The sequence below is a fragment of the Podarcis filfolensis genome (genome assembly GCF_964270895.1).
Source record: "Podarcis filfolensis genome assembly, chromosome: 4".
Taxonomy (NCBI): Eukaryota; Metazoa; Chordata; class Lepidosauria; order Squamata; family Lacertidae; genus Podarcis; species Podarcis filfolensis.
Window position 1 is genome coordinate 48,201,035 of NC_139607.1, and position 109,074 is coordinate 48,310,108.

The 109,074-nt window shown below is 39.8% G+C and overlaps 1 protein-coding gene across 4 annotated transcripts; it reads left to right on the forward strand.

The window, feature by feature from the left end:
• The first annotated feature begins 3,069 nt into the window (after nucleotides 1-3,069).
• Nucleotides 3,070-104,812, forward strand: KDM6A (lysine demethylase 6A). Of its 4 annotated transcripts, XM_083612506.1 has the most exons (31): nucleotides 3,093-3,790; nucleotides 4,080-4,143; nucleotides 27,100-27,208; nucleotides 36,108-36,157; nucleotides 43,258-43,316; nucleotides 45,122-45,242; nucleotides 51,489-51,543; nucleotides 54,530-54,564; nucleotides 55,489-55,582; nucleotides 57,631-57,757; nucleotides 59,647-59,745; nucleotides 60,254-60,473; nucleotides 61,009-61,143; nucleotides 61,585-61,734; nucleotides 62,218-62,313; nucleotides 63,899-64,003; nucleotides 65,931-66,326; nucleotides 71,019-71,794; nucleotides 80,180-80,309; nucleotides 81,730-81,835; nucleotides 82,636-82,841; nucleotides 83,939-84,097; nucleotides 85,220-85,284; nucleotides 86,195-86,269; nucleotides 87,848-87,996; nucleotides 91,702-91,816; nucleotides 93,149-93,336; nucleotides 94,686-94,827; nucleotides 100,074-100,200; nucleotides 102,207-102,377; nucleotides 103,890-104,812. In XM_083612506.1, the coding sequence occupies exons 1-31, from the start codon at nucleotides 3,624-3,626 to the stop codon at nucleotides 103,917-103,919; spliced, it is 4,521 nt and encodes a 1,506-aa protein (XP_083468632.1). In that variant the 5' UTR covers nucleotides 3,093-3,623; the 3' UTR covers nucleotides 103,920-104,812. The 4 variants fall into 4 exon arrangements, with proteins under 4 accessions (XP_083468630.1, XP_083468632.1, XP_083468629.1 ...); XM_083612503.1 differs by lacking the exon at nucleotides 83,939-84,097 and having other exon boundaries at nucleotides 103,890-104,769; XM_083612504.1 differs by lacking the exons at nucleotides 61,009-61,143; nucleotides 83,939-84,097 and having other exon boundaries at nucleotides 3,070-3,790; nucleotides 103,890-104,769.
• Nucleotides 104,813-109,074: the final 4,262 nt, after the last annotated feature.

Genomic DNA, 109,074 nt, shown 5'->3' on the forward strand with positions numbered 1-109,074 from the left:
GTCTTCACAATACTATTATGAGGTGTGGCAGTACTACGTGCAGCTGGAAAATAAAGAACTAGGGTAAAGACTATTTTGCCTTTGGTCTACCTTTAAGTCAATTTCAAGAACTCTACAGCAGCTCATAAAAATTCATTGGATGAAATTCTTTCTTACCTGAACATCACAAAAACAAGGCATTACACTAGTAACTGTATCTAAAAGTACTTGGAGACAAAGTTATTATTTCCCAGCTCACTCTCACAAGGACCATTTTCATTCGATAAGAATGTAGCACACAGCTATTATAGTGTAATAGGGAAATTCTAGTTAGGTTGCTCAGAAGAAAGCCCTGTTGAGGTAGACAGGGCTGACTTTCAGGTAAGTATATACAGTATTAGACTGTGTTTGATATTTTAGGAAATTGGGCAGTTTTGAAAAAGCCTATGTTTCCATTATGTAAAACTATTGACACACACACTTTTCCGACAGACGGTTTTAGATAAATTCAGAATTATTAATACGAGAAGTCTCCCAGAGCGGTCCTTGGGGGAAGCAAAGCAAAACATTTCAACTTTGCATTTTGCATTTTCTTCCTTCCGGGTGTACTGAGGGGAACTAAAGACGCGTGAAAGTGCGTTAGTTAGGGTATGTGTACGTGTGTGCGAGTATGGCGTTTGTTGTTTTCCCCCCGTAAGCGCCAGGAAACGTTTATATTTGCGCTGCCCTGTTTTTCACAGCCCAGGCTCGCCGCTCTCCACCCTAACACGTGTCTATTCTCAGGAAAGGTAATCAGCAAGGAAAATGGAGGAAGCCCTCCCGAAGCGGCCTCTGTCACACGTTCTCCCTGGAGTCAGAGGCTTCCACGCACACGGAAAGGCTGCTTTCTGCTTCGGGCTGAGGAAACACATTAACTCGGGAGTCGCTTTTTTGTGTGTGTGTGGGGGGAGTGGGGAGGCCTAATGCAGGGCTTGCTGCTCCCTGACCCCACTTCCTAGGAAAGGGGAAGGCGCCTGCCAACGGAGCCGCGAGCCCAGGCTGGCTTTCTGGAAGTCGCCCCCTCGCCTCTCACGCGGCCAAGGCGAGCTCCCGGCAGGCGGGTCGCTCCTCCGAGGCGGCAACTTAACGGTTCGCCCTCGCTGAGAGAGACTCGGGGGAAGAGCCGCTGCCGCCGCCGCAGAGGAAGCGGAGCCACTGCGCCCAAGGCGGCCGCGCGCAGGCTTAGCAGGGGACGCCCCGCCGCCGCTTCGCGAACCGCCCCCTCAGAGGCGTCCCGGCGGGCTCGGCTCCAAGCCCCGGCCCACTCCTCTCTCTCCTCGCGCGGACACGCACCGCGCAAGGGAAGCCATTATTATTCGTTGGTGCCAGTAGAACCACGCCCCAGACCCGGCCCAAGGGAAGGCGGGAGGAAAGCAGGGCGGGGGTCGCAGCCGTTGGCCGAGAAGAGCGCCCCCTCCCCGCACCCTTCTGCGCAGGAGGCGGCCGGCGACAGGGGCAGTAACGGCTACGCGTGTTTTCACGCGCACAGGCTCCTTAGCAGCGTCTCCAGACCAGCCGCCTGTTTAAGCGCAGCAGCCATTTATGCGCACGCAATCCCAAACCTATTCCCCCTCGAGCAACTGCTCGCCGCCGCCGCCGCTGGGGCCTCCCCGCACCTAATTTAAAGGCCGCATACAAACTTGCTGCTACTTCGGTAACTGACAAAGTCGCTTGATTGACTCACTGACGGTTGAATAACAGCCCATAGTGTACATAAATCCCGCCCTCTCGACCAATGGCGTACGGCCAGTGATGAGGGCGGAAGCCGAAGAGATAGGGGATGAAAGCGACTTAAGCTTCCGGTTTTCGATTGACGAAGACTCCTCCACTAGCGGGGAAAGAGTCCTAGACGCAGGGACTGCGCGGAAACCAACCTCAGATAAAATAGGACCGGGGTTAGACGGACCCATTTCGTTGCTTGTTTTAAAGCTATCGTGACAGTTCCCCCACAATGGTTTCTGCTCATTGGATGGGCCTGCGCCCTCATTCAGTGTTGAATTGCTTTTTTAAAATTATTTAATAAAGTTTTGGAAATTCAGTGCTCCCCCGTCTTGCTCCCAAGTCGTGCTACACAACTGGGAGAATTTAAAGCACATTTCACTTCTTAAGCAAACGGTATGATTCGTTAGGCCGACGGAAACGAGTTTGTAACCAGTTATGTAACCCGTCTATAAAGCAGTACAGTATATAAATTTCGGTAAACAAATAAAATAAGTGGACCGCTTAAAAAACTGAACAGAAAAGGATAGTGTGTATTTGATCACATAAATGAAGAGGGGTGGTGTATAGGTCTTTTAATATACAAAAGTACACGTTTGACCTCGTGCCCTGACAGAACTGAAACGGGTTGATACGGAATAATGAATCAACGAGCCTCCTGATTAGAAATATACTCTCGTTTTTCAGATCCTGTGTTGTTCGTCCGTCCAATAACCACTTTGCTCTTTTAAAGTCGGCAAAGCAGGTAAAAATTCAACAGTGCAGCTTTTTACATCTCTATGAACAGGGAAAGGCCATATCCGTTGAATTTCTGCCTGCAGAACTACCTAAAAACAACAACAAAGTACCGTAAATGCCAACGTTTTAAAATCCTGTGTAACTAGGCTTCTCAATCCCTGCCCTTCTTCCGCGCGAGAGGTCATAAGGCTTTCAAAGCCCAGCCAGACTCTGAATGACATGAAGAAATGATTCCGCAGAAACCTCTGCTGTCTCTGCGTCTCTATCCGTTGAATATCTGTCCCGAAAATGTAGATGCTGTGCCGACAGGGTGTGAGGAAGGTTTGGCTCCTTTTCTACTTTTTAGAAAAGTAGAGGAAGTTTCTAACGCCACCCGCCCCGCCCCGGCCACACATGGAGGATTCCGCGCTCCGGCTGTAATCGGGGTACCCGAAGTACAGCTTCCCAACTCCGCAGCTTAGCCGCTACGTGAAAGGCAGCGCGGCTACCAAGCTCGAGCGTAGCGGTAGAGGAGCGCTATGACTGACGTAAGTCAACAAAGGTCACGTGGGCGCGGCTGGGCGCGGCGATTGGCTGCGTGGGCACAGGCAAGCGGGGTGGGGAGGGGGGGTCACGGTGGCGGCGTGGGGTTCGCTGTGTGACACAATTACAACAACTTTGTGCAGCTGCTGGGGAAGTTTGTACAGGCAACAAATACACCCCGCGCGGGCGCGCGCGGGCCCCTGTCACTCCGACTCCACTCACTCCTCGCCGCCGGGGCTGGCGGCTCAGCAGCGATGTAAACACTGCTCCGCCGCCGCCGCCGTCACCGCCGCCAGCAGCAGCAGCAGCAGCAGCAACAGCAGCCGCCTCCTCCTCCTCCTTATTCTCCTCCCCCTCCTGCCTCCCCCCCCCCGCGTCTCCAGCGCTGGGGCTCCTTCCCTCCCTCCCTCTCTCCCTCCCTCCCTCCTCCTCCTCCGAGCAGCGGGGCTCCCCCCCGCCTCTCCCTCTCCCTCCCCCTCCCTGCCGGCTGTTGTTGTTGTAATAAAAGTTGTGTTGGTGGCGTGTGTGTGTCGGGCACCCCGCCCCGCCCGGCACTGGGGGGGCCTTGGGGTGGGCGCGCGGGGAGGGGGGGCCTTGCGATCGCGAGTTAATTGCGCTGCGTTTCCATGAAATCGTGTGGAGTGTCGCTCGCCGCCGCCGCCGCCGCCGCCTCTACTGCTTCTTTCGGTGATGAGGAAAAGAAAATGGCGGCGGGGAAAGCGAGCGGCCAGAGCGAGGAGGACTTCGCCAGCCTGACAGCGGAGGAAAGAGAAGTCCTCGCCGGCCTCGACAGGTACCCCCAACGGCAGCCTCCGCGCTCCGGCTCGTCCGGTGTTCTCGCTCGGCCGGGGTGTGTGTGTGTGTGTGTTGTGTGTGCGCGCGTGTGTGTGGGAGAGAGAGAGAGAGGGGAATATAAAAAAGAGCGGCGGCGGTTGTGGTGCTCTCGTCAGGTCGGAGCGCGGGCGGCGAGCGCGAGGGAGCGGATGAAGGCGTCCGTGTGGGGCGGGCGAGGGGGGCAGCCTCTCGGCGGACGCGGCTGTTTTTTCTCAGCCTGTCTCTCTCCCGTCTCCCCCCTTCTGCAGCCGACTCTTCGGATTTCAGAGGCTTCATGAAGATGGCGCCAGAACGAAGGCCTTGCTGTTAAAGGTAAGGGGGGATTGGGCTCCGGTGGGGGTGGGGAGGAGGCAGCCGACGAGGGAGCCACCCTCCCCTCGCGTGTGTTGTGTGGGCTTGTGTGTGTGTGTGTGTGTTGTGTGTGTGGGGGGAGCAGAGCTGGAGGAATTAAACCGCCGCCGCCGCAGCAGCGCGCCGGTGGGACTCGCCAGGAGACTTGGGTCGAGCCTGCCCTGCGTGGCCACCACCTCTTTCCCTGGCTTTCGGACGGGAATGGCTCTCTTGGCGCGCGTGTGGTGCCCGGAGGTGCCTCCCTCTGCTCCCCTGTGCGCGGAGGGGGAAGAGAGGGGCGCGTGGCGTGGAAAGCTGCTCTCGGTCACTTTCTGGGCTTTGTCCAAAAAGTAGGACAGAGAGTGCCTGCGCATCTGGCCTGAATCCCTCCAGCTGGGAGCAACCTCGCGAATAATCGGGAGATCGGGCGTTCCTTATCTGCCATTGGCCACCTTGGACCTCCTTTTTTTCCTCCTGGTTTTTTAAAGGCCTTTTGCTCATATTTACTCATAAAGCTGGACAGGACCGAAGCGACCCAACTTAATTCATATAAGCACGAAAGAAGGGCTTTAGAAGAAGCGGGATCCCTTTTCTTCCATGGTGTGTCACTTTGGGGAGTCAGTCGCCAAGTGATTTGTTTACTCTCGAGCCATCTTCCTCCCAAAGTGCATCTTCCTTGAGTGAGTCTTCTCTCCCAGGCTTTTCGCCTCATCATGCTGTTTTGTCAGGCCATGGGGGAGAGGCTGTTGCTGCTCACCTGAGCGTGTGAAGAGAAATCTTGTTCCTATATTAAAAAAAGTTCTTGGTCCTGTCATTTAGTTAACTAATGGCTGCTCCTGACTGCCCAAGATGGCCGGATAGGGAGGGGAAAGAACAGGGTGGGAGGAGGTAAACAGGGAAATAAATAGTAGGGATGAATATGTATATCAGTTGAAGAGTGTGGCTTTTTGGAGCTGCAAATCCCACTAATGTATTGAGAGCTGCTGCCTCCGGTTTTCTAAAGCAGAATATTGCACTTTTACAGCATGGATAAACGGCATCAACCTGTGGAACATGCAGCTGTCTAGCGCCCAGATATGACCATTTAATTTTCTGGACAGTTTTAACCATTATTATGCTGCAAGAAAGAGTATAATGCTGATTCATTTGACACTGCATTTTCAGTGCTAGAGTCTATATTTTGACATCTTAATGTTTTGGACTGGATATAAATGATATTATTTCCTTATTTTAAAATTGGCATTCCCATTTGGATTTAATAGTCTACTTTAGACCTTAATGCTTGCTTACATTTTTTTCCTTTTGGTGTAACTGATGAACTTAGTATGTTGTGAATGATTTTTTACGTGGGTATGTCTGTTTTGTTTTATGTAATGGCGCTTTCCTCTGTTCTATTGGCTTTCGTTGCAATGTTAAAATAGACAGGTTCTCCAAAGCATTTAATGTTTAAGTAGTTATTTTAATTTTTTAAAAATCTGCTGTGCGTATATAGTTTCTGGTATGTTAGAGACTATCAGAATTTGAAATCTTGCTGAAAACTGTTTTAGGATGAGACACATATGTTTAAAAAAATGGATGAGTTTCTGCTGCTTAAAATGTTAGGCCGCAATCTGCAAAGATGAACAGCCTGAGTACTTTTGGTATTGTGTTCTTTTTAATATCACACGATATAACTGTAATGTGTTTTCATTTTTCTTGTATATTTAGTTCAAATGTGTATTTATCTTTTGTATATAACTTGAGGCTTAGGTTCTTGTGACATTATTAAAACAGAGTTTGATACTCGTGGGTTTTAAGGGTTAGAACTGAGAAGGTTTCTTTTCCTACTGAGCAGAGCCCAACAATTGGGTAACATTGCTAGAGTATACATGCAAATGAATAGTATATTGTTATCTTGTCATTGTATGGTTTGGATTGACGTTTCTGAATATGAAAAAATATTAAGGTTAATCCTATGCATGCTTACTCCAAAATAAGTCCTATTGAGTTGGTTGGGGCTTACTCCATGGTAAGTGGGGACAGTATTGTAGCCTAAATTAAGAGTATGCAGAAATTGCAAACTAGGGCAGATGTATTTAAAACAGATGGGTTCTGTTGAAAGAGTGATGTCCCAGGCCTTATGTGGTTGGGGGCTTACTTTCCAGAATGGGCTGTCACCAGGCAAAGATTGCAGTGAAGAGCTTCATTGAAAGTTAGTCATAGTTAAACATGTGTATAAATGTAAAGCTCAGGGTTGACATAGCAAAAAGCCAGTAAGTTCACCAATAGTTTGTGTCAAAACCATGGATGCTGCAACAATTTATGCCTTAAATGACAATGTGTAGTAGGTAATGGTCATGGTGTAGAACTCTTCATTCTTAGATGATAACACCAATCCAAACCATCTGGGAACGAATTGCTTCCTCTGAGTTATAATAGTTTTTTAAAAGGCAAGATCTAAGCAGCCAGTTGAACACTTCAGTCATTTTTAGGTTTCAGCCTGGGTTCATTTACATTGTTCATCAGTAGTTCTGGTGAGGGCTGTGGGCCATTTCAGATGCACAAGGCCAGGCCTATGAGGTGCTGAACAATTTCAGAGGAAAAACTGCCTGTGTGGAGAGTCTGACTTTTGTGTCAGAAAATAACTAGGTTCTATTTTGCTATTGAGCAAAGTATCACTGAGTTGTGGGGGAACCTAAACGACTTTCCTGTTGGGTTGCTTCCTGGGTCCATGATAATCCTGAGGTATCTGTCCTATGGATTGGCATCTTTAAGTTTTTTGTCATAGTTACTCGCTCAGGTAAGCTTGTGGTTTATGATAGGAGCAAGTTCATAATGTGGTCATTATTCTGAGTCTATTTTACTCCCCCTCCCCCACTGTTAGTTTTTTTATGTAAACATAGTGTTGCTTCAAGTTTGCTAATAAGTACTGTTTTAGAACATGCAAGTACATTTAAGTGTATGGTACCTAGTGACAACAGTGGCAGTCTCTCAGGAGCACTTTTCTAGGCCTGTTGTAAGAAGTTCACTGTTTTTGTTGGATATGAAAATTATATACTTCTTGATCTAAGGTGCAGAGAGGGATATTTAAACTATGATATATGTCTGATTCTGCTCTTAATTTCCCCATGCAGAATGCATTTTCTACTCTGTAGGGGGGGGGGACAACACAGGAATATGTGTTTTGTACTTCTCATACCAAGTGAAATACTAGTGTAAACAAATCCTCAGGGTCCGATTTAATGTTTACAAGCAGTTCTTCATTTGAAGCATTGAGCTGATAGGAAAAAGGTGTTGCAAACATTTCCCTGATACCCTGCTTTGGATAAGGCTAGTGCATCTGCTTCTGTTCTTAATATGGGGGCAGGGCAGTATGATGACTCTTACTTCCTGGCTTGCAGTTAGGCATTGGTGGGTGTCTATGATAAGCAAGCTTCTGGTATTGCACTCTGGTTTTTGGATCTTCTAGTTCCTCTGTGCACTTGCTTAGGTTTCTATTTGTGCTGCAGCATTTTTTTTTGTTATACTGTAGACCTTATTCTAATGAAATTTGTGATAGTATGGTGCTTGAACCTTTCAGGCTTAAAGGGCATGTTAAAGAAGTATGGTAGGCCCAATATTATCCATGCACAATTCAATATAAGAAATTCTAGTATAAAATCTATTTATGCTGCTGACTAGTGTGCCAACTAAATTCAGTATGTTGAATAACTGTATAAATACATTGCATTTATATTTCCTTATAAAGTATGTGTAAAGGTAATGTTCATTGTATGTTAGGACAGAAGCCTAAATATCTATACCCATGTTTGTAGGTTGGTGTTTTCTCCTTGCAGCAGAGGGCAACTTCTTTCTCACTCATACCCAGAGGTTTATATGCTAATATCAGTGATAATATATTGCCAAGGAAGCTCTTAAGTAAGGTTTTACTGTTATGCAATGAGACGTATGCCTATGCGTGTGGTTAGATAGAATTTGCCATCAGATATATTCAGTGCACTTTGAATCCATCCTCAGTCATTTTTGCCAGTACTTTGTATAATGTTTATGGTTTGTTACCCTAATGTTTCATGGGAATTCTTGTTTACTGTTGGAACAACTTTGTTTCAAAGACAGTTGCATGGAGTGAAATGTATTTTATTTTAAGGTCTCCACTACAGTTTCATGCATTTTAGTCTTCTGTTTATTTTCTTTTTTCTCTTTTTTAAGGAAACAATTCATTGGTACATTGGGTGTGTATACAGTGGTACCTTGGGTTACAGACGCTTCAGGTTACACACTCCGCTAACCCAGAAATAGTACCTTGGGTTAAGAACTTTGCTTCAGGATGAGAACAGAAATTGCGCAGCAGAGGCGTGGCAGCAGCAGGAGGCCCCATTAACTAAAGTGGTGTTTCTGGTTAAGAACAGCTTTGGGTTAAGAACGGACCTCCGGAACGAATTAAGTATGTAACTAGAGGTACCACTGTATAACAGAAGTCATATTGACTGAAGTTAGTATGATGGTAATTGACTATGTTTTTATTTAGTGTATTGATAAAATTAGGCCATAACCAATAAGTTTGTCAATGTTTTTTTAATAGAATGTAATGCACATACTGTTCATGCAATGGATACACTAAGCTTCATTCTGTTAATTTAGTTTTGCACTTATTCAATATAGTAGTCTAGTTTTGCAAACACATGTGTGACTAGGATTATCAGAGAATGTGTAACTTATCGTTAGGTCCTTACTGCTTCTATTTGGAAATAAATCAAATTGATTTCTTGTGGAATTTTTTCCCCCTGTTTGGTGATACAGGATGGTTAAAAAACCAATATTTTTTAAAAATAGATTTCGCTTAGTCATATTTTTGTAATGTTGTGATCTGAGGTATTTAGACAGTGATATTCTGTAATTTATTTATTTGTTGCATTTCTAAAAAAGTAAGCCGTTTCAAGTTCCATGTAAATTGAATTGATGGTTTAACAACAAAAAAGAAAATATCTCTTGCAGGATAGAATCAGCTTCTCATTGTGACATAAGCTAGACAGTGCCTTACAGAAATTTGATTTCTCACTTTCCCCATGCAGCTCAGAAGTCTCTTCTGAATATCCTGCAAGTCTTTTGTTGAATGTGTGGTCATATTGCATTTACACAAGGAGTTCTGGAAAATGTCCTGCAACCCTGTGCTTGTTTTCTCAGAATTAAGTCCTGCTGGTTTCAGAGGGACTTAACTCCTAGGTAATGCATAGGACTGCAGCCTTAGACATGTGACTTATCATGTGGAGCTCATTCTGTGGCTCCCTGGATTGAGGCCTAATTTAGCTACAATAATGGAAACTTTCCTACAAACACTATGAATCAGAACGATCACTGAGATACCAGTGATAGTCCTGTACCTGTAAGAGATTTCTGTAGGAATGCCATTACTGGTGGCATTTTCTACTTGGATAGAATGCAAGTCTGGAATGATCAAAATAAGATAGACATCATATACAGGTTGGCTCAGGTCTGAGGAAGCAGTATTCCAAAATGGCCATTGGCCATCCTCCTATTGTGCATCTACATCCATAAAATTTATATCAAACTATAATTAGGGAGTGTTTCATTATATTATCAATTTCACTAGTTATCATTTATTTCATTTCATTTCATTTCATTTATATCCGTCTCTTCCTCCCAGTGTGGCGAACATATCAATAACAATAAAAATAGTTAAAAACAATCATTCTTTCAATCAGTGATTCCAGGGTTTCACAAGAACATGGTGCCATCATGCCTAAATAAGAGAATAAAGAACTAGGGGTATGCACCCTTAAATAAGCTTTGGACCATCAAAACTGATAAATCCATACAGCCGAAGATTGTAATCTAAGAGGTGATGCTGTACTTTGGGCCAGTACTTTATTTGGAGAGTGTGTATGTGTGTGCACACATGTACCAAGAGTAGCCGAAATATGTAAAAATGCATAAGAAACTTGAGTGTGCTCCCTAAATTAAGCTTTGACACACCCCAATTAATATATCCACACATCCAAAAAAAGTCTTTTTTCTTTTTCTTAAAGTCTGTTCATGGAAATATGAAGGAATAAATATATACATCATTCTAGGTCATTTTTGTCATCGTATATTAAAGTATAAATCTTGGAGTTGGCTAGTTCTTTTCAGCCACCTTATGTTTCAGCATATGGCATATGGCCATAAGATAGCTACATCATTTTTAAACAGGCTGCTATTGCATTTTCAGAATTACACCTTGTATTTCATTTGAGTATATATTTTTAAGAGAATCACAATTTTTAGATCTCTTGTTCACATTCATATTTCCCATTTTTCTGTAATAGGAAGTATACTGAATGATTATAATAATTCAGCCTTTTAATCTCTGCTTGATTTATTTATATATATATATATATATATATATATATATATGAATGACACATACACACACACACATATATATATATATTATAATTTTATATAACAATTTTATATATACAGTTTTATAACTTGCTATTATAACTAGATCTGAACTATTTGGGAGCACTCTGATGAATGTGTTGCGGGAGCACCTTAAAAAAGCTAAAGTTTAGAATGACTGCAGTTTTAATTTGCTTGGCAAACGATTGAAAGCTGAAGGTGGAATTACAGGCCTTAAATTTTAGTGCAATTACGTTTCATACAATAAACATATTTTCTTATCAGATAGGATTCAGATTGCTGTACTAATATAGATTAAAGGTATTGCTCATAGAAGGGATAGACTCCTTAAGGATAATTTCTTGAGTTCTCTGTGGCCAGCGTTATGGATTCCTGAAGGCCTTCATTGGCGCTGTGTGTATGGTAAATTATGATGTGAAGCATTTAGTTGTTTGTAAGAACCTGTGGATGGAACTTCCTCAGCAGTTCTTACAGTTGTGGTTACCACAGTCATTGAGGGAAACCAGTGCTTTATTTTTAAAAGACCTTTTCTCCTTGGTTGTAGGAGGAGTGGCAGTTAACTAAAGGACTATAGTGGTGCTCATCGTTCCCTTGTGAACACTTCTCTTGGATCTTGTAGATCAATGGTTGCAACTAATCTAACCCAACAGGCTATTTAGTAAGAGAATGGGAACAAACCCCCACCCTCATGTACCTGCTGACAAGATTAGCCACAGTTTGTACTCATTGTGTGAAATAGATGGAAGTGAGAGGAAAATTCTAAGGAGTGAGAAGCGGGGGTAAACCTTCCTCCTGTTTCATGCTCATGTCTGACTTCACTTCATTGCCATTTACTGGAAGGGTTAGACTGAGACGCACAGCTATACGAGGACAATAATTTCCACACACTGTTCTGTGTCTGTATTCCTGATTATGTTTCATTCAGGAAGTAACTAGGGGTTTGTTACGTTATTGACAGTCTGCTAGTAGTAGTTAGGACTAAGCACTTAACAGTGATGCAGAGGAGCCATCTTATGAAGCGGAATTGATATTTTCAGAGTGGGAACAACACAACAAAACTTCAGTGGTACCTCGTGATGCGAACGGGATCCGTTCCGGAGCCCCGTTCGCATCCTGAATGGAACGTAAGACGCTATGGTGCGTCTGCGCGGGTCGCGTTTTGCCGCTTCCGCACATGCGTGTGACGTCATTTTGACCGTCTGCGCATGCGCGAGTGGCGAAACCCGGAAGTAACGTGCTCCGTTACTTCTGGAGTGCAACCCGAAAGCGCTCAACCTGAAGCACATTCAACTCACGGTATGACTGTATCTGAGATCCAGTAATGTACAAGTAACTCCCTAAACAAGCAGAAATGGCTCCAGTATCCAAGTTCTAAATGTGGGTATTATTTCATGATCTTACTATATTCGATAATACCCAAACTGGAACCTATCCAAATCGGGACATAAGGTATCAAATCTTACCCTCATATGTTTGGCTAATTGCTGTCATTTATTGAAGGGCCAGGACATGTATGTATGTGCTGATTCTCCTACCTGGGTCATTAAAATAGATATTAAGGTTGTAAGATTTTGTGTTCATATTCCTCCATTTGATGCTCAGCAAAGTATGAACTTCAGGAAGCCTGTTTTCCTCCCTCCCCTTTTTTTTCTGGATCTGCGGGAGAAGACATCTATAAGACTGCACCACCTGCATTGATTCATGCATTTTTGAACTGTTCTCAATAAACTAGTCTCACTGGCCTAGCAATATTTCACTGTATTGTGAGTTGTTTTGAGTTAGCCACTATTCTTTGGCACCATCGCTGATAAGTAGCAGGCTAAAGCCACATGGGGGAAGACATTTCTCTTCACCTCTCCATCTCTATCCTATCTTGTCTTTTCAAGCTAGTTTATTTGCAATTTATAGTCTGTCTTTCAGTAACAGAAACTCAAATGTGGGCATTTGCTCTGTCTCTCTTGAAAAGTCTCAGAGAGGGGAATAAGGTATGTGTCCAGGTAGAGAGACAGAAGCATGTACAGGGATGATCTTTGTGGTTCTTTCTCAACCACCTTGCCTTTCCAGGTGGAGAAAGGTGGAGGAGGTAGAAAAAAGCATTGGGGGATGAGAGTTCTTTCCAGCTTGGAAATGCCTTGGAAAACCATTTAGCTTATTACTTTAAAAAAGTGAAAGTTTATTCAGTTTTAAGCCCACTTGCATGAAGAAAGCTTGAGCATAAATTAAATTAATAGCAAATTTTGTAAATTTTTTTAAATCTTTTAAAGTAAGTAGCTATACAGATGTTGTATAAATGTTAGAGCTGGGCCTTGCCTAACCTGAAATATATACAGGGTTTCTTATTCAGTAATCCCACAATTTATGTGGGGGTTATGTTCTGGGGATCACTCCTAAAGCAAAAATTGCACAGTCGACGACCATTTTGTGTGGGAGTTCTGTTCCTGGCCCACAAGCGTGTATAAGTATGTCATATCCTGTTCCACCACGTCACGCCCCTGTTCCGCCCTTTTCATGACTTTTTCAAGTCATGTTCAAGTTTGCCATCACACCCATGTGCGTGATCACAAATCTTTTGGACGCGTGTTGATTGGTTGTTTCCTGTAATCAAAACACATTGGGTGCAATCAGGGGCAACTTAGGTTTTTCAAATTTCAGCAGTGCCCTGTGAGAGTCCAAAATTCAGCAACTGCACCTCTAGCCTTCCATTCTGCTAAATATACTAGTTGTGAAGCCCTGTGGCACCTCCTTAGCTTCGTGCTGAGTGTGGCAGAACTGATTGTGCTACCCTAACTCTTCCTCTGGTGCAAAATCGTTTTTTCCTGGAAAAAAAATTCGATTTATTTATTGGCCAAGCACATAAAGCTGAACGCAAAAAACTTTCCTCTTCTCCCAGGCCTTTGGCTAATTAAACAATGGCCTTTTAAACAATGTGTTTGGGGGTTTTGTGTTCATTTGTTACTATGATATGCATTTTTGTGTTTATTGTAAACTGCTCTGTGAACTTCAGGTGAAGGGCAACATAGAAATTTAATAAATAGTAGTAATAATAACAGGAGCAGAAGTTTTCTTTGGTGGATCCCCATTTGTGGAATGCTCTCCCCAGGCAGACTCACATGGTGCCTTCGTTGCATATCTCTGTGGGGTAGGTTTAGGTTTTGTTTGTTACTCTGTTTTGTGTTTTTATGTTGTAAACTGCCCTGTGAACCTCAGATGAAGGGTGGTATAGAAATTTAATAGTGATGATGATGATTCCTAAAAGGTGGGCTCTAATTAATTATAATAAACATTTGGAGACTTTCAATCTTCAGTATTTTTGCTTCCTATGAGCATCTTCATGTATCACCCTAAGATTCTAATACGGATTTCCATCACTGAGTGTGGAACATTTTTGGGGAGGTCAATGCTGTGTCCTGGTCTGATGCTAGTCTCATGGCGCAAGACAGGTAAAGAGTTGCAGGACCAAGGATAGTTCTGAGTTGAGTAACTTACTGTGACAGAGATTGAGATCAGACAGACTTTTATAGCCTCTGCTTCAAGTCTACCCTCCCCCACTGTGGAGACTTCAGATTCTTAAAGGGTCAACTTTCCTGCCTGAAGATGGATACTCCTCCCTTCTATAGTTTCTCTGCGCTGCTGGACTGGTTAGGTACTGCGGGAGGCCTTTGGTTCTTGAGTCTTGGGAAAACTCCCATGATGGGCCTTGGTCCTATAGGACCTGGTGGTCCGGTAGTTCTTCTGGAAGCTTCTGTCTGTCAGCCTTGGGTGCAGTGGTTTCCTGATCTCCAGCAGCAGGATCAGACCCCTGAACTTGGTTTTGCTCTTTGTCTGGCTCCTAGCTAAAGACTCAGCAGCCTTGGACCCTGAGTCTTGATTGTGGCTAGACTCTGGTCTTCACCAATAATATCAGTTTACAGTCCTAAACAATTAACAACACACAAATTATCAATGCACATTTAGAGCCTACCCACAGTTTATTTTGTAATAATGCATGTGTTGCTCCACAAAAAAATTCTACTCTGCTTTACTCTAGGACAGGGGTGTGTAATTGGATCTGGCTGGTGTAATCTGACAATCATCTGATTGTCAAGTGCTATGGAGCACAATGCATGTGGCTTTGTAAGACATGGCAAGCCCCCCTTTGACTCAGCTGCACCTTAATTTGCCCCTCACCCAACATCATATATGACATGGTGCATAAGCATAGCTATTTAATTTTAGATTGGTGTTATTAACTCTGACCCCTTCATATTCTGTTCAGAGGCAGGCTATTTCTGATAATCTGTAAGGGTCTGTTTCTGGTCCCTGCCCCGGCCCCCATGTCCCAAAATTTTTCATATGGTAGCTGTACCTTAGAGATGCCACATCCCCTAGAGAATGCAATTGTTGGTGATTATGTACAAACTATAACTTTTTGTATTGATCTATTATATAATATTGTTTCAATTTAATCTTTGTACAAGCACATCTGTGTATACATTCATAGATCTTTACATATTTTAATCATAAGTCTTTCAGATTGAAGTTCAGTGAACAACTGACTTATGTACCATTGAACTTGGTGAAAATTTCTTTCAAATAGTGTGCATAGAATCAAGACTGTGTAACTCCAACATGAAAAATGACAGACATATACTAGTGGTATTCAGGTGTTTGCATAAACATGTAATGTTGTAAATGAGAGGCAAAAGTGTGTATGTGACCATGCCTGTGTTTTCCCTGGGTGTATAGGCTGCCCTTTAGATGCAAAGGTTTAGAGAATTTTCTGAATGTGTTTAGAGACTTCCTTGTGATTGGGATCCCTGTTTTATCAGAATTCCTGGTAGTGTGGGGGGGGGGCTTTCTAAGTATGCTAAACTGATCATACTTAGAATCTCTCTACAGACTCTCACACCTATTCCATGAATGTTTAAAGGGCATCAGTTCGCCTGCAAATGTTGGCGTTAGGGATTATATGCCATCCCTGCCCCCATCTTCAGTTTGCAACATTGTACATTCAGGCAGATGCCCAGAGACAGCAAATGTTTAAGTCATTAAAACCCCCAATGATGATACTAAATATTTTATATAATTCAACTTGAGGCAATATTGTACAAGAAGGATTTCTCTCTTATCAGATATTTAGCTTTGTGAACAATGGAGAGAGATTGAAACGTCTGGGGGTGAAATGAAAAAAAATGGGCTTTGGGAAATAGACAAGCCCCCCCCCCCCCCCCCGAGCTTTCTCTCCAATTGTTTAAAATAGAAAAATTGGGGATTTGGGGGACTATTGCAAACAAAAAACCAAATTTAGTCCAATATATATTTTATCTTTTGGAATGACAGAAATTTGTTTTAATGCAAGGTTTTACTCATTCAAAATGTGTCATAAGAATTTTTTTTTGTACGTTAGCCTATAGCATTAGTCGTTGTTGTTCACCTTCATGCTGAAAAGGTTTATAGCTATAAAGTAAATTATAAAATACATAATTGAAATCTGCACAACAATTTGATCAGAACCTTAGAACATCTGCAATCAAAATTTGCAATGAATTAAGTCAGTTATAAAGCATGACAAAACAGTTAAAAAAAGTTAAAACAATAAAATCAGTAACAACCAATAACTCTTTAGGGCTTTGTGTGTTAGTAGTTGAACCTTAAACCTGGATTGGTAGCTATTAGGCACCCACTGCAGATCCTTCACTAGCGTGATATTTGCCCGATAAGGAGCATTGCTCACCAACCAGGCTGTGGCATTCTGTACCAGCTGCAACCGCCAGACCAGCTGCAAATAATAATAATAATAATAATAATAATAATAATAATAATAATAATTTTTATTTATATCCCGCCCTCCCCAGCCGAAGCCGGGCTCAGGGCGGCTAACAACAATCAAATAATCAAACAATCAAATAATCCAACATTCTAAAAACATTTCATTATAAAAATTAATTAAAATCAAATTAATGGCAACCGTTAAGCAAAATTCTGTGCAGGTTGCCAGAGGAGGGAGTCAGGCTGGGCCCTGACCAAAGGCCTGGTGGAACAACTCTGTCTTGCAGGCCTTGCGGAAAGATGTCAGGTCCCACAGGGCCCTAGTCTCTTGTATAGAGTGCATTACAATAGTCAAGACCTGAGGTTACCAGCACATTAGTGAGTGATAATTCCTACATATAGACCAGGAGCACAGCATCATTGTCCTGCCAGGTGTTACTGGACTACAGCTCCCATCATCCCTTCTCATTGGTCATGGGCTAATGGGAGTTGGCGTCTAACCACTTCTGAAGGGCCACAGATTCCCCACCTCTGCTGTATACCTGTACTGAACTTAAATCTAAGATGCATTTTGCACCTAGAGGGCTCTGACATCTTTATGAAAGGACTGTATAGGCCCTTCTTTAAGACTGGTTCTGCCCAAATAATTGTTTCTTTGATTTGTGAAAAAAAGTGTGGTTTCTACATTCAAACTTTATTTTTACTAACAACTCAGATGGCAAAAACTAAGGTACATGTGCTTAGGTAACATAGGCTGCAACAATTTGGAGCCCTCACTCTTTAATATTTGCCACATTCACAATTGTATAATACCAACAGCAAAATCCTATACATTCACAAGTTACTTTATTCCTAGATAAGTTCACATAGGATTGCAGTCTTAAGCATTTATACATTTGGGGCTGTAAATATAGTGTATATTTCAATTTCTCTCAAAATTTTCTCCCTGTACTCTGGAGAAAAAACAGTTCCCCTCCTTCTGCTTCAACTTTTGTGGAGTTGTTAAATTTCTAGATAGGGTGGGTGGGTGGATATGTATGTCACTAAAGTTGAAATCTGTACAACTGCAACACTTAAACAAGCAGGTCATGTATATTTTTGTACAACCATTATTTCCTGTAGTACAGGGATGGAGAACTGAGGGCGGGATTCACCTAACCAGCCCTCTCAGCAGAAGCCCTGTGGGCTTTCTTCCCCCCGCCCTGCTGAATTCGGCTTGCGTGGGTCAGTAGAACCTCCAGAACAACACACAGTGGGAGGAGAGCGGGGATAGTTTCATATGACAAGTTGCAATGCTTGTGTTGGTGGAACGATCGGAAGAACATCAGTAGATGAGCTTGGCAGAAGATTTTGCAATTAGAAGCATAGATCTTGGAGAAGGAAAATATAGACAATGAGAAGGGAAATTAGAAAGAATGGAAAGGTATGGAATAAGTAGTTATGTTAAGGAAATGAAGCAGTGCTAAAGTAGCTGCTCTTGTCACTTCTTCCCTACCTTTTGAAATTAAAGCTATAACCCTGGGAAGAGGCAACTGGCATGTTTTGCATTTCCTCATCTTGGTCAGTGCCCTCCTCCCCAACAGAGGCATATTACAGAGGCAGCAGAAGGGGGGACTGTATTTGTAGAGGCCATTGCACCCTGCTGTGTTTCTCCATTATGGTTGTTTTCAGTCAGGCTGCACACTGTCAGATGACGAGGAAAAGGCAGGAAGCATCTATGGTAATTCTGTATTCCCTTAGGTGGGGAGCAGTACTGCACTGCATTTATGCGCTCTTTCTAGGCTGCGGGGCTTTTCTTAGCATCCTAGAGGCAATTCTTGCTCACCTCAGGCATGTTTAATTTCAGGGCTATAATAATATTAATGTATTTGCTGAGGGAGCAATATTTATTACTCATTCTGTTTGTAACTTTCATTCCTAAATATGTAAAATGGGTTCAGATTATGTTTTCATAAACTGCTTGTACAAACTTAAGTTCATGGATTTATTAACAGTTGTAATTTTGTGTATAATGCATAGATACCATACTGATAATGGGAGCTTGCTTAAACTCTCTGGATTGGGAGCCATGGTGATATGGTGATTCCACTTGTGCCTGCATGACTGACTGGTTTCAGAAAACAGCATTGGGGGAATTCTGTTAGATTCCATGACATTTCAGCTGTAGATTCCTGTAAGATTCCACCTTTTCCTTCATTCTCTGAAGCATCTATAAGCTGCCATGTGGTAGGTTCAACTGGGGATTTAGAGTGAGGTGTCATCAGCATATTGATGAAACATAGCTCTTTTTCTCCTTGTCATCTGCATCAGATGAGGAAATGGTGAACTGTTACCTTCACTTGGTAACCGGCCTGTAAATTGAAGTTGAAACCTGAGGAGATAGAGGCACTGTGGGTAGATACCAAGTCTTGGAATTAGGTGTGCTGGATTGGACTGCAGTCCTTCTGAAGGAATAGGTATGCATCTTGAGGGTGCTTTTTGATCCCACTTTGTCACTAAAGACCCAAAGTGGACATCTTTGCAAATTTAGGCAGCTCTTCAGCTGCAGCCTTTTCCAACTGGGATAGCCTGGCTATAGTGATCCATGTTCTGGTATACTCTAGGTTGGATTTGTAACAATGAATGCAACAATGAACTTACGTAATGTGTGTATTTCATTTCTTTTTTAATTCTACATGCCTATTACAACAGATCCACAACACATTTTTGAGGAACATTTTAGAGGGAGATAATGGAATAATTACTGCTGTATTCTTGTTAGAGGATGAGCTAGAAAATGGAAAAAACATACTTTATTTGGCCAAAGTTGAATTAGGTGGAGTGGAAAGTGAATTGCTTTTCATATATGTTGTAATATGGGACAACATGTATGAAGAGCAATTCTCTTTTCACTCCACCTAATTCAGTTTTCTGAGTAACCATATACTTAAGACTGAAAAAATCCACTGTAACCCTAAATACTATAAATTCATAGTACAGTGGTACCTCGGGTTACATACGCTTCAGGTTACATACACTTCAGGTTATAGACTCTGCTAACCCAGAAATAGTGCTTCAGGTTAAGAACTTTGCTTCAGGATGAGAACAGAAATCGTTCTCCAGCTTTGTGGCGGCAGCGGGAGGCCCCATTAGCTAAAGTGGTGCTTCAGGTTAAGAACAGTTTCAGGTTAAGAATGGACCTCCGGAACGAATTAAGTGCTTAACCTGAGGTACCACTGTACTAATTCATAGGATATATGCAATAGAGTCGTATCAAAGTTGAGACAGTTGAGCAGAAGCTTATCATGTCTCTGTTTTGGTGCATTGCCCTGGCTAATGAGACAACACTGGTGTACAATTCATTGTGATACTTAGAAGTGCTGGTAACGTTTCCAACCTTGGCTTTGGATAACAATTCTGAGGACCTGTTAAAGCTTGCCTCAAAGGAGAGATGGGCCTTTCAAGCCCCCAAATTCTCTACTAGCTGACTAAGTAAGGCAGGGGACTGTCAGGGGCAGTGAGACATTTTCTCAAGCCCTCAGATTGGGTTTGGAAAATATTTCTTCCCTCCTTTTTCCAGAATAAATTATATTATTTCTGAGTAAATCCATGGCAGGCTTGGGAGAGCTCACCATTTCCATATGCAAAAGTCTTTGCCAATCCTTGGGGCAGCAGCTCATGAAATGGGCTGTTATTTAATTAGTTGCTTAATCACAATATTTACTGTATACATTGCATTTATAATGCAGTATGTTATTCAACAGCTTGCTGTAATGATTCAAGAAGCCAGACATTATTGTTTATGACTCCAACAAGCACATCTTTGAAAAGTGTTGTATTTAAGTCCTTCCAGAAAAAACCTAAGTAGTCAGAAAGGTAGTACAGTATAGGCATTAGAGAATAAATGTGGACTCAAATGTAAAAGGGTCTTCTTTTCCTGGCACATCTTTCTATTCAAATTAATTGAAGCTCTCAGTGACTCTTTGGCTTCATTTGTATGGTTACTATTAGTATATTTTATTAAGTGCAATGGGTAATATCAAATGTAGTCATACTCAGAGCAGACCAATTAAAATAGGTGGATAAATTCATTGTGTCTATAAGTACAACTTAGCTGGATATTGCTCATTGTGCTCTGTAGTTTCTTTCTCTCACTCATCCCTGAATGAGATTTTTATTTTAAAAAATTCATAATACAGTAAAAAAAAGCAACTACAAGGAATGCAAATCATATTAGTAAAATGCGGAGGCCTCTCTTTAAAGCAATTATTGTCCCTTTCCAGTCACAGAGGAACAGTAGCTCCTCTCAGATATCATTTGGGATTTTTCCTTTCTCCTCCCAGCCTTTTACCCTGGGAGACTGACAGTTCCCTGCCTTTCACGCAGGGTCTTCCATCAGTCATAGAATTGTAGCGATGGAAGGGACCCTGAGGATCATCTAGTCCAACCCTCTGCAATGCAGGAATATGCAGCTATCCCATACATCAGGCACGTTCAACTCCCAAGAGACTGCAATCTACTCCCAGTATTAAAAAAACCTGGTAGTGAGCTACCCATTATCATTGCCAAGAGTTGTTGAGGCTCCCCCCCCAATTCTTCATTGCATCCAACGATCAACATGAAAGGCACCTGCAATCGACCTGTAGATCGCGATCAACAACTTGGACATGCTTGCCATGCATATTACAGTATAAAGTCCCCAGACATAGGACTCCAAAGAAAGAAGAAAAAATAGAAGGAAAGGGACAATAAGAAGAGAGAGAGAGAGAGAGAGAGAGAGAGAGAGAGAGACAAAGAAAAGGAAACATTATAGAAAGATACAAAAAGAAAACTTCTGATTTTCCATCTGCCAGTTAACATAAAAATAAAAATAAAGGTTTATTTAAAACATTTGGTCCATGCTAACATCCATCTTCTCCACTTTCTGTTAAACCATATTTATTTTAAGTCAAGTCAAGGTATCTCAGAATCATTGCTTTTCCCCATGCAAAGTCGGAAATGGGCTCTAATTGTTGTTATTCTTGATAAATGTCAACCATATTTTTATATTGGATTTATCTTCATTATTTCCCACCACCATTAATCTATATTGAGTGAAAGTGAATTCTTCCGTCCATGTCCATTTTAAAATCTCTCCACTGTGATTTCATATTGGGCTAATATTCCTTCCCCCCCTCCCACTACTATATATCCTTTAGTTCGTGTCCCGTTATGATCAAATTCCATTTCCTGTAGTGTTTACAATAGTATCCCAATCTCCTCCTTCAGTATCTTCCATTTTTGTTTCTCCAGTCTTTTTCCAGAGAGGGTACCATAATTTTAATAACATCATTCTCTGAATTTGCTACAGATGATACGCAGAATACTTTCTCTCTGCTAGAAGGAAGGCCAGAGCTGCTCTTGTGGTTAGTTGTGACTGATAATACCAACTCCCTGTGTATTTAATTTTAAAGGCATTTATTCTAATTGCTATAACAACGCCCTGCATCTTTGACTGGTTGCAAAGATACAACAATATACCAGAATGTATCACCTAGAATTGATTTAATCAAATGTTGATTTAAAGCTTACCCTTAAGTCTAAAGCATGCGGATATCGCCAGAGTTTTATAAACTAGACTTTATTTTTTAAAGTTTGTTTTGTCCACTAAACATTACAACCTATGTATCAATTAGGAACATAATGTGTTATTCTTATTTCAACTACAGTCTTGGCTGTACTTATGCACACTTAACACCCCATTGATTTCAGAGGAATATAAGCATGTATAATTGTGCAGAACGCACAAATTGTGCAAGATTTACTTTTTGGAACATTGCTCATAGTGTAATCTCAGTTGTTTTAGATGACTGTATTTAATTTTACAGGTTTCAATTCAACATCTATTGCATGCTGAGTGCTTAAATATGATTCAAATTTGGAGCTAGATTCTTTTTTATCAGTTGCTCTTAGATGAAGCAGACTGCTTTGATTGCCCTGATGGACGCAGTGTTAGAAACTGAGATATGAAAGCTAGGAGCTAAATGGCACCTTAAACCTAGGTTATGGGCACAACAACAGAATTTATAGGCGCACATTTTTGTAATAAGAATACAAAGCTGAAAAGGAATGCACTGCAGCTAAAATATTATGTTCATTTTTCACATGGTCTAGTCCTTCCTCTTCCCACCCCCCTAATATACTTAAGAGTAGCTGGGAGGCATAAAAAGGTCCTCCTTTCCTTCTACTGTGCAGTTTTACTCTGAAATCTTACTCTGAAATTCCCTGTCGCAAAATGTGCCTAGAACAATGGGAGTTTCGAACACTGGATGGATGACCCATACCTTGAAAAGAACAGGGGTAGTGGACCCCTTAGAAGTTTTCATTATCATAGGTTCAATTATACATGAATTATAAGTTCAATTATACATAGGTACTGTGTGTAAATATCTTGTACCTGGATTAGAATAACGTGGATACCATGTGAACACAGTTAGGCATCCTTGGTTCTTAGGAAGTTCAGAAACAAGTGAAAAACTAAGAAGATTCAAACTAATGTCCATATTTAATAAACTTGTTATATAGCCTAATTATTCCATATATTCATATTATGGTGTCTCACAGAATGGAAATCCATGGATATAAGTTGTAAAAAGAATTTGAGAAGATTTGTCTCTTAATTTTCGTGGCGGGTTATTTGTAGGTCTGAGCTGCTATGTGTACAATTCCCCTTCCCAGTTCTTCTTGCAGTTCCACTTTGAAGAGCTCTCACATGCCTGTGGAACTTACTTTAGTAGCAGTCTTATACTCACAGTCTAAAATGTCATAAAAGGTTAGAGCTTCCAACTATTACTACTTTCCTCTCCATGACTAATTCAAAGCAGTAGAGTGCCAGTCAGAGTCTCCTTCTCTTAAGTATTACTGTTGAGAGTGAGAGAAATGAGGAAGAAGTACAGCAGACTTGATGCAGTGTGGGCTTGTGGACCAGACACCTGTTGTTGTTCAGAGATTACTGCATCATTTTAAAACTTATTTCTTATTTCTAATGAATAAAAATGGACATTTAATTGGGGTGAGGGGAGGGAATTACTTGAATCTAGCAGTCCTTTCTTATTAAAAAGCTGATGATGAAGGGAAAGAACAGAAATTACATTGATGTTTAAGTCATTTTTGTTCTGAGGCTAGGAAAAGATAAAATCACATTCATTGAGCCAGATATTAATGGATTGAATAGCAGTAGAGAATCCTATAACTGGAATTAATCCGGAGACTGTCTTTTCCATCCCCTCACTAATTTAGAAGCACTCCTGTGCACATAAGGCTAAAGGATATCCTTCACAACAATTTTAATTTGAAAGGTTACACCGGATGTATTTTGAACTTCTCTGTTCCATGTTTTTTTGGCAGATTAGGTGAGGTCAGGTCCTGGCAATCAATGACAATATAAGTGTGAGCTTTGGTTGGGGGATTGTGTGAGGGGTGCACTTGTTAGGTAACTTTGAATGAAAATAGCAACAGAAACAACCCCCCGTTTACTGGAAACCTCATTAAAACACCCATATCTATAACAGGAATGGTTGGCTATTAGGGTTCTCTCTGACCCTGCATTTGCAAAGATCAGCAACATCCTTTAATAATAATACAAAAGTAAATTGAAGTGAATTATACAAGACTAAAAAATGTAACCGTAATTTTTACTCTTTCTGATTCTTATTTTTATTCTTTTTCTGTCATCTATGGATGTTATTTTAGACAAGAGAATCAATGAATTAAATATGAACTTTCCCACCATTGTCTCCTGTTGTAGTGGAGACTGAGGATTGTGCAACCCAGTGTTGGGTTTTATTTAGGTACAGTTAAAATGAGCACTGTTAGAATTCTCATCTTTGTTTAGTCTGTTAGTGCATTTCCTTATCAAACACATCTTTACATTTACACAAAGTTAGATGTTAAAGCAGCAGAATTATCATAATTCAAGTTCCAGCACAAGTGAACTAGTGTTTAGTTCAGTGCCCATGAAAAGCAAGCAGGTGGCAGAATAACGCAAATTATTTTTTATATTTTAGACTCAATTGCATTCTCTCCAGTCATTTCTTTTGCTTCCTTCCTCTGCGCTAGTTATCATACCCACATGCCCACAACAAGGCAGCTGTTGCTGGTCATTTTGCCAACTTAAATTCTTCCAACATTGCTTCCCTCTCTTTAAACAAAGGAAAGGAAGTGAACTGTCTTCTCTAGCACTCTTCCCTTTTATTAACAGATTCTTTTCATTTCATTTGTGAAAGCAACAGGCATAAAGGCTAGTTTTAATAGAACACCCTGTAAAATGTAGACTGCATGCAGGCAACAAGTAACAGAAGACTTTAAATTTTTATTCTTAATCTTCCCAATAAGAAAACGCTAGTGCTTCCTTTTCTGGCATTAATAGCATCACCCTTATGTTACAGTAGCATCCACATTCAGCTCTTAAAATAAACTTAGCTGCCCTTCTCGTGCTTTGTACCACAAAGCCATAAAAGCTGCATTCTATGCTGGACTCCAGTGTGGTTGGAGTGAGAATTTATTCCTCTAAATGAGAATTTGTTCCTTTAAATTACATAAAGACCATCACCAACAAAAAAATATATTTAAATATATCAGTAGCTGGAGGTTGGCTAGAAAGGTGATTGGAACCTGAGGTGATAAGTTGTGCTAAAGGAGGCTATGATTTGCAGAGAAATTGAATGAATTCTTTGAATCTGTGTTCACTGCAGAAGATACAGGACAGATTTGTGCATGAACTAAGTGTTGCAGGATAGGAATCTCAAAGGAACTGGGGCATATAGTTGAGACAAGAGTCCTATATAAATTGACCCTCAGATTAGCCTTCATACCTGACGGTTGGAAAGTGAAGTGGTCAATGCAATATCATTTTTTTAAAAAAAAAATAATGATCCAGGGAGGATCCTGGAAATTAGATTCAGACAAGCACACAATGAATTGTCTTCCAGATATGGGGGTGGGGGGTGGGGCAGTTTTTGAAATGGGAAGAATGGCTATTGCTGGACACAGTGGGAGGCACCAGTGAGAGCTGCTGAACCTAGAGCACACCTTCTTTTTTAAGTTGCTCTGTACTAGCTGCTTGTCCTTATTGTGGCTCCAGCCACTTAAGTTAAGACATTATTGGGTCTGGACATTATGCTAACCTCTGGATAATATAAACCAAAATGTGTAAACCAACTAAAAACCTTGGGATTATTGGATGTTATTGTTAGGGGGAGATCATTGGTTTGTTCTTGTTCTTGTTTTTATTTTTCTTATCTATTTTGTGCTTTGTGATTTTATGTTGTGAACTGCCATGAGACCTGTGGGTATATGGCGGTGTACAAATGTTAACAACAACAACAACAACAACAACAACAACAACAGCAACAACTGGGCACCTGTTAACCATAATTAGTAAACTGTAGGCTGTTTTTTCATGATTGTTTTTAACTGGTTAACTAAACCATGTTTTAGTGTGTTGTCTAAACCAGGCCAATGAGAGATTCAGCTTGGGTTCTTCTTCATACCTCTGTTGATACACCTGCAATTTTAGGAGTCTTATGATAGTGCCAGGGCATTTTGCTGTAAGTGGCACATTGACTCTCCTCTTCCAATTTGGTCTGGCAGCATTACTAAGCCACTACTGTTACAGGCTGAGCAGGTCTAGAGAAAGACACTCCTCAGATCAATGGATTTAAAGCAAGATTATTCATAATTTAAGTTTTCTAGAGTCAAAATTCGTTCTGTGCTATTCTAGTACTGTCTTTTATGCTAGAGTATGGATTTAATGTTTTGATCAAAAAATGATTCCTTGCAAAATGAGAAAATCCAAACAAAACAAACAATATCAATTCAGCCCTTTAATTGTGTTTGACTGTATTGAAGCAGAATATCTTTATATTTTAACAATACCTGTGGTGCCTAGTTGTATTATTTTATTCACACAGTTCACATGTGCGATTACAACCATCGTTTGAAACAATCTATAATTTAAAGTGCATGACCTGCTGGTACATTCTCCTCTAAATTGCTGTGATGTTCCTCTGCCCTGTTGCTGTCCTGTAGACCAGCAATGTCCAACCTGTTCCTCCCAAGCAATTTCTATGCGCCCCACCCCCTTTGCTAATTAGCCTCGTGTCCTTCGTGTCCCCCACCTAAAAAAAGGTCAACAACTCAGCTCATCTTCCCCAAAATGTTGTCTTTCCCTGTAAAATAAGCTCAACAACTGTGATCTCTCTCTCTAAAAAAAGTTAAACAATTGTGGTCCATCCTCCCCCAAAAAGCTCAACAACTATGGTCAGTGACACTGCCAGTTTTATTACACTGGGAGTAGATCGCATTCAGTTGGATGTGCCTGCTGTAGACCAAACAAGCCTTTCTAACTGGCTTGTGTCATCTGAAGCAGAGCTCATGGTTCGTTTCTCTTTAAACCCTTGGTTGCCTGGGTTCAGATGACACAGGAAGCTAAGTTTCGGTTTGCTTTGCTTGTGACACAGGAAAAGCAGCATGGGAACTTTTCAGCAGTGTACACCAGGAGAAAAGCTGCTAACTTTAAAATGTAGATGAAGCACCATTGTATGAACACTGCTGTTGTAGAACTGGGACATGTTCATTTCCACAAAAGAAAAATGAAATAGTACACGGTGTTCCAAAATGTTTTTATATATATATATATATATATATATATATATATATATATATATGCAATGGTAAAGTTATCCTAAAGTGATGACTTGTTTTATAAGCACTTTACATATATTGTATTTAGTGCATTATATTTATAAAGTTTGTTATCTTCTCCCTCAGGCTGTTGGCTGCTATGAATCGTTAATATTGAAAGCAGAAGGAAAAGTCGAATCCGATTTCTTTTGCCAATTAGGTCACTTCAACCTCTTATTGGAGGATTATCCAAAAGGTAAGTCCATTGCCATTTCTTTTAGCAGTCTTTACTCAGGATCTCATGTGCTTACATATTTATGAAGGAATTCTTATTTAACATTTATAAAATGCCTAAAACTTTCTAAATGTGGCCTCTCTCAAAAGGTTGAACAGTCCTTGCCCACAGGCTTACAGTCTAATATACATGAACAAAAGGAATGGGGCGGAAGAGAGAGTGGAAAGCAAGCAATGGAACAGCTGTTGCTTCACTGGTTGGTTGATGGAGGCCCATGTTGGTCTCCATCTTGCCATAATGTTCTTCCTGAGGAGCAGCCTCCCAGTGGCCCTAGGCTACCTAGTTCATGTATCTTCTTTTAGTTCTGTGATCCTTTTAATTCTGCGGTAACTGGCAGTTGGAGCAGAGTCTCATGCAGGGATTGGGGAAGCAAGCTGCCTGTTGCTGCTCCATCTCTGGTTGATGAATAGGGCCATGATGGTCTTCCCCTTGCTATGATGACCCTCCTGAGAGGGATCCTCCCAGCCTCTGTGACCCTTGGTGCCCTGGCAGTGACAGAAGTTCTTTTTCCATATGCAAATGTTTAATACTTTACTCATTAGATTAGTGCTAGGATGAGTCTGGAGCAGTTCTTGACCCACCCATTAGATTTTGTCCCCCTTTTAGCCTAGGTTCAGTGTTTGAAATACAGCTTTAAAATCCCTAGGCCCCATCATGCTCCCAGCAATGTGATTGAAAGTGTAAAGCAGCCTTGAGGCCTCCCTGAATCCAAACCTCGATTAGATATTTCTCAGCTTTGTTTGGACCTTCCCTCTTGTACTCCATGTTTTGTTACAAATAGTGGGCATCAGAGACAGTTCATCCAGACCAGGAAGAGTGTGGGCTTTAGTGCTACCTCAAAAGCTATTGTGCATGTGTGGTATGTATGAGTTATCCAAGGGATCATGGGTACTTTGCATGATCCTCTAAATGTGCCTGATGTACTGGGCATATGCAACAGTGTCTAAAGTATTACCTAAAGCCTTTGGGTTTAGGTCTTCTTTTGGTATTGTCTTTATGATGTTTTAATTATGTTTTTACATTTATGGTGTTAAATAGAGAACATAAAGAAAAGCATATGTATTACTGTAAGTATTGTAACTCAGAAAGATAGAGAAATAGCTACACAATAAAATTAAGCAGGGGTCACATCAGGAAGGTCCATGCCTAACAGGAGCACAACAAGGCATAGAAATGTTAACAACTGATCTGTTTTTTCTTTAAAAACATTAATTTAGGAAGAGTGGTTTACTGTTAAATTGATTTAAATAATTACATTGCCAAGAAAAAAAGATTAATTTGTACAGTGCCCAGGGCTCTGTATAAAACCATACTGGTATGGAACATGTTTCAGATTGTGCGCTTCTTCTGTTTTGAGGTCTGGACTGACATTTTGCTTTGAATTCAAGGCAGAATCTTGCTAGTTTGATTTTCCAAAGCTTTGTTCGAGGTCTCCATTGACTTGAATTGTAAAATCAACAAACACCTATAATGTCTCCATTTTGGGGCAGAATTTGAAGAAACTTTCTGGCTTAGTACTTGTGGGAATTAAACCCAAATTTCAAAAATGGGTGCAGTTTTTTTATTTAAAAAATGTGCTACATGTCTTTAAAGTTTGAGGGATTTAGAAAGAGGAAATGGCCTCCCCTCCCCATGGTTTTGTGGACATTTTGCTGCGATCTTCATTGCATGTGTTATGTGACTATGTTATGTGACACAGAGGATTATTGCGTGCACCAAGCAGTAATGTAAAAAAGCCTCCATGCTTTTAAATCTCTCAGTTCTTTGGCTCTCAGTTCTTTCTTGCAAATGGGGTTTGAGTATTTTTTGGTCTTTGTTTTAGAGTAGCCATCTGACAAAGTTGTTCTATGTGATAAAAAAAATGCTGAGATCCACTCAGGTTTTGCAGTTCTTGAGCTTTGGTTTCCCCTTGTGACACGTTTGCAAGGCACTTTGGGGGTAAAGCCATTCAGTTTCATACCAAGTTGATTTGTTACCATTGCTTCAGTGTCTGGGGAGCTGTCCTGTGCTCTGGCTGACCAGGTGTTACAGGATCAGTTGTAGATTTTGCAGGTTGGTATGGACAAAACTTGAAGGTGTTTGTCCAACCTCCTATGCTCTCAATCCTTACCCTTCCTAGCTAGTTAGATCTTGATGGAGTGTGTGTGTGTGTGTGTGTGTGTGTGTGTGTGTGTGTGTAATGCTTCTTTGCATGAGGCAGTGGCCTCCGCTTTCTTTAAACAGAAAATGCTGTCTCTGCTCCTAAACGCCCCTCCCAACACCTGCACCTAGAGGTTGTGGACATCTATAGCTAAGTAGTCCATTTTTGGGAAAGGTATTGAAAAGATGGTGTACACCCAACTTCAGGCACTCTGGATGAAATTGATTTATTTATTCAATAAGGTATCTGGGCCAGTTTTTGAACCAACACTGCCTCAGTTGCCTTGATGGATAACCTCTATTTGAAGACAGACAGGTTGAGTGCTATTCTGTTGTTCCTTCTGGATTTCTCAGTGGCTTTTGATACCACAGACCATGGTATCTTGCTGGGCTGTCTCTGTTGGGTTGGGAGATGGAGGCACAGTGACACAGTTGTTCCACTCCTACCAGCTTTTGGTTTCAGATAATAGCACTGAGGAACAGCTACTTGATCCCATGGCAGTTGTGGTCTGGGGTCAGTCCAGGTTCCATTTTGCTCCCCTCCTTGCTATTTAACATCTATAAAAAGCTGCTAGGTGAGATCATCAGCAGATTAGTGTAGGGTGCCATCAACATGCTCATGACACCCAGTGTTACCTGTCCCTTGACTTCTGAATCAGATGTCATGTGAGTCCTGGACAGGCCATGTGAGTCCTGGACAGGTCACCAGATGTAGGGGTGGGATGAATTTAAGGCCCGTACTTAAGGCTGAATCCTGACAAAACTGAGACTCTAGTTGGTGGCTCCAGGATCTGGAAATTAGGCAGCCCCGTTTTGAACAGGGTTGTACTTCCCTTAAAGAGCAGGTATGTAGCTTGAAGATGCTCCTTGATCCATCACTGGAGGCATAGATGACCTTGTTGACTAGTAATGCCTTCTGCAAGCTCTGACTGGTTTAAGTACAGTTGTTGCAACATTCTGGATGTGGAGCTATACTTGAAGACTGTCCAGAAACTGCTATTTGTGCAGAATGCAGCCATTCAATTATTGAGTGAATTGACTTATTGGGACCAGCAGGAGGCCCTGAAGCACCGACTGTTAAATTGTACTGTGGCTTTGTTTTTGTGGTACTCCACCCTGGGATCAATATGAGGAAGGACAGGTGGCTTAGAAATACTTTAGAAAATAAATTAATAATGCTTTTAATAATTGGTTATGTTTGAATATAGTTTGGCCAGTTTCAGCACAATAGTTGAAGATTGCATTGACCTAGGACTCACAATCAGTTGCTTAACTGACGATTTAATTTCTCAGAAGTTGGAAGAAGCAACAAAGGGATCATGGACCTGGTCCTCACCAACAGGGAAGAACTGATTGATGAAGTGGAAGAACTAGGAACCTTGGGAGGAAGTGATTATGTCTTCTTGGGCTTTATTATATAGAGGCAAGGGAAAGCTGTGTGTAGTTGGACATGCACTCTGGACTTTAAGAAGGCCAATTTCAAAAAACTTAGGGAGCTACTGGGTGAGATCCCATTGTCAGAAATACTCAAAAAGAAGGGAATCCAAGATGGATGAGGGGTTGTTTTAAAGGTGAAATATTCAAGGCACAAATGCAGACAGTTCCAACAAGAAAGAAGAGTGGGGGTCATCTAAAGAAACCACTGTGGTTGCATAAGGAGCTTACAGATGAACTGAGATTGAAGTCAGGCATATATAAGAAATAGAAGAAAGGGAAAATCATGAAGGAACAGTATACATAGTAGCCAACAGTTGCAGGTAGGTCAGACTGGCCAAAGCTCAAAATGAGCTTAGGCTTGCAAGAGAGGTTAAAAATAATTTTCAAAAGTTTTTTTCAGCTGTGTTCAGAGTAAGAGGAAGAACAAGCAAGTAGTAGGTCCTCTGCATGGAGAAGAAGGAGAAATGCTATTGGGTAGCAGAGAGGTGGAACTGTTCAACACCTATTTTGCCTCTGTCTTCACTAAAAGGAAATCAGTGCCCCAAAATAACAGAATAAACAATGCAAGGAGGAACCTGAAGTGCAAGATAGGAAAAGAGATGGTAAGGGAATTCCTAGCTACTTTTAATGAATTCAGATCTCCAGGGACTGATGAGCTGCACCCAAGAGTACTAAGGGAGCTTGAGGATGAAATCTCAGGTGCTCTGTCTATAATCTTTGAGTGTTCTTTGAGAATAGGTAAGATCCTTGCAGATCGGAGGTGGACAAATGTTGTCTCCATCTTCAAAAGGGGGGAGGGGAAGTACCAGGTAACTACTGACTGATCAACTTGACGTCAATATCGGGAAAGATCCTAGAACAGATAATTAAACAGTCAGTCTATATGCGCTTAGAAAAGGACGCTGTGATTACTGAGACCCAGCATGGGCTTCTCAAAAGCAAGTCATGCCAGATGACTCATTTCTTTTGCTTGATAGAGTTACAAGCTTGGGGGAATCAGGGGAATGCTGTGAACATAGAGTGTCTTGATTTCACTAAGGCTTTTGACAAAGTCTCCTGTGATATTCTTGTGGAGAAGCTGGTAAAATGTGGGCTGGATGAAGTAACTGTTAGGTGGATTTGTAAACCCAAAGAGTGTTCCCTAATGGTTCCTCATTATCCTGAAAAAAGTGACAAGTGGGGTGTCACAGGGTTCTGTCCTGGGCTCGTTGTTGTTCAACATCTTTATAAATGACTTGGATGAAGGGTTTGAGGCTAGGCTCATTAAATTTGAAGATGATACCAATTTGGGAGGCGTGGCTAATACTGTAGAAGACAGAATTTGGATTCAACCTTAATATATTGGAGAACTGGGCCAAAACTAGCAAAATGAATTTCAATAGGGACAAATGTAAGGTTCTACACTAATCTAGGAAGAACTAGCTGCACAAATATAAGCTGAAGGACAGTCGTACATGTGAAAAGGCTTGCTAGTAATACATGTGAGAAAGAGCTAGACGTCTTTGTAGACCTCATGTTAAGCAAAATGATTCAACAGTGTGTTGCAGCAGCCATAAAAGCTCATGATATTTTAGGCTGCATCAACATAAGTTCTTGTGTCCAGATCAAGGGAAATCATAGTACTGTTCTATTTTGCCATGGGCAAACTTCACCTGTAGTACTGTGTCCAGTTCCGGGCATCACAATTTAATAAGGATATTTGCAAACTGGAATGTTTGCAGAGGATGACCAAGATGATCAAGGGTCTAGAAACCAAGCCTTATGAGGAATTGTTGAGGGAGTTTGGTATGTTTAGCCTGGAGAAGAGGGAATATGATAGCCTTCTTCAAATATCTAAAAGGATATCACATGGAAGATTGAGCAAGCTTGATTTCTCCTGCTCCAGAGGGTAGGACCCAAACTATTGGATTCAATTTACAGGAAAGGAGATTCGAACTCAACAACTGGACGAACTTTCTAATGATTAGAACTGTCAGACAGTGAAATGAACTCCTTCGGAAGATGTTGGACTCTCCTTCCTTGGTGGTCTTAAAGCAGAAGTTGAATGGCCAACTGTCATAGATGTTTTAGTTGAGATTCCTGCATTGCAGGAGGTTGGACTAGATGACCCTTGGGATTCCTTCCAACTCTACAGTCTACGATTCTGTGATTTTATGCTTGTCAAATCAATTATTACTTGCCCAAGTTTCTCTGCTGTCTTTCTGATCTGTTTGTCCTCATATTTTCCAGTTCCCAACACTGTCAGAACTGCATTTAACACTGTACATGTTCAGAAATGGAGACTTACATTATTACACATAATGTACTTTTTATTCTTAAAGCACACAAAAAGTCTTCAGGTTATGTTATCAAATAAAACTCTGACACAGACTATAATTATTAGGTCTGGAGAAATGGAATGCTCACTTAACACAAATTTCATGCCTCTTTCTCTCTCTTCCCCCAGTGTGTATTCAGGCTGAACAGAAGGCTTTCCTCCCCCATCAGCCCTGCTCTCCTTTCTTGCACATGCTTGAAGCTTTAATCTGCCACTGTTCGTCCTGAGAAACATCCAATTGTGCATGTGGAACCCAACTCCTTTCCCCAGTTTCCCTATATGAAAGACTTGAGAGTGCTAACTTGTAGGTTCTCTTGCCCTAGGACAACAGGGAATCATTTCTGACGTTTCTTAAGTCCATTTAGCATTGAAAATGCTCATATGTGGTAGCACTTCACTGATCAGGGGAATGATACTAGCAAATCCACAGGCATAATGCTTCCTTTAGAGATCCCTGTCAGTAAGCAATGATCAACCAGTGTTGAGCAAAGATTGTTTTTCTCACCACCAGAAAAATGTCCACAAGTGCAATATTGGGCAGTCTTCTATACAGAAGTGAATCGCTGCCATTCTATGGAGATTGCTAAGGGGAACGTCAAAGAAACTATTTGAATGAGGACTTTACCTGCTTATGTACCAATGCTTATATATATATCTGAACCTTGGGTTTTGTTTCTTGGGCATGCTAGAATACAATGAGAACTTGAGAACTGCCTTTCCTTTATATATGAATTATTGCAACATGAGTTTGCCAAGAATAATCCACATAATTTTGGTAATTTTGGATTTCATGCATATAATTTCCTTTTGATATTTCCTGAAATTCTGTTAGGTTCCCCACAGAAGATTATGAAATACATGATTCTGTGACCTCTCATGAGTTATCTACATGAAAAGAATTGCATTATCAACTGTCAGGCATCCCCCAAAGAATTCTGGAAGATGTAGAAAAGTAATGATTCTTAGTCTTATTACATTTCCAAGGATTTCCTTGGTGTAGTGAATTACTATTCAGTTAGTTTGTCTGTGGTATAGATACACCATTAATATCTTGAATAGTGTAAATTGTGTATGAGAAGCAGTGTGAGGTACTTGCATAAACTCTAGCTACGGTTTCAGGTTTGTCTTTTGTATTCTTGCTGTTTCATAATAATAGACAAATCCCTTAATCCAGCAGTAGAGAACTTGTTTGGTCCAGTGAGCCAGATCTTTTATCTCTCCCCACCTTGTGAACCAACTTTGACAGGTGGCAGGACTAGCCACTTTTCAACTTTCTGATGTCATAATGATGTCAGGTGGTTATCACCCACCTGTCAGAGTTGCCCAGCAAGGTTAGAATTGATAGTGACAACAGGGTTGAGACCCCACCCATTAGCTAATGGGTGCTGGGGTTAAATTTTGTTTTCTGCAAGGTTTAAGTGTGTGAGAGAGTTCACCACTTGGGCACCTGAACCAAGGAAGAGTTAATTTCCCATGCATCAGCTGATGCATAGGGAATCCAGTCCTGCTTTCTGACACCTGATGTCACATATGATCTCAGAAGTGGTCTTGCTTTGTGGGAAATGACCAAATGCAGGTCAAATGGGAAGACCTTTCAGCCCAAATTCATTGCATAAGCCAGAGGTTCCCCCACACCTAGACAGATTCTAATTATTCATTAACATTTTGTGTCCATTTTCTTATTAAGATGTATTATTTTAGTCATATAGGATGATGCCTAACATTCATTATAGTAACTTAAGTTTATCATCTTAAATGTGTCTACTCTGAATATTTGGTTGGATATTACCTGTAAGAATTTGTTCTATTTTTGCTTTATTATTCCCCAAAACAATAACTGTAAGTCTAAAAAACAATTATTTTAAAGCAACCAATTTAGGCCTAATTTCATTTTTAAAAATCCATTTCATATAGATTGTATTCTATTCAGATGTAAATTCTTGGCTTTTGAAAAGTACTTCAACTATGCTTTTTAAAAGATAAAGGAAAGGAAAGCATTTGGGTTTCCCATAACATTATGAGTATGGATGGAGGGATTTAGATATCCTAGATGCCTGTGTCATGATGAACAGATTTTGATTGAAAACTATCCTCACCAAATAGTTCGAGCAAATGCAATTTAATGTTATGCCTTTCAACTAGCAAGAGTTAATTTCATCATATGACTTGAGCTAGGAGACATAATGTGCTTCATAATGACTGTGTAGAAATGATGAGCAATAAAAAAATACTGGAAGGAAAGTAAAAGAACTATCAACACTGTTTATATTGTGTGGTTATTTTGCTCAAAGTATGCAACCAGTTTTGAAAATGTGTGTGTGCGTGTTGAATCAAACTCCTAAATTATGGCAGTACATAAAAACAGCTACTCTTCATTTTTCCTTCTATTATTCCTAGTAATTCAGTTTTTATTTCAGATTTTAGGCTTGTGGGTTTATCACTGTAAATATCTGTTAAATATCATGTTTGGGTGAGGTTGTGATCTACATTGGACTGCTGCAGACATAATATTTTCTTTCATTCAAGATTCCACTGAACACAATGGAACTTACTTCTGAGTAAACCTGCATAGGATTGTCTATTGAAACCCATTGTATAAATAAGCACTCCCCTTTCCTGTTTTGGGAATGAATACCCCCTTGAAGTATAGTAAAGCATTTAACTGGCACTGATAATCAGAGTCTCCATTTAACCAAAGATGGAACTTAGCATTAACCCATGGTTTCTGGACCTTGATTAAATAGAAAACTTAGTGAACATTTTTCCTAAAACACAGATAACCAGGAAAGAGGACTTTGTGCTCCAGAGAAGAGGGGTGGGAGGAGGAAGAGCACTTCTCATGGTTAGATCTTGTCCTGTTAACTAAGTTGATCAAGGTTTATCATTATATCTGGAGTCAGCAAATAACCTTGTTATAACTACTAAAATTTTGAGTTTTTTTTCTAAAAAATATTATTTCTATTGCAGCATTATCTGCATACCAGAGGTACTACAGTTTACAATCTGACTACTGGAAGGTATGTATAAGTTATACTTCTAAAAAGTAATCTTGTTTCAAACAGTACTCCAGTTTTTATACATAGTAGATTATATGTATCAGTGCCACAATATTTTCCTATATTGTTTGTCTACACTGTTGTTTACCGTAGCTCAAACTTCAGAGATGGTATTATGTAGCTGGCTGTGCCTGCTTTTTGTTTTTGCTAGTTTCAGGTCTGAAGTGTTCAGCAGTAGATGACCTAAGACTGCTGCTAAAATTTACTGGGCAACATTTTCTTACACCATCTTCTTTTCTGCGTTCATTGTTGTTGTACAATGTATTATTCTTTACCAAGTTAACTTGCAGTTATTTTCCTTCATAGAGGGTCAATCAATTTTGGATGGCCTTGGTGGTATGGTCCCTGATTTTAAACAGCATCTTCACAACACAGGATGATAAATTGAAGTACTCATGCTGTCCTCCACCACCTTAGAACTGGCAAGCGGCAGCAGATGGGTGTTGGGCTATTCTGCTTGTCTGGTGATTGAGACTTCAGCTACTCAGTGTGGACACAGGTTTCTGCCTGTGTCATAGAAGTCAGCTCCTAGGGATTGTGGGAGCTTTGACCCCCCACAATAAAATATATATTTAAAAATCATTTCTATTTTTTGCCTCAATATTAGGCATTCAGGGTGTCTCAAGACACAATTAAAATGTGTTTGATCATATATACAATTATATATATTTAGAATCATTCAGTTATGTTGGAGCTTTAAATGACTGGATTGTGTATGATGGAATTTTAAGATATCAGCTCAACTTAAGTCACAATGGTGATGAATATACCTATCTTCTGCAGTGGTTCTGGTTTTGAGGTGATTTTAAACAAAAATAAATGGGTTGATATGATCTGCCACTCTGAATAAAGAAAACAGTAACTACTGTGGTATATGGTGCATAAAATATTAATGCTAGATTTGGCTTAACAGGTTAAGACTTTTTGCATTCTTATTGAATGGAGCTTATAAATTGGTTTATTTTAATTTTGCCTGCACATTTGTGATTTTGGAAGAAGTTACATTTTTAAAAGTTGTATTTGCAAGAAAGGGAAAGAACATGAAAAGAGGGGTGTCATTAGGTGTTGATGCCAATAAAATATGTACTTTGTTTTGGTTCTGCATTAATTTCACCCCTCCCTCCATAGTTTCTGCTGGAAAATGGCTGCCTCAAACCAGCAAAGCACAAGGAACTAAGAAAATAGGCTGTTGGTATAAGTGACTGCAGAGCTTATAGTAGAGTTTTGTGGAGTTAAGTGAATTTTTGGATGGTGGGACCTTCATATCCACTTAGGGCATTGGTGCTGTTCTTTGGTTTCCACTGTTACGTTGTAAAGTAACAGTGTAAGGTGAAATGACATTTGTTCCTCCCAAATTTAGGAGTTCCACATTACTTGGAGATAAGCCTCCAGTACCCCATTCATTGAGTGTACTACAGGTATATAACTAAATGAACAGAGGTATTGGAGGTGTATCTCAAAGTATTAAATGGCATATTTTGCAGTGAGAATTGGCACTTGGCAACGAAGCAGACATTGACCATAAGTAAAGTATCCTTCTAAAATTCAAAGTTTGCTCTACAGGGTAATATCTGCTGTTAGTCATATTTGGAGTAGACCCATAGGAATTTGTGGATTAACGTAACTTGTCCGTTGATTTCAGTTGGTGTACTCACAGTATGACTTAGTTGGATATTGCCTGTAATATTTCTTACCTTGAAGTATTTGATTTGGAGGACTTTGAAATGTCGCAGGTATTATCTTAGGCCAAGTGTGGGGAACCTTTGGCCCTCCAGATGTTGCAGAACTACATCATCCATAGCCACTGACCATGCTTGCTAGGGCTGATGAGAGTTGTAGTTCAGCAAAATCTAGCGGGTCAGCGGTTCCCCACCTTCGCCTTATGCAGGCATGTTGTACAACTAAATTGAAATTGCAAGGTGAAGTCTGCATTAAAAATAATGGAATTACTGTGAATTTTTGGTTCATTCCACTTATATGTATTACTTCAGAATGTACCGATTAGAAATGCCAACGATAGATAGTGGGATCTCATCAAATTTTGTAAAATTAACTGTTCATGCAGAGCTTGTAGAAATAGTGTATGCTGCCCATAAATCTGTCTAAGCCTGTAAATTGTGAATGTAACTCTGATTTAAAGACTCTTTTTAGAATACACATCTTTACACTCCGTAAAACTGAGCAGGTGTTTTGTACTTAACTAGAATTTCCAGAGACACACTGTACTTGAAAACATATTTTTCCACACATTTAAGAGCTTTATTAAAATATACTGATGATACTGAAAACTAGGTGGGCTATGTACAGTATTCCATAAGCCATTTCTTTTTAGCATTATTTTCCATTCAGGATGATGATCAGTATGACTTGTACTTTGGCCTGATCTATCAGTGGCACCACACTTCCTACATCTCTTGCAAACTGGGTGAAGATAATGGGAAAGCATTTCTCTTCTCCTGGATATCCCCTCAGGCAACAGATGTTGAAATGCAGTCCCATTATTATGTTGCTTTCAGCGCCTTCATCTTCAGAAGGAGATTCTGTTCTAATTTATAGTAATTTCATGTGGGGTATGCATCTGATATATTTTGTAACAATATAGCAATAATTGAGGCTCTTTCTGGGCTTCTCTCCCTTCTCTTATTCAAAATGCACAATATATAATTAGTTAAACATATTGGTTGCTTTTCTTACAAAAGTAGCTCAGAGACTCACATCACATACTTGGTGGTCTTAGGAAAGTGCCCATTCCGACCTGTGAAAAGGTTTCAGTATCTGATAATGATACAGTCAAGTTTGCACAGTGTAAGGGAGAGCTGTACTGTTTATCATCATGGTTCTTACACATTCCCTTAGAGTAAAACTGTTTATATATGAATCTGGATGGAACATCTTATGCAATAAAAATCTTCCAGGTAGCAGTCTCACTTGAGTGCCTAGAGAAATAATTAAGAATCCATTCTCCAGAGATAGTTGAGAATTCAGTGCTGTATTATTCTGCCGCTAATTATGTCATTCTATAAACACAAAACTGACTGTAGCAGTTGATCAAAATTGATTTGGTTCAAAAATACTTGAAGGGTAAAAGAGAAATACAGGAAAGAGACTTAGGAACTTCAAAATCCTTTCATAATGTATATTGCTGCAACTCATGTGTCTCTTGTACGGCCATCATGTGTTCTGCTCAACCATGTATATAGGAAATAAAGAGAATCATATTAGGAAATTGCGGGGAAAGATCGGGAGCGTCCTTGTGGCTCACGACGAGACCCTTCCTGGAGCCCAAAGAGGATGTCAGTGAAGGTGGAGGAAGTCCCGAAGAGACCTGACATATTGCAGGGCTTTGTTTAGGCTGCTCAGCATCCCTGTGTAACAGGGTAGAGGGGCAGCGTAGCCGCCTTCCAGTACATCCTCCAGCCAGCCCCAGAGCTTCAACTTTAGATATTTTGAATTGGGTATTTAGAGGCTTTTTAGAGGGTGCTCCCCATTTTACACAATTTTACCGGGGGGAGGGGGGGCGGAACCAGATAAGTGGTAAACTTCAAGATTGATTAAGATTTCAATAATGTTTATCTGTGCAACCTGAAAATGCATTTACGTAGTCAGTTTCAAAGCAATTGTAGTAATTTATTATTACAGCACTTATCTACTGGATGCTTCCCGATTTCTTTCTCCATCAGTACTTTATTCTGTCTTGATGACCTAGCTTTGGGGGATTCCTTACACAATTAGTAGGAACCCGCCCCCGCCCCGCCCCCGGTCTTCATATTGGCAGAAGATATGGAGCATTCATTGCTTCTATAAATCCTTGCACGGACTCTTTAAGTTTTATATCAGAGGAAATAGTCTTGCTTATTGTATGCCCACATTTATTCATGACCTCTTTTGCTGAAATGTTGTTATGGAGAAACATACATAAGCTAGTAATTCAAACCATGTATGTGTGGAAGTGGTAACAAAGTGTCCTGAATTGCAGTTGGAACTTGTTGAAATAGGGCTTAACCTCTTTTGGGCTTTATAGATGCTGTAAAACTGATTTTAATAGGATGTCTTCTTATTGTTACAAATCTCCAGGATTTAGAATGAGAAGAGTTGAAAATTTGTATAGCACACTTTTCTTGAATAATACCTACCCTGGTTTAAATTTCATGACCATGATTCTGAACTAAATAACACTTTACCATGGTAACGCTTTAAGAATTCTGTTGAATATGTAATGAATATTGCACATATTCATTACATATAGGCAGAGGCTCTCAATTGTACCTCTTTATAATGCCCAGGATATTTTTATGCTATAGAGAAATGCAGACTGATAGATTTGAAACACCGCTCATCTTCGTCAGCCAAAGAGTGCAAAGATGTAGAGCATGAGACTCTTCATTTCAGGGTCATGGGTTCGAGACCCAAGTTAGGCAAAAGATTCCTGCATTGCAGGGGGTTGGACTAGATCACCCCCGGTCCCTTCTAACTCTACAATCCTATGAATTTTGAATCTATTTTGTTCTAGAAAGAAGTACGATAATACAAAGCTAGTTCAACAACCATTGTAATTTTATCTTTATCTCTGTTGTTGTTAGTTTAATGATGTATGGAAAGGGAGAGTATAACATCTTTATAATAAATAACAAAAGCATTATGAGGTACTGCAGTGCATTCAATATAACCTACAACTACTGAATTTTTAACTGGGGCTGGCTATATGGAATACATCTCACAAGTGGTATTTTTTGCCAGTTTGTTTCAGAACACAATTCAAAGTGTTCTGCCCATATGCTTCATTCATCTGAGAACCTCTTTCACCAGTAGCACCTGTCATCTGAAGATAGTTGGCTGCTGACCAGTGAAGGCCACCTTGGTCATGCTGTAGCTACTGTGATTTTCTTCTTGATTTTATTGTTTTGAAATTGTATGCAACCTTTACAGTCCTGTTATTGAAGTGTGGCTCATGAATTCATGTAAATAAAATTTGTTGATTGAATAGAATTGATATCAATTATATGAAAAACCATCCCATTATATAATTATACTGATTTATATCAGAAACTGTTGAGTCAAGTAGAGCGTTGTTTGGCTGAATTTTTGTTGGAGTTACTAAATTGGGGGATGTTTCCTGGTCTTCTCTGTACCCCTCCTCAGGTCTGACTTACACTTATATGCTCTTTACATGTTTCATTCTATCCTGGTCTCAGTATCAGGAGAGCGAGAATGAAGGTGGATAGAGCAGTAGCTGGTTAAGGAAGTGGAGATTAAGTATAAATGGATGGTTCTCCCAATGGAGTGATGTAGGAAGTGGAGTTCATTGATGATGCAGAATTATTCAAGCTGATTAAAACAAAAAGAGATATGTGAGGCGCTCTGAAAGCATCTTTCCAAAGTAGGTAAAGCGGAATTAAAGTGGTAAATGTGATTCAGTGTAAGCAAGTGTCAAGTGATGTGCATTATGCCTTTCAATACCACTTATTGGGAATCATATGTTGGGAGAGCATTGTTGCACTTATTCCTGCTTCCTGGCTTCCCATAGGCATCTGCTTGGCCACCGTTTAGACTGCTCCAGCAGGCTGCTCTTATGTTCTTATGACAGCTGCTGTTAGTTCTGAGCAGTAGATACAAAGTTCTGTAAATGACAGGTTGTCATGCTTGACCTTCTGTATCTTCTGGTTTTAAACACTTAGGTGAGGTGTTAGAAGACTGGAAAGATGAGCTGTTGCTTTTAAACGTAAATTGTGCTGTTCTTATTAACCTTCTTTTGTCTCACAACTTGTTTGTCTTACATCTGTCTATGGATATATGTCTCTTCTCTCTAGTGTTCTCTGTTGTTTGTTTCCTATATCCACATCAACCCTGGTGTTTGTTTTAGCTCATCCACCCATTGCATAAATGGGTCTCCATACTACCACTGCTTTATATCTTTGGCCTGACTCATTAAAAAGGAAGTGTGCACTATTCAATATAGTATAGTTGTGTTAACTCACTTTTAATCTTCAGCTTATGTTGGAGGGTCAGAGAACAGTGGTTGTCGAACTATGTGCAGCCTTTTCTTGGGTGGTTGAGAGTACGTGTTACTTTGAGATGCATAAACTTGTAGGGAGGGTAATGCTGTTTCTGGAGTCAGAGCTAAAGACATTTTCTTCTAGTTGCAATTGCCAAAACAACTTTACTTTCTATAGAAGCTGCAATGGCTGAGTAAATACAGAGGGTGGAATTCAACTTGTGAGATGAAATGATCCCACCCTCTCCTACTGACCCTGTTCTGGGAGATCTCCTGCCCTCCTCCCTAGCCAAATATGCAAGGGCAGTAGGGGAATCCGCATTTTGCAAGCAGAAGTCCTTCCACAGGAAGGTCAATATGGTACTTAGTTTCCTTCTTTAGTGCAGTTTGAGCACTTAGAGAAGGGCATTCATTGATGATCTTAGATTTTGTGTGAGAGCCAGTGAAGGTGATAAAGTACTGGCAATATGTCTGTAGCATGTGGTTCCAGTTGGCACACAATATAGCTGCAAGAGTACTAACTGGCTTCCAGGCAGTTTTCAATGGAGACACTAGAACAATAATTAAATAATGGTGCCACGAGGAAGGTCCATGAAAGGTGTATAAGCAAAGTATGGCTATTCCAGAGTACACACCTAGTCAACAGAGAGAATACTTAAGATAATAAAACAGTGTGTTGTTTAACCTTGAGCCTCTTCCATTTGACTGCAATTCTGTCCTGTATCTTGCGGGTGTCTCTTGTCACCCCACAGTTTTTAAACATATGCTCTGTCTAAGGAAAGCAGGCCACTAGATTGCAAGTTGGATTATGACAGCAATTTTTCATTGTTTCAATTTAAATGAATGAGAAATGCTATTGATCTATCAATTCACATGCCCCATTATTTCAGTAATGTAGCAATACTGTAAAATTTGCTAATATGAGTAACATTTTATTCTGATCACCATTCATTCTGCCAAGCAGTGCCTAAAATATCATTTTGTACTACAATACAGTTTTCGATACTTTCTTAGAAAAATGCAGGCATTCATTTATGTGTGTCAGTTAAAAATGTGTTTTCTTTTACAGAATGCTGCCTTTTTGTATGGCCTTGGCTTGGTCTACTTCCATTATAATGCATTTCAGTGGTAAGTGGATGAACGTACTTTCTACTTCTAACATCTTGTTGCATCGTGTGTTGTAGTTTCAAAAGTTCTGGGTATTAAATCTTCAAGTGAGTGACTTGGTTTACTGACCTTACATGTTACAGAGGGAGACAAACAAAATTCATTCACTTCCCAATTGTCTTCATTCCCTAAGAAGATGTATTGTAGTGGGAAAAGCATATGAGCAATTTGATCAAAATGGTAGAATTACCGCATGTTCTGGTGTATAAGACGACTTTTTAACCCAGGAAAATCTTTTCAAAAGTCGGGGGTCATCTTATACGCCGGGTATGAGTGTGGCGATGCGGAGTCACCTTTTGGTATGGATGAGAGGGAGCTGGTGAGCGCAGTCTGCCGCTTTGCTGGACAGCCGATCGGGGCTCGCTCACCTTGCCTCGGGCTGCTGCTGCTGCGATGGCAGAGGCAGCGGAGGGGTGAGTGCTCTGCCCCTGGCGGCGCTTGGCGGGCTTTAGGTTGGGGGGCTCTGGCCTGTGCCTGCTCCTCGCCTCGCCTCGGGTCTGGCAGCTCTGGGCCCATCTCCCTCGCTCCAAGGAGCGGCGAGCAAAGAGGCATTGGGAGTCGGGGCCTGTGCTGTCCGCGGTCTGCAGCGGGGCTTGAGGGCGCGTGGCTTTTCTTGGTGCATGGACTTGCCGCCTCGTCCCAAACCACAAACATGACAAGAGGGGCACAGAGTGCACAGGGAGCCCACTGGGGTCGCCGCCAGCCCCGGCGCTGCATGGGGCGGTGGCAGCAGCCGGCCAGTCCCCTCCCCTCCTCTCCGCCCCCACCCCACGAAGAGGACCAGAAACAGGAGGCCGTGGGGGGGGGGGTTTCGAGGCTTGACTTTCATTTCCCAGGCGACAGTCGTCACTCTGCCGGCTGCTCTCCTTTCTCTCTCCACACCCCCTGCAACTTCCCCTCCTGTCCCCTCTGAAGAGACGCCTGGCGAGTGCCAAAAACACCTTCGCCACCTCCCGCCCAGCATTGGGGGGCGCTGCTCCAAGGGGCTGGCTGCCGCCGAGGATGGAGGAGGGATGAGGCAAGCAGGGCTTTGAAGTCCCTCCCTCCGTCCATCCCCCCCCCCCGATCCTCCTGCGAGACTGCAGTGCGAGGCTCCTGCGAGAGCTGCGGTGTGCGTACAGGGATGAAAAGACTGGCAGCCTCTAGTTGGTTGCAGGCGGGGGTAGTCTTATATGGCGAGTATATCCCAAACTCTATATTTTAACTGGAAAGGTTGGGAGTCGTCTTATACGCCCAGTCGTCTTATATGCTGGAAAATACGGTATGTTCCTAGCATTATAAAATCTACTATTTAGTTGTAAATGAATATTTTAATTGCTATAGCAACCAATTAATATGCACATTTTTATCAGAATACATGAATTAGAAAATAGGAAACTTGATTTAAATCTTTCTCTTCTTGATGATGTGGACACTTAAGGCCTGCTATTCATTTGTTACTAGTATTTAATAATATATTCAACAGATTATTGTTCTAAAATGAAAATGAAAATATTAAAAAGTCTAAAATGGTTTTTAAACTCAATGAACCAATGTAAACACTCTGTTTGTAAGTATATCATAGCTATTCAATATTTTATTACTTAAGGTGTCTTAGAGGAATAGATGTACATGTTTTAATTTAATATCTGGGTATGACTGTGAATTGTCAGAATTCCTTTGCACTTTCTTTCTGAGTAATTTTCTTCAAGGAATAATGAGTTGGTCTTCTCAGATGCCCTTTAAGAATATTCTAGATTAAACATTTCAGTGTTCTTTCCCCCCAGGGCAATTAAAGCATTTCGGGAGGTGCTTTATGTTGATCCCAGCTTTTGCCGCGCCAAGGAAATTCATTTACGACTTGGGCTTATGTTCAAAGTGAACACAGATTTTGAGTCCAGTTTTAAGGTAAGTGTCTCACTTTTTAATGATAGCTAACATTTTCTTCATTTTGGACTTGTTTTTCATTGCACTACAAGAGTGTATTAGTTTCCTTCACTTTCATTTCACCTGTTCCGTTATTGCTTGGCACCTGGGTTTCTGCCTCGGAATGAGACCAGGAGTTTGCTATCAGCTAGGATTTATCTTGCATTTCATGGAGATCCTGCTTCAAATTAAATGTGAGATATTGCAAGTTTAGCTTTTAAACTCTCTATGCACATGGGACTATGGGAGGGTGTGTCCAAGTCCTATTTCATCCTGTATAGAGTTTTGAGAGCCACATAATGACTGTATAGACTTAGATAAAGTATTTTGACTTATAGAAACCTTGTGTAAGATTTATCATGTTGAGAAGTTATTCATGACTTGTATGAGGTACATTTTAAAGGGTTTTTTATTACTGGAAGGTGAGCGTGACTGATTTTCCAGCAGTTTATATTTAACCTGTCTATCATTTATTTTGTAATATAAGGATTATTAAAGTATGACAAGTCCGCATATAAAGTAAAATGAACCATAAAAGGTATTAAATATGACTATCCTAATCATTAAAATGAAACTGTACAATATTTTCACTGAAAGTCTGCTTTGTGGGGAAGTGTGTATGTGCAGGACAGCTTCTCTCTGGATTGATGTTGTGTTGTGCAGACCCATTGGGTTGTTGGGCAGGGCCTCCCATCCACTGCAGAATGAGCACCTCAGCAGATCACTGCTTTCTCTCTCTCCAAATGAATAATTTCTGATGAGCTATTTTTCGTTTCCTTTCCCCCCTGGTAATTATTCTCTCTTATCTATCACAAGTGGTTCAAGTTAAGCTTTGTGGAGGCCTGCCCATATCTCAAGTGTGGGAAACCCTTTAAACTGGGTGGAAAATCCAACTCCTGTACGTGCCGGTTGCCTATGACTTAAAAAGTATTTTGAAAACTGCTCTCAAAGCTGGAGGTGGGGCAGTTATACAGTTGTACAGTTGCATTTGAATGTAGCCTATTGGGGAGAGAAGCACAACGTTGGCAAGTGTTCAGTCTGCTGACTTCTTACCTGAATAACCAGAAGTGATTATATTGCACATTTAAAAGTTGCTTCCTGGGAAAAGTAATGTCTGCAAGGGACTTCACTATGTCCGTAATAAGTCCACTGCTGTTGGCCTCTTTGTAGGGATGGTGTATGAGAATAACTTTGTGGGACCCTGAGTGTTGGGGGCACAATGTGAGGATAAGAGACATGGAATAAAGAAAGATGTAGCATTAAAAGCTAGAGCAGGGGTTGCCTGTAGCAGATTCGGTGCCCATCTCAAAAAAAGGCAAACATATTTAAAAGAACAGAAAAACACAGACCACAAAATGATCCAGCCATGCCCCTTCTCACCCCCCACCAAAAAAATAAAATAAAAAATCAATAGGAAAAGGCAGTTACATCAGCTACCAGCACACTTAACTCACAGAGAGAAGTTCTTTGTACTTCTCTTCATAATGGAAATGAGGTAGGTGTCCAGTCTGGCATGCAGTGAGCATTCAGTGCAGGACAGACCAAGCCAATGCAAACAGGAACTGAGCAGGAAGACAAAACAAAGTCTTGTGTACTGTAGATTTTTAAAGGGGATCTTTACTGAGATGTTTTGTGGGCACCATAGGAGAAACTGTCAGGCATGTTGGTGTCCATGGGTGTCATGTTGGCAACTCCTGAGCTAGAGCATGGAGTTAGCAAACTTCTTTCACCTGAAACTCTTGCCTCTCGTAAAAAAATTAATGCTCTTTTGCTGGCACTTAATAACCACCAGTGTTCAGCAAAACTATTATCCAAGTGCTCTACTACAGTGTCATTATATGCATGGAATTTTGCAAGTATGGGGAAAATATATGGTCTAGCATGCGGTCATTTGGACCAGGCCTGTTTTATTCATATTATGCAAATTAAGTACTTTGTTCAACTTCTTTTGTCTTGCTTATGTAGTCGATTATTCTGTTTGGATTGTGCAGCGTAGAGTGAAAGAGAGCGCTTACGCCTTACAAGCCTCCTTTCTTTTAGAAAGATGAATTAATTCCGATTTTGAAGGACTCTGGAGAGCAAACTAATGAGTTGACTTAGCAGCGCGTGCTGCACGTCCTCCCACCCTTACTCTCAACATGCCTGTCAGATGGAGCCTTGGCTATTTGCCAGCACTTTGATTACGCAAGGCTTTCTGTGTCCTAGTTATCTCAACAAAAGACATTTCTCAGGATCAGGCATCACACCTAGGTCATACAGTTAGAAAAGACAGCTCTAAGAGTTATACTCAGCTGGGTTAATGCTGTCCTATGGTAAGTTCATGTCAGAATTGTCAGGTTTCTAATGATGGCTTGACTTGTGTAACATAGACTTTTAAACTACCAATTATGAAATTTTGCAGCAGTTTAGGGATGAAAAATATAATAAAATTACAGTTTCAGAATATCATTATAGTTTATGTGTATGTAAAAATCAAAAGGTTTTCCAGTAACTTTTCTAATATTTCTTCTTCTTTTAAGTACTACTGTGTGTCATTTTGAAGCCTCTTGATATAAAATAAAATCCTGAAGAAATAGACTGTGTAGTCCTGAGTGAATTGTTAAACATGTGTAATGCCATAGGAGACTGCTTCTGTGTGTGGTAGTAGCTTTGTAGACACACAAACACTGAATTTACAATTCTTTGTAAAGGTCACATCATTGACTTTTACCACAATCACATCAGCAGCCAAGGGCTCTGAAGAAGTCTCCTGATTAATTGCACAATCATAATTCCATACAAATCAAAAGTATGTCATTGACTTGCTGCTGTGCTTAAAAAGATGCCACCACGTTTAAACATTCAGATTAGTGGCTTGTAGGTAAATCCTCTTACTTGTGATTTGACTTTCTGTAGACTGATGTCTGCCTTGAGGTATTGTATGTCGTCTCTGAACTGCAGTGGCCTCTCCTGCATAATAACTATTTCACACAGCAGCAGCCAGCTTCAGTACTGCAATATTTGTACGAGGTGCAGATGTTTGGTAGCTTCGGCTTGCTGCAGAGATTTGGAGCTGGATATTTAATGTGATGTATTTGTTGCTTATAGTGCTAGAGACGGTAAACTGTTAACCTTTTGACAAACAAAGCTTTGTTTTTCTACATAGCTGTTTTTTATTGAATACTCTGGAAGGGAATTTCTGTGTTTAATTTGTAGGGCAGATATGCAGGATTGTTCAAGATGAATAGGTTGTTCATGTATGAGCTTTAGTAATTAAATATGCAGCTTTCTGATAGATGCTTTCTTTATTATTTTTGCATTACCTACCTTCATGTTCTGGGTCATCGACATAGCTTTTCATGTGCTATGCTAAATGGTCCTGGCAAATGTTATGTTTTGTATTTTTTGATATGCTGCTGTTCTGAAATTGTGCAGAATATAGTGGTACTGTAGAAGGACTTCAGTATTGTTAAATATTTTGAAGCTGAAATTTAGAAATAGTGATTTTGTTTGCATTTCATTAGTATATCCCATTGCCATCTCTTAATTCAACACTGAACATTTGTTATTTATATGCAGCTTTCAAATAGCTTTATTTAATACTGACAGATCTGCAGTGCCCTTTTGGGTGGTTTCTCTTTCTCTCTCTTCTTTTTATATGAGGTGCCAATTATCTCTGTAATTGGTTTTTGTTTTTTGTATTTTTGTAAGGCCTCTAGATGCAGATTTGCTTATTTCTGAATCTGAAAAGCTGTATGATGGTCTTTTTGAATAGGTTTTGTTTTATAGAGTTTTCAGAAATTTTATCTCTATCGACATCCTTAAATCTTTCCAAGCATAAATAGTATCGCAGCCATTATAGTTCTTGAGCCTTGGAAAAAGGGTAGCTTATGCACAATGAGTCAAATTTATAATTTGCAAGTTAGAGATAGCATACAATTTTTTTGTAGAAATAATTCCAAGCAGTTTAGTTTGATTATTTATTGTTTAAAAGAGAAATAAAATAAAGCTGTGCATCAACAAAACTGACTTTTTTTTGTAAGACTGTGAATGTATGTATTGGTTGCTCTAGCACTAGTTTTTACAGTTCATCTTGCATTGTGATGCCATTGGAGTTCTTGGTTTGTTTGTTTAGTTGATTACCTTGATGAATGAACACTTTCGTAATTTTTTTGAATGAAAAATGCTTGTTTAAAAACATTACTGCCACCCTGGTATGGTGATGTTTCATTTATATGACGAGGGTGAAGGCATGTTTGCAGTATGAAGTATCATTCTGTTATGACATTCTGATAAAGTGGGTGAGTATCAGTTACTTACCCTGAACCTTGAATTGTTTGCATAATTAATTGCTCCTATTTTTCTTTTGATTTGTGTTCAAGGTAACAGCATACAGTTAGTTAAATTGTGCTAACAAATTACATACCACTATGCAGTTTTATTAATAGTCTAAAATGTTAGCAGTAGCAAATTTACTTCTGAAAATCCTGAATGTTTTAATGAGGAAAAAATAAGTGCAAAATACATAACACTTTTTGAATTAATATGGACTTTTGAATGATTTCATGTGCTTTTCATATGTTTGTGTCTATAAAAAAGGGCCCTCAAGTTTATCTACAGTTGTGTATTATGAATGGCCTACCATTAACTTCTGTAAAGGGAAACGTTTCATATGTGCTCAGGGTTTTTTCATTGTGTACATGGAGTTTTTCCATATTTTTAGAATCATGAAACTCAGTATTAATGTTGGATTACTGAGTATATAGGAGAACTCCAGTAGGCAAACCTTTTGTTCAGAAATGTGATATCCCATCAGGGATGATGAAAACTTTAGAGATCAAAGTTTTCTGTCTCCAGTGGGCTATAGCTGTTGTTGGGATCCGCAAGGAGGGATCATGTCACCTGAAACCTCAAAGCACTGTACTGAATGCTGCTGAGGTACCGGATCTAATTCAGGGATTTGTTGTTAGCATATGAAGTCGAAATGACTTGGGACTCAAGTACCTGAGAGCCTTTCACAGTAGCATCCAACTGTGCATTATAATCAGCAGGGGAAGCCCCACTTGTCCCGTCTGTTGGAGTGGTTAGTAGGATGGTGCTTGCTGCTTGTAATCTAGCTGGCATTCAAAATAGAAACATTTTGGTAATGGTTAAATACATTTTTTATTTCTCTAGTGTTTTGGATCTGAGCTGAATTTGATATTTGTTGGATAATTAGTGCTACCAGGCAGAGGGCCTTCTCAGTAGTGGTGCCCGCTACCAGATGTCAAAGGAAAAAACAACTGCCAGACTTTTAGGACATATGTGAAGGCAGCCCTGTTTAGAGAAGCTTTTAATATCTGAAGGACTATTGTATTTTAATATTTTGTTGGAAGCCGCCCAGAGTGGCTGGAGAAACCCAGCCAGATGGGCAGGGTATAAATAAAAAATTGTTGTTGTTGTTGATTGTAATTTTTGAGTTAGAATAATAGAATTTTAGAGTTGAGTGGGACTGCTAGGGTCATCTAGTCCAACCCCCTGCAATGCAGGAATCTCAGCTAAAGCATCCGAGACAGATGGTCATCCAGCCTCTGCTTAAAAACCTGCAAGGAAGGAGAGTCTACCGCCTCCCAAGGGAGACCTGTTCCACTGTTAAACAGCTCTTACTGTCAGAAAGTTTTCCCAGATGTTTAGTTGGAATCTCCTTTCTTGCAACTTTAGTAAGCTCGAGTGCAGTTTATTATGATAGTTTTTATGATAGTTTCATTATTTTGCCTGGTTTTGCCTAGTTAGTTGTTAATTGCCCTATATTCCTAATTTGAGGAAGGGTGGGGTATAAAAATAATGAAATGATTAATTTCCCCCCCCTGAAAACAAACATTGACTGTAGCATTTTCCTGGTAACAGTTGAATTCTTTTATGACCTTTCATATATTTTATAAGCATTGCTGTTTTGTTTTTATGAAATGGTTACATATTTTTTGGTTGAGTTTTGTTACGTTTAGTTCTTTGAATCTTATATTTTACTTTGTCTACATAAACCTTTACTTGCTTTATGTTTCCCTATGATTTTGACATACATTGTACGTGCATCACTGTAACATACAATAAAAACATTCAGTGGTTGGATGTATGCCATTAACATTTTCCTGCACGTATTGCTTGCATCATTTTATCTTCTACTGAATCTATATAAAGTGAATATCTACCAAATATTTCTTTAGCTTTTTACAGGGGGAAAAACATTTATTTTTCTGTTCTCTTTTACAGCATTTTCAGTTAGCTTTGGTTGACTGCAACCCTTGCACTTTGTCCAATGCTGAAAGTAAGTAGTTTAATTTATCTGTGGTATTAGTAACTTTTTAGATTTATGTCTATATCACCCTAGTGTCATGATTAATCCATTTTCCTACTTCACTGCTGTCTTATCAGTCTAAGGAGAACTCTCTCTCTGTGTGTGTGTGTGTGCGCGCGCGCACGTGCGTGCGTGCATGTAGCATTTAGTGCACTGGAGCTACTTATTATTTTCTTTTGACAATAATAATGCATCACTATCAGCAAACAACTAAAATGAATGCTTAAAATATTAAATGGTTTAAGTAGGTGTATGTTTAAATACAAAACTGTTTCTTTGTAACATGTTGGAGAGTTTCAGGCTTTTCTTTTTTGAAGGCAAACTTCTCATGGAAAACAACTAGATTCCCCCATTACGCTTGAAATTAGTTACTGTTTCATATTTGTCTAGATAATCTTTTCCTTAGACCAGAGCTTTCCAAACTTGTGTCACAAGATGTTAGTGCAGAGGTTTTCAACCTTTTTGAGTCCATGGCTTCCTTGACCCAACTACAGTGGTACCTTGGGTTAAGAACTTAATTCGTTCTGGAGGTCCGTTCTTAACCTGAAACTGTTCTTAACCTGAGGTACCACTTTAGCTAATGGGGCCTCCTGCTGCCGCTGCGCTGCCGTCACACGATTTCTGTTCTTATCCTGAAGCAAAGTTCTTAACCCGAGGTAATATTTCTGGGTTAGAGGAGTCTGTAACCTGAAGCGTCTGTAGCCTGAAGCGTCTGTAACCCAAGGTACCACTGCACATTCCTTCTGTGGCACCCCAGTGGGGCTCAGGAGCCCAGTTATGTCACCCCTTGTCTGCAGAGCTGGCAGCCTCTCACCCTTTTTTTGAAAACCCTCTCTGGTGGAGTGTATCCTCATCCTCCTCTCCTCTCATCTCTCCTCTCCTTGGCAGTCCCCCAGGCATTTGCAGCTGCCGCCCCAAAGAGAAGTTCCTTCTCACACTGCCCCACAGGGGCTTGGGAAGCACCCCTTGGCCAGCCCCAGAGGCACCATTTGCCTGGGTAGCTTGTAGCCAGAGCTACTTCAACAAACAGCTGTGCAAGCCTTTGGGAGGCAGAGATGCAAGAGGGCATCAGAGGAGGGAGGAAAGGAAATAGGGACAGAGGCCAGGGTTGCCCGCGGCACCCCTGACCATCATTCAAGGCACCCCAGAGTGCCACAGCATACTGGTTGAAAGCCACTGCAAAAGTGTGTTGTTGCATCACGCGAACGTTCACCACGTTCCTCCCAGGCCTGGAAAGGGGTTAGTTTAATCTCCAGTTTGCTAGTAAAACTGAATTACTATGTTGTGAAATGATGCATGTCTAAAAAGTATGTCACCAACATTAAAAGCTTGGTAAGCTCTGCCCTAAACTGTCCAATGGAAAGTCAAATTGGTGTTTACAGAGTTAGAACTGCTGTTTTTGATTGTGTGCTTTGTTTACAATTGTTTGGGTTCAAGGCTATGTTAGGCTTTTCCGGTAGGGTTTTTTATTTTCTTCTACTAAACATTAGATTCACTATACCATATGACAAAGTAATTAGAGCTCTGTAGAGAGATTTGGCTGGTTATTTCAGATTTAATATATGATATTCGTCACCTCTGCAGATTTTTACTGTCTTTGCTCATTTTCTCCTCGTCTTCCTTCTTATCACAGACCACATCTTCTCAACTCAATCTCTTCATACTATTATCTTTCCAATTTCTTTTAAAACATGTTTATTGTGCTTTTTCAGGCAGATGTTTTTCCTTCTCTGTTCTTTGCTCTCTTTCCTTTTGTCTCCCTTACTGTCAAGATTTAGATTATATTCTCCCCAGAGTAGGGAACACGTCTTTTTTTCTCATGTTACTCTTTAAGTCTATATTGTTGGCTCTCAAATGGTGGATACAGATTCCAGGTTGTTAGACTAAAATCAGTCTCTTCAAAAGCTTATGCCATAATTAATTTGTTAGTCTTCAAGATGCCACAATACTCATTTTGGTTCATGAAAAAGAGTGTTAACAACAGTGGAGAAAAAAATGACTGAAATATGACAGGGAGGAAAATAATTCTTTATTAGGATTAAATTCAGAATCTGTAGTGTTTTTTCCAGGAAAAGTTACCTATTTGTCTTAAAGCTGTTGTGATTTATAGTTATGTATACTCACAAATATCTGACATTCAGGAATGTATGTATTTGCATTTATTATGCAGGCTATATTGTGAGACTGAGAGATTAAGTCCAAGCACAAATATTTCCATTAGTAGCTCCTTGGATTATTATTACTACTACTATTACCACTATTAGCTTGATAAATTTATCTGATTTCACTCTGTATCCCGATGTTTTGGGAAATGACCAGTGTTGTACCATAGACAACAGCTTCGAGTCGGGGCAGGATTTTAGTTTAGGACCACCAGATGTTTCTGAAGAATCTGTGAACGTTGCTCATTTTTCAAAACTTAATGACATTGAAAAAGAAAATGGGGATGGCGGCTTGTAAAGACTACGGTGCACAGGGAGGAGAGGCTTTTCCTCCCCACTAGGAAATTGTACCCCAGCACCTGTTGTTATTCATGGAAGGGAAGTCCCTGTGCTAATGGAAACATTCCTTCTGGGCCTAATAGCAGATGGGGGTTGCGTGATTTTTATTGGGACTACGCCTAGGAGGGAAAGGGTTAAACTTCCCCATACCCAGCTTCCCATGCCTGCCATCTTTCTGCCAAATGATGTGGTTGATAGTGATACATTTAGCATCAAGTCTAGTTTCACAAAACTAAAAAAATATGTTGTGACTTGTCCTGAGATCTATGGGTATAGGGCAGTACACAAATCTAATAAATAAAATAAATTTTAAAAATTGAGTCTCTAGCTCCTGTGTAGACTCTCTTCTACCCTGATTTATCATTCAGCATCCACTCACAAATACACAAAAGTTCCAACAGATGTGTATACATATATACTACAGTACTTAATTCTCTTGAATTTCCCTTTTACAGTTCGGTTTCACGTTGCCCATTTATATGAAACCCAGGTAAGTGTATAATACTTTTTTGTTATTAAATGTGGTGAAGGAAAACTATGCCATATAGCAAGAAGACTTAAGCTTGAATGAATGTGATTTAGCAAACATATTTGTCAGAATTGAGAAGCTACTCCCATCAGTGGTTTTTGAAATGAGATAGAAAAGTTCACCTACTCAGGAAGCATTGCCCTTACTCTGGGTGAACCTTGTTTGCCTTTAGTAACATCCCTACATCAGCATATCTGTTTCGTTATATACCTTCACAATCATTTTGTAATTTCTGATTGCCTGGACTCAATTTGGGAAGGCGAAAGGCACTTTAACCAGGTGGGGAGATGGTCTAAAAGAAGTAGCAGATAGAAGAAACGATGGCAGAAAGCATAAAAAGGGACATTTTCTCAGTTGAGGGATTTTGTTTGTGTCATGAAATATATCTTCTCTCCCCATCAGCACTAACAGATAAGAGACAAGATTTGAAGATTACTTAATTAGCTAATAGTAGAACCAAATATCATTAGCTATGATATCCTATTTAATGTGCAGCATTTAGTTGCTCTTGTCAGTTTGCTTTGATTCTTTATCAACCCAGATCAATAGCTTTTCCCCATTTTGGAGTCACTTATGGGCATCTTAAACATCAGATACCACCAACACTAACACAGTAGAACCTTCTTAATGTAGTAAAATAGGGATAAAGGGTCACCTTTATCAAAATCATAGCTAATAGATCAGCCACTCACGAGAGTAATATGTTCAGCAGCTACTATTCATCATACTTGTGTTGATGTTTTATTTATCAGTGAAAACAGTATTCTACGGCTGTGTGTTAATTGTTATTAAAATTCACTTATGTTCTTGTTTTTGACTATAATACCAATCCAGATTATCAGTGAAAAAATCCAGCATTTATAAATATGCTTTGCTCCTTTTTAGAGAAAATATCACTTGGCAAAGAAGGAATATGAACAACTTTTGCAGACCGAAAATCTCCCTGCACAAGTGAAAGCAGCTGTGTTACAGCAGTTAGGTATGTAAAAGAAGTTGGGTATGTGAGGGAAAAGGAATTATTGTACACAATTTTCTACAACTATTTGCTGGCTATAGGGTGGCATGGAACTTTGTTGCTGAGTCCTTAAGCTCAGAGGTGCAGTTCAGATATGACTCCAGTTGCAAAAGATGATACAGGATGAATCTTTTAGTTTCCTAAAGTAACCTTAACATGTATTTTCAAAAGATTTTCTTCTATAAGAGTTTATACTTTTACACAGAGACTAATAATGAAAATTAACTTCTCTGTTGAAATGGATTGATTTAATGAGTCCAGGTCTTATGCAGGTCTTACTGCGTTTAAAGTTGGTTAGACGTATTTTGACACTGCTGTAATTGCTGTTTGTTTGCGTGTTAATATTTGAGATACTTCATATTTCCTTCATTAAGTATTGATTATCTTTAGTTACCTTTAGCTACTGTTTACCTCTAGCTGCTAGTTGCCTAGAATTAAATATAGGAGTTCCTTTTTAGTTCAGATGCTAACAGATTAAAACAAATGGCACCTGCAATAAAATGTTGCTGTATATGTCTGGTGGGCTATAGGTCAAATTCAGAGCCATTTGTCAGATATTATGTACACAAACATTCCTTTCCTTATCTGACAGCCTTAACAAAGGCCAAAAGTGCTTCAGTTTGCCCAGTTTGTTATCTCTTCTATGGGAATATTGTACCTGACCATTATATGAAAAGCTGCTACACTCAGCAGAGGTTATACTTTGACTTCAAGGATTTCACTAAGTAGGAGGTAGAACTGGACAGTAGCAAATTCTGTTTGGAAATATATAATTGCTTACTTAAAAATTCTAGCTGTACTGCTTTTCAATGCTAGCCACAGGGGTGCCAACTCCTGGGGCCTGAGCCCTTTTGGGCCCCCAAACATTTTTGGTATGGGGGATTCAGAAAGTACAGAAGCCAAGTGTGTCCTGGTTCCAGTGGCTGGCTCCTCCTCCTCCTCTGGCCTCAAAGGGGAAGGAGAGTCAAAGCAGCTTCCCACCAGTAGTGGCATCAGGAGGAGGAGCCACCAGCCATTGAAGCCTAATATTCCTAGTGTTCCTAATACTCAAATTTTAAGTTCGTAACCATGGTTAAGAGGCAGATTATAGGGCTGAACTTTTGGCTTGGTTGATTCAATATAGGTCTTTACAAGAGTGTTCTTTTACAATATTGTGTGTTGAGCTATAAGCAAGTACATGTTTTTTTCTCTCCTGACTAGATGTGTATAGCGGCTTAACTTCAAGAATAGGTTGTGCACCTGTGGGGTTTTTTGTTTGCTCTGCTTACAAAAGTTATTCTATGTGATTTATAAATTCTAAAAACCATGCAGTAGGCACTCAATGACTGCATTAGCAAGTCATGTTCAACCAAAATTGGGGAACCTGCAGCCTTCCAGATGTTTTTGAACTATAGTTCCCATCATCCCTGACCACTGGGTATTGTGTCTGGGACTGGTGGGAGTTGGAATGCAACAACATCTGGAAGGTTGCAGGTTTCCAATCCTTGTGCTAAACCATAGCTTAGCACGACTAAAGTGAGCCACACTGAGCCTTAAGCTTTGATGTTCCCCCTCACCTTCTTCTCTGGTACAGCTGCTTGGAATAGTTTGGAAGATTTTGCTTCTTTGCTGAACCACAACTTGTGTCATCCGAACCAACAAACTAGGGTTAATATTAATGTGACTGATTTGTTCAAAACAGTGGCTTGTTTCAAACTATAGTTAACAGTTAAGGTTAGAGAGGCTCCCTTCCTGCTGAATGAATATCTGGTGCCTACTGAATACTTTGCTTTCTTCCTGCAGGCTTTTAATTGAATTCTGATTTTATAGCCATAAATAATTTTTAATTTCATTGTATTGAGTCTCCTCTTGGAGATGATTGTAATTAAGTAGTATAAATTGTTTAAAATTAATTAAAAAATTAACCACAACTTCTTGTTTGGACAACATGAGTTGATGTCAGGCCAGTGAGTAGCAATAACATCCCTACTGAAATACAAATAGCCATGTATATGTATATATTCTTTTTTTAGGGTGGATGCATCACACAGTGGATCAGTTAGGAGATAAAGCCACCAAGGAAAACTATGCTATTCAGTGTCTCCAGAAGTCTCTAGAGGCAGATCCCAATTCTGGGCAGTCCTGGTATTTCCTTGGAAGGTAAAAATGGGTGGTATACCATTTAAATACATTTTGAAAGTCTGCGATATTAACACATGCATACACTGAAAGAACAAATGTCTGATTTAATCTTAGTATGAATACCACAGAGCTAGTACTTTATCTGAGGTTAATTATTTTGGGGGGAAATGTGTCATTGCTGGGATAATTTAGCCTTTGTAGCATGTATGACATTGTTCATTATAAGTATAGCAAAATAACTTAAGCAAAACCATTATTTAGATCATTATTTGGCGATAAGACGTTTGTGTTCTTTGTAATCTACCCAAAGTGATGTTGTTAGTATCCTCTTTATGTTCTAACCCAGTCCTTTACAACTGTAAAGATACCAAGCCATACATAGCTCAACATTAACGCTAGGTAACACAATTCCCAGCTTGATAAGACTGTTTTTGCTCCCTGCTTGAGAATGCAGAAAACAAAGGGGATGTCAAAGCACCTTGCATCACCACCATCATCATCATCATCATCATCATCATCACTTATACCCTGCCCATCTGACTGGGTTTCCCCAGCCGCTGAGCGGCTTCCAACAAAATATTAAAAATACAATAAAACATCAAACATTAAAAACTTCCCTAAACTTCAGATGTCTTCTAAAACTCAGACTGTTGTTTATTTCCTTGACATCTGATGGGAGGGTGTTCCACAGGGCGGGTGCCACTACTGAGAAGGCCCTCTGCCTGGTTCCCTGTAACTTCGCTTCTTGCAGTGAGGGAACCGCCAGAAGGCCCTCAGAGCTGGACCTCAGTCTCCGGGTTGAACGATGGGGGTGGAGATGCTCCTTCAGATATACTGGGCTGAGGCCACAGCGTGTAGTTAGTGAGCTGTGTTGGTTTGACAGACCTGTTCTATCCTCACCACATCTTCCTGTGTTGTATAATGCCTGCTTCTTCCTGTGTTGTATGCTGTTAATACTTGAAGAAGGGAGCGGGTGGTGCTGTGGTCTAAACCACTGAGCCTCTTTGGCTTGCTGATCAGAAGGTTGGCAGTTTGAGTCTGCGCAACAGGGTGAGCTCCCATTGCTCTGTTCCAGCTCCTGCCAGTCTAGCAGTTCGAAAGCATACCAGCATACATGCTTAACCGTCCAGGGGTTCTTTACCTTGCCTGATATTTGAAGATGGTATTTTTACACTATCTCAGCAACTGAAAAAATAAATCAGAATGGCTAATTTTGTATAGGCACTATTGTTGAAAAAACATGGGTGCTTACATTGGAAAGAACACTGTTAGATAAAAATAAACTATTATGGCAAAGTCTATTCTACTTTAGTAAATATTATTCTAGAATTTATCAATCCCTGGCATTTTCATGTCACTTCCTTTTATTTAATATTAAAAATTACTCTGTTCTAATAGGCTGTTTATTTGAAGACAGGGACCCATATATCAAAATCCATGTATGTTTTCAGACTATAGCATATCACAGATGAAACTGTAAACGTAGTTTATTTATTATTTTATTTTATTATTTATCCAAGGATCACAGGACAGTTTACAATATGAAAAATACATAAACACAGCATATAACATAGTAACAAAAAAATACCCCACTTTATTTATTTACTTGCTTACTTACTAAATTTCTATTTAGAGAACAAATAAATAAGATAATCTTTTTGTATTTCATGAAGTGACCCAGTTTCGGTTGTCCTGAAATTGATAGTTTGCTACTTTCATTTTCACAATGTTCTTTAGTAGATGGAACATTCCAATGGAGTTCGTTTAAATATATTAAGTATAATGTATACGTATTGAGACAGCAGGCTTTTGCAATATGTAGGTTAACCACTGATATTAAAGGCAAACTTTTGCCAAATTGTTCTCAGATATGTAGATTGATAAATACACATTTTCTTTCCCCGCAGGTGCTATTCAAGTATTGGGAAAGTTCAGGATGCCTTTATATCTTATAGGCAGTCTATTGATAAATCAGAAGCAAGTGCAGACACATGGTGTTCTATAGGGTAAGTAACTACATTCCCCTCTCATAATAAAGTCATGTGTTTGAGCAGTACAACTTTAAGCCCCCAGTGATATTATAACAGTAATACAAAGTTATTAATTTTTCCTTATTGCTAGATATAATGTGTAGTATGTACTCTTAAAAGCTAGCACTAAAACTTATTTTTAGATGTAATTGACTAAGGATTACAGTTGTATAATTCACAGTTTAAAATAAGTTTTTTGGAGTGGCTTCCACCCATTCCATTGTAGCAAATTAAGGTTTTGCAGCTATTGTGTTCAGGAAGATGGTTCCAGAACAATTTCTGGATTTTCCAAAAATCATACAATTTATAAAGCTGTATTACTGGATTTTCCAAATGTGAAACATGCACTTGTCTTTTATTTATTATTATCTAGAAGAGCTTGGTTAGTATACTGAGACACACCGAAGGGCTGGGTGTGATATTTGTCATCTAAAATTGATAGTTGTATTCTAAAATTGATAATTGTATTCATCTTTCTCTTCAGTGTGCTGTACCAGCAGCAGAATCAGCCTATGGATGCATTACAGGCCTATATCTGTGCTGTACAGCTGGACCACGGTCATGCTGCAGCCTGGATGGACCTTGGCACCCTCTATGAGTCCTGCAACCAGTCTCAGGATGCCATTAAATGCTACTTAAATGCAACCAGAAGCAAAAATTGTAGTAATACCTCTGCACTTGCAGCACGGATAAAGTATTTACAGGTAAAAATTTGGGTCTAAGAAGAGGGACACATTTAACTGACCTGGGTAGGGAGAAGGAATGAAAAAAACTAAGGACACAATATAATACGTGATTGTTTTGTGAATTGTGTGATCTGTTTCCATATACATTCTAAACATATCATAGCTTGCAGTTTCATTTAATTTCTCATTTTAAGTGGGCCTCTCTTAAGTATTTTTTTCTACCTTGATATAATTTATGCATATTTTGTGTTGTCTACATTTTAAGTTATCATAGCATTTAGTGAGAATACACACACTATCCTTTGCTCTTGTTTGCAGTTTCAGAACCAAAGCGCTAATGAGACCTCTGAAATCAGAGCTCAACTTTGTTCTGATTCTCACAAAGGTTTATATTCTGGTTACCCTCTTTATCCTTAGCACTTCTCTGAAACCCCAGAACTAAAATGTATTCTTTCTAAGACACAGTAGAATACAGAATTTAGGAAGATTTCATGGACTTGATCTTACTAAATTAGGCGTGTGTTAAATTTACTTTTTACATAATTTTTCCTAGGCTCAGTTGTGTAACCTACCACAAGGTAGTCTACAGAATAAAACTAAATTACTTCCTAGTATTGAGGAGGCATGGAGCCTACCAATCCCCGCAGAGCTTACCTCCAGGCAGGGTGCCATGAACACAGCACAGCAGGTGAGAAGTTGGGTTATGTTCTGCAGGTGCCCAGCTTTTTAAGGGTTCTTTTCAATCAATCTGTAGTAGTCAAGCGTATTTTGCTGTAGCACAGGGCTAGTTTTCAGTGGTAACAAGACTAATTAGCAAAGGGAGATTAAGAATAGACTCCCTGTGATTTGGAGGAAATATGGGGGAACCAATTTAGAACCTTTGTGGATTTTCATGATTATCAGAAAGATTTCATCCCACATAGAAATTGCGGCAGACTTTTGTTTTAAAAACACCCCCATGAAAGGTACACATTGCTCCTTTGATGCTATGGAAATTGGTTTTCAATAAATGAGATCAGCATAGTCACACAGCCCTTATTAAAATGTGCAGCTGGTAAAAGATATGTAGCTTAAGGAACATTTAAAAATGTATAGAACCATATTTTTTTCTTCCTCCTTTGATTCCTAGGCTTGTAAACCTCATCAAAATACTGAACCTGTACTAGGCCTCAGTCAAACACCTATTTCACAGCAATTGCCACTACACATGATTCCTTCTAGCCATGTAGATGACCTGTCCAGTCCAGCCAAGAGGAAAAGAACATCTAGTCCAACAAAGGTATATATTCTCATAAAAAGCCCCACTCAGTTACAAGAATCTGGCATCCAGAAGTATGAGTCTGTTGTTCAGATAACTCTTTTAAATGAAAATCAGAATAGCAATGTTCACAATGATGACATTGCACTAGGAGTAGTTGAACATTGCAGTAGCTATAACAATAGCTTACTAAAAGTTAGGGGGGAGAATCATGCCATTTTGTCTACCACCTTTGCTTATATTTAGAATGCTTAATCATCACATTAATAATATTGTAAGAACTAAGATGAATTTTGATAAACTTCTAAGTCCACCATTTGGTTTTATTTAATTCTTCATCACAGTTGATTATCTTTTACTTTTTATTCCATGATGATTATATTAACCAATACTGAATTATATATAGCAATATTTTTAAAGGAAATATTCTTAACTTGTACTGGACAGTTTTGATAAATTCTTTCACCATTATATTCACATTTTTAATGTTAATGTTTTCCTTAGAACACTTTAGAAGCTTGGAGCAGTGGCCATACAATGTCACATCCTCCAGTACAACAACAAGTACATTCTTGGTGCTTGACACCACAGAAATTACAGGTAAATCTACAGAAAGCCTTTTGTAATTTTTTCATAAAGTACATATGTCCATGCAGCACAAGTTGATCATATTTTTCTCATCTTCTGACATACCTCCAAGCTTTCATTATTTCCTTTTAATTCCTAATTTTTATCTAAAATATTTGCAGTTTTATATAAATGACTTTTCCTATTTTTATCTTTCACTGAGCACCCTAAAGCACTGTATAAATCATGAGCAGCACATGGTGCTCTCTAGATCAGAGGTTGGCAGCCTTTTTGGACCAGAAGGCACATTTTGAATTTTGAAAAAGCACCAGTTACAAAATTTTAGAGAGTGCAGTTATTACTGCTTCCCAATCCCCACTATCTTCCTGTGGAAAGCTATGTCTTGATTGTGGCAAACGCACAATAATGATGTACGCGCATACAAAATGATGCTGTTGCTGTCTTAGAATAAGGAACGCCCCCCAGTATAAAGAAGAATTTACAAGGTAGCCACACCACACTCATTCTTTCTTGCATACACTCACACCTACAGATGATAGATGAAACCAGCATCTTTCTCATTCATAAACACGCACTTCACTTATACATAACCACAAATACATCTCCTGCTCTCTGTCTCTGCTGCAGTGCATCTCTCTCAATCACACACACAGTGTATACCTGAGCAACCATCACCACCCCATTCAGAAAAGCCCTATAATGGGAAAAGAAAATGCCTGCTTATTCACCCCCCTCCCAAATCTATAACAGTACATGAGGATCACATGCCCAGGGGCCCCAAGGAAGCCTTCAAGGGTGTCAAGTTGGCAATCCCTACTCTGGATGTTGTTGAACAATTCCCATCCGACCCAGGCATCATGGGCAATGGTCAGGGTTGATGGGGGATGAAGTCCAACAACATATGGAATTCACTGTGTTACCTATCCTTGGTATAACTATTAAACACTTTGTAGAACCTTTTGTTAAAAATTGCTTTATTTTACAGTTTTATCATGGTAAAATATAGTTGAATGTGTTGCAGGACAATAATAGTTATATACTGTGTTTTGGCTTTCATGCATTTCTCTTCCTTATTCTGCAACTTCATGCATTTCTCTTCCTTATTCTGAGTCAGAGCCTAGGGCAGCCTTTGTCTCATTGAGGGCTGGATTGTAGCTATTGCTTCCCTTCCCCAACAACAAAATTGTTTCTCTCCCAAAGGAAGGGAAATTTTAGAGAGAATTGCTGAATAAATTTAGGAAATAAATAAGTGCCCTCAACAGTTGTCACTGTGCTTACGCAACTGATGTGCTGTTGCCTACAAAATAGCATGAATTTTCCAGGCTTCACTGTCTGCTTGTATGATAAGAATTTATTGGTCAGAGATGATGGGAATTGTAGTCATTGATTTCTTATCTATGGTTTACTTAATTTGAGTAGGTTGTGTATCTGTTTATTTTTAGTACAACTTGTTTCAAGGAAAGGAATTGATGGACTGAATGGGGTGCATATAATGATGAAACAGATAGTGTCAGAAGATTTTTGTCACGTGAATTGTTATAAACAAATCTAAACTTATGCAGGGGGCCTAAGTAATTTTTTAAAATTTATTTTCTAGCACTTGGACCAGCTGCGTGCAAATAGAAATAATTTAAATCCAGCACAGAAACTTCTGCTGGAACAGCTGGAGAGTCAGTGTGTCATGATGCAGCAACACCAGCAGGTGCCAACAAAAAACATTTGTTTCTGTTTTGTACATATCCTGTCTTAATTATCTTTTTTCTTTTCCAAACAATTGCCAACAACTGAAGAAGTCATAGGGTGGAATCCAGTCGTGAAGGAGCCGACTTCTCCTTGCACAACAAGAATTTTCCCTTCCTTTATTTTCCCCTGCAGCCCTCTGCACCCCCCAGATCTGTTTCAGGGGATTTCTCCAACACTGGAGTATGTGTTGGAGGCTGCAGGGGAGAAGAAAAGGTGGTCCCTTGCATTAGTGGAAGTCTGTATGTTGACATGCGCATAGGCAAGTGTTGGATGCAACCCATAGTCATGCCTCAAGAACTCTGTGAATTCAATGAGAACTTTTGACATTCTTTTTACTAAAATGTGTATGTTGAAGACATGCTAGCCACTAAGGGATAGTTAGAAGGTTTCTAACTAGTGTTAAACATCTTGCTTCCCAGCTAAGATGAATATGGCAATTAGTTAGTGCCCTGCAATAACTCATCACACAATGATTGATATAGTAGCATGCATTCAGACAATGAAATTTAACCCATATGACTAACGTAATGTGTGAACTCAGTCCTTAGATCTGATCGATAATTTTATAAAAACAAAGAAATCTTCAATTTTTCTTGGATTGGAGGTCAGGGACTTCCTTCACCATATGATACAATATGGTATCTAAGTGGAAATGATGAGAGAGGAGAACTATTTCATTTGCAGCTCCTACCAGCAGACTGGAACAATCATTTTGAGGAACTGTTCTCTGAAATCATATTTATTACATGATGATGTATGTACTGCCTCAGACTTCTCCGGACTCCCTCTGTTGGAAGGGAAAGGACCAGTAAGGCAGCATACATTATTATGCCCCTTTATTACATGCTATCACTTCTCTCCCCCTTTTCTCCACTTGTAGAGTATGGGTGAGATCCATATGTTTCTGGGCTCAATATTTAGAGCCGGGTTTGACATTTAAAGCCCTAAATTATTGTCACCTGGTATCTTTAAGGGCCATCTTATTTCATATGTGCCCCATCATATACTCTGGCGTTGGGGACGTTGCTCCAGCTGCCAGTGCTGAACGAAGTTTCATTGATGTCTACCAGGAGCAGATCTTTCTTGGCGAGGCTGCCAGTTTTGTGGAATGCCCTCTTCTGAGAGGTCTGCCAGGTCCTGATGCTGGGCTTTTTCAGAAAGCTTTTGGGCAAAACTGATTTTAGTTATTTGTGCTGACTGATGGCACTGTTAATAAAAATCTAGCAAAAATAAGCAATAATTATTGATCATGTTTTTAATTGTTTTAGACATGTGAATTGGTTTTTATTATGTATTTTGTGTTTCTAGTTTTAATGCCAACTCTGCATGTTGACTGCTTTTCTATACTACTTGACAGGAATGATGCCCACCCCCCACCCCCCACCCCCCCGTGCCTTGGAAAAAGAAGCATCAAATGTTCACAAATACTTATGAATATAAGATTGTTTTGCACCTGAGTACATGTGTGCGTATGTGTGTGTGATGTAGCTTAAGCAAGGTTTCCTTGTTTCTTGTGTTACAAGTGCATAGATGACTTATGAACAGCACACATATTAGCAAATTGCAGCTTTTGCTTACAAAAGACTCACAAATGATCTTCTGACCTTTTAACCCTTAATGTATGTGCTATTTTAGAGGGGAAAAACAGAAACATGGCATTATTAATAAGTCACTCTATCTGCTTGTAATGTATGACGCGCCATTTGTGGCAGATTCACAGGAATCAGAAGAAAATCTTACATCCGCTAAGAGCATTTACTAGAGTATCATAGTTTCAGTGTGTCATATCTATTTAACAAAAAACAAACAAAAAAACCCCTCATGAAATACATGATTCTGTAAGTTATTCTGCTAACATTGTTTATATTTTACTTGCTTTTTATTAGATGAGGCAGACGGGAGTTGCACAGGTACGATCTACTGGAATTGCTAATGGGCCAACAGCTGACTCGTCTTTGCCTACAAACTCTGTCTCTGGTCAGCAGCCTCAGGTTGCTCTAACCAGAGTGCCTAACATCACGCAGCATGGAATCCGTCCAACCTGCCCTGGGCAGCCTATGGCAAATGGACCCTTTCCAGCAGGCTCAGTTCCCTGCAGCACAGCAAGAACGCTGGGTAGTACAGACACTATTTTGATAGGCAATAATCACATAACAGGAAGTGGAAGTAATGGAAACGTGCCTTACCTGCAGCGAAACGCACTCTCTCTACCTCATAACCGCACAAACCTGACCAGCAGCGCAGAGGAGCCGTGGAAAAAACAACTATCTAACTCCACTCAGGTACGCGCTATATTTTTTATGTTGTATAGCAGAATGTTAGTACAGGAATATATTTTTTGCAGGGTTTTTATCACATTCTGTGGTCAGAAAGATCAGAAAACATTTGAACCTGCACATTATAATGGAAAGCTATTTCTTTATATATATTAAGGGAATGGAATGGAATTGAGTGTAATTATTTTATAAAAGTTTCATTGTCGTTTCATTTTTGTGCAGATGCTTGATGTATAAAATCGCAAGTTTTAAAAATAATATGGTCTACTAATTGCTTTGGTAAAATAGCATCTGTTTTAATCCTGATTTGTTTTCCAAGGCAATAAGGAACTGGTAATAAATATTTTTGTCAGGAAAATCATGAAATAATATTGCAGGCTAATTCTAAAAAAAACAAAAGCAGCAATTAATACAAAGCATAAGTACTTAGTTAAATACTTGGCACTATCACTGTTGTTTTTCTGAAATCGGAAAGCCAGGCTTCAGTATTTCCTAGCCATGTAATAACTTGTACTGGATAGTCATATGTTTTTAGTTTCACAATTAATCTTTATCAGCTGTCTTTGTTTCTTGCTTTTTAAAATGTTTGGCTTTAATGTAGTGTTGAATTCATCACTAGAGTAGCGGTTAATCACGAGGTTACTTACTGGCCATGCATGTCTGCTTTTCTGGTACTAGCACAACAATTAAATTCTAAGCGCTATAAAAAGTTGTGCAAAGAGTAAATGGTTAAAAAATTGTTTCAGTATTCAACACTGCTCAGCTACATAACATAGGTATACTATTGTTGATATCTTTGTAGTTTGGAGCCATGGTTTTTTTTTAAGTGACCAGGACAAAAATCTAGAAATACTTTGGAACACCTTGAGAGTTTCCTCTGAAATTAACATTGCCTATCTCTTAGGTGTTCTCATTAAACAAATTAATTTAATCTCAAGGATGATCTTCATATTTAATTGGCACCCAAGTTCAGCACTGGGTTCATATCACACATTCAGAATAAACCATACCATGAGAGCTCTCACCCCTCTTCAATGAGAGCCTCCCACAGACTACTAGTGACTCTGGAAGGATCCAACTGTCCCTGAGGTTTTGAATTTCCTCTTGAGGCCAGAGTAGAAAAAGGAAGAACCAGAAGCTGCGGAGAAAGAATTACACTGAAGCAGCACCCCCAGGAAGGAAAACTGACCAAAAGACTTATCTGTGACAGTCATGTGTGACATGGGTGGAAGCAGGCACATGAAACAACACAGCTGAAATAAAGAGTTGGTGCTCTTTTGAAATCTCTCAGCCAGACGTGACCCATGGAAGATATGGAACATTCATCCTTTAACTAGCCCTTCTCCCAGAGTACAGCACAAATCCCAGTCCAGCTTTCATGGTCCATTCTACTTGTTCTCTGGAAGCAAGAAGCACAGCAGCAATACCCTCAAGAGTGCAATTTTTCATTTTCACTGTTGCTTCTCACCTGGAGTAGAAATGGATGCAATTGGTGTGTGTGTATGTGTGGAATGTTTAAAGGCAATTAAGACAAACCCCACTGAAAATGGAGATCACTTCCTGCTGTGGTTTTGCAGGCTAGACTTCGACGTGGCGGAAGGCAGCTTTCTTGTGTAGCACTGTTCCCGCCCTGCTTTTGCCTGATTACCATTATTCCTTACATGAATGTGATTAACTGCTTTTACTGGGTGCGTTACAAAATCCAGCATGTTTGATTTTAAGTTTGATTTTTAAGCCACCTTGGTTGCCTTTCTATTACATTACATGGAGTCTTCGCCTCTTAAATTTGACAGTTCTCCAAGAGGCTAGACACTGTGGGATAGCAAAGAAGTCAACACCAGGAGTCATAGAATAATGTAACAAAGGCAATAGAGCTTTGAATTGAACTAAAGGTGGTGTTTAGTCTCCGTCTCTCAAAGTCCGTTTGTTCCTGATTTTTATGTGATTTTAGGTCAAGGTCAAATAGTTTCTGCCAAATTTAGTGTTTCTTACGATAGACTCAGTTTGAGGCTGTTTGGCATAAACTCTGAAGAGCTGCTAAATGAAGATCAACAAGATCAACACCTACACCCTCAGCAATTAGGCTTTAAAAACCCACTGCAAAATATCATACATACAATTGATTCTATATTTTGTAAAGTGGTTTATCCATTTGTTCTTCTTACATTTGGACGTCTTTGAAGATATCATCGCCAAACTCTGCACAAGGGTTCCTGAGCTGGGAGCAGCAGTTTTTGTTGACACTGGGATGCTGGGAACCATTTTGAATCAAGCTGGTGGCCTGAAGTATGACTTCACCCAATATTTGGTGTGACAGGTCCAAACTGCACCAATTTTAATGCCTCCAACGATACCATCACATGATGGACCCAGGTTGTACTCACGTAGACATCTTTGAAGATATTGTAACCCAATTTGGAATGACAGTTCCAGCCTGCACCAATTTGGATGCCTCTGAAGATACTGTCACCCAGCTTGGCATGAGAGTTCCTGAGGTGGTGGACTTTGTCTATATTTTGATGCTTAGAACCATTTTGAAACAAGATTGGTTTTGAAATGTGAGTTGGCTGTCACTTCAGCCAGTTTGGGGTGTGATGGGTCCAAAGTATGCTGATGTGGATGCCTCCAAATATTTTAAGGGCTGTTGAGGTATTTGGTGTGAAAGGTTGCAAGTGTGCCAAATTTGATGCATCCTGGGATATTGTCGCTCAACTCGGCATGATGGTTCCTGAGGTGGAGGCAGTGGTCCTTGTTTATATTTGGACGTCTGATGCCATTTTGAAACAAGAGGGCAGACTGAAATGTGACCACCCAGTTTTGCATGTTGGTTCCAAAGTTTCCCAAGGTGGCGGTTTTGCCTGTGTTTGTATGCTGTTCGATGCAGTGAGCTATGTGTCAGTGACTGTGGCATAGCCCCAAACTGCAAATTACATTATCCATTTAAAAATCACATTTTTTTGTGGGGTGGGGTTGGAGTTTCTTTGAATTCCTGGGCAATGCCAGGCAGTCCTTGCTAAGATGATATGGAAGAATATTACCTGCAGCAGTTTAACAGTTCAAACTCTTGCATCTGAATGACAGTAGAAGCAGACAAACTCTTTTAATTTAGAACTCTTAAAGAATAACCCACTGCCTACTCTGCATACAGCTCTTGAAGCCAAAAGGCTTTGCCATCCCTGCTTCAGTGGCTCTCAAATACAGAGCAGTGAGGGTGGGGGGTAGTGACTCATTTCCAAAAAGCAGTAGGAAATGGAAGGGCTAAACTTTAACCATGTGGGGAGCCATTAACTAAAGTGAATTAATTGGTTTTGAATAATTGTATTAATTGGGAATTAATTGATACTGTTATAATTGGGCTATTATTGTGGAAATATTGGGAAACTAATAAAAATTTATTTGGCAAAAAAAGGGAAAGAAATGGAAGGGGGAAATGCATCGCTTGGAGATAATTTCGGTAGGTGGAGGGGGCTTGAGAGAAGAGGATACAGATCAGGGGAGGAAGTTTGAATATGAAAATATCTTGATTTACAAAAGTTTGTAATAATTAACAAACTTTTACTAATTAAATAGACAAATTTTAATAAATAATTAAACAGTTATTTGTACATTAGAAAAGCTAGAATGCTTATCAAGCGACAGGCCACACTGCTTGTAACTGAAGAAAAGTTATAGTCAAAAACACCTGGATGGTAATACACTGCTTCAGTGTCATAAAAGAACCATGCAGCTTTTTTTACGGGTGCATCTCTCCATTTTGGGACTCCTTAGTTGGGTGTATTATTGCCTTAATGTTAATTTCTTGATAGCAAAGCTGTTTACATGTGCATATAGCCCCAGTTCACAGGGACTGTGATGAATCCAGATATTGTCTTCATTGCTAGGCTGCCTCAGATTTATAAATTTCTGACAATTAAATGCTTTTTCAAAGCTGACTGGAAAAGGTTATTTTCTAGGGTGTTTTTAGGCCATATAGAGATTTCAGGGCACATGGGTTGTTCTCTCAATTATTCTTGTTTAAGTAAAGTTGTAAAATTATGTCAGATCTTGAGTCTAAGGGGCAAAAATGTCTTTCTAAGGCCTGGTGGTTATAATATCCATAGTTTTGAAGCTCTTAGGTTTTACTAACTAAGAGGGAGATAAGACATTACAATATTTGCAATCCACTTGTTTTATAGATGGGACTTAAAAGGCATTTGCTTTGCTATGTGTTGTTAATCATTTAATGTATTTTGCAAATAGCCACTTGCTCTATGGCCTATGGCACATAAGAATTGCCCTCAAGGCAAACAGTTGAGTTTCTAGTGTACATTCAGCTAGTTAATAGTTAATGCCATGTAGTGTTCTGGGATCTTTGCACGTGGCTGTCTGTCCTTATCTCTTCTCAAAATGAGCTTCATGTTCAACAGTTAGTTCTGTAGTGCTGTCTCAGCTCCCTTTGCAAGAGGTTGGGGATGTGAAGGCAGCTTCTTCCCACTGACATTTTAATTTCAAGATTGCTTTTGTGAGCACACAACATGTTTCCATTTACTTGAAAATGTGTGTTTAAAACTAATGAAAAATGTGCAAATTACATTTTATTTCTGTCATGCAGTGTTTCTGTGCAAGTATTTAACTTACATACAGCCAGGGATGTTCAAGCTTGTTATTATAGATAGAGATAGAGATATTTAAATACTAAACTATTTTTCTTTTCTTTAGGGGCTTCACAAAGGTCAGAGTTCACATTTGGCAGGTCCTAATAGTGAACGACCTCTTTCTTCCACTGGGCCTTCCCAGCATCTCCAGGCAGCTGGCACTGGTATTCAAAATCAGAATGGACATCCTACCATGCCTAGCAATTCAGTAACACAGGGGGCTGCTCTCAATCACCTCCCCTCTCACACTGCTACCTCAGGTGGACAACAAGGCATTACCTTAACCAAAGAGAGCAAGCCTTCAGGAAACACATCAGCAGTGCCTGACACAAACAGGCATTCTGGAGAGACACCTAACAGCACTGCCAGTGTAGAAGGACTTCCTAATCATGTCCATCAGGTGACGGCAGATGCTGTTTCTAGCCCTAGCCATGGAGATTCTAAGTCACCAGGTTTACTTAGTTCAGACAATCCTCAGCTCTCTGCCTTGTTGATGGGAAAAGCCAATAACAATGTGGGTACTGGAACCTGTGACAAAATCAATAACATTCATCCACCTGTTCATACAAAGACTGAGAATTCTGTTGCCTCCTCACCATCTTCAGCCATTTCCACAGCAACACCTTCTCCAAAATCTACTGAACAGACTACCACAAACAGTGTTACCAGCCTTAACAGCCCTCATAGTGGACATGCAGTTAACGGAGAGGCGTTGGAGGACTCCCAGAGCCCCATAAAAACCAACCCTCCTCTTATTGTTCACAAGACTAATCCCCAGATCATACCATCAATGTCGGTATCTATATATCCCAGTTCTGCAGAGGTTCTAAAAGCATGCAGGTAAGTGATCAAACTCCTCTAAAAGAAAATCTATAATTTTATGTTCCAAGTGATTTTTTAAAAAAATGGTTGAAGTTGCTGTTTAAAGGAATCTGAAGTATTCAGCTGTAACTATAAATTATTTTTTACCTACTGTAGATCTTATTTGAGAATGACTTGTTTCGAAGTTGTTTAGAATAAAGTTAGCTTCATCTATAACTTGGTTGGGGGGGAGAGAATTAAATGAAATTTATGTTGGTATATGGAACAATAACTAGCTTGAAATGTATATACTGAAAATATGCATTTATGACCTATTAGTGAACTTAAATGTTTATTTGTCAGACTTTAGAAACTCCTAGGATTTCTATTACAGAGATTAAGGCCAGGAAACAAAGGGCCATGGAATTAGTTTCTTTATTCTAGAGAATCTCTAGTTTGGTTTTCCTGGAACAACAGCTACAAATTATGTATGACATACTGCTGCCTGGCATATTGAATTGCATAAACAAATATCCAATTTTTGGCATAGAAACTGCTTTGGTTGCCCTGTATGATAACCTCTGTTGGGAGAAAGACAGGGGAAACGTGTCCCTGTTAATTCTCCTCTACCTCTCAGCAGATTTCGATACCATTGACAATGGTCCCTTTCTGGAATGGCTGTCCAAATTAGGGGTGATGGATATATATGACCAGAGGGTGATGTTTGGAGAGTGTTATTTGACCCCATGGAGCCTACAATTTGGGGTTCCTCAGGGTTCAATTTTATTCCCTGTGTTGTTTAACATCTGCATGAAACCTCTGAGTGGGGTAATCCAGTGTTTCGTAGTACGTTGTCAGCAATGTGCTGATGGCATCCAGCTATGCTCTTCCTTTACATCTGCATATGAGGCAGTGGATGAGCCAACAAACCGAAGTTAATCCTGACTAAGAGTGTGGTTCCCTAGACCAGATGGATTGGATGTTGCCTGCTCTTTATGGGGTTACAGTCCCTCTGAAGGAGTTTGTACACAGCTTGGGGGTCCTTCTGGATCCATTGTTGTCACTACAGGCTCAGGTGACCTCAGTGGCATGCAGCACCTTTCATCAGCTTTGGTGGTGGCTGAGCTGTGCCCCTATCTGGACAAGGATAGTCTAACTTCTGTTTTCTGTGCTGGTAGCAGTTTGAAAGCATGTCAAAGTGCAAGTAGATAAATAGGTACTGCTCCGGCGGGAGGTAAACAGCATTTCCATGCGCTGCTCTGGTTCGCCAGAAGCAGCATAGTCATGCTGGCCACATGACCCAGAAGCTGTATGCTGGCTCCCTCAGCCAGTAAAGCGAGATGAACGCTGCAACCCCAGAGTCGTCCACGACTAGACCTAACGGTCAGGGGTCCCTTTACCTTTACCTTAACCTTCAGGTTAGATTATTGCAATGCATTATACCTGGGACTGCCTCTGAAGATAGTTTGGAATCCTCAGCTGGTGCAGAATTCGGCAATCAGGTTGCTCACTGGGACAAGACAGTTTGAGCATGTAACACTGATCCTGGACCAACTGCACTGGCTGCTAGTTAGTTTCCAGGCTCAATTCAAAGTGTTTGTTTTGACCTATAAAGCCTTAAATGGCTCAGGACTGCAGTGCCTCAAGGACTGCCTCTCCCCATATGGGGAGATCATCCTCTGAGGCCCTTCTTTGTGTGCCTCCGCTGCGAGAGATCTGGAGGGTGGCAACACAAGAATGGGCTTTTTTTGTAGTGGCTCCCTGCTTATTGATTGCTCTCCCCAGGGAGGCTTGCCTGACACCTTCATTACATATCTTTAGGTGCTAGGCAAAAACATTCCTGTTCTCCCAGGCCTTTGGCCAATTAAACCATCTATTTTGAATTTTCGGGGGGTATTGTTTGGGTTTGTTATTATGGTATGCATTTTTTGTGTTTTTTATATTATAAACTGTCCTGTGATCTTCACAGGAAGGGTGGTATTGAATTAGTAGTAGTAGTAGTAGTAGTAGTAGTAGTAGTAGTAGTAGTACTGGGTTGCCCTAGCCACTCAGGGCAACGTCATAAAACGTTAAACATTAAAAGCTTGCCAATACAGGGCTGCCTTCAGATGTCTTCTAACAGTTGTATAGTAAAGGGTAGTTGGCCTCAATTCAAAGGAAAATTGGAAATTCCCTTGGGTAAATATAAGTTCCTGGTCAACCCTAAACTAGCTCTAGTCACACTGTGACTAGTAGCTGTCACAGTGCTTCAGAACTTTTGTGTGCAGTGTGGTCCTCTTTTACTCTGTCCCTTAATAATTGCAACTATAAGATGCAGGGGAGTAGTGTTGACTTTCTGTGACTCTTAACAGATACGCACCCCCCCCCCAAATTTTTCCTAGTGTTTATGTATGTAATGTCCTCTCCCCCCTACTCTTTTTTACATTCTCCCTGCCATCTGAGGTAACACAGAGGGAAGAAGATTACTACAGAAGCACAGTTGGGCCTTAGAAATGAGAGGGTCCAGAACCCTGAAGTTGGATTAAAGGCTAACATTTATTATGGCATAAGCTTTCTTGGATTAGCGTCTATTTAATCATATTCAAGGAATGTTATCCTTGAGTGACAGGTATAAATACTAATGGATGTAGAGAGAGGTTAAAAATTTGCACCCGTGAGTTTCTTTTCCTGTCAACTAAGGATAATGTTCAATGCATCTGATAAACGGGACTCTTAATTCATGAAAGTTTATGCCATAATAAATTGGTTAGCCTTTAAAGTGCTACAATATTCTTTGTTTACATTAGAATGGACAAGAAAATATAAAGTAGGGTAGGAGAAGGAAGAAAAGCGTTGGGGACTGACCGATAATGTAAGAGATCATAGAGCAGCAGGTGCAACAAGACTCCTAATGTCATGTTACTGAATTCTATAGTCGTGTATATTATGTGTAAAGATTTGTTGTAAAGCTACTGAATTTCAGCATCTGTCTTAATTGCTGGGAATCCCTTTGCTACCTGTATTCTGCTTTTTCATCTGTCCTTTTAAACCTATTCTTATTTGAAAGATGTTCCATTGAATGATGCTTGCCATTAAATTTCTGTTCATTTTTTCTACGCTGTGCTCTATTAAGATGAGATTAACGAGAACTGTATATTGTTGGAAGCATGAGCTACCACTTGTAGGCATTTTATGATATATTCTGCATTATTTCACCCTCCATTGATTATTAAGGAGCCCGGGGCAGCAAACAACAAGTTTAAAATCAATGAGAAAAATTAAATACTTGAAAAAATATTTACAGGTAATTCCTAGTATAAATATTGGTAAAATGTTTTATTAGATTTTAAATATTCAGTTAATATCCTTGCATTCTTTTATCATGCTCGGTAAAAGTATAGCACTCCTAATTTGCTGAGCAAACTTGTTAGCAAAAGTGAAATTTCATTTCTGACTAGTTACACACCCTTTTCATTTACTGCCAGGCCCCCAATAGTGCATTAAATAAAGATACTGTTGCTTTCCAGGAACTCCATCTGCACACGAGACAAGCTGTGTAGAACATTTGTACATAGCTCTGTGTTCCATTTTATATTTAGTAGCTTTGTAGCTTTATGTTTAATATTTATAACCTCAGTAGCACGTGAGTGAAGGGTTTTATGTATTAGTAGCCTAGACACATAAGAACTTGTTTTTCAAAGCTTGACTGTGAATTGCAACTTAATAGAAGTCATTGCTGAGGCTTAGTTAATATCTCACTTAGATCTTATATTTTGTTTTGCTTAAAAATAAGGTGTGACTTCTGGAAATGGAAAGAGAATTGTAAGCAAATATATAATCTACACATTGGACCTTAGCATAGATACAACCCTACTGGGCTCAGTATTGCCTTACTTTCCAAGCCTTCCCATCCTTATTCTTTTATTATTGTTTCTTGTAATTACCAAAATCTTTAAAATCCATTTGAATGTTAGTCTTGCAATCATCTAAAATGTTATCTCCCTATTTGAAATGGTTCCACAGCAGCTAATTAGTAACTTGGCCATTATTAATTTAATAGCAGTATATTAGTAAATATTTAACAACAGAGCTTATTAATATGTTGTTGATTAATGAATCCTTTGCTGCCATTCTGCTCACTGAATGAGTTGTGAACTAGCAGAGGCTTTCCATACTGGAAGTCCAGCAGGGTACGGGTGTTCTTCAATTCCTCCTCCCCCCCCCCCCCCCGCAACCTTCCCTACAACGTTCCACACTGTTCTGGAGGGTTCTCCAACCTTCTAGAACAGATATTTTACAAGTGTAGGGAGCAGAAAAGGTTAGCAGAGTTTGGAAAAATATTCCCCCATCCCCTCCCTTTAAGTTAGGCAATGCCTTCTCTGGATGGACAGTCATTTTGCGAGTGGGAGCAGAACATAGGATTTCACACTATATTTAATAGAGTTAAAACCTGTTTAAGCATCTCTATTCATCTTCCTTGAATATAATTTGTTTTCCCCATTTTTTCCCCTTTGCGTATACTTGTAAGGCCCGAGAAGATTAAACGGATTTCAGATTTATTTCTAGAAGTTATAGAAAAATAACATATTGTTTGACAAAGTGGAATGAAGAAAGGTGGTTAATACTGTGGTTAATTCAGCCTTAAAAAATAACTAAACAGAAGCCAGACATACACATCCCAAACTTCTCATCCTCTTCCCGCCCACGTCAGTGTAGTGTTATGCACACAATTCTACTGTCTCCTTAAGATGAGAGGGTTGGGGAGAGTGCATGCAACTATTACAATACTGCTCTACCATATCACTTGCTGTCTGGTATGCAGCTTTAAATGGCCTGAAAGAGGAAAGACAGAAAAGATAGAGCGGTGTGGCAGAAGAATGGTTGGTGTAGCTGCAACTTGTCTACTCCCTTGGAAGCAATTGTTATTTGCTCCAGGTGAATTGGGAAATCCTCAAAGATTCTTCAGGAATAAAAGATGCTTTATATTTTAGGCAAAAAAAAATAAATTGTATTCATAACACTAAATGTTGGTCTTCTTTATATTCTGATTTCATTGACATTTCTCTGCAAGACATATTATTTCTGACAACTTATTTTGAGGTTATTTTTTTTTGGCAGCACATTATTTTGTTAATTTTTCTTAACAGCCAACGCAGGAAGCACTGAACAAAGTTCTCTTAACACCTTACCAATAGAAGAATAATTATAATTACAATTACCATTTTTCTCTGTAGCTTTTCATTTTCATTTTGGTTCACTTAGCATATCAAACCCTCCAGAAATTAATATATTCTAACAATTAATATATTCTAACAATAGATTCCAGAATTAAATAAATATTATTAAATTTTATAACACATCTATTGAATTGTAGTATTTAAATCAAAGAAATTGTTGTTTTTGGACAATTGATCAGTTGCCTGCTTTGCATGGGGTTGTACTCACTTGAAAAGCAGGTTTGTAGTTGGGGTACTTCTGGATCCATCTTCGTGACTAGAGGCTCAGGTGACCTCAGTGGCTAGTGCCTTCTGCCAGCTTTGGGTGGTAAAACAGCTACAGCTGTTTATGAACCAGGGTTGCCTGACCACTGTCATCCATGCACTGGTAACCTCTGAGTTGTATTACTCAAATTCACTTTTTGTGGGGCTGCTCTTGATGCTTGGTGCAGAAGCTGCAGCTGGGGCAGGACATTGCCAGCATGTTACCCCACTGTTGAAACAATTGCACTGGGTGACAATTATCTACTGGACTAAGTTCAAGGTGGTGCTTTTGGTGTATACAGTAGACGCTCGGGTTGTGAATGTGATCTGTGCGGGAGGCACGTGCGCAACCCACAGCGCCGCGTCTGCGCACACGCAGGTCGCGATTCAGCACATGCGCAAAGCGCGATTTAGTGGTTCTGCGCATGTGCGAGCGCCAAAACCAGGAAGTAACCTGTTCCGGAACTTCCGGGTTCGGTGCAGTGCGCAACCCAAAATCGCACAACCTGAAGCATCTGTAACCCAAGGGATGACTGTAAATTGCTATTCAGCTTGGGGCTAGGATATCTGAAATATCATCTCATCCTTTATATGCCAAATTGACCCCCTGCACTCTACAGATGAAGATCTTATCAGATCCACACCATGTCAGACTAGGGCCTTCAGTGTTGTGGCACCTAGCCTTTGGAACTCCCTCCCCTTGATTTATTATTATTATTACTACCACTACTACTATTACTAGACAGGCACCATCTCTGTTCTCTTTTTGGCACCTCCTGAAGACCGTACTCTTTTCAGTTGCCTTTTAAGCTGAGATCTTTCCCAATCTGTATCTGTATTGGATTTGTTTTAAATGTTTCTATTGTTTTATCACTAGGTGTTTGCTTCCCTGGGCTCATTTGAGAGGAAGGTGGGATATGGTGGTGGTGGTGATGATGATGACAGTTCTCAGGATGATCTCCTGTTAGCATAAAGTCAGCATAGAATTGGACCCCCTGCTTTGGGGGTTGCTTTGGAGAGAAGCAACATATTGAATTTTGATATTGAATATGGGCAGGGAAGATTTCCTTTTGGCCATTCTTCTCCGGCTTTGTGCCCTCCAGATGTTGTTGAACTGCAGCTCTCATCACCCCCAACCATTGGCCATTCTGGATGGGGCTGGTGATAGTTGTATTCTAAAATATCTTGAGGGCACTAGGTTGGGGAAGGGTGTTTTGATCGTGATCTCCTTAAAAGTTCAATCCTGGCTTGTATAAGTAAATAATAATAATGTAATGCTGATGTTTTCATCCAGCCACTACTCCTTCCCCAAACACTTCTTTTTCATCTGTTCTTTGCTATATGCAGTCACAGCTGTTTAATTAAATCTTTTGACTACCTCACATCAAATATTATAAAAATAGAATGTTTCTAGAGATGTCAAAAAAGACCCCGCAGCATATTTATCATTCTAGACATTTTCTATACTGTTATGAAACTTCTGAAATTGAATAAAGCTTATCTCATGAGATCTGCAAAACACGGTAGGGCTTATTTGCACATCACTTTAAACCATAGTCATACTAAACAATCTTTAAAATGTGGTCGTGCATCAAGCCAGAGCACACTGCTGAAATTCATGAGTTCATTCCATGCACCACTTCACTCTACCACCTCTCCTGCTGGTGTCACGCTCCTGGTAGCAAATTGGTGGTTTAGCTTACTTTGAAACATGAGTGGTAAGCCATGAACAAAATCAAGGTTTATTTGGAAAGAAACAAACCATGAACCAGGTTCAGACATTACACTAAACTAAGCCATTGCTTGTCTCCTGGCAGCACAGCAGCTGTAAACCACAGCACCTTTAAACCACAGTTTAGATTTACTATGGTGGATCAGACCATAGTTAGTGGCTACAATTACTCCTTTTTTAAAGTTTTAATAGATTTATTGTAATGCAGTCATACCTCTGGTTGCGAACGTGATCTGTGCAAGAGGCACGTTTGCATTCTGCAGCCTGAAGCACTATGTCTGTGCACGCGCATGACGTGATTCAGCGCTTCTGCGCATGTGCATGACATTTTGTGATTCTGCACATGCGCGAGTGCCGAAACCCAGAAGTAACCCGTTCCGGTACTTCCACATTTGGCGCGGTCCGCAACCCAAAAATGCACAATCCGCATCTTTCGTAAGCTGTACCAGTTTTGCTGTGTGTTGTTTTTAAAGAGAAGATTTGGGTTTGGACTTCAAATTTTCTGCCACCCCCAGCCATGGCATAACTCTGATATTTGTATGAATGCAGACCCTTTTGAATGTGTATGTGTGCCCATGTACTCATGTGCATGTGCTTTCCTGTATTCTGTCAGAAGGATTTACTGGTCACATAGCTGTTTTCTTTGCTATCTACCTTCTTTCCTGCTGTTCTTCTCTATCCCTCCCTTCTGGGCTATGAAATGGGGAGGTGAATGAAGTTCCCAGTTAGCTCTTTGCTTTTAGCAACTAGATGCGCGCATCTACCTTTGCTCTGTTTCCTACTCCTCTGAGTGCACTGATACCTTTGAATATATTTATGTTGATGCTCTCTGCACCTAATTAGATGTCTTCCAACTTTCCAAGAGTTGCATCCAACATTAGTTCTATTCAGAGTAAAAACCAAAGAAATTCATGGACATGACTTAACTTGGGTTCATCAACTCTGAGTAGAACTAACATTGGCTACAGCCCCATGTGAACAAATGCTCCTTTAAAATGGAGACAATAATCTACTTAATGTTTCAAGTTAATAATCTATTTTTCAGATAACTGCTATTGAAATTGATCTTAAACTCAAATATAAAAAGCTCATATATATGTATAGAGAGTGTGTGTGTTTTTCACACTTGATAATCAGTTCACTTTTGAACTTAAATTGTATGTATAGTAATTAAAGGTTGATATTTTTCTGCATTCATCAGGTGTTTGTATAACTGTTTTTGTTTCTTCTTAGGAATCTGGGTAAAAATGGCTTATCTAACAGTAGCATTTTATTGGATAAATGTCCTCCTCCAAGACCACCACCACCTCCATATCCTCCCCTGCCAAAGGACAAGCTTAATCCACCTACACCTAGTATTTATGTAAGTATCGTCTAGACAGGTGTAAGAACATTTTGTTGCCTTTTAAAATAAAAGACTATATGCTGATCATGTTTTACTAGAAATACTCTTGTTATAATCCATAAAACCCTTTAGATTTATAAAGGGCCTAGTACGCATCAAAACATTTTTCACAAAGCATATTGTCTTGTACCCACCTCCCAGTGCTGCATTTTAAACAGCTTTTCAAAGTGGTTTATAAAGCAAAATGACTTATTAAATGCAAATACTGTAAAGGGATAGGAATTCTGCTGAACAAAAAGAGCTCATCAGGCTCATGGTCTGGCCGCTATTTTAATACCTATTTTGGAAACCACCTGGAAATGCAGGTTTATAACATGGAATAAATCTTTCAGTGTCTATGTTTGTATGTGATATTAACTATGGTTTAGCAGGCTGTGAACAAGCCTAGCTTCCTCCCACATCTGCGCATTCCCAGATCTACCTCTCTTTCCACACAGCCAGACCCAGAACTTTGGTTTACATTTACAATGGTTAGTTCAAACCATTCAGTTTCAAAAACCATGGTTCAAAGTGGGCTTGCTTTAAACTAGGGTTGTGGAACCTGTGGTCCTCCAGATGGTTTTAGACTCCAACTGGCTGATCCAGCAAGCACTGTTTGTATTTAGGGATGATGGAACTTGTCCAACAACGTTTGGAGGGAACAGGTTCTCCACCCTTGCTTTACACTTGACATTAACTACAGTTAACTAACTACAGTTTGTCATTACAAACCAAAAATAGAAGCAAAATATTATGTGAGCCTAATAGGTCTCATGAAGCTGGACTCATTTTGGTCTCAGAGAACCATAGTATAGCAGGATGTTCAAATGCAGTCATTGTATGCTTAACATTTTACATTCTGGAATTCAGATTATGTATTTCTTTGTTTCTGTCTCTGACAAATATTTCAGTTGCCAACATATTCCTATAACATACATACCCTTGTAACTTTCTAAATACTGCAATAAGTACTTTTTCTATAGCATCTAGGAAAAAACAACCACACACTAGAGAGCACACATCTTGAATCATTGCAGAACAGTTGCATGATGAACTGCTACTGCTTTCTGCATATCATCTTAGCCAGTGCTTTTTTTCTGGGGGTACGCATATCCCTAAACATTTTGTGAGTCTTTGTACTTTTGTCCATTTACTGTATTTATTTTTCCTGATTTTCTTGAGTCAAAATGAGAGTACCCCTAAACATTCTTTTAGAAAAAAAGCACTGATCTAAGTATACTTCTTGAAGTATCCTTAGCAACCTATAAATAACTTCTAATGAGTAGCAATACCATGCCATGATGCATGTAGTTGTTACTAAGCATTATGACAAGGGACTGATACTACTCTGCATTCTATTTCCTTGCATTAATACTGAACTTTCTCTTTACTTTTGTAGTTGGAAAACAAGCGTGATGCTTTCTTCCCACCTTTACATCAGTTTTGTACAAATCCAAACAATCCTGTTACTGTAATACGTGGCCTTGCTGGAGCTCTTAAATTAGGTAAGTTTGAGTTAGAAAGATTTACTTTGTTTGGGCTGTATTGAACTAAGTCAAATGCAGAGTATGGCCATGGAAATCGGTTGACTTGTCCATTGATTTTTAAGGGTCTACTTATGTATGATTTAATTGTGCATGGCCCTATATTTAGATATTTTTCTTTAATACAAATATTTAGAAGTGGAGGTGCTCCTAAAGTACTTACAGCTCACTTGGTCTGTGTATTTTTGTTTTCATATAGTTTATGGTAACATGTCTTTTAGTTGCCAATGCATAAAACAGTAAAAATGTACTGAACTGGAACTGGTAAGGTATGTTCTACGAACTCAACTGCCTATCTAACCCTGCAAATTCAAACTGCTCAGTAATTTTTATTGATCTCTAACCAATACTGCAGTACACAATTTTAGACTCTGGACTTACAGTGCTCTGCTCCCCTGGCCTTTAGATGGTAATGTGTATTATGTCACTTATTTCAAAATATGGTGAGCCAGTTCTGCTGCACCGAGGGACTCTTCTGCTGATTCTGCTGGGTAGGGTCCTGGACATCTGTCACAGGTTTTGGTAGCTTTTTGCTTTGTGAAATCTACCATCCTTTTAAAGGAGATTTGGCTGAAGAAAGTTTTATGAAAACCTGAAACTATTAAGCAGGTTTTGATTTAGCTGAGAAATATTTATTGAACTGATTATGTATTAATGTGCTCATAGCTAGTACCGTCTAAAGCTTTAGCTTGCTTACTCATTTATCTCTGCTGTTCATGCAGCAGCAGTGCTCTCAGTTTAAGTACATGCTTGTTCCCTAGATCTAGGACTCTTCTCTACCAAAACATTGGTAGAAGCTAATAATGAACACTTAGTAGAAGTAAGGACACAGCTATTACAACCATCGGATGAAAACTGGGACCCCACTGGAACAAAGAAAATATGGCGTTGTGAAAGCAGTAAATCTCAAACTACCATTGCTAAATATGCACAGTACCAGGCCTCTTCATTCCAGGAATCATTAAGGGTAAGTAGGGCATTATAATTTATTTGTCAGTTAAGATCTGTTCCTGATCTGTATCATATAGGCACACTTAACTTTACTCCAAAAGCATAGGTTTTTGAGATACAGTAGAATATGTACAGTCATTTACAGCAGGATAACCAAGGTGGCTAAAATACCTTGTTGTTTGCAGTTAGGTCCTCCTTTGAGGTTATAAAACAAATATATATAACTATTCTAAGCATGATAAAAAGTTATTATTAACATTTTATAAAATAAACATTCCTTACCTTTATAAAACAACCAAACATTTGTTTGTTTGTTTGTTTGTTTGTTTGTCTGTTAAATTTCTATATCACCCTTCATCCAAAGTTTACAAGGTGGTTTACAATATAAAACCACAAAAATGCATATAGTATGAACAAACAAAAACAACACCTCCCCCAGTATTTTTATATATTGAAAATGTTATTCTTAAATGTGGAGAAATCATGCTTGCTTGCACTGTTTTTATATTTGGTACAGAACAACCTGCAATCTGCTATAAGTTAGCAGTTGCATTCTGTTCGTTTTTATGCAGTTGCCACAACATTTACCATATTGAGGAAGAAAAGTCTGTTTACCAAGTTGTTTCATGCTTTATGAAAACTATACCGGGGTGTGTGCCTGTGTTTCTAACTACTAATATCTAGCACAGTCTTGGAACATGGGCTGCCTTGAGAGAGCTTAAGAGGTATACAAACCCAGTAATATCAGCGGGCTGATGCACGTATAAGAGAAACAGTGAAAAACAACCTCTGCTTGATAAATAGATACAATTTGAAATTATTTGTGCGAAATTATTTGGAAGGGGGGTTTAGATTATTGCTTGCAGTAGGAAATGAGAAACAAAGGAACAAAAGATAGACATTGTAATATTAAATCTAAAATACTTACTAAGAGAATGTAGCCTGGGGTTACATATGGTGGAAGAATGTGAAAGAACCAACAGGGGCTGTGAGCAAGGCAAAAAAATGGTGACAAAAGAAATGGAAGCTGGACTGGTTTGGTGGGTGGGTACATTCTGAGATTCTGATAGTACTTTGTTGGGCTGATCAGGGACACAAATGGGATTTTTCTAGATTGCCAATGGTGATGGGGGAAATGGGATATCCACTGAAGATTTTCGGCTGCTGGTTGGAGAAGGGAGCCAGCATTGTATTCTCCCAGATAAGTCCAACGCTGTTGGAGGGTGGGGGCTTCCAGAAGCATTAAGCCTCTTTGATTCTGAGGGCAAAAAGGTAAGCTAGAAAGATCAGAGAATGTGTCAAAGCATTGAGCGCAATAGAACTGTGAGTGGTTCATGAGTGGGGCCCTACTTTTCCAAGTGGAAAACGTAGGGAAATGAAACACATGTTCGAATAGTTTTTGGACAGGTAATACTGTTAGATGAAAAGGAATGTCTCAAAGGCTTTCTGGTTTTTTATATGTTAGATAGTAAAACGTGGAGATTCTGTAGTGGAGCAACCACCACATCCAATTCCCCACTGGCTAACTGTGGCTGAGGCAGAGACCTTCTTCTCTTTTCTCCCTTTTCCCACTCCAATTGACACACTTGGGAGAAAAAAGGGTTACACTAGCCCAGGGCAAGAGTAGACCTGGGCCCTTTTAAGGGACCTGTTGGGGGAATGAAGTCTTAGGATCTTTTGGCTCCACATTCTTCTCGATATGCCCCTGAAATTCTCTCCCTTTCTCTCCTGCAAATCACTTCCAGAACGTGGCTGGTGGCACATGTACAACTGCAGAGCTTTCTGTGGGTATACCAGAGGGCATCCAACAGCCTGCGTGCCAGCCCGCTGGCAGGTCATATTATTGATGCAGTGGCACGTAATGCTGCTTCCACAAGTCCTTCAGCCAGCTTTGGGTTTACTCTCCCATTAACTAACAGAATTCTGGAATTAGAAGCAAGAAAGAATAGTGCAAATTAGAATCAACTGTAGAAGAGTGTGCCCTACATTTAGTATTCTCTCTCTCTCTCAAGTTTTTTTAATGTTGGAATTATAGATATACTGATGCCGTTGTGTTTTTATTTATTGTGTTTTTATATTTTGATGGATGTTGCCCAGAGTGGTTGGGGCAAGCCAGTCAGATAGGATGATGATGATGATGAAAATGTGGGTGCTGCTCAGGGGATGATATTTTTATGGTTGTTCATTGAGATGATTAAAATTATCCTGTAAACTAAGCCTTTCATGAGCTGAGTGGCTTTTCTCGTGGTCAAAAGAGGAGGCAATGACTTTAGGCATCTCCCAGTAAAATCACTTTTCATAGAGGTATCAATAGCTGTTCCATACTGTACTGTTTAAGTTTACCAAATATTTGTAGAATTTGATTTTTAAAAATGTCATGTTTGACTTTTGCAGGAGGAAAATGAGAAAAAAATTCACCATAAGGACCATTCAGATAGTGAATCAACATCTTCTGATAAGTGAGTGGATAGAATTCAGTAGGTCCCCTTCACATGTGCTCCCAACAGCATAGGAGCTGCTTCTTAAAGCACTCTATACTCCAGAATGAGTGGGGTTGATTTCATGTGGTTTTTCCACATATTTAACGAGGTGAGAGAATGTGGTCAAGACCAATGTGATCAGCTCCACTGGTATTCACATGCATGCATCCTGCATAATGGGATTACACCACATAGAAGTAACTGGAAGCATGTATGAATTAGGTCACAGTGTAAGGAGAAGCGATAGAGTAAGTGTATTAATACATCAGCTCTCCATCTTCAATGGAAAGAAATGTAGTCGCCTCAGACCTTAACCTGGTGAAGAGGGTTTTCTCAGCCACATACATTTCCAGAACTACATTGATTTTTTTTATGTCTGGATACATATGTATTGTGTGTTTTGTATTCTTAATGTTTCCATTTCTAATCATATATATGCATAACTCATGAATATATTTTCTATTTTACATTGCCCCCAGCACAGGCATGAACAAACTTGTAGCCTTGTAGAATCTGTGTTGTTTTTTTACTAGAACCCCAAGATTCACCAATCAGTGAAGTGCAAACTAGTGGCAGGGTATGGTAGACAAACCCTTAGAATTAAGGAACAGGGTAACTAATAGCACATGCTCAGTCCAGTAATCTGATTTCAGTAACAAAATGGTTTCTCTTTTGAATTTTTTTTTTAATTGAATTACCAAATTTTTACAGATTGACTTCAAATTAAATAGTTACATTGTTTCATAGCCTTTCACACAAAAATGCATTCCTAGCTCATGGTGATCACTTAGGTTTAAAATACACACAGGCTAGGAAAGTCACATTTTAAGATGCTGTTTTTTTAAAAAAAAAAGTTAAAATTTATAACTATAATTAATCTATTTTATAGCTCTGGGAGGAGGAAAAAAGGACCTTTTAAAACTATCAAATTTGGGACCAACATTGATCTTTCAGATGACAAAAAGTAAGTAAAGCTACACGTACATAGTCACCACAGGGGACCAAATCTTCTCAGGATACCAAACTTTGAATATTTTTTCCTGGATTGTATTATTTACTTAAATTTTACTGAGCTGCATCCCCTGGATCAATAATATGGAGTGTTGACTGCTGTACCTTTATTTTATAAATTAGGTAAGATAATTAATAGAACAGTGCTGGATTTGATAGCATCCTGAATCTAGCAAGTTCTGATTATTTTAGGTAGTGTTATGAATATGGTACACCAAGCTAGATGGACACAGATATGGGAAGATGTTGAGGGTATGTGATCCAGAGCAAAGGAGACTGAACCCTTCCTGCTTCCTTTTCAGTTCGTATGTTCAGCTGTATTTTTAATCATCTACAGTTTCTGAGCAGGCTTCAGAAGTAGCCCCACATAAAATGCATTGTGGTGATCTACATGAGAGATTACCGGAACATGGATAACCTTAGTGAGGTTATCTCTGCCCAGGAGAGGGACACAGTTAACACACTAGCCTCATCCAGTGAAAGGCACCCTATGACTCTAATACCACTGGACCTTCAGTGACAAGCATCCACAGACTACATATCTGGTCCTTTTCAGAAGTGCAGGACTATCCAGAACAGGTTGAACAGCACCTTCATGGGCATATGAGCCATACTCTAAAATAATTTCTGTTTTAGCAGAATTCGGCTTCAGTTTACTAGACTATCCATTACTGATTCTGAACACTGATCTCACATGCTCACCTGAGCCTAATGTAAAGAGGGGAGAGACATGGTGAGATTTAGTTCCAAAACTCTAGATTGCTGTGCTTCGTCCTGAGGTTATGGATATACAAAAGGAGTGTGAAGGTGCCTGATATGGGAAGGTTGTTCTGTGAAATTATCACTTTTCATCTCCCATGTATGTGGTGGACACTGTATTCTTTTCTTCCTTGGGGTCTACCAACATTCGTTAAGGTGTAATCTCCAAACAGCTTTCTGCTCATGAAAGGTCCAGGTGAAAGACCTTGTGCATGCTTGTGTGTCAGCATCTCAGTGTTGGAGCCATGGCTCTTGTGGAGAATTGAGTGGTGTCCAGGGTGGCATCAGCTATGAAGGCTATGGTCCTAGAGATTGATTGGATTCGACATGATTTGATTTGATAGTCACTTTATCTTTCCCAAGGCAAGCCAAAGCAACTTACAACCAAACCTTTTGTAAGGTCTGGTGCAAGTTTTCCTGGGAGCCATCCAGTACATGGGCTACCCACAGGAGTACCAAATGAATGTAGATGGAAGCAGAGCATGAGGCTCTCAGTGAAAGAAAGCAGTTGGATTTGTTAGTTCTCATAACCAGCAAACCACCATAATCATTCTGCGATCCTACGCAGTCTATTGTGGCTGGGCATTGGGTTTTTGTTCATGAAAAAGGCTTAAGACAGTATAAATTAGCTATCTGATACAGCTTCCCAAAAGGGTCAATAGATTTTACTTGTGTACAAATATGAAGTGCTTTTTAGGGTAAATGTGTAAGTAATGTAATTGGTTTTTGCATCTCCAAATACCACATGGATTAATTTGCTGTTTTACAACAGGTGGAAGCTACAGCTTCATGAACTTACAAAGCTTCCTGCTTTTGTGCGGGTGGTATCAGCAGGAAATCTCCTCAGTCATGTTGGTCATACAATCCTGGGAATGAATACAGTCCAGTTGTATATGAAGGTGCCAGGCAGCAGAACACCAGGTGAGTAATGTGGAGTGCTATATACTGACACAAAAAACCTCTTCATTTTTACCATTTCTGAATTGTTCTGTCTTCTTTTTGCAACTTTACTTTTCATTAATAATTCTGAATTATACATTTATACATCCTATTGATTCTGAAGATTTTCTTAGTAGTGCTTGCAGCTACTTTCTTAGTGGCTCTTTGACTGCAATGATGACCATATAATATTGCAATTGATTTTAGTTTCCAACAAATGTAGCATAAGATCACTAATAAAACCCAACAATTAAAAAGCTGCCTTGGATTCCTGGGGGCGGGGGGAGGTGGAATGTAAATGAAATCAATAGTAATAAATGGATAAAAATCCATTCTTCTTGCTCTTGCTGCTCTGGCCACATGATGCAGCTCCTTAATGATGACTTCCTGTCTGCTACAGGATATTTCACTAGTTTTTCTTCCTTAGTTTTAATGTGGGGATCACTAACGCAGCACCTTCATTTGCACCCACAGGAGAAGCCCCAGACTCTGAGCTTTCCCTTCCCTTCCCTTCCCTTCCCTTCCCTTCCCTTCCCTTCCCTTCCCTTCCCTTCCCTTCCCTTCCCTTCCCTTCCCTTCCCTTAAGCAAGTCTCTAGTCCTTTTAGAAAGATGTTAGGAAGTAAAATGTCTGGATGCCCTTAGAAGCAATTTCTGTGAAAATGAGTTAGCCTGACTGCTGGCTTTCTCTTTCCATTTAGTGCAATTTTCCCACGTGCATTTAATTTTCTAATAGTCTGTGGAACCTTCTAGAAACAAGGAAGCATCTTTCCTGTGGTAGGTTCATCTGAGATCAGGTCCATCCAATAATTTTTTTCCTGCAAATACTACCACACAATAAATTCAGGTGGATGTTAAATAATCCACTCCCCTAATGGCAAATGCAGAATGTGAGAACTTTGCAAAGAGGCTTAGGCATGTCTCCTGCTGTGCAGGAAGTGATATCTAGGTGCGCATTAAGAATTCACTGCAAAGTTAACTTACTGTACAGTGGTATACATGTCTACCTTAGAAGTAAGTCTCTGTGTTTCATGGGGCTTACTCTCAGGTAAGTGGGTGCCGATAGTTATGCTTTATTTCTTCATCAACAGTTTATATACTGCTTAATTGCATGGCAACCTAGGCTGTGGTTTAGTGTTGGAACTGGGGTAAATAAGGTTCTTTTGCCTTTAATAGCTTTTGCTTCACAGTCAGGACCAGGAGGACATAGTCAACTTCCTGTGGTAAACTTAAGATTGTTGTGGGGTGGGGGGAAGCAGTGACTGCACTCTCTCAAACATTGCACTATGCCATGACGTGTTATGTTCCCCTGCCTCTTGACAGCCATTTTGTGACTGGCATCAATAGCACTCTATCAAAATGTGCCTGCTGGTCTAAGAAGGTTGGCACTCCCTGTTCTAATGCCTCCATGGCCTTGAGTCACTTTATATCTGCCCTTGCATCCCAACATATCCCTTCACTTGTTCTGCACCATCACCCTCAGCCATTCAAAGACCACCTGTTCCCCTCAGAATGGCTGCTGTTCCTTCCATGTTGCCTGTTATGCATGAAATTGCCTCCAATAGAATGTCTGTGATGCCACTTCTATTGCTTTCTTCAAATTCCTCCTCAAACCCCACCTTTTAAATGATGCTTTTGACACAACTCATTAGTCCCCATATCCAACTGCAGCTGAGAATAATGGCACATTCTTTCCCTATTTACCCAAGGCGCCATTCCCCTCACTTCCTTAGTTTTATGGATGTTAAGCCCCCTGAGACAGGGATCTACCACTTCATTCTTTATAAAGCGTCACATGCATGTATGATACTATATAAAGAATAATAATAATACTTGTACACTAAACTACATCAAAGTCACTCTTGGTCACCCTGATGAATTACCTTTACAGAGAGGAGGGCAAGCAGAACTTGTAGTTGCTTCCTGATCTCTCTGTGGCTGTCAATACTAGTGATCCTCTGGGACCAACTCCATGGAATGGGAATTGGGTGCCCTGTGTTACAGTGGTTCCTTTCCCAGTTACAGGAGCAAGTCCAGACAGTAGCATTGAGAGAGGGCTTTTCAGTCCTCTGTCAGAGGACCTCTGTCATAGTTATGCTTTGAGGTGCTGCAGGGCACTATTTTAACCCCAATGCAGTTTAATATCTATATGAAGCCACTGGGAGCAGTTAATAGGATTTTTGTGGCAAGGTGCCATTAGTACAGGCAGTGACCATTTTAGGAGCATTCAGTGTGCCATCACCAATGTGCAGGTCCTTTTGAACCTAGAAAAAGCTGTGTCGGGGGCACTTATGCGTACTGTGCCAATACGCGCAGGGGCCAGGAATGTGTACTCTGTGCAGGGCTTAACCTGGAAACTACAATTAGTACAGAATGCTGCAGCATAGTTGCTGACAGGATTAAGACCCTGCCAGCATAAAACACCTCTGCTCTGAGATGTGCACTGGTTGCTGATTTGTTACTGGGCCAAGTTCAAGTTGTTACTATTGGTATATAAAGCGCTTAAGAGCTTGGGACCCACTTACTTGCAGGATCACCTTACCCCATATGTACCCACTTGACTGGTTTGTTCTGCAGAACTGGCCACATAATAATCGTTCTGCACTTGTAAGAAATTGGTCTTTTAGTGTGGCAGCACCTAGGAACTCTCTGCCTATTGACACTAGGCAGGCAGCTTCTCTGTAGTCCTTTCGGGGCCTTCTTAAAACATTTTTCTTTAGGCAAGCCTATCCAGGCATGTCAGTGTAGACATATTTTAATCTCTTCTTAGTGTACTTTAAAATGTTTTGATGTGTCTTTAACTTTTTTGTTGATCATTTTAATACTTGTATAAACCGCTTAGAGGTTTTATTACAATCAAGTGGTATATAAATTTTCTAAAGTAAATAAAATATAAATTCAGAGCTGCACTTTAAATCCCAAAGCTTGCTTGGAACACGTGTGTCTCAGAACGTTATCTGATAAATAGCAAGGAGTATGTAATTGTCTCAATCCTCCTTACATTTGTAAAATGAATTGGTAATGGATGCATATTACTGCAGCTTTCATCAGAAGTTAACTATGCATCAAAGTTCCTACAATGTTTTTTTGAAATATCCTCCTTCCAACTCTAAATTCTATGATTCGTATCCATTATTATATAACCTATAACTTGCTGAAATAATTAAAGTTTTAAAAGTACTAGAATCTGACAGCCCTGATTTCAGGCAGTTTTGAACATCCCATTTTTCACCTGGATGCTTAAGTGCATTGTGGCAGCTCAACTTCTGGTTTTCCTGCATGAGAAACATCTATCTAGCTTCTGATTAGGTTTTTGACTGCAACTGTCTTCAATTAGATATTTTAATTTATAATTGATGTATGTTAGATGTCTTCAATATCAGATATGAAATGTGGGGTATTAATTTGTAAATATAGTAAGTTAAACTGATGGAATAGTACCAGTCCTAGTCTGTTGCAGAACAGCAACCAAAAAATGTTACAACACCTTATGAAGAGATAAAATCATATTCTGGTACATGAAATAATATATTGCTTATGAAATCATATGCTGCAATGAATTTGTTAATCTTTAAGGTACCACAGGACTCTTATCATTTTTGTTTGCATGTTATGCTCCATATTTTTATAGTGCCCTGCAAACATCAATCATCACTATTATTGTTTTGTTTTTTTCTGATTAATTTCAGGTCATCAAGAAAATAACAACTTTTGCTCAGTCAATATAAATATAGGTCCAGGTGACTGTGAATGGTTTGTTGTTCCAGAAAATTATTGGGGCGTCATGAATGACTTCTGTGAAAAGTACGTTCAGTATTTTCCATCACCATATGCTGTGCTTCCAATTATTTCACAATCCACTCTGTCTCTAAACAGTGCTATTTGTGATGCTTATTTGGGAGGATATATTACTTTGGTTTGTCCTAGTACAGGGGTTGTCATTGTGGTGTCTGTGGACACCAGTGTGCCCGCCAGTATTTCCTATGGTGCCTGCAAAAAGGCTCGGCAAATATCCTCTCAAAAATCCACAACACACAAAAGACTGTTTGCAGTGGCTCAGCTTCTTCTGCGCTGCACATGCCCCCTTAAACATGCACACATTTCATTGACTGCCCACCCTTCCTTCCATTCTAAACAGAAGCGGAGGTACAAAATGCTTCTCTCTGTGAACAAGCATGCAATGGTTTCCCCTCATTGATGGTTTTTTTGCAGGAAGGGGGCAAACCTGGACTTTTGTGTGGTCCTGACTCTTTTTTTTCCCTTTTGGATGTGGTAGCCATTATAGCATGTTCTCATGGAGACCATTTTGCTTTATACCACGCCCCACACCTTTCAGCCACTTTGTGACTGGCACCCACAGCACTTTTTAAAAATTCTAAATATGCACACTGGCCCAAACACGTTAGCAACTCTTGTCCTAATATATTACTTTTTCATCTCTCTCTTCTGCCACCTTCTGTATGTTATGGTGTAACAGCAATATTGATGTGGAAATGTAGATACGCATTGTTGCAGCTAGAATCTAAAGAACTGCTGCAAGTTCCAACCCATCATCCCCAGCCAGCAGGACCAATAGTCGGGGACGATGGGAGTTGTCATCTAACAACATCTGGATGACAAGTTTCCCATCCCTGGGCTACCTGAGAGCTTTTGGGCTTGTGTTTCTTCAAGAGGGGTTTTTCAATCTTCATGGCAAACTTTTAGATAGAAAGAGTTATATGTGATTTGGTAAGAGGGTCTGCTGTTCAAAGAAAAAGACACAAAACTCCTATCCCTTGGACATCCCTAAAACTAGCAGTTGTGAATAAGCTCAGTGATTGTAGCAGAAATTCTGTCACAACTAAAGTGGGTATTACTGAAGCTGTATTCCCTGGAAGCAGCAATGTGCTTAAAAAAAAAATAGTACTTAGTGCAATAAACCCCCTAATTTAGTTAGTAAGTTCTGCAAACATTAGGATGTAGCAGTTCACTTTGGCTTGGAGGTGTTCACTAAAGTGAAAGTTTCCTGTTTGAGCAAACTTACCTCTTAAGATTATTTATAATAATCTTTTGTCCTTTTATTGTGTACAGCATTTTTTTGATGTATATAGAATATTTCGGTTGATAAATATTTACATTCATCTTTTCCTGTTTCAGAAACAATATGAATTTTCTTTTGGGCTCTTGGTGGCCTAATTTGGAAGATTTGTATGAAGCCAATGTCCCAGTATATAGATTTATTCAGAGACCTGGAGATTTGGTGTGGATAAATGCTGGGACTGTACATTGGGTTCAAGCTATTGGCTGGTGTAACAATATTGCCTGGAATGTTGGCCCTCTTACAGGTATGATGATGTGTCTTTACAGTTACACAAATACTTCATAAAAGCACTGACACAGCTTTCAACAGACCACCCACATTTTTCAAAATAAGAAGCCCTTAGACTGTGTGATTTTGCAGAGGGCATGAACTAGAATAATGCATATGACAATTCCAGATCCTAACAATCATTCTGAAAAAAATCCAGAGGAAATAGACTTTTATTTCCTCTGGATTATATATATAATAGATCAGCTCTCCAGCGTAATTTTACATCAAAAGTACCTGTTTGTAACAGAACAAATTTGGATTAATTTATTTATTGTCAAATATATATGTAGGAGTCTGGATGGAATAACATGAGATGATCCGTCCGCATTTAGATAATATTTCAATTTAATAGGACTAGTAAGAATAAGCTTTCTGCCTGTGTAGCCCCTTTGCTCCCCCTTCATGGCAGGAACAGTCCAGGAAGTTGTCAGTTAACTATAGTGTCTCATTTTGTCTGAACCAGGAAGCTGCTTACCAGCTTTGGAACAAGCTAGGGAATTCCTCCATGGTTTGAAGTTGGCTTGATATCCTGTCTTTTTCCAAAACTGGTAACCATAATTCCCCAGACGAAACAGGAAACTATCGTTGATTAGAGGCTTCCAGGTTTAATCACACCCTGTACAAAGGGAGGAACAAACAGGCTGCATGTGTGAAGAAAGGACTCATTCATTTTTCGGCTTATTAAGACCTGGTAGGATTGTATGAAGTAGCAAAGTCAGATGTCATATTCCCTCTTTGTGAATATGCTGTGTGCACACATGCCTTCTCCCTTTGCACATTGCCACCCATCATCCATCCTGATTCCTCAGACCATGGCTTGCTGTGATGTCCGAATTGGCAAAAGCGCTTCTTGCAGACCAATGCTGAAAGGTGATTTAAAGCCGAGGTTGGTGAGGTTTGCTGTTCTGGATACCAGAGGAGGAGGATAGATGTACGGCTTTTTCTAATGCCCCAAATCATAGTGTGGAGAATGTGATATCTGAATGAAGCCACAAATTGTCAATATCTGAGGCAATTAAAAACATTTTTTGTTCTGCAGGAATATGATTTCTTTACAGAAGGCTACACTTAAGAGACAAGGAAATTTCAGTTTGGTTCTTTTATGTGTTGCTAAAGAAAGAACTGCCATTATCATATTTCTCCCCATTTTCTATTTCGGTGTGACATACACAAAGAAAAAGTCTACCAAAATCATTTATTTTGGAAACTGCTCAGAGGTTTTGAATGTGACTGTATATATATTTTTTCTTAATTGAGAATAACTACAGTGGTATTTTCATATCTAATCGGTACCCTTACTTTTCTCTCTTTGTTTTATTGCAGCCTGTCAATATAAATTGGCTGTAGAACGGTACGAGTGGAATAAATTGCAGAGTGTGAAGTCAATAGTACCTATGGTTCATCTTTCTTGGAACATAGCACGGAATATCAAAGTCTCAGATCCAAAGCTTTTTGAAATGATCAAGTATGTACATTTTAAATCACTATGCTTGTTAATTCAGAGTGTGGTAGTCAACTAACTTTTACTTGAAGTACATCCATTGAAATTAATGACTTTGACTACTTTAGGTCCATTCATTTTAATTAGTCTACTCTAAGTAAATGTTAGTTGAATTCAACACAGAGTTATTACCTTAATTTACTGATTGATACAAAGGTACAAAGAACAGAGTTCTTGGTGAAGCAAACTAGCTATATCCAATGGATAGATATATTTTTTAAAAAATGGCATGACCCAGTGGTGGAAAATGTGCTGTAAGTTGCAGGCCCAGAGTCTTCACCTGATCACATGGAGGCTATTTCTGAGCATTAGTTTGATAAGACAACATGTTAATGATAACTCTGCCTTTGCTGCTAAATTAAATATATGTTTTGTTTTTTAAATATTAAGCATCTTTCTGAATGAATAATGCAACCAAAGTACAACTTGCAATAAAATGTTAAATAAACATGACACCCATCATTCCCACCATTTTACATACATTTCAGTTGTAAACAAACCCCACAGTTGCTTTTATATAAAAAGGTGACACATCCACACCAGTAGCAAAAACCCCCGAAAAAAACAAACAAACAAAAGTGTTCTGGCCAACAGCAAGCATACTACACTCTAGTGGCTGTGAGCAGCATTGCAGTGTAGAAACACCTACTGAACCGACACCAGTTTTCCCTTTCAGCTGAAAGACTAGAAATTACTGCAGTCTCCCCACCCCCACCCCCTTTGGCTTTCACTGTTCTGATTTTATGTTCTGTATGTGAATAGCTGTAAGAAAAATCCTCTGGGTCTGTAAGTCAGATTGTTGGGATGGCCATTCGCATGGGCAGGGTGTCTAATATTTTCTTTGGCTTCTAACTAGAAGCAGTAGGTACTCTCTTCTCTGGCGTGAGAGTTAAATTCCCAGTAGGATTGTAGAATACATGGTACTGTTTTCTCCACTCTTTCCAAACTGTCCTGGCTATAGAGCTTGGTGACAGGTTGTCAAGTTTCTGCTGATCCTCCTCAGGTGACAGACTGGTGCGGATGTTTTTCACTCCTTCTCCGTCCCCTCCTTACATGAGGGCATTTCTCTCCCTCCGTCTCTCTCTCTCTCTCTCTCTCTCTCCCCCCCCCCCCCATGTTATGTTGGGAATTAGAAGAAAGGAATAAAAAGGGGGAGAAAGATACCGGTTAAATTGCCAAAAACGAGAAAGAGATAGAGAGACAGATAGATAGAGAGACAGACAGATATTTCAGTGTACAACTCAATAAAATTGCCTATCCCTAATATAGCATACTGTGTTCACATTTTCAGGATATTATTGAATAAATTAAATATGACTCAAAACATGTTTTCATGTAGTTATCAGCAATGACATTGGTGCAGTTAAAAAAAAAAAGTTGCATTTGGAAGACAACTTAAGCATTCTAAAAGAGCCTATAATTAAAATGCAACCTAACATTATTCTAAAAGAAATAAAAAGGAGACAGAGCAGATAATGGGGTAGCGTTCAAAGAGGGAGGAACCTGAAGTTTGGAAGAAACCAAGTGCAGTACAAAAAAGGCAAGCTGGAAATAAAAGCTAACAACAGAGGTGTCAGGAAAAGTAAAGTGGCCTCTTACAAGTACACAACACCAAAAGGTGGTTCTAGGAAGATCATTCTAGTAAATATTTCATGCAGCAATTGGGATCCAATGTTAAAAGGATTATAACAGGAAATTGGGGGTTCTGTAGGTTATTTGGAAGGTTTGTGGAGGGAGAATAGGATTGAGGGTGAAGCCTCTGTCAGGAATCCTAAACAGGATCCTAAACAGCCACTCAGTCTGCTTTGTTGTGGCCTTTCTCCAACATTCTTTGACTGGCATGGATTTCTCTTGATAGATGTGTGTATAATCAGGCATGTATCACTTAACCAAATAGATGGGGCACACAAACATTAATTCAGCCTACTGTACATTATTGGTAGTCAGAGCAAATACCAGAGCATATCAGTTGCCAGAACCCAATAAGCCATTAACTACACTGTTCTTTTAATCTGAAACAAAGATTTGTAACTTTCCAAGTTTCCCAACAGTCAGGACAGACAAGCAGACATTGAGGTCAAGGGTTGGTAATTTCCCATCACAAATTATTGTATCTCATAGAATCTTCTGTCATTAAACATTGAGGAACTCAACTAAGTAGCTCTCATCTGTGCTGAGCATAAATTCTTCACTGTTGTAATACTTTGGGCATCAGAGAAATAGATGGGGGCAGAACAGAATGAACAATAGAGAAAAGAACAGGAAATGATTGCACTGAAATAAAGACATGAGCAATAATTCTCCATTTCTGCCTCAAGAGAAAGATATGTTAGCTGATGGTGTTGACCTTTCTTAGCTGTAATTTCCAATCACATTTGCCTGCTCCTTGGCCCCATCAGCCTGTATTATAAATTGTTTTTGTGTCATACAGGAGTGGTTGGGTTTTAGGTGCTTTTTGTTAAGATTTTTATTTTTTAATTGAGTCTATAGAATGAAAGTAACTTTTGACAAATTATAAAAAGGGGGGAAACTTGGGGTGATATTTCTGTTAAGTAGAATGTGCAGAAACACAACACTAAGAGGGCATACATTTTTAGATATTGAATAATAGCTCAAAGGTAGTCACAGTAAATATTGTCAAGGGATTAATAAGTATCAAACTGAGATTAGTATATTGATTGATATTGTTGATTAGATGCTATTGTGTCATACAATTAAAGCCCTATTCTTTTCTAAGGCACGACTGATTTTTTTCCTCTTTTGTCAGCAATGATTTGAAATATGATTGGTGGGAGGGAGAGAATTTGAGTTGAGATGGAGCCCAGCATTATTTGAATCATAGAGCTGTAGTGTTGGAAGGGACCCTGAGGGTCATCTTGGACAGCCCCCTGCAATGCAGGGATATAATACCATTTATCACTGATATTCCATTGGCAGTTAAACTTTTAAAAAGTTTTCAGTAATGGGTCAGTTTGACCTAGGGAAGATTAAAACACAAACACTTTGAAAAGCCTTACCAATGTGAAGAGAGCCCTGATTCTGTTTATGCCATCTTAGTTTAATACAACCACCATTGGAAAACCAGTCATGCTTTCTTGCTAACCCCTTCATCACTTAACTGCTGGAGAGGGGGCAGAGCTCTCTTACTTCTCTCATTAGAGTGCCTTTAGGCTCTGGAGTCCATGGCTCCCATACTTTTCCAGGGCTTCTGAGTCAAATAACTATTGAACATAGGGGCCCTGGAGAACTACCGTATTTTTCGCCCCATAGGACGCACCGGCCCATAGGATGCACCAAGTTTTTTTGGGGGGAAATAAAGGGGGGAAAAAATTATTTCCCCCCCAGGCGCTTGTGGGGCCGGCTGTCCCTGGAGCTTGCGGGGCACGCAGCAGGGAGAAGCCTTCTACTCCCCGCTGCCCGCCTGCAGACCAGGTCCGGGGACAGCGGGAAGACACGCTGCACCTCCCAGCTGTCCCCGGAGCTTGCGGGGCAGGCAGCGGGGAGAAGCGCTCTTCTCCCCGCCGCCCGCCTGCAGACCAGGTCCAGGGACAGCGGGAAGACGCGCTGCGCCTCCCAGCTGTCCCCAGAGCTTGCGGGGCAGGCAGCGGGGAGAAGCGCTCTTCTCCCCGCCGCCCACCTGCAAACCAGGTCCGGGGACAGCGGGAAGACGCGCTGCGCCTCCCAGCTGTCCCCGGAGCTTGCGGGGCAGGCAGCGGGGAGAAGCGCTCTTCTCCCCGCCGCCCGCCTGCAGACCAGGTCCAGGGACAGCGGGAAGACGCGCTGCGCCTCCCAGCTGCCCCCAGAGCTTGTGGGGCAGGCAGCGGGGAGAAGCGCTCTTCTCCCCGCCGCCCGCCTGCAGAACAGGTCCGGGGACAGCGGGAAGACGCGCTGCGCCTCCCCACTGTCCCCGGAGCTTGCAGGGCTGGCGGCGGGGAGAAGCACGCATCTCCCCGCCGTCAGCCTCTAAACCACATCGGGAGACAGCGGGATGGCGGCGTTCCGCCTCCCCGCTGTCCCCCAACCTTGTGGGGCTGGCGCTGCGCCTCTCCTGAAGCCTGGAGAGCGAGAGGGGTCGGTGCACACCGACCCCTCTCGCTCTCCAGGCTTCAGCGAAAGCCTGCATTCGCCCCATAGGATGCACACACATTTCCCCTTCATTTTTGGAGGGGAAAAAGTGCGTCCTATAGGGCGAAAAATACGGTATGTTTCCAAGGGTTCTTTGCACCCAATATACTGCTGGTGGTGCTTTCTTATTGGCACCCTAAAAGACTGATGGAGACAGAAAGAGGCCTTGAAGATGCCCCTATCCCACTGTTAGGGGCAGGGGGATTTTGGGGGAGAATTGATAGGGATTTTTTAAAATTATTTTTTTTGCAGTCTTCTTGCACGTACTCATAAGACTTGTGGTACTTTGAACACTTTCGAGGAAAGTGCAAAAACTAAGTCTAAAACAAGTAAGAGACAGAAGGAACTTTACATATCTTTAGCTGTCAAGTAAACACGCTTCACTTAATTATAGTGCACCATAACCACATCAAATGGGAAAGATACCTAGGCCAAGTTATTATAAACACCCATTTTAAGATTATCCATCGATTGCAGAGGACATCCCCCCCAAATCAACATAATTTGTAAATGAATCTTTGGTTGTTAGAAATGCACACTGTCAGATTGTATATTTATCTTGAAGTTCATATTTACTGGCTTCAAGTCCTACAAATAGTTATACAAATAGCAAAGAATGGTGTGAGATTTGATGCATTAAGAATGCTGCAAAATAATATAATGAAGGTGCCTTTAAAAATTTGTATGTTTGATAGTTCATTTTTGTTAGTTGTGAGGACAATACTCAGTATTGTGGGATAGCCACTATTTCTAACATTAGTTATTTAAGGGGTTGGAAATAGCATGAATAGACAAACTAACAGATATGGTTTGTAGGGGGAAATTATGTGTATTAATTCTTTTTTCTAAATGACATCCTTTTATGTATTGAGATTATTTTGAACAGTAAATATGTGTGTATTTTAACAATAAAAATGGAAAAATGTTTCTGTGATGCTACTGGTGTACTCCTATATCCAACAGGAGAGGCAGTCGTTTGTCCTTTCATAGTAACAAAGTTTTAAAAACAATAAAATTCAAACAACAAATTCATAAAACAGTGTTAAAATGTATAATCATTTGAATTATTCTAATATCTGTTGCAGGTATTGCCTGTTGAGAACTCTCAAGCAGTGTCAAACTTTGAGGGAAGCTCTAATTGCTGCAGGAAAGGAGATTGTTTGGCATGAGAGAACAAAGGAAGAACCAGCTCATTACTGTAGCATATGTGAGGTGAGTAAATATGTATGTGCTGTGGGTTAATATTTGCTTACAGTTTTAAAATCTGATTTCTGACTTAATCTCTTAGACCTTTCCCCAATTGTTTGCACTTCAGTAGTAGTAAAGTATCCCACTCCTCCTCTTCTGTGAATGGCATCTTTAGCTCATTTGAATCAGTCAAAACCATTCAGCAGACTAGTCATGCAGCTGATACTGGGAAACACAAAAAATCTTTCTCCTTTAGAGATGCAATCCCAGAACTGCAAGTGCGTTGTGGATCACTTGCACAGCAAGGGAAGCTAAGGGATGGATAGTGGCTAGCAGAAAGTTTTAGACTATGCAAGTTCTTGGTTTGAAGGAGGAGAATGCCAGATTAGAACATGTCTCTAGTTTCCCTCATCACAGAGATAGTAAGAAGGTGTATACTTGCTGTGGAAGAAATAATCACCCTCTGAATTTCTGGGCAATTGACGCTTCTTGGATGTCTTCTGGCTCCAGAAGCAAAGGTGTGGCTGCATGTGTATATAACTGGGTTTTATTCAGACTAAGTTAGTTGAACTTTGATTTTGATGGAGCACAAGTCAAGTCATGGCTAACTTGCCTCATTGATTTCAGAAGGAATTGAGGCAACTAACAGGTCTAGTTTGATATAATGCTAAATCCTAATTTGCTTAACAAACTGGCCTGGTTCACCCAACTCTAAGAAACATGCAGGATCCTGTCATTCCTCCCTGGTTCTTTTTACTCCTACACTGAGCTTAGCTTGTCTTTCAAACCTGTAGCCATGGCTTAAACATGAGCCCAACTTGTGGTTAGTGAATAGAAAGCTTAACCACGAGCCTATGTTCAGGCTACATGTTAAGCCAACACTTGGTTTAGCTCATTGTGGTGCAGGAGCAAAAATGACCAAGGAGGAGCTAAGCAACTGTGACCCCACACATTTGCACAGTCTCAGTAAGCCATAGTTCACCTTACACTGTCATGTGAACCAGGCCAATGATTTAACCACAAGTTTTCCCACAGATGATCAAACAAACCATGGGTTATTTGTCCAGAATTTGATTTTCCTTCCAGCTAATCCCATATTGCATATTGCTTAGTGAGCACATGAGGTGAAGTAATCAAACAAACCATAGTTAAGGAAAGGTGCTATGTTTACATGTAATGCCTAGACATAGTTAAAGGAAAGGCTTTCAAAGCATGGCTTCAGATTGTGGTTTGTTGGCAGTAGGCAAACCAGAGGTAGGTAAGCTTCTAGGCAGGGTTCAAATGATTTTTTTAAACCCACTGTTTAATAAAACATAGTTTAAGAAACCAAGGCTCATTATGTGAAAACCAAGTCCCTGTCTTGATCTACTCTATTGATTTATTTGGTCTAGCTTTACTTTACCCATAGTAGTACTAGTGTTGTTTGTTTTTTACATAGGTCTATTTCAAGTTACTGGACTAGTGGCATCTCTCTTTAAGAGAAGAGACAGTCCTTTAATTTCCTGACCTGCCTTATACTCTACTATTGCTCTTTGTGCCTTCAGTATCAAAGATCTTTAGACTGACCTGTGAGGGTTTCTTCACCTCCAATACAAAGTGTAATATGGGTTTTATTATGTGAAGGCTGTCAGTAGAATTTATTCTTCTGAAATATGCTGGGTCTTGATAGCAAGATGTTTTTACTTTCCATTGTACAATATATTATCAATGGCCAAATATTTATACAGGGTTTGAAAACTTAGAACTTGCTCCACACATAAAATAGCATGTCATTTCATGGCTGGGAGCAGCCCATAAGCTCGACTTTGGATGGACTCTGGCTACTAGATTTCAAAAGCGTTATGCTGTTTCATTCAGAATTACCTCCTTAATTTCCTGCTGCCACTACCCAGCCAAGTCTCAACTGTTTTTGCCATTCTAGCTCAGTTGCCTATATAATATATGCGATGCCAAATTAAGTCCAGGTCTAGCTCTGCTGTCACATTCATATTCTGCTACAGCTTAGTTTTGCTTCCTTTTTGTATCCACAGGTGGAAGTCTTCAATTTGCTTTTTGTCACAAATGAGAGTAATTGTCGAAAAACCTATGTCGTACATTGCCTAGACTGTGCACGAAAGATATGTGGGAATCTGGAAAACTTTGTGGTGCTAGAACAGTACAAAATGGAGGATCTGATGCAAATCTATGACCAATTTACATTAGTAAGTAAAACTGTATTTGTGAGGCAGTACTTTATTAATATATGCCAACAGTTTGAACATACTGGTTGTGCTATTCTTGTGTAACTATATGTTCTACTTGTTACAAGAAAAAAACTTGTGCCATTTAGGCAATCACTTACTGTATATAATATAATTAGAACTTCAGGAGAATCCTGGGTTATGTTAACTTATTTCATTGATTTACTACTAAGCAAAATCTTGGGAGCAACTATATTGCATTAATTTTGCTAGAATATCAGATGTAAAGCATGTGGAATCCTTCATTTGCAACTGATGAGGTACCAGAATAAGCAAATATGTATTATTTATTTATTAATAAAAATATGTATGTACTGCTATATCACAAAAAATATCAAAGCAGTTTACAACATTAAAAAGATAAAAACCATACAATAAAAGCACAAACAAATTAGAAACAATTTAAAAGCAAAACACTTTAAAACAAGTGTCAATAAACCATTGTGGGAGATGTACTCTTAATTGCTTCCATAGGCCTGGTGGAATAAATAAGATTTCAAGCTGGCACAAAAGGTGCCCGCTGGATCTCTATTGGCTGAGGATGCCACGGACTGGGCCAGTGACACTAAAGTCTCTGTTTCTCTTTGTTGTCAAATGAGCCTCACCAACTCAGGGGATAACCAACAATGCTCCAGCAGATGATCTTGGTTGACTGAGCTGGGATTCAAAGGTTCAGGTTATCCCTGAGCTACCCTGGCCCTAAGTTGTAAATTAATGTAAGAACCTTGAACTGAAAAAAGGCCTCAGCACTCGCCCTGACAACACTGGTTCAGGGACATGGATTGAAGAAGTTTATTTGTTATTGGGAAGGAATAATTTTTAACCTGTTCACTTAGAGTTCCTAAGTTGGAATGTCTGGTGTTGGGAAGGGAAAGCATATGAGCATTGGAGACAGGTTGGAAGTTGCTTACTGACCTTACTTTGGCATGGATTGGGTTGGAAGAGAACACTAAAATGAAAAACAAGGACTCCAGTGCTACTTCTAGTTGGATGGGCTTGGATCGTATATCATTCCTCTGTTCATGTCAGGGTAGGGGCCACTGTAGCCCAGTGTACCTTATTCCAACCTATCCAAAAAGTTAGCCAACCCCAAGAGCAGATATTCATGGACTGTAGAGGGAAGGAGAGATGGGAAAGGCATGTTCTACAAATACTCTTCTCATTCACTGAAAGTTTGGGTCCATACCATTGTGTGATGGTGAGAATTTGCAGAATGCGTGCCTTCGAGGGAGCTAAAGAATAAGGGTAAACTGAAGCTTGTCAATAAAACTTGGAAACCCTTTGAATAAGGGGATTCTTAAGCAATGTTCTGTGTGAAATGTTCAGAAAATAGTATTGCAGCATCCAGATACATAAAGAAGCAAACAATGAACCAGTTCACTTCCGCTCTGGACTGAACAGTAACGCTTTCTAAAGACACGTTCAGTAAATACAACTTTTTAAAAGGTTCTGTATTGTGTTATCTCTTTTCAGGCACCTCCATTGCCATCATCTTCATCTTGACATTTTTCCAAGGACATTTACATAAAAACTTTTCTGATATTCAGGAAGTGACCCAGTTCTGCACCACTGATTTTTGTAGCGATCCCATAAGGCTGCTGGCTGAAAGCTGTGTCTATGCAACCTTCCAAGTGCGGAGTGTCAACCAACTGGACAGGAGAGAGCACAGCTCCTATTCCAGAATTTGAAATATAGAAAGCTCATTCAGCTGATTTTTTTAAAAAGAAAATTCCACGTTTTGTATATATCTGACAAAACTGGCAACATTATACAGACTACTGACTTGAAGACCACCTCTTTTGTATTTCTCTGTTTCTGGGCTGATGAATTGGTTTCATCTATTTTTCCTCCCTTCAGAGTTTTCTCTTGGAAAGTACTAGCATAGCTGGTCATTTCTTTGTAAGGTAGTTAGAATTTTAAGTCTTTCTTTGGGCTACACTTTTTTTTTTAATGTGAAAGGTTAGGTGATACTCTTTTTTTTTTTTTTTTACTGCTTTTATGTTATTCTGTCTTGTTTTGAAACCATGATGGTTACTTTTTGTTTCCTAAATGAAATTTAAAAAAATTAACAGCCAAGTCACAAAGATAAATGGGTTGCACATAGACTAAAGAATAAACTTCAGATTTGTGATTTTGTTTCTAATCTTGATGTAAATTTACACTATTTATAAATACATATTTATTGCTTGAAAATATTTGTGAATGGAATGCTGTTATTTTTTCCAGATTACCTGCCATTGAAATTTTAAGGAGTTCTGTAATTTCAAACACTACTCCTATTACATTTTCTATATGTACATAAAACTGCTTAGCATTGTACAGAAACTTTTATTAAAATTGTTTAATGTTTAAAGTTTTTGTATTGTTTGAGTTTTAAAAAGAATTTATGTACATTGCCCCGTTTTTGTTGATTTTTTTGAATCTGGTTATATATATTTTATATATACTCTTGTGCGTGTGTGTATATATATAATATATATAGAAAACTGAATATAAATATATGTATAAAAATTAGAGCCTAAATTTTTCTCGTTTTAAGTTTTACATCTATGGTAGATTTGAGGTGTCTACTGTAAAGTATTGCTTACAAAAGTATGAATATTTTTAAAAAATATATATGGTATGTATCCTCAAGATATGATATGTCCTTCAGACTGGTTTATTGTTAAATTGCACTTCTTGCAATTACAGACAAATATAGCTGATGCCAAATCGTAGTAGTAAGAAATGAGAAATAGCCTACCTAGCTAACAGCTCAAAAATAGTAGCATTTTGAAGATTAACTCTAGACACCTTGAAATTTAGCAAGGTATGATCAAGTAAAATAGAATTTTGATGAGACTGATATCTGAGAAGATGACCAAAAAAAGATTTGTACATTCCAGTTGCTTTTTTGAGCAAGTGTAAGGCTATATTGTCTTAAGTACAAATCATGTTCTATTACTGCTTATTTTGTAATTCAAATTCAATTGTAAATTTTAAAGACATTATAATCCTTTAGGGCATCTTATCTGTTTACAGTTTAAAGTTAATAATAGCATTTTATTTTATTAATTTGCTTCCATACTTTCTTAACTGTTACATGGAAACACATTAAATCTAAATCCAAGATCTTTATTCATCCCAGTGGATTAGTTTACTGATTCATAAAGTTCTGCATCAAGTGCACTGATAATTGCAGCTTCATAACTGTGGTATTTGATGTTGCTGAAACAAAGCACCCCCTCCTTTTTACATTAACAGTTTTTAAATGCTTCTTCTTTAGTTAAAAGAATGAGCAGCATTTTCCCAAACCAGAATTTTGTTGAAAGCCAGAGTTTACATACGTTGATGTATCAGATACAGTTACTTTAATATGAACACCAACTTGGAACACAGAAAACATTTCAGGGAATAGAACAGAAGTAAATGGATATCAGCCTAGCTAATCCAATCCAATCTCCTCTCAAGTATTAGAATGTAGACTGGCTCTATTCACTGACCAGACTGATTGTTCACAGAAAGTCTAATTTTACTTTGTGCTGGAGGAAGCAGAGCAACTTACTTCAATAAGGCTGCTTTACCTGTACCTACTCTAGTACTTTCTATAGGTTGCATTTGATGAGATGATGGAATCCTTGTTTTACAGCCCATGAAGAAATGAACTAAAGCCCCAGTAGTTTATCTGCTTATCACAACTCTCAGGATAGTGTACTGTATAGTAGCCTCCACAGGTGAGGTACCCTTCAGAGTGAAAAGAACCCTTTGGCCATGTAGTGCCAAATGATGCAGTCTTCTTGCCATTTGACCCAAACTAACAAAATGAATTTAAATAGGGACAAATGCCTGGTTCTACACTTGGGCAGGAAAAACCAGCTGCACAAATATAAGATGGGAGATGCCTGACTTGCCAGTAGTACACAAGAAAGGATTTAGGGGTCTTAGTAAACCACAAGCTTAAGGTGCGTCAACAGGGAAATGCAGCACCAAAAAACGCTAATGCTATTCTAATCTGCATCAACAGAAGTCATAGTGCCACTTTGAACAGACCACACCTTGAATACGGTGTCCAGTTCTAGGCGTCAGAATTTAAGAAGGCTATTGACAAGCTGGAATGTGTGTGGAGGAGGGTGGCCGGTGGCCAAGATGATCAAGGGTCTGGAAACAAGCCTTATGAGGAGCAGTTGAGGGAGTTGGGCATGTTTGTCCTGGAGAAGAGGAGACTGAGAGGGGATATGATAGTCATCTTCAAATATCTCAAGGGCTGTCACATGGAAGATGGAGCAAGCTTGTTTTTTCCTGCCCTGGAGGGAAGGATCCGAACCAATGGATTCAAGTTACAAGAAATGAGATTCTGACACAACCTCAGGAAGATCTTTCTGACGGTAAGAGCTGTTTGACAGATGAACAGACTCCCTCAGGGAGGTTATGGACTCTCCTTCCTTGAAGGTTTTTAAACAGAGATTGGATGGCCATCTGCCATGGATGCTTTCATTGGAGAGAGTTAGACTAGCATACATAAAGACAAGGACCAAATTTTGTTGAGCAATGCCCAGATTGTAAAAGCCTGGAAAAGAACCTGGCACTCACTCTGTTTGCTTTGGACACAAACTGGTTGAGCATTGCTTGACAACACAGGGAAGATCCTTTGTTCAGGGGCCCATTTCACTTTCCACCAGGATACTTCCACAAAGCATTGGATCAGCCCGTCTGTTTCTTGGTTTTGCCTTCATTGAGTTTCTTCATTTTAGTAGGTTGGCATTTTCACTCACATGTTATCTATAGCTCTTAAACATCACCTTATGTGAAGTAGACCTTTGAGAGCCATTGTTCATGCCTGAGAGTTTCAGCATCATGTAGCTATGATCTGGAAGTTGCGTAAAAGTCAGTATCATTGCAGCTGTGGTCTAGAATTTAGCCCACAGACTCAGTCCTTCTTTCATGCAGGAGATGCCAAGAATTTTATCCTATCTTCTGAACAGGAGGAAGAGCTATTCCCAAGGATAGAGACTGGCTTCTAGGCACACGGTATGGTTACTTACAGTAAGAAACACTTGCACATCAAGTTGGATTAATGGGTTCAGCCATAACTTTTCAAATGCAAGAGAAGTGGTTGGTTGGTTGGTTGGTTGGCTCTTAGAAGCAAAGGCTCAAAAATAGGAATAGTTATTTCAGTGCCTTATCCTATGGCACCCTAGGTATCTCTCTTTGATAGACACAGAGTTCTTATATTTGCTTGTGATAAACTCAAAATGGCAGCTTGTGGTAAACTCACTACAGTGAAACCTCGGGTTGCAGACATAATTCGTGACAGAGCCACGTCCGCAACCTGCAGCGTTCGCATCCTGAAGCGCTGTGTCTGCGCCAGGCGCAAAGTGCGATTTGGCGCTTCTGCGCATGCATGAGCGGCGAAACCCGGAAGTAACCTGTTCTGGTACTTCCGGGTTTCCCGCGGTCTGCAACCCGAAAACACGTAACCTGAAGCGTCCGTAACATGAGGTATGACTGTACAGCTGCAGGCTAGATTGGATTTTTAACCCCAGCCCTCATAAACTTGATTCTTCGCACCACCCCAGTTTAGTTTTCCTGCAGAATAAGGTGGAAGCAAACTCAGTAAATATTTAAAAGCACAAATATGTGGTTAGTAATAATTCTATCTCAAGACAGAATCCTTTGAAAGGCTTAAGATAATTGCAATTCATAAATGAACTTTCCAATGGCTTGGAGATGATTTTTTAAAACGTGTTGTTTTTTTAAAAAAATTCAGTAGTGGCAAAGGTTTCGTTGTCTGATGTTGCTGATTGGGTTTTTTGTGCAGAGCAAAAACAGCAGGAGTAAACATGCATGCTACTTTTAGAGCCAAAATTGAGTTTAAGACTATGATTATTCTCAAAAGTCATAAACCCATTCATTGGTTGATGAAGGAATTACAGGCATTCAGTTTTCTCAAGCCAAAGGAACCTGCTTGTGATTTTGCTGTGCTTTATTCCAAGGACGGGGAATCTGATCTTCCAGATGTTGTTGGACTATGACTCCCATTTCCCTAACTATTGGCCATGCTCACTAGGGCTGATGGAGCCTCATTTGTTTATTTTTAACATAATTTCCCAAGAACATACAAGTCAGGCTATCAAATCAATAACGAATGCTATAAAACAGGCAGCAAACCCCAAATTAAGCCTAATTCTATAATCAAAATATTAACATTAAAAACAAAAAAACAATTCTAAAGGAACCAGCAAATGGTACAAAACTGCCCCAGCAAATAAATTAATGAGCCAGCTGAAGACCTTTAAAAAAGCCACATCTTTTAGACTGCCAACTGTTTTGGGACTACAACTCCCATCATCCCTAGCTAACAGGACCAGTGGTTAGGGATGATGGGAACTGTAGTCCCAAAACAGCTGGAGGGCCAAGTTGGGCCATGCCCGGTCTAAAGCAACATAATGGTAGTGTCCAATGCACCTTGCTTGACAAGGCATTCTATAAGGTGGGTGCTACAACACAGAAAATCCTAACTTTGTTACATACTAGTGTCACCTCATAGGGTCAAGGGAACGGGAACAGAAATTTGGATGATGATTGGCTCAGGTGGGGGAAAACATGAAAGAAGGCAGTCCTTAATGTACCCAGGTTCCTTAAACTGAATTGGCAACCAGTGCAGTTTGCATAAATCCGA

Coding starts and splice junctions, on each gene's coding strand:
- KDM6A (XM_083612506.1), top strand. CDS start 3,624: ATGAAATCGTGTGGAGTGTCGCTCGCCGCCGCCGCCGCCGCCGCCTCT. Junction 80,310..81,729: donor CACCTACACCTAGTATTTAT/GTAAGTATCGTC, acceptor TTACTTTTGTAG/TTGGAAAACAAGCGTGATGC. Junction 93,337..94,685: donor GAATGTTGGCCCTCTTACAG/GTATGATGATGT, acceptor GTTTTATTGCAG/CCTGTCAATATAAATTGGCT.